This window comes from Oxyura jamaicensis, chromosome 20 (genome assembly GCF_011077185.1).
Source record: "Oxyura jamaicensis isolate SHBP4307 breed ruddy duck chromosome 20, BPBGC_Ojam_1.0, whole genome shotgun sequence".
Classification (NCBI taxonomy): Eukaryota; Metazoa; Chordata; class Aves; order Anseriformes; family Anatidae; genus Oxyura; species Oxyura jamaicensis.
The window spans coordinates 2094050-2238228 of NC_048912.1; the positions used below are offsets into that span (position 1 = coordinate 2094050).

General features: G+C 47.3%; 1 protein-coding gene and 1 long non-coding RNA gene across 2 annotated transcripts; both read right to left on the reverse strand.

Moving 5' to 3' along the window:
- Nucleotides 1-3685: 3685 nt before the first annotated feature.
- Nucleotides 3686-70562, reverse strand: TOP1 (DNA topoisomerase I). The gene is made up of 21 exons (XM_035343834.1): nucleotides 70358-70562; nucleotides 69686-69710; nucleotides 39910-40012; nucleotides 29731-29857; nucleotides 29076-29134; nucleotides 26295-26390; nucleotides 24946-25021; nucleotides 23496-23593; nucleotides 19555-19670; nucleotides 16147-16268; nucleotides 15373-15495; nucleotides 13663-13850; nucleotides 12945-13089; nucleotides 11759-11902; nucleotides 10430-10615; nucleotides 9143-9211; nucleotides 8369-8483; nucleotides 7508-7635; nucleotides 6409-6503; nucleotides 5491-5640; nucleotides 3686-5091 (listed from the first exon to the last, which is right to left on the reverse strand). Exons 1-21 carry the CDS (start codon nucleotides 70388-70390, stop codon nucleotides 4989-4991), a joined length of 2301 nt encoding a protein of 766 aa, XP_035199725.1. The 5' UTR covers nucleotides 70391-70562; the 3' UTR covers nucleotides 3686-4988.
- An 18013-nt stretch (nucleotides 70563-88575) lies between these two features.
- On the reverse strand, nucleotides 88576-110884 carry LOC118176912. The gene is made up of 3 exons (XR_004755566.1): nucleotides 110840-110884; nucleotides 89473-89633; nucleotides 88576-89166 (listed from the first exon to the last, which is right to left on the reverse strand). It is a non-coding gene; the product is annotated as an uncharacterized LOC118176912 (long non-coding RNA).
- Nucleotides 110885-144179: the final 33295 nt, after the last annotated feature.

Consider the following 144179-nt stretch of genomic DNA (forward strand, 5'->3'; position numbering starts at 1 on the left):
GGGGCAGAGACCCCCCGGGCCCCCCAGGCAGCACCCCGGCCCCGCAGCTGGGCTCAGCTGGCCGGCAGATGCGCGGCTGCCAAACAGCTGCAGGAGCCGTGTGGGACCACGGCCGTGCCCCATAGTGGGGGGCGGCCAACGGGGCTGCTCGGTGTGGGGGGCCCGGGCCGTGGCGGAGGGGACACAAAACCGGGGTTTTGCAAGGGAATAAGCGGTTGAATTCGGCAGCGTTTCGGGGCGGTTTGCTCCATTCATGTGGTTAAAGCCCGCGATTTCCTGGGGTTTGGTGGCCGGGTGCGTCGCCCAGCCCGGCAGGCAGCGAGGGTGAGCACGGCCCCAGTGCCGGAGAGCAGCGTGGTGTGGGCAGGGGTCGGCACCGGGGGAGGTTGACGGGACGTACCCCCAGCTACACGCGTGGAGGCTCCACAGGGACATGCGTGAGCAGCCCTACAAGGTTTACAGTTTTTTAGGATCCTACCCAGTTTAGGATGCTACTGAATTCTAGGGCATTAGGAAGGCAGGAAAGGACAAACAGTGGGGTAAGAGCCTGGACCTGTCCCACAATGGAGTGTGATGGCGCTGGCGAGGCAGCCAGGTGAGCCTCCAGCACGGCGGGGGCCTCCTCCCGACCCCCTGCTCCCCAGGGAAGCTGCTCCTTGCTGGTGGAGCGGCCCCGCTCGGGACCAGCAGGAAGCAGCCGGCTCCCAGAGCCCTTAAAATAGCCAGGCATTACAGGCACACCCTTGTTTTTGAGGGCAAAACCTGAGCAGGGAGCGTGGCCATTGAAGAAGCAGAAAAGGTGACTGTCTTGCTCCCAGACACCTCCTGGGCTCGCTCACGGAGAGCGTCGTCAGACGCTGCTGGGGAGCCTGAGCCCCCTGTGTCCCCCCCTGGCTCCGCAGACCTGGCTCGCTGGGGCAGGCAGCGGTGCCTTGCGATGAGGTGTCTTGGCTGGATTTTTTTCTTCTCCAAGTTTGCCTAATCGCTTTGTAGGCTTGCATAATCTTCCAGCGTCCGTGATGCTGCGTGCCGAGGAATTTCACAGTTTAATTTTGCAGCACGCAAACCCGCTTTTGTTTGCCTGCTGCCTGCCAGCATCCTTCAGCGGTGCCGGCTCCTGCTCCGGGCAGCAGCGATCACCCCCAGCAGAAACATCCACCGGGTCCCCAGCTGTCCCAGCCCAACTCCCCTCAGCGGGGTCAGGCTGGGGGCGCTTTGCTTTTGGAGAAATTCACCCTTGCACTCGCCGCAAGCCTCTCCTCGCGGGTGCTGTTTGGAGAAGGGCCTCGCTCTGGGGCTGGGGAGCAAAACCCAGGGAAATAAAAACCCTGGTTCACCATCCCTCTGACACGAGTGTCCCAGCACCACCACAAAACCCCGGGGATCACGCGCCGTGAAGTGTCCAAGCGGTACCTGGCACCTTGTGGTCCCCCGGGGAGGTGAACCCCCGGGTTATTTATTTGTTCCCCATCTGTTCTGCGGTGCTGCACTTGGAAACACAGCCCTGAGGGTGGGCAAGTGAAAAACCAACCCAACAGCTGAGAAAAATCACCTGGGGAAGAGCTTTTCTGGCCCCGCAGCAATTGGAGAGTCCTGGAGCACCTTAGGGGCGGTGGTGCTGAGCTGCCCCGTCCCGGGGTGCTGGCAGCAGACACAGGGCAGCACGAGGAGGTTTCCTGCTCAGGATGGACTCAGCAGACCTGCTGGGGCCATGCAGCCGGCGATGCTGGCACGGTGCCTGCCGCATGAGTGCCCCCCGAGCCCGCTCCCCCTGTCCCTGGGGTCCCACTGCCCCTTCCAGGCTCTTTGGAACCCCGCTGGGTTTTATAAAACACGTGAGGGGAAACCTGCCCCAGCCTGAGCCCGCTGCCCGGTGTGGCTGCGAGGCACACGCACTTTCTTTCACCTCCTGCCTTCAGCTGGTTCCAATTTGCAGCCCGTAAGGCTCCGAGGGGGATGGGGCCGCAGCCAGCGGGGTTTGCAGCCTCCCCTTGGCCTGCCCGGGTTTGCAGCACAGGGGGTCCATTTTGGGGGCGTTTTGCCCCTGCTCCGGTCACGTCACCGCTCGCTGCCTCAGTTTCCCTCACTGCCAAGCACAAACCGGGTCACGGGCACAGGGCTGGGGTCCCCCCTGCTCCAAACCCACCTCCCTCCCTCCGGCTGGGAGCCAGAGGGGCCACATGCCCGGCCCAGACGTCTCCCCAAAAAGCCCCCCGGCAGCACGGGGAGCAGGAGGACCACCCATGATGCCAGGAGAGCTCTGGGCTCGGCCCCCACTGCCCACCCCAGGGCAGCGCCCAGCCCGGCCCAGCGCTGCTGGGGGAGGGAAGCTGCCCCGAGCGGGGGCACCCCGAGGTGGGGGCACCCCGGCAGGCGAGGACTGGGTGCTCCAGGGTGGTGCTGGTGGGATGCAGAGCAGGATGCAGCAGCTTTCCTGGCCGTTTCTCCATCAACACTGAGCCGCCAGGGGAGGGGAGAGGCACTTTTCCCTGCTCAGCAGCACGGGATCCGGGAGGTTCACTCGGGCAAGCTGTATAAATAGAAAGGATATTTTTACGGGCCGCATTGTTCCAGGCACGGGCAGGTTGGGAGCACAATGAGCCCTTTTCCTCGTCAGTTGGCATTTTCTCCGCTGCACCTTGGAAAGGCCCCAGAGAGTAAACGGTGCCTGCTGCCAAGCCGTGAGGCTTCGCAGCCACAACAAAGCACCTCCAAACAGCACAGCAGGGAGCTGGGGCAGGCTGGGGAGAGGCGGCAGGGCTGGGCCTGACGCTGCAGCCACCTTCAGGGGGTTTGGGAGCCCTGAAAGTGCTGCTCCAGCCTTGGGGAAGGGCCCGGGGTCTGCTCCAGGCTCGGCTCCCTGCAGGTTGCTCCCCAGCACCAGGGCAGGTGGAAGGCAGCAGAGCACGCCCGGAGCTCGGATCTCACCCCATCCCGCTGCCCCGCTGGGCGAGGGGTTCCCAGGACGAGGCGAGCGCAGGACCCGAGCAGCTCTGCACCAAACTCGGTAGGTCAGGCTGCTGCAATTTCGCTGTGGTTTGCACAAGTCCAGGGGAGCACGCTGCCACGTAGGGAGCGCAGACAAGATTTGGGAACCAGGCGAGCTGAGGGACCCCTCAAAGCCCTGGCACCAATACGAACTCCTGAACAAGCAGCGAGACCCCAGGCTGGTGGGACAGCCTGGTCAGCTCTCCATGCCTCTAACCAAGGCTCCAAAGCATGCTGACCAACCACGGCAGCACCACAGCAGAGATGCCCACAGGGCCACCACGCCTCAGCACAAGGCACTGGAGAGTTAAAGCATTGCAGCAACTGCTTCCAGCTGCCGTGGGAAGCCTCGTCCCCTCCAAAAAGCCAGCTGCAGCCAGCTGCTTCATCTTTAGATCCCTGGCATCCTTCTGAACCCCCACACAACTCATCCCTGATGGAGACACGTCGTCGGTCCCTCCCCACACACCTTGCCACGCGCTCAGCATCCTCCGTGTAGCCCTGGTGGGACGAGCGAGGCTCCAGGGCCTCACCGTGGAGGCAGCAGCTGCTCTACACGCTGCAGGGACAGGGGCTCAGCCCCATTTTGGGGACCATCCAGCGTGGCATCAGGCCTGACGGCCCCCCAAGCTAGGGGCAGGACTGGGGACCTCGGCCAAGGGCCTGAGGTAAAAGAACACACAGACGCCAACCCTCAGTTAAGTTGTAGGAATTTATTTTAAATAACCTACAGTTGATTAAAAGGGAATTCATGATAAAAATAGAAGATACTTGTTGAGGAAAGGCTGCAGGAAATGGTCTTCGCACACACACTACGCTAACAATGCCTCTAAAACTAATGATTATAGCAAAAAAAGGTTTCACATTAAAATTCTGCTTTTTAATTTTTTAAAATTTTTTTACACAATTACAAAAGAAAAAAAAATAAAAGCCCTAAAATCTTGATAATTTTCCTTTTTGGACCGATGCTCATTTCCCTCGAAATTTATTGACCTGTGAAACTTCTTTTTACACAATAAAATCTTTCAAGTAAAAGAGGGGAGTGGGGCTTAGAAAAAAAGGGGGGGAAAGGTAAAACAGTCTGACAAACCTAAAAAGTAGATATTCTTGAAGTGTACAGAGCGTGCTCAGAACAAAGGGTGATGGGAATGTCATTTGTTGCAGATTTCACTTGTCCTCAGATTTCACACGCATCTCCCGATCACGCGGCCCCCCCCACCCGCTCCCCCAATCTACACGATCTTTAAGATCAAGAAAAAACAGTTTAAATATTTTAAAATAATTAAAAGAAATAAAAATTCACATTTAAAAAAAGGAACACTCAGAAGTCAGGAGGCCGATTTCCCATCACGCTTTGCTTTGAACAAATGCGGTGGATATTTGGAATTCATGTTCCGATGCCACGACTGTTTCAAGTGACAATTTAAAAAAAGATTGGGTATTTCCATGACTGTGACAGCTGTAACAGGTGCGTTGGGTTTCTTAAATTTTGTCTATTTGTTAAATTCTGAAATGGGGCGGGAGGGGGAGGGGAAGGGCAGGGGTTAAGGAGTCCATTTTCTATTAAAATATAGAAGTTATTGCAAAACCCTAACTGTAAAAACGCACCAATATAATTGGATTTTGTATACAGTAGCTAAAGATTCCCACGCTCTCAGTGTGATGGTGAATTTGCCTGGCGGAAGGTTGACAAATCCCCCATCCACTTGCTCTGCCTCAAGAGAAAAACCACACAAACCAGACAGCTAGAATTTGGATCTCTGAAACATTTTTAAATAAGTTGTCCATAGGACAACTGGCTCAGCTCCTTTAGGATATTTCCAGGTTATGCTTTCTACACGATGTTGGCTGTTTTATCTGATGCTCACTTGCCCCTTTCCTCCCCCTTCCCCAGCATATCCAAGGACAAGTAAGGCTCACAGTTTATCAATCTTCCTAAAAACCAGGCTACTCCCCCTTTTATTTTTTTCCCCCATAACATTCAGCTCATTAAAAACAGGTTAAAATTCATAGTCTTCCTCTGCCATGTCGATAGCCCAGGCAAACTTCTCTCGCTGGGTTTTGTTATATATCTTCTCTATAGGAATTCCCCACTTCTTACACCTGCAGAAGAGGAGACACCGTTAGAGCGAGCACAGCACAGCCCCCCCGCCCCTCGTGGTGCAGCAGAGCTGCTCGGCTCCCCCAGCACCTTCCTAGCTCTGCTTTGCTGCGAGACAAACCGCCCAGTGGAGCAGGAGCAGCCTCCCAGCAGCACACCCTGCAGGTTCACTGACCCACCACCTCCCAGCGCAGTGCTGGCAGTGGCTGGCACATGACATCTGCCCCAAGAGATTAGTTTAAAGCTTCCCCAAACCATTTTAACATGTAAGGGAAAGCCAGAGGTGTGTCTCTCCGTGCACAGGGGCACTGCTCTCAGCCACAGCCCTTGTCTACTACCTGCGGGACTGCACACAGGGGAAGGAGCAGTTCCCTCCAGCACAGCCCAGGGCAGACGCTTACCAAGCAACAGAGATCCTGGGATCCAGATAGTTGAGTTTGGAGGTGCCCAAGGCAATCTGCTTGTTCTCCTCCCTATCTGTAGCCTGAACCTCCAGCTTCATCAGCTGCTCCTCAATCCTCTGCACTGCTTTCTTCTTGCTCTCCACTGTCCTGGGGTGAGGGAGGAAAAATATTTAATGCCTGGTGCCCTACTGGGCTTGAGACAGCAGCATCGCAGGAAGGCAAGGGGGCTCTGCTCAAGGTAAGCAATGCCACCAGCCTCAAAAGGCAGTTGTATCAGCACAGATAATGACACAAAACAATCAGCACATGCAATTAAGAACTGATGTTTTCAAAGAGGCAGCGCAGAAATCCTAAGCAGCAGTTTTGCTTTAAAGGGTTGGAAGCAACAGCCTCAACTACACTGATGCCCGCTTCAAATCCAGCCCAACTTTCCCTCTCTAACAGTCACACAGATTCTGCCTTCAGAACTCCCTTAACTCAGGACCCCTGTGACTATTCCAGAGCACACACGTCTGCACTGTGAGCTTCCAACAGAGCACAGCAGGATCCGGGAAAGTGCATTTGCAAGTGGGTAACTCCTGGCTCCCCTTAAGGATGGCAGTGTTGCACGCTCAGTCCATTACTTTGCTTGGTCCTGGGCAGCACGGTGGCTGCTATGGCACTGGCGGGTGCTCAGGGACACAGTGCAGACTAACGCTAGTGGCCACATCAGGAACCGCAGTGTCGGGACACCCTATGCTCCTCAGCTTGAAGGCCATCTCTTCATACACAGAAGAAAGAGGGGACAAGAAAGCTTGAGAAAGTCTTCCCAAATCTCCTGGATCACAGGCTGGGGAAACAGAACACAGGGCTGAAGCACCCATTTGGAGCTCCAAGTACTGGGAGCATTGCACAGCCTCATAACACCAGCCTTACTTTTTAGACTTCTCATCCCTCCGGACCTTGGCATCAGCTTTGGCGCTTTTCAGTTCTCTCCTGGCATCAGCTAACTGCTCCTTCTTGGCATCGATCTAGGAGAGGCAAAACCAGAGGCAGCACTGTGAACAAGCTGCAGACAACTGTGGTGGTCACCCCTGGACAGCACGACCAAGGGAGCGAGTTTGTGAGCATGGTCAGCATTTACCAGCGCTTGGACACAGTTCTGCAGCACAACTGGGCCGCTAGCCTTTCAGTTTGCTGCAAGTCCTGTCGTGGTGAAAAGTTCCCCTCAGAAAACAGGGCCCTAGTATTTTATTCCCCCCAAACAGGGCCAAAGACGAGGTGGCCCTGACAGACAGCTACCAGAAGCTTTCTCACACAGCTACACCCGTGTGTCTCCAGCGTGTCCCACCAGTACCAGCTCTGTTGGCACCACAGAAGAATGATCCTTGTTCCCTTAGCAGGGATGAGTTCTTGCCACCAAATCCTACAGGCTGAAAACTGCTAAGGCTCCAGGCAGCTCTCCTCTGCTAAGTTTAGAATTCAGGGAGATTTAGCATTTTTCAGCCCCTTCAACCACTCCCCAGGCTCTAAGATCTAGGGTGAAGGCAGCCATGTTAGGTGTTACAGAAGCAGGGGTCATGGCAGGGCCAAACCAGAAGTCCTTATGTGAAGGTTATTCTAACGCCAGAGCAGGAACAGACCTAACCCCTTTGGACCTCATGGCCTTCACCAGAAACAATCTGCAAAGGAAGAGGTCAGGTCAGAGGGGCACAACGCACCACGTACACAGCCTGCACTGACAGTGGCCTGGGATTCACGCAGGAGGAACGGATGTCCACTCGGGGTTCTTTAGGGGATGCAGATCGGAGCTAGGCTGCTGCCCTGCAATTTTGATGGTAGCAGAACACAGCTATGTGATGAGGGCCAGATAACGGGTCTGGTCTTGGTCTTTACAAGTACATGACTAACTGAAGTGTGGTCCTTTCAGCTCAATATTGTGCTTCTAGAGTCTGCCTCTCCAAGCAGGCTCTGCAATATTTTTTCCTCATCTGAAAGGAAACATGACTTCTGAGATGCAGCAAGTCAAGAGTACCTTGCTCTGAAGGTTCATCATGGATTTCTCGAAGGTCTTCGGCGGAGCCCTCTGGTGGTTACACAAAATGGCAACCGCTCTGTTGGCACGGTTATAGGAAAGGATCTTCGCTGGGATGTTATCATCCGCTGCAAAGGACAAGAAAATGGTGAACAACCGGTATTCTCCATGGCCAAGGAGGCCCAGCCAGCATCCCACCATCCCTGCAAACTCTCAGTCACTGCAGAAGTGACCTTGCTCTCTGATGGAACAGTCTCAACACTGTGCTCTAAGCACAGTGCTAAGAGCCTGAGCACTTCCATCCCAAACCCTAACTTTCTGTGCTAGTTCCATCAACAGCAACAAACAGCTGCCACTCAGGAGACAGGGAAAGCACATCCATGCTCAGAGTGAGTAGAGGGCAGCAGGACCATACTGCTCAAGATGCTGTTGGACTTCAGTTTCCTCCAAACGTGTCCATTTTGTAAAGCTGTTGAAGTGCAAGTGAGCAGTGCTCAGCAGAGAAGTTAATGAGCAGCCAAGAAACATGGGGCTGTTACAGATGTACCTGCCTTGCCTGCCAGCTACAGCCTCTTACAGCTAAAAGAAAACAAGTGAAAGATTTGGTAAAAGCCAGGCATATCTTGGCAGGCAAACCATAGTATGCTCACAGATGAGCTTTGCGCTGCCCCAGTGCTGGGCTGCTCAGCTACCCCCAAAAGACTGGCAGCAGATTTTTGGTCAGACTTCAGCTGTTTGACATTTACACTGGGAGAAGCGCAGCCAGGCAGTGCTATGCAGATAGAAGGTTAAGCTGAGGAAGGCAGGTCTGGATTGCAGGATGGGAACTGTTCCCCTCACAGCTGCAAGGACAGGACTTACGATTAGTGAGCTCCTTGAGCTGCTGCTGTAGCGTGATGGAGGCGTTGTAAGTACGGAATACCTTGGCTGTCAGTCCCTCCATAAGGTCTTGAAGATGTTTATTTAAGATACTGGTCTAAAGAAGGAGAAAGATGGTGACAGCATTAGAATTGACTTCAGCAGTGAAACCTCTGGACACACTGCTAATGAAGACACACAGTTCACAGCCAAAACCCAACTAGTGGACTCAGACCTGACACCCAATGGCCAAAACTTGACTGAAACCCCAGGAAAAGTGAATTAAGAACCAGCAAGTATTATACCAGGATCAAGCATCATAAACAGTCAAGTTTTCTTCATTGTAGAGGTTTCGGTTCCCACCAGGTAGGAGGGACATGCCTGTCCCATCCCAGCGAAGGTGCTTAAACCACCACAGTGCTCCCAGAGTGCCATATGTGCAATCAGGGATGGCATCTGAAAATCTGTCAACTCACAATCAGCTTTTCTGAACTTTGAAAAAACCTTCCCATGTCAGAGCCAGCCAAGCTCCACAGGGCCAAAAGCCCATCACTTCAGGAACCTGCAGGCACAGTGAGCACAATACAGACACCAGATTGAGAGAGACTCTCACTCAGGTGTGTGTCTTTCACTCAGGTCACTCAGGACAGCTCTGAAAAAAACAAGAAACAAAACCTGCCACTGAAACCATTTTTTGGAACAGAGCAGCTGTTATTGCCTGGTGCGGAGTGAGCCTGGTGCTCTACCACCATTCCTCACCAGTAACTACGTGCTTACATTGAGGCGGTCGAAGAGGTCATCCTCAGGCTGCTTGTTCTCCATGAATAACTGAAGATTCTTAAAAACCTGCAAGAAGAAAACACTCATCTTAAGGCACTGGGACTGAACAGTGCTGGGTAGAAGCAACACTGCTGAGACACCACTTAAACTGTTTTCAGGCAACACCGATGATGCTGGACATCACTTCCCAACAGGCAAAGGCCACCATCTCCCAAGACAACACTTGTGTTTAAAGTTCATCCCCAGCAATCCTGAATCCTGAGCATTTGATGTCCTTTATGCTCATTCTTTAGATCCGTATTTCAGAAAACTCGATTCTGCTCTGCCTTAGCTATCTAACAGAGAAAGAGACTCCAAAGTTACCACCCACTCCCCTTACTCTCCATGGTTATTCCAACGGAAGAGACCCCTGAGCAATTTCCCATGGGGTTAAAGCTACCAAAACCCAGCCCTTCTCATTACTGCATTAAATGTTTCACACCAGTACATCCCAAACAAGTCTCATTGGGGTGGGGACATAATCAAAACCTTTTTGATTACACAGAGACCACAAATCCCAGCTCTGTGTACTCCAAATCCCTAGTTCCCAGCTTCTCATCAACACACGTTCTTCCTCTATAGATACCTTATACAGAGAGATTTCTAGTTCCACAATAATCAATTCCCCATTATAAGCATTAAAGAAGAGACACCAAGAGAGATCAACACTAAATAAATTCAAACTGAAAAATGTTTTTCTTTTTTTCCCCTTTAAACAAAGAAATAAGAATTCTAGATTCCTATAGCAGCTATAGTTTATCTCCCCCCCCAGCATTTCATTTGCCAAGAGGTTGACACTTATGGCTCTCTGCCATTACAATTACCACAGTACTGCACGTGTTATCTAACATGCTGTGCTAACTGCAGAGGTGTGGGTGAGGTGCAAAGCCTGGTTACACCCACAAAAGCAGCCTTTTTGGACAGTGCCCTCCAGTTCACATTGCTTTATGGGGATTTGTTCTGGCATACTGCCAAGATCGCAACAGATTAGTAGTTGGTGGGCAACAGGAATAAAGAAAATAACACTAAGAAAGAAGTCTTGGTTGGTAGATACCCACATACACAGACCAGAAGGATCAGTGCGTAAGCCTTCTTCCTTTCCAAGGCACAACCAGTAAGAAGGGAAGGACATTAACTGACTTGCTTTCTGACCAATGGCAAAGCACCCTCTTTTTGCCACTAAGACCGTGTTGACCAGATTTTTCTGCATTTCAGACTGTGTATGTGTTTGTGGAGGTGCCTTACCCTCTTCTCCACAGGGACTTTGTTGTAGTATCGGATGGAGTCTTTTCCGAGGAAGTCAAACTCAACCACGTATTCCTGGCCATCCAGTTCAGGATGCAGCTTGATATGTTCTACTCTCAGAGAGCAGCAGCCCACGGTGTCAGCTGTCTCTCCTTCTTCTTTTTCATTTCCAGCTCTCAGAGCAAGCTACATTTACACCAAGACAAGAGAGGTAAGCACTTCGGACTATCTCAGTAGTGGATAGATACTAGAAACTTTCAGACATGGGCCTACATATCAGGGGTGTCCACAGTAGAAGAGGAAGAAATATGCTTTTGAAGGGACAAAAGAAAATTCTCAGAAGCTCCCTAGGTTGCCTTTAAATATTTTAACTAACCCTACACTAATGACAAAGTCTTCTATCAATCTACCAAATTACCTTCATTTTAAAATGGAAGATTAAAGCATGATGTTTCACCAGCTTTCTCACATTAATTAACTCGAATTATAAGGTAGTTCTGATCAACTAACAAAAGTTCATTTCAAAATGTTTTCTGTTTTTTAAAATATTAGACTGACTTCCAAGTGAATTCAACCTGATACAAAATCAGGAAGTTCCTTAGTTATGCATTCTCTTACTCTTCACAGTATGCTAAAGAAACACATTTTAAACAACATATATGTCACTTTCTTCAGGGTAAATAAGTAATCTAAAAGCTGCATTTGGCTGCATAAAAATATGTTGTAACTGTACTGGCTAAATCTATTTCTGATTTTTGAAGAAAACCTTAAACATTCATATGAAACCACAATTATTCAAATCAAAGTTCCCCTATTTACACCAAACCATTTTGAACACAAACTGTTAATTTGGCTGGTCAAAATGAAACGTAGCAGCTCTATGGGAGTTGGCTTTAAATAGTGTTAAGTGAATCAATACAACTTGAGTTTTCTTTATTCTGTGGTGAGAAACTGAGCATTATTATGAAACCTTGAGACTATGAGGTGACCAAGTAGCAGAACTCCCAGCAGGAAAATTGAAACAGCTGGAGACAAAAGGTCCACACAAAGTTCCCAGTGATGCAACTGGGAGATTCTGGAACCCAGCTGCGAATTTTGAGCTAAAACAATGCTGCCTGAAATAGCCATAGTCAGTACAATAGTTTATTGCTCTTGATTTCCAGGTAATGGGAAGGAAAAGGAGAGGGGTGGGATTCCTGCCCACCAGGAAGTCTCAGGATACCTTAGCGACTGGGCTCAGTTCTGCTTTAGGAACAGACACACAGCAGTCCCAAGTATTCCCAACAGGACAGGAAAGGTAGGAGGAGTGCGCTGGGGAACGAGCCTTACTTTATCAATGAAGTACAGCGCCACAGCCCTCTGCCGTACTTTCATCTCTTTGGATTTCCAATCTTCTCTATATTGATTTCGGATTTTATCTACACACTTCTTCAACCTCCGAGCTGTCTCATACTTCTGCCAGTCCTTCTCACCCTGCAGAGAAAGTTGGAATACAGTCAGCATCAGAAAGCAGGCGGAGGACCAGTTCCAATCTGCCTCTCAAGGTTTTACAAGTATGAGTGGCAAACGGTCTCACTGCACAAAAGCACGGAGATTTCACTGCTAAAACAGCTCAGCTCCAAACTATGCTGCCAGGCAGCTGTAAGCGATTCAGATTTCCATGATATGAACTGCTTGCACGGAAGCAACTATAGAGACGCAAGGAGACATTACGTCTTCCTTGCTTCTCTGTATATAAATGGTTTCCTCTGCTCTATTCAGATAACGCTTAGATTCTTTCATCCGTTTAATTAAATACCCATAAAGCGTACAAGCAACACCACCAGTTCAGTTCATCAGTGTTATTATATGTTCAAGTCATGGCAAAAAGAAGACTTAAATTAACAAGGAACAGATTTCTCTCCCACTTGTAGGACAAACTCCTCCTTTCCAATACAGGAAAAAAAAATCTCTTACAAAAATGATTTAAAGAACTTAAATTCTATCCCCCAAACTGGAGACTACTTATTTTTCAACAGGCTCATCATTTCTTTTATGGAACTGATCCATTGCCCACTTATTTGCTCCCACAGCAGGGTTTGCTTTCCTTCAGCCTTATCAGTCTTCTCAGCCAGTAACCTGGCCACGTTTTAAATTTTAGAACTGACTAATCATCAGCCCATGGTTACAATTTCACTACATGATCAGGCAGGGGCCAAATCAGGGCCAAAAGAAGATATAATATCCATCAGAACAAGTCAATTTGCAGCTGAATTACCACATTTTCAGCTTATAAAGAGTAAAGGATTCCTACAAGGAATGACACAATATTGCTTTTCAATAGGTATAGAGTTTTTAGAATTTCATCTTCTTGTGCAGCAGTTGCATTCTATTTTTTCAAGGCAGAACAGAAGCATGTGTACTTTCATATGAATTCAATCAGCACAGGATGAAATAGCAAGATACTTACTTCCTATCAGTCTCCTAGCCAAAAGCTACATTTGCTTCATGGCCAGTATTTTAACTAAATCTGTACCTTAATTCTTGAGCTGGGGTTCAACATGATGTATTTGATGGAGCCTTGGATGTTCTCAGTCCATGACACTAGCCAGGTAACCTTATTATCATGCCGAACCTCCTTCCATTTGTGTCCTGGTGGAGGGGGAGGGATCTTGGAATCCCTGCACAGAGTTAAGAGGACAACAAACAAAGCTATTTAAAGAGATTTTTAAGCTTTGAAATGGAGAGAAGTAATGAATACCATCACATGAAGAAAACACAGGCAAAGAAACCAAGGCAAAGTAATTACAAATTTCAACAAGTGGGAGACCAAGTGAATCAGAGTAGCAAAAGATCAAGTGTAATTGCTATCAGTGGGAACACATTCCTAGGACCAACTTCAATTTGTGGACACTGCAATAGTGAAGATGCTTATCAGGACAGGACCAAAGAGAAGTCCATCAAACCCTAGCCTTTAACAAAGCAGGACAACCTACCTAGTAGAAAATTAATGTTAGGCATTTGCAGCAGGAAAGAATGTTTAAGCACACGAGGATGAGGAAGAAAATGTGTCAACAAAGTTCTACATGAAACTCGTGATAGCCTTGTTCAGTCTCTGCTTGTATGACTCAGTTTCTTATCCGCGTAAGTCTAAGATAAGTAGCATCTGTATATCTACATGCTTGCACAGGAACCCCTACCGGTTTTTAGAAAAGAAGCTATCTTAACTAGAAAGCAAAGCACCCAGTGCTTACTTGCTGCAGTTAATGATGATATCTTCTGGCATGATGCGTCTCTTCAACATGCCCATTTTGGGATGGTTCCCCCGACCTCGGAAGAGACCTGGAGGTTCAATCTTAAAGTTTGCGATCCTCTCTTTGTGGTTGTCCATCACACAGTAGCCATATTCCTTCAATAGCCGCTCGTTTTCCTCTTTGATTTTCTGGAAAAAGCCAAAAGCAAAGATGAAGTACTATGCCCAGCACTACATATCTCTACATACTAAGACTGAATATTTTTAATATTTGCACTCCAGTAACACTGAAGACCAACTCAAAGCCAGACTCAGGTCGTGCTAAGCGCTGGACCAACATACAAGGCAGCAGACTGCTCAGATAAGTATTCATAAAATGCAAGAAGCAAGACAAGCAGCAAAAAAGGAAAAAAATGTACAAAAAAAACTCTTAAAACCTGTATTTGAGTGGAACAGATTAATATTTATCTTCACCAGCCCTACTTTGCCACAACAGAAGCATTCACCGCCACCGCATACCACATCTACAAAGGCCATTTAAGTACAACAGCCCCACCACGGTACTGCTGGTTTATAAGCTATATTCAGCCCCAGAACAAGCATGTGACATCCACTGGACTTTACATCTTGTTGTTTATATAGGAGAAAAAAAGTTTTCTGTGTCTGAACTCGGCATCAGAAAGCAGGCAGAGGAATGTCTCCAGTCTGCTGCTAAAGGCATGTGAAGTCTGTGTCAGCAAATGTTCTCAAAGACAGAACACGGTTTCCTAAGAACGTGCTAAGATTTCACTGCATACTTCTGTGCTTGAACTCTCATAACATGGAAGGAAAAGTAGGGAAAAATAAAAACATCTCAGCCCAAAATAAACTATCTGTCCCGTAGACAGCACTGGTGCACAAGCTAAGAAACTTAACAGTGAAAGCCACTTCTGCTCCACTGCAATAGTTACTGTGAGTGGGAACGAGGAAAGGCTCCCCCACGTATATCGAATTGAAACAGCGGTATGACATGGGCTCTCTACTTTGACAGGACTCCTGACCCCAGAGGCTGTAATTCCAAGCCACCAGGCTCCACACTCCAAGGAGAATCACTGTAGTGCTGGAAAGGATTAACTGAGAACGTGGGGCCAGTTTCCGACTTTGATTGTAGTAAGTTTCATGTAGTACATTTCATTCATTCAAGATCTACTTTTCTGCCCACAAGCCACTGTAGTCTGAAAATAAAATTCCATTTTTGATTACAAAACTGCATTAAGTGGAGACCTGATTTTAAAGATTTTTTCTCAATATATCTTACTCACTACTATCATTGCTGCATCCATTTCACAATCCTTGATTTTGCCCCTCAAACCCAAGGAACTCTTACAATAAAAATCTGTTCTTACCTGAGCATACACTGCTCATTACTGGCCAGGGACCAAGACTCCCATCAAACATAAGACCTCTTATTCTCTTTATTTACCTAAGCAGGATTAGGAGCCTTAACCCTGATCAATATCATTGTAAGTCAGGATGAAGGTTCGGCTGCAAACACAGTGCTTTGCACTACTTAAGCTGCAGAGTAAAGATTTCTACAGTTAACATGAATGTGACTGTGTGAAAGCTAGTAAACGCTGACTTATAAATGGCAAGGTAGGCAGAGGAACAATTACACTAAGATGTTTACAAGTCAGCTAAGCATCAAGAAGTCTCCTAGAATCCCCTCTGGTACCTGTTTCTCCTCCTTGGACATCTGTTTCCTAGCTTCCGACTGAGCTTTGAAATACTGGCTCATGTGGGTGAAGTCACACTTGCTGAGGTTGGTAATAGTGCTCTTCTCTTCAGAGGTCATTTCCTTGCAGAAAGAAAAGCAGTGCTTTACATTTTCATACACGTATAATAGAGCTTACCCTACCCGTGACAGCTTAAACAGAAACAATGCATATGTTCTCACAGTAATCCCCCAGGAATCCCTAAATTCTTGTACATGCTGACTCCAGCTAAGGTCAAAGAGCAAAGGACAAGAAATGCATGGCCTCATCTCGGCAAGCACTGGGCAATGCTGTTAGCAGGGGAGGGAGTTGAGGGAGTAAAATCCAGTAACCCATCTAGGAGAACTGGGTCATCTAATCGAAAGGTTTGACCTTGTGGCTGGTAGGTTCACTGAGGAAGGTCTGGCTGTAGGTCTTTGGAAGGGGCTTCCTTCTGCTATAAGGAAGGCCCTTCAAAGCATTTAACGGTCAGATCAGCTATAACCCATCAAGCAACAGGCAAATCTGGTTTGGAAAATTCTGACATTGAGTTTAGAAACATCTGAGGGCCTTCCTTCCTGGAGAAGCTGCAGGACTAACTGGAAACCTCATGGCTAAGACCTGAGGCAACTTGCAGTTGCCACAAGCTAGCTCTCCTAGGCAGGAGCCTAGGACAGCAGCCTCTGTTCACTGCCTAGCAGCGAGGAGACACCAGCCACACCTGCAGACACCACAGCCCGAGAGTACCCGCATACCTTTCTCCAGTCTTTGAAAAAGTTTTTCCTGAAGATCTCCTTCGTAGTGTATTCGTGATCAAGCATTTTTGCAAAGAATGTGGCAACTTCTTCTGCTTTGGTGCTCAGCTTCATGACTTTACCTACAAAGAAAGGTTTTATGTTTAAAGCACGTGGTAAAATTAGGAACTGAAGCCAGAAAGAAGCTACAGTAACTCCCTTTAAGAACAGCATACTTTTACCACTCTGAAGTTCTTCATAGAAGCGTTATATAGTACTGCCAATTGGATGGGCAAAAGAAACAGAGGAACACACTTGCTTGACCTACCATCAAAGATTTTGAAAAAAATTCTATCTGGAAGTTAAACATAAAAAAAGCAGTAACAGTCTGAAGTGAGGTCTGAGAGATGCAGGGCAGGAAGGGGAAAAGGCCTCTTCCAGGAAACCCTGTGCTGAGCCATCCCTGTGGTGTGTACGCTCCTGGGGAGATGCTGCTGTTTGAAGTGGAAGAGGCAAGGAATTTCATTAAAATTCGTATTCCGGCACTCAAGACATACGGGAAATACAGGCTCTGTGTTCCTCTCCTACCCACAGACAGACATGCTTTGGAACACCCCTTCTAGCCTTTAGCTATTTCTAGCCAGGAAGAGACCTTCCTATATATACACGCCGCAAATAGGCTGGAAAGCAATGCCAAATATTTAATTCCCCTTCACTGCAGGGAAATGTGTCAGGATTCTGCTAATAGCCCGAGTCCTTCGCTGTGGGAATGCGTTCCTCTGTCTCCAAATCAGGCTCAAAAGATAGTCATTTTTGAGACAGACAGAGCTTTGGGTGAGCGGGGAGGTCACATTTCAGCTTATCTGCAAGACTGCAGTACAAACTGAAACTGCTGCAAGGAAAAAGGCTAGGACACGGGAACAGAGGCTGCTGCAACACCGGAGCTGTAGATTCAACAACATCTAACATTCCTATCGAGCGTCTTTTCAGTCCAGATTGCATTCCTGACAACATGTGAGTGAACCCCGTGAAGGACTTTGCATGCAACTCACATCTCCAGCTAGTTGCAAGGAATATTTGAAGTCCCCGTGGGCTGGCAGACAGTCAGCACCTGGGGATTTTTTAATGACTGTTTTACTGCACAAAAGTCAATACAAGAAGAGGTACTGTTGATTCTATGCTAGTGGAAAAAAATAGCATGCTTTTGATTTACTCCATGGTTGGAAAAGTTACAAAGCACCGGAGTTTTCTGTAGAGCCTGAAGATCCATGAAGTCTTGTAAAACAGGACTTAGGCAAAAAGTCCTCCCAGCGATCTGAGAACATCGCACAATTAAACAAAACCAACAGAAACTCTGCCAGTTTGTAAGCTGCAACCTAAAATACTACATTTGTTTGCCTACAACAGGAAATGGGGGAAGGGAGAGACAGCAGGGGAAGTGTTTTTTTTCCAGGCTGCAAGTCTAGCTTGAAAGAGGCTATCAAGTAAGCAACACATTATGGGGCTTAAATGGCTAAGGTTGTTCCCAAATTGCTAGAGTAGTACAGGCTCAGTCACCTTTATCTAATCACTTTAAAACACATTTCATTGTACACAATTCCCACTTTTAAAAAAGTTTGAAAAAGCTCTCAGAGACAGTACTATATATTAAACAAACAAACAGATTTATTTCAGAGCCCTGAGCATTAGTTTGCTGTCTTAAAACCCGAAAGACAGGGAGCAACCCAGGGACGTAACAGGCAGAAGAGACCACACCGCAGTGACAAACACCACTGCCCTCATCTCCACTGTTATCTTGTCCATCTACAGAAAAACAGCGAGTTCAAGCTGCCTTAAACACACAAGTTCAAGCCGCCTTTGTGGTACGAGCTCAGTAACCCATAGTCACTCAGAAATATAGCCAAGCCCTTAAAGATGGCTTTTGGCACTTCAGACTCCCCGAGCGCGGTATTGTAAGCGCTGACAATAGCCCCGCAGTCGTTGGATGGAATCAGGGCCAGACTCGCTGCAGTGCAATCACCAGGCAAGGGAGGGATTCCTCCAGTGAGCCCTGGCAGCTGGCTGGCCAGCCACGGCGTGATTGTTGGACTCTACAAATCATCCTAGGATAATCTTGAAATTAGACAATGCCTTGTAAGCACAGACAGCGGTCTCAGCAGCTGCTGTGTAAATCAGCCATCTGATGCCCTCCTCCCCCCGGTTTCTCAGGGAAGATGTATGCGATTGCTTTGTTTGCCAGGATCCATCGCCGCCCCTAATTTTTGAGCCTATTGATCAATTCTTGCCATGACAAAGACAGAGGTTGCAACAAATCCCTGCGTTTCCAGGAGGTTTTGTGAAATAGGTGGCAAGATCGAAGCTCATTGCTGCCTGCACGAAAGGGTAATTACAGCATAATTCGCCCCTCTTCTTCTCTAGACAGCAGGAGAGATCATATATGTTCTTCAGTAGAGGGGGAAAAATATTTCCAACCTTGCTACAAGTTCTTATCAAGCCCTAAGACAGCTAGAGGAATATGGGCATCCTTGATCATTGTGCTGTTTGCTTAGAGACGGTCCTCAATAGGATGCAGCATGTTGATTTCACTACCTTGTTGCTGACAGTGTGCGCCACCTATTTCTCAGTATTTTAATATGTGTCACGTCACATGAAAATATCACATTGCTTCTGGAAGAGGTCCACGCACAGATGTCCCCTTCGCCAAAAATTACATTTTCATCCACTCAAATGCCTCCCACTTAATTTAATCCTGGGCTAATTTGATCCTTCATTTAACATGATCACAGAACTAGCAGGCAATACACGGGTCATCAAGTCCAGTCTCCATCAGGCATCACATCATATAATCCTATCCACATGAGCCTCTAACAACCAGTCAGCCCGGCAGATTAGAACCCCACATCAATTAGTTCTACCACGCACAACAGTAGCTAAATGGGACCATGACATACGCTGGAGGGCCGCATCCTCGGGATCAGGCTGATCCCATGCATTCCTGCAAGATCCTAATCATTTGTAACAAAACTGTCTAGTTTTGTTCCATTAATGCCACCGAATGATCATGAAATTAATTACAGGTTATGGAAATTTCAATTCATAATATTGAAGAACACAAAGCAAGCCTAAAGGTGACCAGTGATGAAGTAGCTCTAATTATGTACTGAACTGGTTACACAATGCTACTCCTGGGTGTAAGACCCCCTCTCACATTATTAATGAAGCTGACAGATTTACCACAACAGAATGGGAACAAGTTCATCTCCGTGTCAATTCAGCAGGCTGTTCCTTTTACTTCTACAGACCCGTCCTTTTCTAAGCTGTTGAAGAACTTCTCTTAAACTAACCACTGAAACAAATCCACCTCCTCATCTCCTCAGATGACTGCAACAACGCCCTGAGAATGCAAGCTGGAATTGCAGATTAACTTACCATCATAGTAGAATTTGACATTCTCAGGCAGAGGTTCATATGGTGGAGCAAACACAGGACCTTTATGCTCTAGGAACTTCCACTTAATTCCTTCAGGGTAACGCTCTTCTTCCCACCTTCAAGAGAAACATATGAACCAGTATAATTAAGTTCCTAGTCTTCATTTTATTGTTACGTTGGTGTAAGATTATGCTACAGAAAATTAGAAAGCAGTCATTACTGTGCCAGACACTGGCCACGAATAAATACTCACGCTTTTTTTTTTTTTTTTTTTTTTTTTTAAAAAAAAAAAAGAACAGCAACATCCACAAGCAGAACACCTTGGGTCACAGGTATCTGACCCAGCATAGTCCTCACCTGCCACTTGCTCCTCCTTTCACAAAGACACAGCTGAAAAAGCTTAGAACTTGAGAATGAAGAATTCAGTCTCGTAAAGCATCAAGGATCATGGCAAATTATAGTCAGCTGTGATCTAACATCAGGTCCAGGATGCCTGCTCAGCAAAGCCAAACAACTGTAGTATATTACGCAGCTGCTTTCAGATGTGGACAAGTATCCCATTAAGGGCTGAGATAAAGAAACAGATGTTCATTTATGACCTAAATGAGAACGAACCTGCTTGGACAAGAAAGATTAAAACCTGCTTTGTCATTTTAAATTCATTGAAATTCTTTGGGTACGAAGAAGTGTTCTTGAAGAAAAGCAGAGTAGCAGAGCAAAAAGCAAACTTGCCTTGGAGCACCTCTATAAGAAGTGTTTTGTAAATGACATGTCAAGCTTCTCGACACAGCAAGGTAGGTGCCACCAATCCCACGTTCCAGCTGAACAAATTCACAGGGTCAGCAGTTCCTCTACAGAGGAAAGGAGTCCCACCAGGCCCGCTTCCTCCCCCAGCTCCTGGTGTCCTGTGCCCAAGCCACCGATTCCATACTCTTTCCCCTCCCCGCTTCTTCCACGATTACCAGAACATTCCTGCTCCATACAGCTGGCACAGGATCCCCTGCTGAGACAGGCTGTTTCACCTTAGTGATCAATCAACTGGAAGACCATTAACCTGTCACAGTGCGCTTTGAATTACCCAGACCACTCTGTTGAGCAGCCACAACGATACAACAGGTTTAAACTTCCCCCTCGTGCCAGCCCTCTGGAGTAGTTTCCTTCTCAGCTGCTGCTGCACCCAGAAGAAATGCACACGTACTGCAGCGCACCTCAGGAAGCATGACGCACAATTAAATACTTCATTCCTAATGAGACCACGTGGCCACTGTACAGAAGATGAGCATTGTTTGGAGTAAAGAGCTTCTGCTAGAAATTACTCAAAATGCTTCAGCAGTCCCTGTATGTCGGTAATTTAGGAAGAATAACAATTGTATGAGATAGTATTTTACTCTAGCTAGAAGGGCACCACCTTTGACTGAAGCACTAGACCTGAATTTTTTCTTTAGGTCAGGTAATTCTAAGGTCATTAGACAGCTGAAGCATACTACGCCTGTTGGGAGGGCTATAAGGAAACATGAGATGCATATGGTGGTTTCTAAACCCACAAGTACCAGAAAGTTTGCCACAAAGAGATCACAAATTATTTTCAGCCCCACCTTCTTAAACCTCGTACATAAACATCAGGACAAAAGACAGAAGTGAGCCTCCTGAGTTCAGCCTTTTTTTAGGTCCTCAGTTGGTTTTAAGCAATAAGAAACCTGCCTGTGGTAGCTCTTGATCCTAGAGCAACGTTCTGCAAATGTTTTGGCAGGAGCAAGGAGAATGTATCTATCAGGAAAACCACCTTACAAATTTCAGCAGAAACTGTGCCAATCGGTCACACAGGCTCCTTATTTAAACCTCACACCAAATCCAAGAATGCCAGCGTGACTCAGGAAGGTAGTTTAGGACCGGTTTTCATTTGGAATGAAAACAGAAAATTCTGACAAAAACCAGAATATACCTCAGGGATATGTTATTTAATTAACTTATTGTAGCACAAGGTGGGAGAAGTGCTCGTAAGGTGTGCTTCTGGATCTCATGTTTCACGCTGACAGGGTGTGAAAACGACCTCTAAGAAAGATCTCCACATGGTGATGAACAATGCCAATGCCTTGGGATCGGCTAGCATCAAGCATCCGTGTAAGTGAGGATGAAAATGATGAAGGCAGCAAGCACTTGAGGAAGCAGCCAAAAAAAGATATCAGACATAAAATGCCCTTAACAGATGCAATTGAAGTGCAGATGAAACCCTGTCCTGCAGACATGCTATACAAAGCCGCAGATGGATGACACGAACCATCAGCAGAAGGATGCAGTTACCTACTGCCAGGTTTTGCAAAATGTGCTTTCAAAGGCAGTTTTCCCCTCAACAGTAAGCACAAATCTCAGAGCTTAACACATCTACCTGGAACTGTGCTGCCGAGGGAGGTGAGGGGAGAATTGTAAGGCTTTCCCGTACAGCTCTGCTGTTGAAGGATACAGACTACAATAGAAGGGAGCTGTGGTATTAGTTATAGTAAGGTCAGACAGAACCAGCAAGGAGAGCTGACACAAAGTCAAAAAAGACAGATCATTAGGCTTAAAGAGACCTTCGGTGGCTTTCTCTCACTTCAAGTCCCTTCAGTGTCAAAGCATATTGAAAATATGCTGTCAGAGGGACCGAGGAAAAGCAGACCACTAAGAAAAAAAAATCAGAACAGTTACGGGGAAAGGCCTGAAAACTAAATTTCTAAGACAAGTACCAAAAAATACTCAAGTGCTGATGTTCTATTTGAGCAAGCTGTAGCAATCAAAGGAATATGCAGACTAAGAACACTGCAGAAGATTTTTTTTTAAAGGGGAATCAATAATAGAGACAATAGGGGTGTGTGCATGTGCGTGTGAACACATGTAAAAGACTGATCCTGAAAGGATTTAAGGGAATGCCTTTGCAATCCTCTGACACCACAGATCTACTTAGAACTGCCAAATGATCTGAGGAAAGAAAACGCTCATGGAAACATCTTCTCCAAAAGGTCATAAAAACATTACGGAAGACTACAGGAGTGCAGAAAACACATATGCTTTTGAAAACCACATACACAGTAAATCTAGGGAAGTACTAAAGTCTGAACTTCAAACACACAAGTAATAACCTCAAAACACACAAGTTCCTCAAATCTAGCATTAACAATCGGTTATATTACTATGGATAGTTTAAAAAAATCTAGCATCTTTCTCATAGAGCACTACTGATGCAGCGTAGGACTGTCTTCCACATAAACCATGAAGTTCAGATCTATTACAAAAGGCTCTAAAAATTTAAGTGCCAAATAAAACAATGTCAGTCAGTGATTTTACTTTAGGATCATGGGCAAGAAAGCACTTTCCATTCAGAGCTTATTTTCAAAATTCGTTTTCCAAATAGCCCAGGTTTAACCGGTCACTTGACCAGCCTTTACTCTGGTGCCTGAGACAGGACCGGTTTTGAGAGTCACACTTGACATCCAACTTAAATAGCAGAGTGGACACTCAGTGTTGTGGCCCTATACAACACAGAGAAGACCTACTAAAATAAAGCTACATCAGAACCATATCAGCTAATACATTTGCACACATCTATAACATTCCTGCTGATAGCCCAAGCTCACAAGCTGTCATATTGCTTTGAGGAGTGTCAGTAAGGGCCAGGTTCTGGGCACAAGAACATCAGTAGCTAATCGTTATGGGTAGCCTCTATGTTCTACAGACAGAAACATTTTTTGTCTTTGGTATAGCAAAAAAGGGATTTTCACTTGTACTTGACAGGATGAACATCCTGAATGAGAAGTTTGTTTAAAGCTTACCAGAAAGTAAGCCAATTATTCAGAACAAATCCTCATGAATCAACAAAAAGTCAGACGTGCTTACTCAGTCAGCCTGGGAGGTAACAGGGAAAGTGCAGGTGCAGAGGGCAGCAGACATCATCAATATATAGTTACCATTTCCATTTTTGCTCCTCTTCTTTTTTCGGCTTCTTTCTCTTGTCTGCTTCAGGAACTTTTTTATCTTTGCTCTTAGCTTTCTTTGCTTTGCTGTCCTGTAAAATGGGTAAGAAGCTGTTAGAACAAGCTACCACATTCTACTCTTTCCTCTTCTCCCAGGAAAAGATGCTTTAAAACTAAACAACCATCTCTCGGGATGCATTAATTTGGCCACAAACAACTGAATTACTGAGGCCTAAATACCTAAGTGTGCTCTTAGACCATGTTAAGTCAAAGTCTACTGATGGCCCCACTTCAGTTTTAAGCCAAATTATTTTGCTATAGAAGTGGGGCATGTTAAGTGCACAAAGCCAGTTATCGTGCCTCACCTGATAAGCAGCAAGTCTGGGCCACGGTAACATGATTGCTCCATTATAGGAACACCCTCCTGGGCCTGCATTAGTTGTATCTACTCTGGCAAATGCTACAAAGCACAGCTGTAGCACTGTAAGGTGGCCTCTGGGAATGTATGGTATACGTTCACTATAGAGACACTTCTATTAAAAGCTAGAGAATAAACCATGCCACCAGAGGCTGCTTGCAACATGTGCTTCGCAAGGGTGTCTTTGCTAGATGCAGCAGCATAGATCTTTAGTCTCAAATTATGGCTATCCTCTCAATACAGAATCACAGAATAGTCTAGGTTGGAAGAGACCTCCAAGATCACCGAGTCCAACCTCTGACCTAACGCTAACAAATCTTCCACTAAACCACATCCCTAAGCTCTACATCTAAACGTCTTTTCAAGACCTCCAGGGATGGTGACTCAACCACTTCCCTGGGCAGCCTATTCCAGTGCCTAACAACCCGTTCAGTAAAGAAGTTCTTCCTAATATCCAGCCTAAACCTCTCCGGCACAACTTTAGCCCATTTCCCCTCGTCCTGTCACCAGGCATGTGGGAGAATAGACCAACTGCCACCTCGCTACAGCCTCCCTTCAGGTACCTGTAGAGTGCAGGTACCAACTCCCTTTCCTAACTTCCATCCTAGGCTTCATCTAAAAGCTTTAAGTGTCTTCTAGCAGCTAATCTAGGTTTCATCTCCTCTGCTTTTGAACTGTGCTACATCATTTGTGCAACTACCAGATATTGTTAATAAGGCTCCTCTACCCTCTGCAAGTTTCTTAACAGAAAGACTGAACTGCCAAGAACAGGCCGTGAGTTCACATTCCAGAGGCATCTCCATCTCTTTTTTTACATGTAGGAGAGAAACTTCTCCTGACTTTATCCATTATGGCACAGACAAGCTAACTCGCACCATCAGCGTGGATCTACCACATGCAGCTTTCTCCCAGGACTGGTCCCTGCCTTTTTTCCGTTGAATCAAGATTCCCCCTGCTCTACATAACTCAACACCAAATTGTCAGTCTTGCTTTTCTTGCAAGAAATAAGCTTGTCTTCGGCATTACCTCTTCTTCCTCTTGTTTCCTTTTCTTTGCTTTCTTTATGTCTTCTGTTTTGATTTTCTTGGGTTTGTACTCAGCACTGTAAGAACAGAGACTAGCTGATGAAAATAATCAACTTTTGAGTATAAAAATAAAATCATACACATACAGAACTTGTGTGCAAGTTCCTAGTATTACTGGCATATTTAACCTCTAAAGAACGTAATTTTGTGCCCTGCTCTATCAGAAGGCTGAAAAATCCCTATCCAGGAGAACAGCCTACAGAAAACAAACAAACACAGGCTGCTGCTGCAAATAATTGTCCAGGAGTTTCACACTGCTGAAGCAAAAATCTTCCTTGAGGAAGAACCCATTCAAGAGCATTAGCAGCCAGCCCGTGATTGCATGGGATGGGATAAATCAGCAAAAGCTTAGTGGCATGTTCCCCTCCAACCCGCTGCCCCTCCTAGTCGTCAGTCTGGGATCTGCCCACAAGGCGCAATTTTTGCATCCCCCACTAGTTTGAACAATAGCAAAATTAACTGCTGGCAAATTCTTAATCTTTCCATTGCAGGCACAAGATGGGAGGTCATGAAAACTTAACAGAAGGCAGCAAATGATTACACAAAAGAAAAGATGTCACACCCGTCTCTCTTGGAAACTGAGAACTACCACATAGGAACAGAATGCCGCTATGGTTAAACTCCTCCAACCCTTTAACTCGAGACCTCTAACAAGGTCACACCATCTGAAAGTTGGACATACATGGATGGTGACAGATCACAGCACGATGGAGCTGCACTTATATTTTACTGGGTGTGCTATTATATATCAAACATCACGTGTATTTTTCTTTTGATTTAGACAAACCCTCAGCATGACCCACAACGCATTTAGAACTTTTTAAAAGGGAATCATGTCAAGCAGTGCATGCAAACCTCCTCCCTACCCTGAACAGGCTGACTGCATTTTCTTCCTCTTGAGCAGTTGTTTCCTGATCCAACAGAAACCACTGCAGCCACTTAGCTAGCATTAATACCTCACTTGTTCAGGTTTAGGCTTTACAGTCTTCATCACTGCCTTTTCTCCATTTACCTTCTGTGTCTTTTTTTCTTTATTATTATTTACTAACACTGCAGTAATTTCCACCACTATCTGCAGAAGCAGATAATGGTGTTTCTCCATAGACAGCACAAATACTACCCTTGCCCTGCTCACAGAAGTTCTCACAGCATAAGGCAACTGGTCTCAGACCTTCAGTCCCACATCTGAACCAGCACATGCTGAATATCTGATATCCTACCTGCTCCCTTAGTGTTCTGCTTTTAAAACTAAAGGCAAGCATTCAAGTCACCAGTACCCAGGCCACTTACTCATCATCTTCTCGAGGTCTCTTCAGTGGTTTGGAGTCCTCTTTAGGAGAAGCATAAAATCCATCATCATCTGGTTCATCTTTAATACGTGGCGGACTACAAAAAGAAATAAAGGTGGTTCTAAACTTCAAACAGCAAGATTCATAGCAACCAGTTTAAGAAATGTAATCTGCAAAAAAGACACGTCCTTCCAGTTCTGGTCTGGGTTGTCTTCCTCAGACCCCAAACACCCGAGGTGCATCATTCTCTGAACTTCCACAGACAGCACAAGGAAGAAGCCTTTCAGCATCTACACATTTGCTATTTCTCAAGCAACGCCGAGATCAATTTCAACAAACAGCTTGGATTTCATTGTTTCTTTGAGGTTCTGAGTAAAAACAACTGCAGCACTTCAAAACCACTGCTGAAATCCATGCATGTGTGTAGTCACATAGGGACGTTAACGTAGTTTCAGCTCAATGTCCTTACTGAGCCTGATAAAAGTAAAAGATCGTCAAGTAGGCAGAGACTTGAAAGCTATTCTCCTGAATGTTTTGCCAACTAAATATTGAGGCATATGAAAAGCAGAGAAGGAAACAAAGATCTGGCAAAGGTAAATTGATTAGTCTATTTTCACTATCCAAACTGCAGGGAAGCAAACAATCCTGTTCCTCTCAAACCACAAGTATTAAATTAGGCTCAACGCTTTCAGCCATAATGTCCCCCAGACACCAGTAATAGCAGAAAAATACAGTGTGAGTGGGAAGAGAGACTCTCTCTTTAAACAAGCTCATTATTTCTAGATTTCACAGAAGCATTTCACTTATCTTCATAAATAAAAAGACATCACAAAGAGTCCAAAATTACATTTTGAAGCACTTAGTGCTACTCTACTCAGGTACAAAAAGACACAGTGCCATCTTGGGCTTTCCTATTCATACTCTATCTGAAATTTCTGTATCAAATTGACTCAGTTTCCAAGTCAACACACGCGTTCTGCGATTGGGTGGAGTGGGAGAAAAAAAGGCAGCATTTTGCTTTGTAGATCACAGACAGCAAGAGACATTCTGGAGTCTTATTTTAGCTGGTAATGTGTCCATGAAGCAGAACAAGACAGTTTGGTCTTTCACAGTTGTAAAGCCACTGCAGTGCTGGCAGATGCAACTCAGAGCAAACAGATCTGTGCTACTGTAAGAAGCCACTTCTGCAGCATCACATATGATCAACTAAGACACGAGTCTGCAGCACGCAGACAGTTGCAAAACATCTGTGGTAAAAGAGATTTGTCCCATTTATTTTCTCTTCCAGGCAGAAACCCAGTAGTGCCGTTTATTAAGCTGTTAGGAATTTTATCTATTTTAATACAGAAACATTTCCCAATGTTTTGCAATAGTGGGAAATAAAGCATGAAAATATTAAAAGGAAGGAGCTGTATGAGCAAGCTGAACCTTGACTTGCATTGTTCCCAAGGTTGTAATATTGCTCTTCCTACCAAGTCTTAAAGAAGAAAATCAAAACCATCTGAACTTGTAAAAGAACATTTCAGCAGGAGAATGAGAAAAATTGCCAGATCTTGGCCTTCCAGAAGGCACAATAGTGATGATTCCTCCAGGCTTTTTTTTTTTTTTTTTTTAAACACAGAAAACACTCAGACCAAAAGAGGGCCCAATTACTTTGACGTGAGAACATCCAACGTCCCTGACAAGGCTAGCACATGCATGAAATTCTGCCAAACGGTAGAGGTTAGAAAGCATTATAAAAATAGTCTCCTGCACCATGGAACACCTAAACATCATTGCTTTATTTCCAGAGTATCCTCCAAAAGGCCTGGAGAGGGCGCCTCTTTCCTGTGCCAAGCATAACTACAGAGTCTGCATTTTTAAACAGGAGTAAGAAAATGAAACGGCTGAGGGCACATTCAAAATGTGGAAAGAACCACTAACAGGCACCGGCTAGACACATGCCTTCTCCCAAACGCTCTGCATCCACAGAACATGGTGAGACAAGAAGGTTTTTTTTTAGTTATTGGTTTTCTAAGTGGACTCAGAACTGGATATGATTGAAAACACATCCTGAAAACAGATATGGACACACACAGACACACCTGTCACACCAGATACATCTCCAGTATGTCAGTGGACCAGATGTACCACCTTAAGAATGTCTAAATCCAGCCACTGGTTAAGTGGCAGATATTAGCTGGTCAAATATTAGGAAAAAATATTTTTCTAACAATTGCTCACTTCAGGATTTTAATAAAGCTATTCAGTGATGGCTGATGCAACACCTAAGTCCATGAAGCTCTGTAAGTAGGAGGAATTTAGCAGACATTACAATTTTCCAGAAGGTACCTCATTTTACATAACCATTTCCCTTACCTGGAAAGGCTTTAGCCTCTAGTCACTTACATGAAAGACACTCTAAGGCAATCTGGACTGCCTTTACAAGGTCCCATCTCCAGAAGACTACTCGCAGGGTTGAAGTACTCATTTTTACAACTACAGAGGTGCTTTCAAGTCCAACTATCAATTTTTCCATGGTTCAATCTGTTCTCAACAGAAATCAACTATTTGATACTTGGACAAAGCCAGCATGTGCAGGCGGACACCAGGTGTCCAACAGCTCCATCTCTAGTTACCAAGTCAGCAGATCAATTACCAGTTCCCTTAGATGGGAAGGATATATCAAAGGGGTCAAAAGCATTCACAATTTTTTCCCCAAGACCATGTGAGAGTAGTCAAAACTGAGCAACTAAGAAGTCAAAAATGCTGCTTTTTTCAGATCATAGACCTTATTTCTTACCTGGAGAAACCATTTTCCTTCTCCTTCTTTATCTTCATATCGCCAGAAGATAATTTCATCTGAAAAACAAAAGAAGCAGGAGCTGATTAGCACTGCCCAGAGCACCTTGTTTTTCCAACATATACCACAGGCAGGATACTTAATCTGCTGAAGGACCCAAAGGGCACCTTTATCCCCTGCAGTCCTGAGAACAACATGATGTGTCAAAGAGCCAACATTTTCTGTATGTACTAGTTGCTTCAGTGTTTTCTGGCCCTTGACTCCCAGCTATGGAAGGAACTGAAGTGCATAATCAGTCCAACATTCAATGCTTGTCTGTCCTCATACAGAAGGAATGAGATTAACAGATTTTTTTTCCTTCCTTGTCTCTGAATTTAAGCTTGGCAAAGTGAAAAATACTAACATGGAAAAATGTAAAACAAGCAGATGCAGCTCCACTGAGGAGCTGTTTCCATTCCCAATACCTGCAGATAAAGCCCTTGTATCTTCTCATCTAGCACTCCACAAAACACACCTCTCTCTAGTCATCAGTGTTGGGATACCTCTCTCCAGGTTAATAAAAACTCTGAGGCCACATGCACCCCACTGACTTTTCACCATTCAGCAGTATAAACCAGAACCACGCTCTCATCTGTGTCCCGCGGGAGACACCTACCTTCTCTTCCTTTCTCTTCTCCTTGTCTTTATCTTTGTGTTTGTCTTTGTGTTTCTCTGAGCTGCCATCTTTGTGTTTGGTTTTCTCCTTGTCTTTGTGTTTCTTTTCCGAGGAATCTTTGTGCTCACTGCAAGACAAGAGCGTATGCTTGGGGACACTCGAAGCAATGTAAGCAACACACTGAACCCCCAGTGGTAAAAAGAGAGCCCACATCGTTACCAACCCCAAAACGTAAGTGATAGCCTGAACAGGAAGATCCAACCCAGCCTCCTGCTACGTCTTCCATTTTCCTCAGGAGGAAGAGGAACACGCCACAAAACCACAGCCACCACTTCCCATCAGGAAAACCCCAGTCAGCCCGGACTGCCACTGAAATCTACAACTGCTACGCTTGAAGTAGTACAAAGCTTCAGGTTGAATTCCCACCGTCTGCTTTTCTTCTTTACGTCCACATAAAAGGTCACTGCAATAGAGCTGTCCATCCTGTCAATGCCCATGTGAGCTTTTGTTCCGACAACAAGTTTAACAGCCCTCATCTCTGGAACCAAGAGAAAATCGCTGATCTCTACTGTTCTCCAACAGATGGGAAAACCAGAGCGAACAGGATATGCCGTGTCCTTGTGTTTATGCAAAGTCAAACAGAAAAGGCAGGAATAATGCCGCAGTCCTCACTCGGAGCTGTTTCAGCAGCTGGGCCCCAGAAGCACCGCAGCAGTCCCCTGGCTCCCAGGCCGGGCCGGGGCCGGACACCCTCCGGAGGAGCTCTGCTAGGGCTCAGCCTGACATGACAGCACTGCATGTCTAATGCCCCAAGTCGGAAAGGAGGAAAAAGATACCCCCAAGGAAAATGAAATGGAGGTACTTTTTAAATTCAGTTTCACCCCTTTCTGATTTCTGAGACATTTGGGTAAATTCAGATGCATTTTCCAACGTTCCCCATCAACCAGAAAGCAAGCTAGGAAACATCCCTGCTTACAAATGGAAACGAGTTTCTTGTGGAATGACTGGTTGGAGCCGGAGAATGAGGAAATGCTCTCACCATACCCACGGTACAAATTGTAAGGACTGAGCACGTGGCTCAGTCGCACTGCTGCAGAAGCCCAACAACAAGCCTGTCAGTTCCATGTGCCGCCAATACACACCCGTATACATGGCTGGGCGCACTCCGGCAGCACTGCGGGCTCAAGCAAGCCACAGGCACAGGGGAAACTGGGCTCTCTTCTGCTGGACATGGTTAGGCACCAAGCAAGCTGCCTTCCTCGCGCTGGCAGTTCACACTCCTCCACACACTTGCATCTGACAGCACGCTCCATCCCTGCTGCTCTCTGGGACACTCTGCTTCTCCTTCAGCAGACGCAATTTAATGCAAAGCTGAACCAGAAGCAGGCAGCTTCCTTATTTTGGTTATCTCAACACTGAAGTGAAGCCTGAACCAACCTGGGAGAATACAGCCCGGGGAAACAGCAAGCCTGGAATGCCAGGGGGAGGTTTAAAGACAGATTTCAAGTCTTGTTTCTATAAAAAAACAGACTGCAGGAGGCTTGGATGTTTGATGCCTACAGAAAGCAAGCAGCATGTTAACCAGCTCCCTTAATGCTTGCGTGTGACTAAGAGGAAGGCAACCAGTCACAAACACGTCAGCCCACACCCAGCCGCAGTTTAAAGTCCAGCCCTAAAGTTCAGAACCTCACGTAACACCAGCACAAATGGCCCTGAACCGACAAAAGGTTTCAATTATTCAAGCTTCGGGTAGCACATATTCCAATAAATACACGCTGGCCTTCCAAACCCAGGTGGATAAAGTAAGAAAATTAATCTCTAGAGGAAATCAGTACATTCACATACTGTGTTGCATCAAAAGAGATCAGTAGGAAGAGAAACCAGTTTCATTTTTAACTCTCTAGCAACTTCTCTTTATACTACATATAAAACCAAAGTGAAATGCCTGAACATTAAAAGGCCTCTGGCACTCTAGAAATTCTTGCAGACAGACGCAGAGCACCACATGTTGGCTGTGAGTGAAGGTTCAACAACTGCAGACTATTCTTACCCAGCAGATCGTGTTATGTACACAGTGTGATCAAGACATGCAAGTACATACAGAACATCCTGACACTGAACCTCAGAAATCCAGGAGATGCCTGCTACCCTCGCTCAGATTAGACGTTCCAGTTTCTTTATCCTGTTTATTCATCGGTATCTCAGACTCGAGATACCCATTTCGTTCTTCCTTTGCTTCAACTAGACTCACTGAGCAACTGAAAGCACAAAACCCCACGGGTGTTGGCAATCTTTTTGCAACTCCAAAGTCTGGAAATTCTGACCTGACACCTTGTGCTGTTATCTGTATGCAAGACAGGCACCTCGTTCAGCAGAGATTAAAGTATTTCAATTACAAACGTGTACCATCATACAGAGGAAAAACAAAAACAAAGAAACACGGGGCTTAGATCCATCTTGCTTTCTGAAAGTCTGCTTACATCTCCTTTTTGACACTTCATTGTTCTTATTTGGTATTTAAATTCTACTTGCAATAACATGTTCTCCTCTGTCAACAGTTTGCACCTCCAAAGCACAGCATCCACTGCCATCAATGGGGTTAGCTCTCTAGGGTACAGTTCATGTGCCTGTTGCTAGGGAATATGGAATAGAAAGATATTTTTTTAAAAAGGTAAGTTTTCAGAAGCACCATATTCATTCTCACTGGCAGCCAAAAGCACTAGCTTTCAGTGTGCTGAGTAGAGCCCAGGAAGTACACAAAACGTGACTAAAAGCAGATTAATAGATGGCAATCTACACCTGCAAAGCTAAAACTGAAAAAGGCAGAAAATCCCATTGGCCTAGAAAAGCAGTGACAGTCTTTACGTGTGCTGAATGCTTACACGCTACTGCTGGAAGAAAAAAGTGCTAAAAACTTTTGGTTGCTTCAGTAGAAACCTGACTGATGCCCCTGTTGAGCGGGCCACCATCACGGCCACCGCTGAAAAGCAGTGTGCAGTCTAAAGCTAACAGTTACCATCGCTGGAGTCAGAAGCAAGGAGGCTGGATTCCTGCTTCCGTCTGTCCTCTTTTTTTTTTCTTTCTTAAATAAATCACAAGACCATCCTTCCTCTTTGCTTTGCAGCAAGCTCCGAAGCAGATTTCTCACTGAAGCAACATGGGCTCAGATAACCCAAGATAAGTCGTTCTCTGGTTTCACTCCGCAGCTTCGTTTTCAAAACAACAGCGTTGGTGGCCAGACCTGAGGCCCCGGCCCTGGTGTGCGGCTGGAAGAAATTCCCCAGGTGACACGGAGAGATGAAGGCATGTGCTGCTCTTCCCTGGGAGAGCCTGAAATCTGCGTCTCTTGATAAAGCTCGTTTGGGAACGCACTGACAACAAAGTCATCAACCAACAATCCTAAAAAAAATAAGTTATTTTTCTCCAAAATCAAAGCAAGTTTGTCACATAGCAACTTCAGCCAGCAAGCTGAGCAGCTTTGGTCTTTCAGTTAGCTAAGACACTTCTGCGAGCCTCCAGGGGAACACAATTTAACCACCACACTAATCTCGAAAGAAAAGAGAAGGCAACAGGATGCCATCCTTACCCTAAAGAAGGGGCTTTAGCCTTCCATCAGAAAGCTATTTCCAGACATCCTCAAAGCTATTATTAGGAGGGATTGGGAACAATTTAAAGATCCGAAGTCTGTCTTCCTTGCCAATTCAAAATTGGAGGAAAAATCTCACTTTTCTTTAAAAGCAAACAAACAGAACTGAACAAAAGGGGCTCGATACCACAGGCACGCAGGTGTTTTTTATCCTGAATCCCTGTCCCAGAGCGCTGAGGATTCTTTGCTGCACGCACCTTTCTGCCAACAAACCAGCTTCGAGTCACCCAAGTAGGACAGCAAAACCCCCAGAAGACAGGAAATTTCACTGCACGTGAGCCTGACGAGAGGACAGCTGCTGACAACACGCTTGTTCCCGCGCTGTTTCAGAAATGCCCAGCCTCGCTGGCAACACCAGTCCTTCCTTTGCACCCTGGCCATTACAACTGAACCACTGCAACAGCACTCCGAGTTCTGCATGTCTGGCAGTGCTTAATGCTGACAACCTGCTCCACTTGTTATTTTTAACATAAAGTACAAGCGAGGTGGATACCGTACCGCCACCACGGTGCGGCAGAACCAGGGGTTGCATCACCCAGGGACATCCCATGGCACTGGCGCAGCTCAGACAAAGGGCAGGCAGGTAGCAGTGCATCTCCTAGCGCACTGCAGCCTTTTTCTAGCACGCTGCCTCAGAGTTTTAGCGTGAACAAGGGCATTGGAAGGCCTTGGAGCTTTCAGGCTGACGTGCACAAGGCAATAAAGCTACCAGAAGCAACCCTCTCCCCTGCAAGTACAGCTGCGGTGCCCGGCGAGGATGCCCGCAGGAAGGCAGGAGAGGGAGGGAGAGCAGGCACCTGGCAGCAGCTGCTTGGGCTGCGACCACTCGGGAAAGCCGCGAGTGGAAAGTGCTTCCAAAGAGCAGCAGATGTGCTGCTCACAGCTTCCTTCTCCAAACTAAACAGCTTCGCCGTAATTCAACGCCGCATTCTTCAGGTGCCATTTATGTACGTTAATAATCCCTTCCCAGGCCCTCTTCCATTCCAGCTTCCAAATCACAAGCTGGAAAGGATGCTTTATCTAAAGCGTCTCTTATTTCTCCTCTCTCATTTTCTCAGCTGTAATTAGCTTGTGGCTGAGAAGCTGCTACTAGCAAGCAGCAGAGCCTGCCGCAAGCAGAGCTCCGCTTGCCTCCTCGCTAACTGCTGCAGCACAACTGAAGCGTAAAATAAAAGGAAGCTGTGATTTTAGCTAAATCTAAAACCACAAAGGGACAAAGCCTACGTTACGCGGCCCATGCCTCCTCTGACGTAGCATGGTACTAATGGAAAAATGGGCTCACGTGCAGACTAACGCATACCAAGGTCTGGCTGGCTGTGCGGGGAGAGTTTCAGGAGCAGGAGGCACCCCAGCAAAGGACAAGTTTTCAGCTGCCTTGCAGTGTTTAGCGCTCGCTGCTAGAGAGCCGTCGTATGGTATTACAGGGCATGAGCACATGAGCCTCGGCAGTTCTGCTGGGATTTCAGCAATATGGTAAAAATCTGAAGCCACTTTTTCCCAGAGCTGGAGTCTTTCCTTCGGTGCTCACAGATAAGAGATCAAGCTTTCAGCAAGGGGAACGAGATAAAAAGCTGCATTAATCAATAGGTGATAAAAATATTCGGCAGTCACACACCACTAGCACACTGAGATGAGGAGCAGGCATAGCAACTACTTCCTATGTCTGTGCTAGAAAATCAGGTACACCGTTAAATGAAAAAGCAGAGATTTTGGCTACTAGAAGGGATCATGTTAGAGAGCTAATGGAGGTCACCTCTGCACTCGAGGGGGAGAAAAACCAAAGCACCCACACTAGGGGAACAGGGGCGCTGAAACCCTAGGTCAGATCTCTCTGCCCCTTCATGTCCCAGCTGCACACAGTCCTTGCTGTTCAGGATCATGTAATAAATCAGTCAGGAGGTGTGTGAGATGCCAGAACTGAGATTTATTTTCATTCACCACGAGCAAATGCCTTGGATCTGTTTTTCCTAGCAAAACCACAAAACTCAGAAGATGCCAGTGAAGATCAGGTCTATAAATCCCGTATGTTCCCTGCTTCTGTTCATCTCAAGCTGTGATCACAGGAGATTTTGTAAACGAAGGGAATGTGCAATCTGACAGAGGATTTTTTCCTGCAGCTCAGATGCCTGTCACACTGACAGCAGGGATCAGCGCTGCGAGAGGAGCCTCTTTACTCCCATTCACTGTCACAGCCGTTCCTGCACGGCGCAGGCCACGCTCCACGCAAAGCCCAAGACACCCAGCAGAAAGACACTCATTACTGTGAACACTTCGAAACCAATCTCTTACACGCCTTGGCTTCAAAGGAGCCATTATTTCATTATGGTACACGGTCTCCTCGTTTGAAACGCTCGTCTCCCAGAGATCAGAAACCTACTGCCACATCAGACTTGTTTCATTCTATTTTTTTCACTACTGACATTTCTATTTAATGAATGCGTGTAAGATCTTCTTTGGGGGATCAGGAAATAAAGGGTTGAGAAAAGGAACAAAAGAAAACACTTTGCTTGATAGTGATTGCTTGGTAACGATGTGGAATTACTCTGAGTTTTGTTTTATGGGCATTACACTTTCTTGGAGGGTGAAAGATCTTTGAGAAGACCCTCATGAGGCTCTCCCAGTTCACTACAGCTACAAGGAAGTGATTAGGATACAGGAGTGTCATCTTGTGAGTGGGAATGGAAGAAAGCAAGAAGCAACATTAGGAAGTTCCACATCCCAGTCCACATGCTTCTGCCATGAAATTAAGATAATCTATTTTAGGTATTTCTGGGATTTATCTTGACAGCGTAGATCCTTCCTTCAAAGTCTGGATACAGGAAACTTTTATTTGGGAGTTTTTCTGCCTTCTTGATGTAGGTTTTACCTCAAAAACCTTGTTTTAGTACCAGGCAGGAGATGAAATGGTGAAACTACCGCAGACAGACATTAAAATGATCTGCTTTGGATGCAACCAGACAAGGCTCTAAAACTGCAAATGAGGCGCGACGCAACACCAAACTCAGAAAGCAGGCAGGGGATGCTGCACAGTGGTACAAACCCGAGTTTCTCCAGCAGCAACGGCTTGGATTTCTGCTAACACACAGCTCAACCTCGGTAAGAGCTAAAAAAGGTACAGAACATCTCCTGCAATATAAAAACTGATGACTTCAAGCACAGAATGGAATTTCTCAAGATTTAAGTGCAATTCTATTCATCTAAGACATTTTTCTAAAAGATTCATTTTCAGTGTTAGCTGGAGGTTTGTATCAAATGCCGTAAGAACTCCCTGTACAGGTAGAAACCATTGGGAAATGCCACATTCTTGGTGGGATTGTAAGTTTTGTCTGATTTCTAGTGGAGTAACAGCTATTTTCACTCACATTTCATTGCCAAATGCAAAACGTAGGGCTATTGGGATTCTCATTAGCAGGGCAGAGCCTCTCAGAGCCTAACAGCCACTGCCTCTGCTCACCTGCTGTGCTTTACATCTTCCTCCAAGAAGCACTCTGTCTTGTTACATCACAGCAAAGACAACCCTTTAGACGGGACAATTCTCCAGTATTCCCCTGCAAAGCAGCTTCCTCCCCTCCAATTGCTGGTAAAAATCAAAAGCTATTAAAAATGGCAAAGTGATCAATAGTCCCCTTAACCTGCTCATTGCAAGCTGTCTGCTTAGCAGTAAGATAGCGAGAGGCGCCTGGCAGTCATTGAAACGATTCCCAACAATTTCACACCAGTCACACAGTCACAGAGGCCATCCTAAAACCCAGACTTCTCATTTACTCCTGGTTCTGTCCAAGGAAGTGGTTTTGTACAGCAACTGTATTAACAGAGCCGTAACCGAAGCTCATAGAGGGGTATGTGCAGGACCAGCAGGAGTTTCAGGATGGATGCTCTTGGTTTTTGCCCCCTCCCAGGTTCACGTTCTGTTTAACCACCCCAAGTTTTGTGTTAGGATGAAACTCCGCATTTTCAAAGACAGGACTTCTAACTGTACACTTGTGCAGCTCGCTCCAGTCCTTCCCCATCCTGTCCAGTAACTCACTCGTCTGCCCTCTGCCATCCTTGGAGTCTCACCTTCCACATCAACACCTGGCAGTCATCAGGCCACAAGAACATGCTCCATCCAGGTCCTTCCAGAAGCTCCCCTCTAAGTAATTCCATGCTCATCACAGATCGTCCTCTACCCCCATGCTGGGAGCTGTTGGGCAATCTCCTCCATAAGCCAATTGTTCCCTAACTCTAACCCTTAGAGGCACAGCTTAATATTCATGGAATTACATGCATGACAGCTGAATCAAAAGACTCGGAGAGGAAGTGCTTAAATTTCAATTATGGGGTCAGTTATCTCTAAAAGGTTTGTTAGAAGACAGCTGGGCTTGCATCGCCAGTGGCCACATGCCTCGTGCACGACTGAGCACGAATGGGGCAGTGCAGATCTTAGAAGGATCCCGCAGGATGGATCCAACAGGAGCACTGCACACGTTTCTGTGTACGTTATCTTCCCTGAATGACACCTCCGTGATTCAGCAGTCCAACACATTAATTTTTAAGGTGTCAGTTTTAAAATGCAGGGAACACTATAGAAAAATGTTGCAAGCTGTGCACTCAGCCTGGGGAACCCACCCTGTGCGGCGGCATAAGGGGCAAGGCAACATCACGTAATCTCTTCCCAAAATACGCCTCAAAGAACAACCCTGCAACACATGCATTCAGTCATGTTATCCACACAGGTGCGTCCTTTTATGAAACAAAAAATGCAGTGCATTGTGCTCAAAGAGCAACCCAATATTTAAATAACTGGAAGCTTTAAGCGCAGTGTCTAGAAAAGTGCTACATTTCTTAAAGGGACTTCAAGGCAGTGCAGAAGGGAGGGAGGAATTACTTCAAGATAAAGAATGTTTACCTACCAGCTCATGACAAAGCTACAACTCACGCAACACATTAGCCATTCTTATCTCCTTTTTAATGTTTTGTTATTTATTATTTACACAATTAGCACTGGGCAGCTTCAACTTACAAGCCATAATTAGTTGGTGAAAAATATTTCTTCCAGTTAAAAATATCTTTCCACCTCCTACGCAGAGAAAGCCAAATCATTAATGAATTCTGGAAGTTTGAAAGGATCGTGCTTACATTACTCCTTACAAAAGAATGTACTTTGCTAAGATTGCAGGAGAATGGTTTCCAAGTGAAGCAATAAACACTTGGAAATGTGAGGCAAAAATCAGTTTTGGGGCACATGCTTGAATATAAGATAAATCAGAAAACAAAGCAATAGAGATATATGAGGAAAAAAAAAAGTGCAAACAATGTGTCCAAAGCATTCAGTCTTTGCCACGGAAGCCAGTAAATGCTGCAACTTAATTTGCCTACATTTTTTTTTTTGCTGTCATCCATTTGTGAAGAAGAAACTAAAGAAAGCTATACAACTTCTTAAAAGGTCACAGAAAAAGTGTGACCCCAATAAAACAAACCCACTGGTCAGCACACACATTTTTTTCTTTGCTTCTTAATAGAAATTGTTAGTGCAGACTACTCATGAGGTTTTAGTTTGTGTTGTCACATTTGCACAGCCATTAGTTAATAACATTTCCTTGGCCATAACAAACACTCCCTGCCATTCACCAAGTGCTGGGACAGAAACTTACCCTCCAGTGCCTGATTTGCAAATGCTCAATGTAGACTCCGTGGCACTTGCATGTCAGGGGTTACAACTAGGGAAGCTTCTCTGTGTAACGTTCTGTGTGTGACGTCCTGTGTAACGTCCAGCTGCCCCACGCCCCACACTGTAATACCAAGTCACCAAGGACAGACCTGCATATCCTGGTTCTTATAATTCACAGCTTAAGTTAGGAGATAGACTGGACTGTGGAACCCACCTCCGCTGCAAGTCCCCCCATCACCACAGAGCAAACAAATGCTTATCTTATGTTCAGTGTGGATGATATTGCAGGTGAGTCCCAGACAGTGGCAGTGTAGTCGTCATTCAGACCAGACAAACCAGCAGGCAACCCTTCCAGATTTATCAGTTAACCCAGCAGCTGAGACGTGCTCATAATGCCTGGCAAATGTAAAAAGGATTGCCCCACAAGCTGCCTGACAGCGCTGAGATAGTCGGTCATTATAGGAAAAGGCCAAGGACATTGCCATCACTCCAGGGGACCATTCTTTCAGATGCTACTAATTATTAGGAGGCTGAGTAGTCACATCGGGTTCATCTATGCTAAAACAGCGGGGTTTACAGCAACACTTATGAGTGCTCCATGTTTCTGACAAACAATTGCAAACACACAAAAGATTACAAGCAAAATTCATCAGTCTCCATGAAGATGAGGTTAAACTAGTTTTCATCTTCAGTCACACCATGCTACAATAATCTTTTATACAAAAATATTGGATCCCATTTGCAAGATGCACGGCTTAAGCTACCCATATAGAAATGCATGCAATTACATAATTTGGACTTTAATCATCTACACTCGAAAATTCTAAGACTGCATGAGCAACAGAGGTTTAGCCTACAAGGGTTTGGTCATTTTTTTCCTCACCTATTACTGTGCTTGGACTTTTCCCGGTCTTTTTCCTTGTCCTTCTTGTGCTCTTTGTGCCGGTGTTCTCGGTCTTTGTGTTTATCTTTGTGTTTGTGAGAATCTGCAAGCAGAGAGGCAAAAAAATATAAGCAATGAAGTTGGGAGAAAACTCCATGCCTCCCTCACGAACCTCTGCATGTTTCCCCACCCCATTCCAGTATTTCGTGAGATGCAAAATTTGTAACAAAAATCTTAGTTTTCAGAGGTCCTAAATGGATTCATTGTTCCTGCAGGACAAGTTAATTTACCTTGGCAACAGCTGCATTTATATGGTCCTTAGTTCAATGATCTTTAAAACCTTTACAGATCCTGAAGAAACACGACCCGTTTTGTTAAATAGTTAAGTATGGCTATAGCAAGTTGAATCTTTCTGCATAGGTGGGAAACCTAGCTTCCTCTGCCTGTCAATATCTCATGTCAAATAGATTACAAGGATACAGAAACCGAGCGTACATAAAGCTGAAACGTTAGGCTTGCTGGATCTAAAATGCAGTCACTACTTCCACAAGTATCTAGTCTAGACAAAGAGCACCAACGCTCCCCCTCCCCCCCAAAAATCGTCTTATTTTTATGCCCACATGGCATGACAGGCACACAGCGAGGGAAAGATCAAATGATGAGGGAAGAGGAAAAGATGGAGGAAGGAAAACAGACAGGGAACTCTCTCCTCATGCCGTCTCCTGCAGGAGACACTAGGAGACACTTACCTCCCTTCCATAACAGAGCCCAGACAGTGCAACGGGAGAGCTGTAATGAGCACACGCTGGTGGAAACCCACCTACACAGGTCAGGACTGGTCCAATTTAAGTGACGAGTCAGAAATAGGAGATGGCACTCGAGTGAGTGTACACAAACACTGTAATTTTAGTGGTATCAATTTCTACTTCCAGTAACATTTTCCATCCTCGGTGACAACTGCACCATGCAATGAACGAGGAGGTCCTTCCAAAGCACCAAAGAGAACAAGATCCGCCAAAGCGAAAGCACAACAGAGCTGGAATTTTAACTAAGCACTGACAAGCGTTTTTAGGCCCATAAATGTTTTTTGTAAGTAGATCAGGAAGGAGCTGAGGCTGAATTAGCACCTCAAACCCAGGACAAAAGGCACAAGCACCTACAGTCAAGGTCACTCCTGTAACCCATGCCAAAACACTCCCCTCAACTTCTCTCTCTTTTTTATTTTTTATACACATTTCTCATGCAACTAAAATTAAATAGCTCTTCAGGATACCTAAAAGGCTGTGATGACTTTGGCAACTGCTTTCGGATAACAGTGCCAGCACTTCCACCACGGATCTTGGATGTAAGGTAGTAATGATTAATCGATTGTAAAGATGTTAACATGCCTCTAAAAAGGCGACTGCCCCCATACGAGAATAGGAAACTGCAACAGAAGGAGTTTGAGATTTCCACAGTCACAAGGGAAATGCATTGCAGAGCCAGGAACTGCCTCATCCTCCACGTCTTTTGCCGCAAGTTGATTTTTCTCCTTACCTGACACCAGTGCTTACAAACTCAAAATATTCAACCGGTTTTTGTGGGGAGCCCCCCAGTCACACATTCCCACAGATCGCAACCTGCTGCTGCCCTAACTTCAGGTGTTGCTTTCAGACACCTGCAGTAAAACAGCACAAACCAACACACCAATGCTGACGTTGAAGCCTCCAACTTGCCTTCTGCCTCGATCCTCCTGAACTTGGCAACGCTTCCCGGTGCTGCCCTATGCACCATATATACATTTGAAGAGCAAGACTGAATCTTCTGTCCTTTGATACCCAGGTATGTGGCAGGATTTGTGCAACATTTGGCAAAAACACCTCAGAGCTTGCCAGTACCCAAACAACAAAACCTATTTCCCAGCAGTCTCTAACGAACCGTGCGGGGACCGGACACCTCCGCTCTCTGAAGTGCCACGAAGCAATTTCTTGGTACCCTTCTCCTTCCCACCAGGACAACACACGTTTCACTGGCAAAAGTGTTTTCGCAGCACATTTCACACTTCAGATTCTTCAGTTTAGCCAGGAGCTGGAAGTTCAGGCTGTTTGCAAACTGCCTGCATTTTATTCCACAGAGTTTACTCCCCAGTTCCTAAAGCACCGGCTGAAGCGAACAGCCATCTATTGACACTTGATGAGTAGGTAAATCACTAGAAAAACATCACGATGCTATACATAGAAATACGCACACTCATTTTACAACATACTCAATTTTTTTCTAACAGCAACTGGATGGAAAATATGTGCAACTCTCTTCAGAGCTTAGAGCCACGTGATCATTTTTTGCAAAACCCCACGAAACAGAACAGTCTTTTCCTTTCATCTCCAGATGCCCTCCCAACTGACTTGTGCTTCCCAGCTGAAATTAGCCTTTGCTTTTGAGAAGTAGTTCTAGGGCCATGCCCACGGAGTCACTGGAGTCCAGCAATCCTCTGCTCTGCTTACAATAACTCATTAGTTTCAGGCAATGCAAGCTTGGTACAGGAGTGAAAAAAAAAAAAAAAAAAAAAAAAAAAAGTTAAACTAGCTCTGCTTGGTGGCATTTGTCTTCCCTAGCTTCCCATTGCTGAAAGACTTCTGGCAGGAAGGCCTTTTTATGGAGGTATTCTGGCTAAAAGGCATGCCACAGCGGTGGGGAACAGGAGGTTGTGTGCCTGGTCTCGCAAGCAGACATGTACCGGGCCTCTCAACACACCGGACAACACCTGAAATTCAGTACTTCCATGCAGCGTACTACCTCCCAGACACAGCTCCTAAGAATTAAATTACTCTGGAGTATTTGCCTAGCACTCAGACTCGATGCTGTTGCTTTCTGACACTACACCATAAGGTAGGTTAAGACTGAGAATTTCTAAAGCTTTTATTAAATAATCTTGAGCTGACACATGAACATCACCAGAAGGCATTAAAGCTCTCCGTTTTTTTTTCTTTTTATTTTTTTTGAGGGTGGAGCTGAATGTAGTTCAGGAGACTGGATTACTAAAAAGGACACAATGGCACGTCATGTATTTTTTTTCCAGACAGGCTTTATCTAGCAGACCAAATTGATGGTTATTTGGTGGCTGACAAAACAAGTTCAGCTATTCCAGTTTGCGTCCCCACATCACAGAAACCAGTATGACATCCTCTCCACCACGTTACACAGGCAGCAGAAAACTGAATTTAGAATGAAACTTTAGGACACAATGGAGCTCCTCACACCAAACCTCATTAATACAGAAGCAATTAATGGAAATGCTCATGACTACAGTCTGTAATGTATCTTCTTTAATGTGCTTAGCGTACCAATTCCTAGAAGAATCCTTCAGCCTCCAGTAGCTCTCCCCCATCTTGCAGCCGACTAACAGCTGACTAGATCCAGCCTCACGTGAGCTGGACTGAGGTCAGACACTATCACACACATTTACATTTGTTTCCTGCCTTTTATGTCTTTCCTTATGTCTGCTCCCTCTCATGCTAAACAAGGAGATAAATACGACTGCCTCTCCAGCAGCATTAGCAGACTCCGCTATCTACTGCGAGCAAAGTTCAAATGCCCAAACGCCCGTGTGACATTTAAAGGATTTCAGAAGTCAATGAGTCTCTCCAGCATCAAGGTTACAGTAGGGACAGGGGTTACGCTCACTGGGCAGGGATCCACCACCCTTAAGGCTCTCCCTTTGGTATCCACTAACCCAAACAGAGCGTTTGGCATCTCTTCTGTTCTAGAGAGCTTGATGTCTCTGGCACTGGATGCCTGTCTGTTAATGCTGAGCCTGGTATGTCTCCAAAAGATTACCACAGTCCCCCTGCTATTCCTGCCTTTCCCTCTGTACCTCCAACAATCACGAGCAGCTCTGCATTTTTGTATGTTGATTCATCTTTGAACTCTGTTTAATTACAAGGACGCCTGATCTAGGGATGGGAAATTCTAAGCACTTTTGGTCTGTGGCCCTGTTGTCGTTGTCCCCCCCCCCCCCCCCGCCCCGGGGAAAGGCTGAGTCATAACCCTATTTGCAATACTTGTATACACGTATTACTGGAACAGTGCAGTTTTACTCTTTATCCAGGAACAGAGCTGTAAAAGGCCAGGCATGTATTTAACTACAGCACGACGAGAAGAGCTGCAGGAAGAGAAAGCCCTCCTGCAGCGGGCAGTCGGCACCTGGGGAGGCAGCGTGCCAGCAGCCTCCTCCTCAATGGGACTGACCCCGGCCTGAAGGGGCTGGGCTGGCCACAAAACCAACGTACGGGGAGCTATACTCTTCTAATTCATATGAAAAAATCGTTTGCTTTTAAAATCCTTTTGAGCACTCTTCTCTCCCCGCTCCCCCAATAAAGTTTACTTACATATCAAGGGAAGCAGGCCTACTCCTTACATTAATATTTCAGTTTTTGTGGCAACATTTCTAATTAAACCCTGAAATTGCACAGAGGGACATAGGTTCTTGTACAACAGATCAGTGCAGCTAGTATGTGCAGCTAGATCTGGGAGAATATCGTTGGCAGTTTGCTTTAGAATCATCTTTTTAAGCGCTGAAAAAAGGATAAGAGCAACAATCTGGCCCTTCTCATTTCTCTTAAATGAAGTGAGATAGCTGGCAAATTAACACCTGGTAACTCCAATTCCTCATCAACAGTAGCTTTTTTAGATAAATCTATTAGCCTTCCGTATTTGCCATCTTTGGGTTCACGTTCTTGTAATCTTTTTCAAGTACAATTTGAATACCTTATCAACCTGCTTACAGGCAGGTTTCTGGCAACACTTCTTTTGTTATATTTTGGTAAGTTTTGGGGATAAGGGATTTTTGCATTTTCCTTCTGGTTCCAGCAATACCCCACTTGTTTCTCTTCATTAGACAGCCTAGAAATACCTCAACTAGTAAGTATACTGATATTTTGTCTGTTCAAAGCACCACCTACACTGATGTCCAGAATGGCATTTTAAGCTTACTTGATTCTTGGGACTGAAATCTGTCTCCAAATCTGAAAACACAGTATGAAGAAAAGGGGGAAAGTCACACTGCCATGTCAAAAACAACAAAAAAAAAAACACACATTTTTAACTACTTGGAACTTCCATGACACTTCTACTTTAGCAAATGGGCTGAAATTTCTGCTCCAAGTTCAGTGCCTTGATAGTAGTTACAGGTTACAAGAGAAACATACAAGCTTTTAAGGCTTTATCAGAATCATTGGTATATATGAGTTTGGTGTGCTTTCTATTACTGGGACTTTTATCCATCTTAAACTTGAAGCACAAGCAAGAAATCCATTGCAATTGCAATAGAGGATGTATTTTGTTACAGAAGGGTGACTGTATGTATGCAACTTTTCAGTCTCTTCTCTGGAAAGGGGAAGCAAGTCTTAAAAAAAAAAAAAAAAAAAAAAAAAAAAAAAAAAAAAACCTTCAGTTCCACTGCTAAATTATGCAGCTGAAAGAGTTAATTCAGTAACACTGGATTAGTTTCAAAAACTGGTCAAACCAAATTCTTCTCAAGAGCTGTCCTCACCTGAGAAATTGGTGGTCTCTTTACAGCTGAAACACCTCTTAGACCATTTACTTCACAACTACAGCATTTTTACAGTTTAGCCTAATTTCCTTCTCACTTGTTGTGACATAAAAGTAAGCAAAGCAAAAAGACCCCGTATGACCTCAATGAAACAATTTCACAGATTTTTCTCCTCCTCCCAGGCTCTTCTCAGAAGCAGTCATCTTGAAGTGTAGATGATCAGAAAAAGGCCTCTTACCTTCAAGTTTTACAAGTCAAATTTTACCATTTGTTACCATTTATTTTGCTAAATCATATTACTTCTGAGTTCTAATTTCCCATATGTGGGATATAAAAGACTACCATTTGATTCATTAAGGTTCAGTTGGTTAAATGATGCCTGGAAGGGCTGTGAATGCTCAAACACGTGAACGTAGTTCAATGTGTCTAAAACACTCTACATATTCCTGGCAAAGAACATGTACTTTTGCCTCAGGCATCTGATCACAACAGTTTAGCGTTGGAGCAACTTTGACAACATATAGATTACACTTGCAAGTAGAAAGATTGTAACGTTCAGTCAATATCAAAGATCTTTAACATGAATAGTGATGTGATTGGCAGGTTACCTAAGCAAACAACTGCAATCCCACGTGTGTAAAGGTTGCTTTGTGAGGCTCTGGTCAATTTATAAACCATTCATCTGAGAAAGGAGCTACTGTGTGGAGATGCAGGAACCCATTTGAAGAACTCATACAGCTCACATGGGCAGCTATACGCAGAAAGCAGGACAGTCTGAGGCACAGGGGATGGGCATCCTCTCCGTCAGATAGGTTATGGCTTTGGACAAGTCACTTGAATTTACATTTTTGATTTACAATTTCAAAAAGGCACATACAATAATCCCTCCTGATCAATCACTGACTGTCCTGAGTTGGAAGGGACCCACCAGGATCATCAAATCCAGCTCCTGGCTCCTCACAGGGCCACCCAAAAATCAGACCATGTGTCTGAGAGTGTTGTCCAAATGCTTCTTGAACTGTGGCAGGCTTGGTGCCGTGACCACTGCCCTGGGCAGCCTGCCCCAGTGCCCGATCACCCTCTGGGTGAAGACCTTTCCCTAACACCCAGCCTGACCCTCCTCTGTCCCAGCTCCATGCTGTTCCCTTGGGTCCTGTCGCTGTCCCCAGAGAGCAGAGCTCAGCGCCTGCCCCTCTGCTCCCCTCGTGAGGGAGCTGCAGGCTGCCATGAGGCCTCCCCTCGGCCTGCTCTGCCCGGGGCTGAACAAACCCAGGGACCTCAGCCACTTCTCATCCAACTTGCCTTCCAGACCCTTCACCATCTTTGTAGCCCCCCCTAGGAGGCTCTTTAATAGTTTTAAGTCCTTTGTGTTTTGTGGCACCCAAAACTACACACAGTGCTCGAGGCAAGGTCGCACTGGTGTGGAGCAGAGCAGGAGAATCCCTTCCCTCGCCTGGCTAGCCATGCCGTGCCTGAGGCACCCCAGGACAGGGTTGGACTTTTAGGCTGCTGGGGCATGCTCCCAATTCATATTCAGTTTGGCATTGACCAGAAACCCCAGATCCCTTTCTGTGGGGCTGCTCTCCAGCCTCTCGTCCTCATCTACATGTACAGCCAGGGTTGCCCCATCCCAGGTGCTGAATCTGGCACTTGGTCTTGTTAAACTTCATGCAATTAGTGATTGCCCAGCTCTTTTAATTTGTCAAGATCTCTCTGCAAGGCCATAGACCACTGTGGAAGAGCTTTATATTTTTCTACAACGTTTGTATTGAATTTGGAGGAAGTCACAGTATGATCACGGTGTTCCAGTAATTGATTACACTGTTTCTGGTCTTTGTTTAAATGGATTGTCATTGCTGTAGCTGAAAAAAAGGAGAAGAAAACCTATTGTACAGAAAACAGAATTGCATCCAGGTATCAGGGATCTGTATGCAGCCAGAAGTCTCAAAAGCAGCAAAAAACATACCCAGAAGGTGTTTTACAGACAGATGATAGTATTGTGGATGATACTCTGGAACAGAAAACCATAATCTAAAATAAACTTCCCATGTGAAACTGGATAAGTCACTTACTGGCCTAATGGCCCTATTTACGCAACTACAGAATACACATAAAACATTTACCCTGGAAAGGTATTGCAGGTCTGTTTGCTACGCTGTTTTATTTCTCCAAGCTGGCTGCAAAATATTTGGAGTCCTGAAATGAGAGTGACTAAAACATTGAGACCATGATTTGAGACCCCCATAGCCATTACCTCGATCAGAGTAATTCACCAGAACGTCATCATCTGCTCTAACTGAAATACAGTTTGGGCAAGCAATACTTCCTAAGCCTGATGTTCAGTGAAAGAAGCAGGACTGGGTGTTCAGTTTGTGCCAAGAAAGGAGAGAAACCACTACAACAGCAAAACAAGATTGCTGGGCTTCCAATTCCTCATTTTGAGTGCCATAATTAAAAGAACATGTACACCTTTCAAAATCAACTTCACGTGCAATCCTTTACCTACAGTGTTGAAAGGCATCTCTGCAATCAACACTGCTTCAGATTCCCTCTGGCCTGTTGTGTATTTGTATGTATTTTATTATTTACACAATAATATTTTGCATTTTATTATTACACAGATGTACCTGTACAATACAGACAGCCTATTCTGACTCTAAATAGATATCAAAGCTATTTCTAAATACTCATAACCCTTTCTGAAGTCAAATTCAAATGAAGTACAGTTGTTGTGCTATCACAAACTTACTTTGCTTCAGGCATATCATTGGATCAGGTGCACCAGTCCAGGGAGGCTGACACTTTCTTAACAATGCTTAAAGAATCCTCTCCATTTTCCTTGATAAACTATAGTAAGACACGTATTTTATGCTTTACTGCCAAACATCTAAATCAATTTTGACTAAACACAAGTGGAAAGCAGCTCTTGGTTGGAAGCTTCACATACTCATCATTTATTTTCCAAATGTACAAGGGAAAAAAATAGAAGAAAGAGACAAGAAAGCTTCATTGCGAAGAGAGTCTGGAAAAGTACAACAGAATAAGCAAACAGTTCATCCTAAGGCAGTAACTTTAATAATAAACTGACTCCAGGGAAGTGCATTCTCCCTTTTCCAAGGGTTCAAATTAAGACATATATCAACACTGAGTAGATTTGAGTCAAACTCTTTTCCTGGGTAGTTCTTCCAAGACAAGAACTGCTGCAACCTCCTCTCCTGTTCACGAAGGAGTCCAACAAGCAAACGTCTGAGCCAGAACCAACCACACACTACTTGGTATCCTACAGTTCTGTTTTCTTAAAGCCTGAAAACTGCCTAATTCTGATGGGAAGAGTAAAGCCAATGACCTTACAGCCCCTCTCCACACTTTGCAGTTATTTGAGGCAAGATATAGCAGAGGGGCAGACAGATATTGTGTTTTTTTTCCTTAAAAGGATTTTGCTGGGATACTTGGCTTCAGAACAAGACAGACCCCTTAGCTGCTGCATTCTTCATTAACCTTGTAATCTGATAAATAGATTAATTGCTGAAGAAATGTCTCCAGCCTCTGTCCTTTAAGATAATTCCTATGAACTTATTGAGAAGTTCCACTTTCTCTCCAGTGAAGTTTTATTATGCAAGCAAGGATCTTACACAGCTTTTAAAATACAAAGTTTGCAAAACAAGATTAACGCACCTTCTGCTCCACCGAAACCCCAGGGCAACTTCAATCTAAGGAAGAAAGGTAAACAATGTGACAGAAGTGCTAACAGGGAGAGAGCACAGTGGCACAGCACCAAGTCTGCAAGCGCTCAGTTTGCACTCGTTTATCCTTCCAAAACTTTAAAGCTTATCAAGGGTAGGTTAAGGAGGCCAGAAAAAAAAAAAAAAAAAAAAAAAAAAAAACAGACTGATCATTCCTGTCTTGTGTGACTGAGGCCTCAGGGACATGAATGAAGTTAACCTGAAGCAAATGTCACTGCTGGCATTTCATCAATCTAAACAAACCTGCAGAAGTTGGGTAGATAAGCAAGACATGCTGTGAGAGCTTATTCAGAAAGGGAAGGGCAGATGTTCTTCAATACACTTGTTTTGAGCCTGTTTTTTTTTTCCCAGCTGGATTAATCACTCAGTTTCCGTGCACCAAATATTGTCACCTGCTAGGGAAATACTAAATTCTCTGATTATCAGCAATGAATGCTTAAATAATTGAGATGGTCAGTGGTTCAAAGGGATGATGACCTTACATTGCTGTACTGAATATATTCTGTAGGAAACCAACAGCACAGACAGCAGCAAGGCTAATGAACTGTCAGTGCCTTCTCCATGGCCTCTTCTGAAAGAGGTGGCATGTTCACATATGATTATTCTGCAGCATATCTTAGTCATTGAGTGAAAAAACACAAAATCACTGCAAGAACAATTGCACTAGAACACATTACACAAAGGCCAAGAGTGGGGAAGCCTTATAAAGCATGAAAATACATGTTTGATCAGTAGAGAAAGGCTAAATTAATAGCTGCTTCTTACACATGCCAAAGGGCTCCTGACTGAGAGGCAACAATGAAGTTTCAATCCATTATTTGCATTCAAAAATGAAAAAAAAAAATCAATGTGAACAGAAACATGTGTTTCCAGGGATTCCCAGGATGTAAAACATTCTCCTGTAATTGCATAAATAAGAGTCAGAGAATTAAATCCATTAATATGCTTCCATTAACAAAGCAGAATAAAACAAAACAGCAAGTCAGAACTGCCAGCACCAGCACACAGCTTAAAAAGCTCCTAGCATGGAAGAAAGTCAAGAGTAGTCTCTTAAGAACAGAAGATAAGAATCACCCTGTTCTTGTCCCTAGCGAAGTTTATTTTTATATGGTTACACCGTTTTATGAGCAGAAGTACTTTCCATAGCCTCCTCCATTCAGAATTTGAGTAGCGTGCACAGTAACAGACTCCTTCCCTTACTGGGGCAGAAATAGTTTCAGCATTTTTTCCTGTTGCTTTGGAAGCCTTCACCCACATGCATAAGCACAGCTACGCACTGTATGTACATCTTTAAAGCAGCAGCAAGACTGAAGATATGCTTTTGCCTTGATTTTCAGAAGGCACTGCCCATCACGCCTCTGCACAGCAGGAAGCCAGAGCAGGGTCTAAGGAAAAACCCACCCAGTGAGCACTGGGGGACTCCAGAATACTCCAGGACGTGCTGGAAGCACATCCAATCTTATTTGGTATATGCCTGCTTCATTCCTAGTCCTTTTCACGTTCAGCCACCGTCTTGCTTTCCCTAAGCATCAATTCTTCCTCCCCCCACCTCAGACTAGCCCAGAATTACTTTTCAGGGTCAGCGAAGGGGTCCTAATAGATAGAGAAGTGGGAAGCTAGACAACTGTAGCAGCTAGCTCGTGACCCATTTCAAAGTCAGCTCTGCCTCTGTCTGCATTTCCCAATCAGATCCAAAAACGTAGGAGCAAACAAAGGATGGCTACAAGCCTGTGCTTCATTACCTCTCTGGTTCCAAAAGCCTTATGCTCATTACAAACGCGTATTCCAATTAGCTAACAGATGTGTACAGGACAGACTCTGGAGGGCTGATGGGTGCATAAAGTGAATGTTGCCGGGGAACACACAAACAAGAATCAGCTTTGGGGAAAAAAGTTGCATAAAACAGAAGCTGCAGGTAGGTTCCCTGTGGATTTCCTTTGGATCCCCTAACACGGAATGATTTTTACTAGGCCATCTAATCTCATGCTTCTCCGAATTCACATCCGTTTCCTCTCCATTGTGCAAAATGCAGTTAACGTAACCGGCACAGCAGGAAGGACTGAGAAGGGCTGGACGATTGTACACAAGCCGATCTAGCATACAGGAGTATAAGACTAGCTCAAAATGATGAAAGAAAGTAAAATTTAAGGGCATTCAAATGGATAATGCTGGGGAGACTGATCCCATTGCCGGAGTCAGAAAGCAACAAACCTTCAGCACGGACCCAAGGCTTGGCACAGGGGCTGCCACGCAGCACTGTCACACGCAGTCAGCTCTCAGGAAGGGACAAAAGAGCCGTGTCCGCACCGTGCAGATGGAGACGAAGGAGCATCCCAGGGTCACGCTCAGCTGCTGGGGAGCCAGGCCCAGGGGTGTTCCTGCCTCTGCTCACCTTCTGCCTCACTTCTCCGGAGCGCGCTGCGGCCGGGCAGTTGCGACACGCCGTCATGTTTAGACTTCGGATCATCAGCGGCTGCAGAAGATAACCTATCCCTTACTTCAACATGGTTCAAAGCAAAATGGCTCAGTTAACCCTTATCTTCCCGCTAGCTGACCCTTTCAGCTTCTGGAACTGGAGTTCTCGTCCAGCAGAACTCTGGAGACACCACACTGAACGTCAGCAGTCCCCCTTGGGAAGGACGTGAAAACTGTGCGGGATCGCCGAGCTCACTGCTGCTTGGCCCCCATGCCCAGGCTCCCTTGCTGCCTGCACCGGCTGATCCATGGCTCCTTGAGAAAAAGGCTCAGCTCCTCCTGAGATGAACCTCTCCTGGTCCGTCACAGCTTGGAGAATCTTGTCCAGGTTATGTTCAACTGTGGGAGAAGGAGCAAGCCTAGCTCTTCAGTGAGGAGTGCAGGGACTGGGCTCCTGCCTACATCACCGACACACGTAGGTGGGCTGAATCACCCTTTCTGGAATTTTTTGACAAGCAAGCACCCAGGGAGCAGCTTTACCAGTTACCTCAGCTGACTGGGTCAAGAGCAAAGCAAACCTTTTGGTGGAACCCGACACATTCGCACTGCAGTCAGAGAACTTCACGTCCTGTGCTCTATCCACAGGCTGAGTCAGTGCCCCTAGCAGAAGGTTCTGCCGCCTCCCACCGCCCTCTGTACCAGTAGCGGAAAGGTGCAAACAACACAATTTGTAACGCAAAGTCAACAGCTGCTTACCACATGCAGCCAAACCTTCAAGACAGGTGACTCAGGAGGAAGAAATGAGAAAACTAATGCCCAGCTCTTAGAGGAGATAATGGAAACTTCAGCTATATTAAAAAATAAGGAGATTCGTACCATTTTGAGGCGTAAGAAGTAAAGTTTCAATTTTAAAAACTGCATTAGCCAGCAGGAAAACAGCTGTGTTGTCTGAAGTAATTACTCTGCAAATGGTGTCAACTAGAAAAATATTTTCACTTGCTGGCTGTGTAAATCACTAGTATTTTTGGATTCACTAAAGAGAGTTTTGTTTTTATTTTATTTTTCTTTAAAGATTCTCTGAAAACCTGACACTTCCTCAGCGCACGAGTGATTTCTCAAGAGCAGCTCAAACCAAGCCAGCATGAGGACAGGGCTGGCATGTTCGACTATCCCAGGCCTGACCCAGGACAGCGGCTCCCCAGAACCCAAATTCCCACAGATCAGAACAAGCAGATGCTTCTCCTACCGCAGTCAGCGACCAGACTCCTGTCAGCGGGCAGCATCGTGTACACGCAGGAGCAGTGCAAGCAGTGCCCAGCATCCTCAGAGAGGCTCTAATGGCATTGTTCAAAGGCTTTTATCAACCAGCCCCGGACAACGAGTTGTGGCTTTGGCCAGTGCTGGTCTTCTGCCTGCTGTCGGCCAGGAAGGCCCGAGGTGGCAGCACCCAAGGCCTCCGTACTGCTCCGTATTACGGGATACACTGAGCCTGCAAGACAGCAAGCGGCTGGTAGGATGCTGGAGTGAGCTCTGCCAAGCAGTACCGCTGTTTTAAGCTCCGGAATCAGATGTTTGTCCTACTACTTGCCTAATATCGTGCCCACAAAGCTGAACTAATGGGCCAGCGTTATAAAAAGTTTATTTCAAAATAACCTAAGTGATCGGTCTTTTATGGTGTTCGCTTCCTCTCTGTAGACGCAACTCCCACACCGATCCCAGGCAGTGGGTTTGCGGGTGCCGTGGTGCCCCCCACCTACAAGCATTTTTCCAAGCTCGGGGCACGCTGGCTGGGTGCAGACCACTTCGCCTCCGCCTGCGCTGCGGGTGAGCTATGCGATCGCGCACCCACGCCAGGCTAAATCCAGCAGTTGTCTGCAAACATCTCACCACCAGCCCGCGCTGCCACAAGTCCCACTCAAGACAAGGCAGGGAAGGCAGCTCCCCCGCCTTAAGGAGACATTGCCACCATTAACCTACAAGAAGAAATCTGATGCCAGCCAAATACACAGGAGGCACGGGAGTAAACCAAAGGTTTAATGACAGCCGAGACGAGATTTCCGCACTTCCCGCAGTACTCCTGAGCCTACCGAGAGGGAGGCAGCGGGGACACAGAACCACCTCTGGAGCAGTGCAGGTGACAGCAGCTTTAAACGCGAGTTTTAAAATGCACAAGGCTGTGCTGGCAATACTTACATGACTAATTAGAGCTCCTACATGCAGCGCACCCACTCCACCAGAAGCCTTCCATTTAAACCAAGAGACGGGACACGTTACTTGAAGTCACTGATTGTATCCTTGTTACGTGCTGGTGTTCTGCTTTGTTAAATACAGGTCCAGTCTCACTAGCTGCCGGCTGTTAAATCACACCGACAGGTAACTGAACGCCGTTGTAACCTGTCACTGCAGATCAGTATGCTTAATCAACTCCTAACTTCAATTAAAAGCAGCTCTACATATTCTAACCCCTTCCCCCCCCCCTTCCGAATGGCTTGCATCTCTGGATGGATATCAAAATTTTATTAAACTCACAGCCAACATTTTTAGATTCCGTCACACCCAAGATTCACAAATGCCTTGAACGACTTATGAATGGGAGAAAAACATTTACTTAATTTGTTTCACGCCTAAGCCCTATTAAAAGGAGAGAATCCTTGAAGACTGAACACAACTGATCGCTTCTGGTTAACTTGTTCCTCAATTTTACGAGCAGACCCGTCTTTACCAACGCAGAAGTAGCTAGGTGTGAAAGTTAGCTTCCCCTTTTTCAGCTTTCAAATGGTTTCCACTATCACAGTCACTAAATGAGCTGTTCAAACTGAAGGAAATATGCTGCAGGTGCAAAGAGTCTTCAATGGTTGGCTTATCACTGCACTTCAAGATGCAAGTGCTTAACTAATGACTTCCATCATCTCAGAGGTTCTGCTTTACAGCTACAGCAACACCATCGCACTGTTTTTCAAGTTTTCTGAACATGAAGCCTGACATCATTTAGGTATTTTAAGAAGCTGGTTGGTAAGAGGCTTAGAAAGATGCTCGAAGAACTACGAGCACTACAGAAGCACCCACGGGGACTCAAGAGTTTGTTATTCCTCGTTAATGTAATCTGAAATGAGAAAACAAAGCGGTACGGCTTATTTGCAGGAGTGTTCCAAAAGAAAAATTAAGAGATTTCCTTGCACCTGCTCATTTGATGGCAGAAATAGGCAAAGGAAACAAGGGTAACTGGTACGAATATTTACAATCTAATAATTAATTCCTGAATGGCTCAGCTATAATGCTAGGAAAGAAGTATTTTAAAGGTTTCTCGACTGCCAGTCTTGAGACAAAATTTTAAAGGTTTATTACAAATGCTGTTAGAGTCAAAGTTAAAACAATACCTCTGTTAAATTTTAAGGTGAATTTTACATCAAGTAGTGCCACCTTGAAAGCTGCAGCCACTGCAGTGATTTAGCATTTGCTCCTCTGCAGACAGCCCGGAGCAGCGGCTGTCCCGTTTCCTCCTGCCTTTCCTTTCTTTCCCTTCCCAGACCGAAGTGCTCCGGGAGCCATCCGTGTCCAGGTTCCCCCATTCCCTTCCTCTCGGGAAGCCGCTTGCCCCACAGGAGCGCAGCAGCCCCAGGGGCTTCTGAACCCGCAGTACCTGAATGCACTCAAACCTGTCTGAGCCTCCATGCATTTAGGCAACGCTGTTTGCAAGTTTTTAAACGTACCAGTTTATTTTTGACCTTGGATCTTTTACAACTAGCAATTATCTTGCTTCCTGTACTCTAGTCCCTTGCAGGCCAGAACAAACTCCCTGCTTTTCCTGTGATCATAGCTGTGACCTGTGGTCAGATGTGAAAAGGCACTGATACCGATACACAGGAGCCTCGAGTCCGTATTAATGCATAGTGGTAGTATTACGTGAAGCCTGCAAGCGAGCAAGCTGCACGATAAGCAGCTCTAATAAGGTAAGAATGGATGCAAATAACCTGCACTGAAAATCAGCAGATGTGAGATATTTAACTTCGTGTTCCCTCCCCAAGACTAACACACTGCACTCACAGACCAAGATACCCCCGGAGATAAGGGTATGATGAAACTGAAAATTAAAATAACTGCTTTACCAGTCGTGTTTCACTTCTGGCGGTGACGTTACTAAACACTCCACATCGGCTGGAAACACTGCTAGGTTAACCTGGTTTCCTAAGGACATTTCTTTGCAGCTCTAAGAGGTAAAATAGTTCAGGAGCCTCTACGTGAGGAAGCGAATGTGGCCTGGAAAACAGTTCCACCCTGGTTTTCACGACAAAAGCTTTTACAGAAAGTACCAGTTACCTAGCGATTGAAATATAGAACAAGATACTTTGTGCCACTACAGCCACCGTAAGGAACACTGGAATCTCAGCTCTAGCATTTTACAGCAAGACAGCTGCCCTGATACACAAGTAACACAAGGAAAGCGTTTGCTAATGCCAAGCATTAAGTGTGCAGTTACCTCAGCATTTGCTCCATCAAGGGGTGCTTTACAAGTTGCTTTATGAACTACTGCACACCTGGATGCAAGACCAATGCTGGTTTGAGCAAGGGCAAGCATAAACTGCAGTGACCAACGGGGAAGAAACCTCATTTGACTCGGTATACAAAGATGCTTGACAACTTATTTCTGTTGTTTTTTTGAGAGCATCCATCTCCATCAGTAATTTGATCCGAATCTAGTTCCCCATGTACTTAAAACCATTTGGATCACAGGATTTGGGAAATGGCATACCAGTACTTAGCAAAGCACTACCAATGCTACCCATCTAGCGTTTGGTTACTTAGGAATGATGAGAAGGAGGTGGTTAAAATTTAGGATATAGCTTACGGGATGAAGAACCAAGCAAACATCGCTGACGCTTGCTGACAAAATGACACTGACTTCAGAACATGGAAATAAGACCTGCGAGCCACGCCACTGATTTGCCTTCTTTAAGCCTTCAAACACTCACGGATGCTTCCAAGCAAGCCCTGTTGAACACCAGCCCTTGTCCAAAGTGAAAGCTAGCAGAAAACTTACCTTTCCAGTCTGAAACAGCTATTAAAAACACCATTAAACTTGTTCGTAGTCCACAGACCCCAACAAAATTACTATTTTTTTCAGTACTGGGGAAGAACAATTGAAGTGAGAACTTCCCTGGCTGCATTCGCCCATTGAGCTAATTGCCAAAGACTAATTCCAGAGCTCTGCTGAGATTAAACCATGAGTGTACACAAAGGGGCACTGTAAAAACTCAGCTTAGAAAAATCTAATAGCATATTTATTTCGATTCCATTCAAAAAGTAAATATTTGCCATGTGCAAGTTGACAGACTTCTTCTCCAGGACTCCTCTATAAAAATGAAACCGAGAAGTGTTCCTTTCCCCAGCCCTCCCAAAACACAAACACACTAGCGTGATGCAAAGAGGGCTCCTTGAACGACATGCTAACAAGTTCCCTGGGGGATTTAACGTTTCGTAGCCTGGGTTAGCATCTGAGGACAAGGCTCCTGTGCCTGGGTAGATGGGTGGAATATTTACAGAAAGGGAGAAAAACATAAGAACTTAAATTAAAAACAAACTAATTTTGACATTAATAAACAAGGCTCACATCTGTTTTGAACACTGTTTCTTGGTCTTGGGAAATACAGCTACAGGGGATGCATTTCACAGAACAATGCTCCGCAGCTCCATTCTCCACAAATCCACAAAGGACTCCGTTTAAAAACACACTGACTTCAACACACCACAACTCTGTAAACCTGCCGATCCTTCAGAAACGTGGCCAGAGGTTATTGTTGTTGATCCTTCTAACCGAGCACACTGGTGAGTAAAGCCCGAGGCACACGGATCCGTTCCTAGCAGACCCAACCCACCTTGAACCAGCTCTCCCTGCTGTCAGCACCAGGCACAACCTGCTTGCTGAACTGCACACCAAACAGTCCCATCTGGCTTCAAAAGCAGCACCAACAGCTTCAAAAAACAACCCCAAAATGGGATTCCTAACAGAGAGAAGAGGAGCACAGGATGAGTACAGTAAGAGGCACGTTGACGAGCACAGAAAACCAGAACATAACTCCGCACACACAGGTTCATGCTCTGACAGCGAACAGGACGGGGCAGGAGGGAAGGAGCAAGCGCTAGGCATGAAGTCAATGCTTGAAAAAGCTGAAGAGCAACAGCTTTACACCTTCATTTATGAAACAAGAAACTGATCATCAATTCCAGTGCTTGACTTGTGCATAAAATTCAATTTAAGGATTTAATTACTAGCAAAGCCAGCTTATTGCTACCTGCTCTGTCTCCAAGCACTGCAAGACAAGCTATGGACCAGGGCACGTACAACCACAGCGTGCTGGACGCTCCCAGCACCAGACACCCACCAACAACTTCAGAACCCAAGCATAGCGCGTCAAGTGCTAAGCCCCATTTTCTCCTCACATCTAGACAATTAAAGCAGTCTAAAAACCTAAAAGGAAGCTTGCTTTAAATACAAGTGATGCTGAATAAGCCCACTTGATGATAAAAGGAAAACTTAATTGTTTACGACAGCCATCAAACTCCAGAGAGAAGCACATTTTAAATTAGAAGACTGCACCTACTCATAAAAACAGGTATTTCAAGGACAGCGGGGTTGTGCTTCCCTAATAAAGTGCAGGTGACATACACAGCTATAATATTATGACTCAGACAAGAGGCTAGCTCCTCCAAGAGGCTTCCTGGTTTTGGAGTCGGAAGAACACCAGAGGATAGAAGAGAACAAAAGAAAAGACTCTTCAAAAAAAAAAAAAGACAAAAAAAAACCTTATCATCCACCTTCATGAGGCAAAGATGTCCCGGAGAGCTGGAGAGATGTTTCCATCTGCTGGAGCAAGGTGCTGCAACCTGTGTGCCAACAGCTCCAGCACGATGCCTTGCGAGACTCGGAGTTAGCAGCACTGGCAGATATCCTGCCTGAGTCGTGCCCCTGCTTCTTTGCTAAAAGGAGGGATGAAGATGGCACCTCCACGGGGACGGGGCAATGCTGCCGAAGCATCAATGCCACTTTTGTTAAGAGTTCATCTTTTGCACTGTACTTCTAGACACACGAAGCCGCTGCCTCTAGATCTGGCAATGGGCGGCAGCATGCTACAACACAACCTGCACCTTGCTTTTCTCCTGCCAGAGAGCACCAAGCCTTTTCCCTCTCTATCTCTGCCCTGTACCAAACCTCATCCTCCATCAAAACCAAAGCTACAATCTAAGCGTTGAGGGGAAACAGCAGTGAGGAAGGCTTACTCTGATCCGCACGTCAAGGGGTTTACTGCGCACAAGGAAGCGTTACAACAGATAGAGCGCATTTTAATAGCTCCAATGACATTCTCGGTCCTCAAAAGAGGAGCAGGCAGCTTTTTATTCCCCATCTGGTGGTCATTAACTCCAGCGTACAAACCTCAGCCTACGTCAGTAGTGCTACTCCATCCCTCCATTTTGTACACGCTGCTTGTGTTGCAATGAATCATCCTCACACGGATCTCTCCAAAGGGTTCCTGCTTCCAGCTTCCCAAACGGCTCGATTAAAATGGAGAGTGCTCGTCTAACTCGTAAGTGTACCTTCTTAGGCAAGTACGAACTGGTACCTGCCCTTCCCTGCTGTTTTATCTCTTCGGTAATTGATCTTACTCACATGCTTGCTAGGATTCACAAACTGCCAAAAGACGCAATATGCTCTGCTGATGCTTTTCCTATTGCTCAAGGCACAGTTAGCAGACACCCGTGCATGCTGGCGTGTGTGGTGCAAGAGACCAACCTGCGAAGTGCGTGGTGCCAGAACCCCGTACGCAGACCAGGAAGCCACTGATCTCAGTGCTGTAAATCCAGCAGTTTCACTCATTACAAAACCCGACATGCAACATTTTAAAACATTGTAGTATTTGACAAATTATTTAGTACAGAAAAAAAATACACAGGCTTTAGCTCCTGAGATGCATTCTGCATCTAAAAATATAAGCTACAACTGCAGAAAGGTTTGGAATTTTTTTGTATTGCTTTTTCCTAACCATTTCAGTCGTCAACTGGAGAGAATTAAAGATCAAAAACAAAAGTCCAAGTTGGAATTGAACCTTAGTCCTAGCCAGACAGCTTTGTGTCTATTTCTGTGCTGGGAGAAGTCACTCCCACTTTGTTCTCACTTCTCCACCTTTGCAAAGAGCACAGCCCTCCCCCTCTCCGGGCTGCCTATTTAAACAGCAGGGCCTTAGGACAGGACAATGCATATGGCACAAAGCACCTGAGGCCCAGGCACGGGGTCCATAACAGAACGGCCCTCCCCAGTGCTTCCTGCCTCCACCTTCTAAAGTCTCTCAGTACTCAACCCTGCATCCTCGCACAGCCTGGAAGGATCACCAAGCAGCACAGACCGTGCTGAGAGCTGGCACGGCAGCATCGCCCCAAGCCAGAAGCTGGAATAACCATCGTCAGCTCGTGGAGCTGCTACATTCCCCGGGGACAGGACAAGCTCACCTCTGACTCGCGTCCACCGCAGCGAAAATCAAGCAAGGCAGCCCTCCTACCTGGTTATCAGGTGTCCCAAATGCCTCGTTTCACAAGCGACATTACAGCCTGTCCCCTGCCACCGTTTGTACTTTTCCCCCCATAAAGCTGCTTTGCAGACAGCAGAAGCAGCAGCCTGTCTCTTACCGTGCTATCCCAACTCCAGAACTCTCTGCGCTTCTCTTACCAGACCACTCTGGGTTCCTGAACTCTCATTTCTGATACGTAGAAACCCACAACAGACATTTGTCATATTCCAGAGGAAAACAAACGTTTTTGTGAGCTTCCACTTTTTCCTCATTCTCTTCCCAAAAAGGTCTTTTTAGGCCACCTCGAGCCATCTCTCCAAAACAAGAACTGCAAGCTCCGAGGAAGACGAACAGCTGTTTGACAAGCCTGGCCCTTGTTCAAATATTGCAATGTAAGCCTTGAGCAGTGATACATTGCCATCAATAAAAAGTTCAGCTGAAGTACATCGCCCTGACCCTAGAACACTGATCATCTACGCCGTGCTACGTACAAGGAAAAAAAACATCGCGTCGCCATTCAAATCTGAAAGGTGTAGGGAAGAAAGGTTGCAAATAAAGGAAGCAAATAGCTCCTGGGTAACACTCTGAGATTCATATTCTCATGTAAGAAGCTGTGTTAAGAAACAGATCAGAGTAAGTGACAAATGCCAGAAGTTACAAAGCTATCTGTGCTTGGGCATTACTCCGTTCTTACTAATTATTTTCTTGACTTCTTACCGCAAAGGCACATCCCTGCTCCATTAAAAAAAATAAAGAAATCTTGAAAATGTTGTTAGCACTTTTTTTGTTAACACACAAATCTTCCAGCTGCACCAGAATGACAGACACTTGGACGCAGACGAGACAACTTCCACTCCCATGCAGTGTATGCTGAGTAGTGGAGCGAGCCCAAGGCTTCAGGAATTACAGAGCATTTGGGAAGCTCATTCCAGAGCTGCTGAACAATGCTCAGGCATTAGCCCAGTGGGTTTCAGACGGACAAGCCGCGTGCAGTCTTACCCGTGTTGAACATGAGACCTCGTATTCCGTTTCTCCCCATCATTTACGCCCTCACACTGTAGAATTCTTTACTAGTGAGGTCCCAGATGCTTGCTGCAGAGTACTGTGACGTTGCAAGTGACCGAGGGACTTCAAACTCAGCAGCAGTTAGTGAAAGTCACCGGCATCTGATTTTGTAGGAAATCCTTGAAAAATGGCGTTACAGGAGAAACGGACATTTTGAGGAATCGGATCTGTGGCTGCACTGGGGATGGGAGCAGTCCTCCCCCGGAGCTGTACGGTGTGGTATGCCTGTAGCAGACTGTGGCAGCTGTATGGCGCAGCTGACGAGGCGCAGCACGCAGCCAGCGTAGCCTCACCACAGCTCCTCTCTAACGGCCACAGATGTGGCCCAGCCAAAAGCAAGTTCCACAGACCGATCACAGTATTCTAGCGAAGCTACGAGTACACTCCGAGCTTTCCTGCGGCAGAAATCAATCCCTCTTCAGCCACGGGAACACAGAGCCAACTGCCGGGCCGCCCAGCTCCAGCGCGTGGTGCCTGTGTCCGTGTGTCCGCAACAGGCTGCATCCACGCAGGGCACCATCACGAAGCAGCTACTCTCCATTTTTTGGTGGGCACCACAAGGCGAAGCACTCTGCCATGCTCAGCAGGAAGCCGCTGTTTTTGTCACGCTCCCTAAAAACCCCTTCTCCCCCTTCTCAGTGATGAAGGTATGAGATAAAAATACAGAGGCGCACCCCCACAGCTCACAACGGCAGAAAACATATGGTGAGCTCGTGAACATGAACAAGCGCAGTCATTTCCAAAATATCGATAGAGAAGCCCAAAAGATCTGCTGATCAGCAGCTTTGTGAGAAGCACCTTCTGGCTTTAAGAGCCTGACAGGATCCTTCTTACAAGAGCTTCCCAATGGCCCGATGCTGCCACTGTTCGACCCACAGTCATCCCAGTTTCAGGGGTTATGGCCTTCAAACCTACAAAACGATTTACGTACTTTAGGTGGAGACAAACGTTTTTCTCGATGAGGCACTGTCTGCTGTAGTGGAATGACAAGTACCTACACCAGCTTTCCTGCCATGCCTCCCGTATTTGAGCCTGCACTGCCCCCATCCCATCAAGATACGTATTTCAGACGTTTTCCAGCTCCTGCCTCCAAAGTTGTCCATGACAGGAGCAAAGCACACTCAGTGCTGTCCTGTCCGGCCTTGTGACTCCTTTGGGGTGGGAACTGGCGGCTTGAACACCCAGAGCAGTTGTCAGGGCAGGAGAATGGAGCTGAATTGCTACAGCGAGCAGCTTCACGTGAAGCTGCTGGGATTGAGGTAACAGCTACGAACAAAGGAAACTCCCCCCGAGTGGAGCAACGGTATAAGATGTAATTTCACAAAACCTATCCATCCAGTTCTTTTTCCACACTCAGTTGTGTTGTTCTAACAGACAAAAAGACCTGAGACTATGGGAAACGTCTTTGCAACAGATCTCACAAATGTATGAGGCAACTCTTTTTTGAGGTGCAATCCCTTCTCCGCTCACCTTCCCTCACTCCAGAGCCCCGTCTCTGTTACTAGCAGAGCACAGGGAACTCCTTGCTGAGATCTCCCACTTCCCCAAGAGCATCAGGAGCAGTCTTGCTGGAGGATCTCCCAGAGTATTGCTTATTGCAAGGACTGGAACATTTCACACCTGCATCTCTGCGGACACCGTAATGCAGGCTGAGGTCTAACAAAATGCTACTTTACCTGACAGAAGTTTGAGGAGCACTGATGTTACGCAGGTGCTACAAAAGAATGAGTTTCAGGACTGACTGTGGCTCTGTTCTCCCTGCTTTCAGTCTCAGGTCTGCAGCTCTCACTTGTTCATCAGCTGAGGCCAAATTTAGGAAGCACATTTCAATTTGAAAAAAAAAAAAAATAGGCATAATGCTCATGTTCCTACGGCCAACCACAACTAACAACTGTTCTTCATACCCCGGGGACCACAAGAGTAGCTTCACCCCTTCTCACGTCACCTTCCGAGTGTCCCACCTCGGTGGTACCAGGAGATGTTACTGCAGCTCTCTCCTTACCATTATCAGTTTAAAAAGCTAGCATTGAAAAGATTTGGAACTATAAACCCGATAAAAACCCACTGGAAATACTTAGTATCTGTGTCAGCAAGGCCATTTTGAACAAATGCTGTGCTAAGAAACGCTTCGGCCCTGCAGACACCGGGCAGCCACTACACCTCGCTCTGCAGAACTGGGAAAGAGCAGAAAGGCTCTGCCCAGAAGAGCACCTCAGCACCCCAGGAACTCCCGGGTTCATCCAGCCAGAGAGGGAGCTCCCTGGAGCAGGCATTTAACAACAGGAGAAGGACAGCAGCACCCGGAATAGTGTTCAGGAGGATTCACCCCACTGTGCTGAAGGCTTGTTTTTAAGCTGTGATTTTCAGCTGCTCTTTCAGAAGCACAGGTCAGCAACAAACTCAGGCGCTGCTGGAATACCAGCAAGTGCCTGCCCTCTTGTTCATTTCAGGGGAGAAAGCATTTTGAAGTCTAATGATGATACATATTTAAACGCTGACGGTGCTAAACAGCTCAGCACTGATAGTCATGCAGGGAGAAGGCATGGCTGGGCTTATTCGTCATCTGACGCTGCCTCGGTCAAAGGAAACAGCCTCGGAAAAGCAAGGTGATACACAGCGCCTCCCACTACGAGGATCCTCTCTCAGATTTGGGCACCTGCGACTCCTGTAAAAGCACAGGCAGGAGCCGAATGCACAGCGCTAAATAGCATTTTGCTCTCGTGTTTCAGTGTGAGGTTTTATATAAAACTTGGGGCAGTTTCCATAAAACCAGCAGCTGCGAAGGCAATTCAATTTAATAAGCCAATAAATATTTCTGAATGACTGCATGTCTTACAAGGATATCGGGAATTTTATTAGCCCAGCCAGCTCAAGCAGACTTGAAAGAGAAACTATCCGATCTTGAAAAGCCGCAGAAAGAAATCTGCGCTGATTTCTTAAGTTAAATTATCCTTTTCATAAAGAAGTCATTGTATCATTGAAGCCCATCCCTCCGGTTCAACAACAAAGGAGCAGGTATAATGGCAGGACTCCGCTGGTCTTAGTGGGATCACAGCAATTTACACCATCAGTAAGAATCTGAGCCTCAGTCTCTCTAAGAAGGCAGTGACTTGTGCTATTTCAGCAGGTATTACTTTAACTGGAATCCAGTGAAATCATTAACAGAGGAATTTGAGTCAATGAGATGTTAAGTACTTGCTATAATTACATATTATTGCAGTTTCTGCTGACAGCACAACTCAGGAGGTTGGAATTCAATGAACTATCCGACAAATATCTGAAATCACAGTTGTAAAATGAAATTAAATCTGAATTTGTTCGATTATGCTTATGAGCCGTGTGCCTGGTTTACGTAAAGCCATGTAAAAAGCCACACTTTTATATAAATATTGGTTCCTTGGTTAAAATTGTTTCATGTTTTACAAAGTAAACAAAGCAGCCCCGGTAGGAATATTGCTTAATACTGCAGTAAAAGGAAAACCATCTTAAGAGAATCTGAAAGTAGAAAGCACACAGGCCATTAACCCCCAAAACACATCTTCCAGCACATTTAGGTAATTCTGCTGAGTTTTAACAAAAACAAAAGTTGGCCGCAGATAACAAATGCGTTCAACTCCCCACTCCCACAAGACACCCATTAAGTCCTAACCTGAACGCTGAACGTGTCGGAACAATTAACACACCAGACCTCTAGGTCTTCACAAAGCCCTTCCGATGCTACTGCTGGGAAAATACATGCAAACAACTCATGCAGCACATGATATGCACGAGCAGCTTACCAACCATATTTTTATTTACATTTCACAAGGTCTCCCTGCAGTCTGCCTTTCTGAGACGTGTCAGAAATGATCAGCTTACTGCAGGATACCCTCACTGCCAGCATCTCGGGGACTCCTGTAGGAAAGCTGCACTGCTATATCCTACAGGCCTTGCAAAAGATTGCTGGAGATGCTAGAAGCCAATGCGAAAAAAAATAAAAATTAAAAACCTGGCAAGGATCGGGGTCTGACACGAAATATTTTTCAGATTTAAAGTTTCAGATTTACAACTGCCTCGAGTGTTGCTCTGAGTGCCGGCCGTGGGCAGCACGGCTCGTAGCGCGGGCTCGCCCAGCACCTTGGGCTGGAGAAGGCAGATTCAAGGCTTGTGTTGGAAGGAACAAGTTACATGGAAACGTGCGTCTTCAGGAACGCAGCACAAAAAAGCAAAAGGAAATTTTCCGCGGAGATATCAATCTGCTTCTAAATACCATTAGCTACCTTTTGTATGCTGGATCCCTGGCCAAACGTTTGACATTTAAAAGCGCCGATGACATCACGCTCCCAGGGAGCTTAAAAGACGCTTTCGCCCTGATGTGTGCAGGGATAGAGCACAAGAGTTTACCTTCGAGCTTCCTAACTTCAGGAGGTTTGTTTGGTACTGCGGCTCCCGCAGCAGCGCTAAGGTACAGACCCAGCGGACGTGACCCTGCTCTCCTTCCAAAAATCCTCCTGCCCATCCAGAAACATCAACGAGGCAGAGGGGAGGAAGAACAAACCAGGGCCCCAGCAGATTGGTTCCCAACCACCTTCAGGACCTCTGCTGTGCCGGTGTTCAGCCCGTCAGCAGTTAAGCCATCCCCACCTTTTGTGTGCCCAGCTCTGTCATTGTAAAGAAATGTGAATTTAATGCGGAACACAAGGGTGCCGAAATACCCTGACTTGTAAGGCATTTGTTCAGCACCCCGACTATTTAAATTACATTTCCCTCCCGTCACTCCCCTTCACACCTTCACCCTGATATACAGAGGTGCCATACAAGCATTCAGGACAACAAAAAAAACTGATAAGCAGCACAAGCTGGAGCAGAAAGGACTCACCACCACCCCCATCCCAAAATCGCAATTAAAGCGAGCCTCCCACTCAAACACGCTTGACTTCTAGATGACTTCTTCTAGACAGACAATCAAATTCACACATGACTCCTGTTAACACACTCTAATGGTTGCAAATTCAATCTTATCATTATTGGTCAAGTCATCTTTCCTCACTTCGGGTAATGCCTTCCCTTCCTACCTAGAAGGGCGCTGGATTTTAAAGAAGTGCTGGATCTCACAGCAGCTCTGCCTGCAGGCTGACAAACAGCCATGGCACTTGCAGCAGGTACTGCAGTTTAGGAGCCTTCGTCTTGAATTTGATCATTTTGCAACCAAAAATAAGTTTTATCTCCTGCACCCCATAAGCATAATAGGAGAACTGAAAGTTAAGATAAATTCCTTTCGGTCTCGAGGTTGTCCTCGGGAGCAAGAAGCTGTTATAGTCAACTTCAGCAATAAAGCTCTTAAAGCTAAACTAAACAGAATCCAAGCAGGTTTTACATCTGAAGTGATCTCAAATTCACCAAGTGAGGAAAAAAATACCAGAATCTCTTCTGTACTCCAGGGTACATAGTTATGACTCAATGCTCACAGCTGTGAAGAAGGGGTCATTTTCAATGACCAAGCTGTTCTTGGAAGTGACAGGTTTAGACTACCGCTTCCCTTCTAGCATGCTGAAGACTGTAGGATGTTACTTGCAAAAAAGACTTACTGTTTCAGCACAGTATTGTTCTCGGGATGGTTTGCAAACAGCCACTGCTAGGGCTGAACGTGGAAAATTCTTTGCAGTTTGTACCGCCACTAAAAATACAGTTAAGGTGAAAAAAATTACCCACGATGGCCAAATTAAACAGGAGGGAGAATCTGGATATCGAGATGGAATGCAATTACCCAAGCTGGAATTTGCCCAGGACACTCTTGCTTAGAGTAGCCAGAGGGATCTGGCTATTCCACGTCAAGAAACAGCCAAGAACACATATTTACAAGTGGCATCCTCTCTCATACCTAATAGTATCCTGCTATCAATGAAACCGGTCCGTAACAGGATCCAAGTTCTTTGCTACAGCCAGCGTGCTCCTCTGTGACCTGCAATCAGCTCGCAGATCCACCTCCACCCACCCTGCTTCGGCTGCAACAACTTGTGTGATCACAGGGAAGGCAGTACGTCCCCTGACCTAAATATGAAAGACATTTGTAACAACAGGAAGCTTTCAAGTGCTTAAGTTGCCCTGTGAGTGATACACTAATCAGAAGTCACCCAAAGCACTTTTTGTTAATGCAGACGTTTGCTGCTGCTCCATTCAACAGTTCGAATCAGCCCTCAGAAAAACTTCCCTTTCCCCAAACGTGAAGACCAAAGGCAGCCTAAAACTGTTCCGAGCTGCCTGACAATAACCAAAGCACAAACCAGTTCTAAGAAGAAAACGTACTTGAGATTCCCAGCACCCCCTTCCACTCTTTGCCACTAAATAGGATGAAATTTAGAGTAAGAGCCAGAGCCTCACCGCTATGCCTAAACCAGAGCTGCTTTTCTCAGACCATGCGTGACAATTCCCAACACAGACGTGTAAAGAACTCCCGGGTGGAGGAAACCAGCCGCAGCACAAGCAGAGGTGACAGGTTTTCAGGAAGACCAGTCCTGGTCACAAGGTCAGGGAGGACAGCGACTATTCGGCATTATTCTCGTAACAAGACTAACAGTGCTAGACGCACCTTTCACCATTGAAGAGGGTTTTCGGGACCTCCGATCGGCCACAATGTTTCATGACAGCCATAAAAATAATCTCAATAGGAGGAAAAGGGTGCTGATACCTCCGCTGGTACAAATTCACTGCGTGCGTTCCATTTACCAGGAATTCAGTTTTTACATCACGGCATCTTACTTTGTGTCCTGAATTCTTCCAACACATGGTAGAAATCAAAAGTGGGGGAGTTTTAAGCACTGAATGCCTAAAACCCTGTAAGAATAACATGGCCCATGGTCATAATAGAGGAGAGAAAACCCTCAAAGAGCTTCACTGGAAGCTGAAGGGGAAGGGTCGAATGTGCATCATTTCCCCTTTGTAAATCAGCAAGTAACTGAAGCTTTCCAGGGAGTGCTTTTCCCTAAATAGAAATGATCGTGAAGCAAATATTTCCCAGCATAAGAAGGCTACAAGTATTCAAATACATGCTTATATTTAAGTTCCTTCAAGAGTTCCTACTGCACTTCTTGGGAAATCCACTTTGCCTTTTTCTTCCTGCTAAAATTTATTCCTAGAGATTTGCTAGAGCATCAGAATGGGAATAAAGTTTGCACACTGCAACTGCACACAGACAATCACATTCCGATGAATGGACAGAAAGAAAGGTGCACACAAATGTAGATTTGTAAATATTTACACACATTAGCCTACAAAGCAACCAGGGCACATGGGCACTGCCCGGAAAAGCATGCTCAACATTGTTATGAGAGCACTGAGCAAAGCAAAGCCATCTTCAACCATTTTTTGTCCTCTAGCTTTCAGGGGAGAGCTCGGAGCTCCTCAAACATCCCAAAGAGCACGACAACAACACAGGCACACTAAGGTAGGTCGGGCCCTGCTGATTCCCCCCACCCTGGCCAAACCCTTTGGTTTGGCACTTAATGGCACGGGGAGGGGGCTGCGATCACTTAGCATCCTGGAAAACATAATGTACAGTCAAAAAAGGCAGTAGCTATGAGGTTAAGGGGACAATTTATAGGAAAGATATGAATATAAATAACAGATATATGTATATATTCATGTAAATAAAAATAAATAATAAAAAAAATCACAGGACTCCTACAGTGTTTCTAAATGAAATGAACAGTTATAGCTTGCAAACTTTCGGGAGTGATGCTTTCTATCTTTCTGGAACTGTCTGCACTGCTTGTGTTGGTTTTTTTTTTCCATCCTAACATGGGTTTTTATTTTAATTAAAAAGCCCCACCCAGCAAGGTGAAGTTCCATCAGTTAGCTAGGCAGGAAAGGAGTAGGAGCCTTCTTAAAATGGATGCAGCAGATCCTTCTGAAGAGCAACATGTTGCAATCACCTTTCATTTTAGGGGAAGGGAGGGATTCCCTGAAAGGAACAGGGCCGGGGAGCCGTGGGGGGGAGGGAGGGAGGGAGGAAGGCAGGCCGCGATAAAAACGGCTCGGGGATTTATTTAACCCCCAAAATAAATAAAACAACTTCGCTTTCCCCTTCGCCGAGCAGGGGCTGGGGCTGGCTGCCCGGCTCCCCGGCGGGAGGGCTGCTCCTCGGCGGCTGGAGAGGAGGAGGAGGAGGAGGAGAAGGAGCGAAAGCCACACAGAAGAGAGGAGAAAAAGAAAATGGCGCAGAGACTAAGTCCCGACCGTCGACAAGGCGACTTTCCAGGGAGGAATCGGGGCCCAAAGGCGACCCCGGCGGGGCCGAGGGGAGCGGATCGGGGGCCTCCGGTGCCCCCACTAGGGGCAGAGGGGGGCGCGGGGGCCGGGGGGGGGCGGCGAGGGGGCGCTCGGGGCGGCTCCATGGGAACAATGGGGCCGGTGAGCGCGGAGCCGGGACTTAGTCTCTGGGACGCCATGTCTGTGCGCGGCGCGGCCGGGCCGCCACGCTCACTCACCGTTGGCTCGGAAATCCGCCTCGATCTGCGGGGAGAGGAGACACGGAGAGGCCGTGAAAAGCGCCGTCCCGGGAGGGGGGCTCCCAGTTATTTAGCTCCCCGGGGCGACGGATCCCCCCCATGCCGCCCCCATTCCTCCCCCCCCTCCCCAATTCTCACCCCCCCCCCCCAATTCCTCCTCCCCCCCCTTCTAATTTTTAGGGGAATTAAATAACCGAACGAGAAGCACGATGCAGAAGGTGTCCTTCATTGGGGGAGGGAATCCGGACCCGCACGGCTCCCCGGGGTGCCCCCCCCTCAAAAAAAAAAAACACAAAAAACCCTGGGATGAGGACGGGGGTGATGGGGGAGGTCTCCCCGCGGCCCCTGCCCCCCTCCCCGGGGTCCCCTGTCCCCTTCTCAGCGGGGACCTGTCCCCGGGGGGGGGGGGGCTCGGGGAATCCGGGGGGGGCTCAGCAAGGGGTTGGTGGGGGGGCAGGCCGGCTTGACAGGGCTCACCCCAGCCCCATGGGTCACCCCGCGGGGGGGCAGGCAGGGGGCAGCACCAGGCCGCGAAGCCCAGCGCTGAGGGGAGCAGCGGGGGGCTCTGCCGGCCCCCCCGGGGTCCCCCCCCCGGAGGGAGGCGAGGGGCTGGGGACCCCCGGGGCACGGGGGCGGTGCGGGGGCGCTCACCTGGGAATCGTTGTGCAGCTGGTCCCCGCTCATGCCGGAGGGTGCGGGAGGCTGAGCGGAGCAGGAGCAGAGGAAGGAAGGGAGCCGAGCCGAACCGAGCCGAGCCGCCGGGGACGCGCGGAGCGGGGACGCGCCTAGAGCGCAGCCCCTGGCTGCCCAGCCGTTGTGTAACAGACGCTAAGTCCGACTTTCGGCGCACTGCGCAGCCGCGCTGCCTTTTACCCAAGGGGCGGGGCCAACGCTGTGTTAGACAGAACGCTGGGGCGGGAGCCAGGAAACGGCAGTTCACATTTGCATACAAGCCCCGCCCCCGGCTCTGTATTTACATACAGACCACGCCCCCTATCACCATCCTTTGGCTCCCTCCGAACGCCGCCGACTCACCCGCCGCCTCCCGCACAGATTTTTACATATCCGGCCACGCCTCTTCCTCCCTTTCCTCCAATCACGCCGCGTAAGCTGCCCTTCATTTGCATGCTCCGCCACGCCCCTCCCCGCCGCCGGACGAACCCGCGGCATTGTGTAAGAGCCCGTTTCCCCGCTGCGCATGCGCCCCGCCCCACCCCTGCAGGGCTCTCTTTGCATGCCGAGCCCCGCCCCCCGGCGCGCTGGCCCCGCCCCGCGCTGAGAGGGGAACATGGCGGCGCCGGGCCGTGGGGGGGGGAGGGGGGGTGCCGGGCGGCCCCTCAGCGCCCCCTCAGCCGGGCGGCGGCGCCGTGCGGGGATCCTCAGCGGCTCCTGCTTTTTAAAAGGGATCAGCCAGCAAGGGTGTTTTTTTTTTTTTTTTTTTTTTCTTCCCCCAGTACGAACAGGCCTTTTAATTTTTCCCCTTGTGAGGAAACTGAGGGTAAAAAGAAAACAAAAGCTGTATTTTCTTTCAGCTGGCGCGAGAACGCGTCGCGTACCTTCCCATGAAAGCAGCCCCCCACCCCGGCCCTGCCTGGGGACGTCTGTCCCTGTTCTGCAGCTCTGCTGAAGGGGTTTTCTTTCCAGTGTGCTAAATGGCAGGCTTCGCGTGCACGGCTGCTGCGTGGCTCCTGGGGCTGCCTCCAGCCTTCCTGGGGCTCCCACCCTGCACCTTTCCTCAGCGTCTACACGCAGGCAGAGCTTTGATTTGACACTAAAATAATCCAGCCCTGCCGGGCTATCTGAAGAGATGCATCAACATGTAACAGGGACAGCAGCCACCTATTTGCGCTGCATATTTATGTGCTGTAAAGGGAAAACTCTGTCACTTTCTTGCAGCCTTCAGAAGAGGATCTGAGGACTTCCTTTTTTTAACCAGAGCAGACAAATATTTCTGGCTGCCGAGCTGTTTATTATGCAAACTGCTTTAGTCACTGTTAGATTTTTAAATATAAACATAGTCAAAAGGCTGCTTCAGACACCAGTCCTGGTGGAAGAGGTGCTCGCCCCGGGCTCAGGAGGATGAGCTGAGAGGGGCTCGGGGTCAGCCGCAGGTTTGTGCCCACCCTCGCTGCCACGCGGAGGTGAAGCCGCTGAGTTTTGTGGTGGTGGACAGCCCGGGAGCGGCCTGGCACGTCCAGGTTTGGGCACTGGAAATTCCTAAAAGCCCTTTCTTCCGAAGCAGCAGTTTTTTGTTAAAGATTACGTATCTCCAGGCCCCCGAGAAGCCTTGCTCATGAGGCCTCACAAGAAAGGGAGCTGCCGCAGCCCCCACCGTGCTGCAGCCGGCCCGGTTCAGAGGGAAGGATCACTACCTCTTCTAGCTGCCATCTTCAGAGGCATTTCTGAACGCACTTCTGGCTGCAAAGGGGAGCCTCCAAAGCAGCATGGGAGGCTCAGCACTGCGCTGCGTGCGGGTCTGCTGGCAGCCAGCTGAGCTCTGCCTGTGAAGGGAGCTGCTCAGGTCCTGATAACGACCACAGTCTCCCACAGGGTCAGCATAAGGTCTGACCAGAGCCTGCGAGGAGCCGCTGCCCCGCCACCGTTCCCCTGGCAGAACCCAAGAGGCAGGGAGAATGAGAATTTGTTCAGAGGTGTATCAAAGCGTAACACCTATCTGACCACATCCACTGCCACAGGCCGTATGATAAAAAGCCTTCTGAACTCACAGCCCCCTTCCAAGCCTAAAGCCTGCTCTGTGATGCTCCATCAGCACCTTCCCAGGCCTCCTGCACCTCCCTCACCCCCTTCACAGCTTGCAAGGCCTCGATGGTGGGAGGCTCCAAGCGAAGGAAGGGAACAGCCCACAGAAGACACGCAGCTGTACAGCCAGCCCCTTCGACAGCAGAGGCTGGCAATGACACGCTGAAGGTGTGTGGACCCGCTTCACTGGCAAAATTGTGTTCACCCCCGCCAAGATAAACGGGGAAGTTCACAGCTCTGAGTGCTGTGTTCTCGCTCTGTCTCTCTGAGGGCTCCCCGGGACAGCAGTACGTCACCATCAGGTTAACGTAGCCTAGGTGATTGCTTGCAAAAAGAAACAGCTGGAAAGCGCACGTTTAAATTAAATCGTAAATCGTCCTGCATATAAAATCTGTAGGAAAGCCTCCGCTTCTTGGTCCTGGTGAATTGTGAACTTTGATTTATTTGGTGCACTTGGGGCTTCTTGCTGTGTTCATGCTCAGGGCATGCATTTTAGGAGAGAGGTGGGTGCCTTTTTCCTGACCAGCTTTGAGGCCGACACGATTCTGTGTCGGGATGGGATCCAGCAGCTTGCTCCAGCCCAAGTCCTCGCTTCTGTGCATGGAAATCTGCTTGCCAGGCCAGGCCTGCATCCATGCTGTGACTTTGTAGGATGCTTCATCCTCCACTTCTGCTGGAAAAGGTCATCCGAAAGAGCGCACAGTGCTACGCTTGCAGGGCCTGAGAGAAGCAGGGACCCATTCCAGCTGGGAGTTGCTTCCAACACACGCAGCAGGACCAGGACTCCTGCCTTCCCTGGGCACCACAGCCAGCACGGGCTCCGTGGTATCGTGGTGCCCAGGCCAGAGCAGGAGGCAGCAAGGGCTGAGTCCTGCCTGGTCCTCTGCTTGCCAGCATCCATCTGGGAGAGCAGGTGGCAGCACTGCAGCTCGTCACCTTTGCCAGGCCTGGGCATGGGGATGGTGCAGCTGCGGCCGTTCAGCAGCACGTCGCTGCTCCAAGTAGGTCACCGGCCAACGGGGGGAGGGAACACCACAGCACGTAGAACAGCTCGGGCTGTGATGTTTCAGACCTGGGAAATGGAAGGTAAAACCAAGTGGGAGGCTCTGGGACCTATACAGGACACGAAACCTGTGCATCCAAATCCCTGGATCCTCCATTGCCCGTTTCCTAAACCACTGCCTTGTTTTCAGCCTCGTGTAAAGACCTCGATGTAGTGTTCATTCAGTTAATTCTTTTATATTCAGCTTTACTATATACTGCTTTTTAAGTTTCACTGTGAAGCAGATTTTATAAGTAAATAAAGTACTTGTCCTGATATTTTGATTACAATAGCTCAGGTCTCTGACCTTCCTTCAGAGTGCAGGAGGAGGCGCACAACATTGCCAACCCTCCCAGTTTTTTAGCAGTCCCAAGATATTCAAGCTTGCCTTTTTTTTCTTTTTCCTGTGATGTTACTTCATAAGAATCTCAGCTTTTGCGGCTCCCTCTAACAAGTTTCTAGCACTAATGTTTTAGGGAAAAAAATAATAATATAAAAAGCTTCTGAATACAAAACAAGTTCATTCTGCCAATGGAGAGCTAACAAAAGACCAGTTACAGAACAGATTTAAACCCTAAAATCCCATCTTCAGAAGCCCGTTGCGATTTCTGAGTTTTAGCTCCGCTGTAAAAGCTGTGCTTTGGGTACTTACATTGCTAGTCTACATTTTTTTCACAGCCAGAGAGACCTGCCTGATGAGAAGGATTCCAGACCAGCGTAATCCCTGAACCCTGCTGTCACTAGAACAAAGTGACACTTGTACGAAATAGGAGCAGTCAGATATTTGGCTCCCCTCTCACTTTTTATTGGGAGAACCTGCTCAAAACATTTGTACCTATTATGTACTGTTGAATGCTTTGGAAGCTCTTTATTTCACACTTTAATAAGCCACAGCAATTATTCACAGTTTTAGATGTAAGACAGGGGACCAAATTAAGCAGAACCAGCAGATACCATTGTAAGTGGGAGCTTGCAAAGGTCAGTCTTAATTACTGAGTTTCACCTGGGATGGGAGAGGCTTGCAGATGTCCTGGGAAATTATTTGTTACAAAATCAGAGCTGATATCAGTTGACATTTATTATGCCCTCATTTGCCACGATTAAGGAAGCCATGAGTGGTAGAAGGGTTATATTATACACAATACAAAAAAAAAAGGGAATGGGAAGAAGAGATTTTGGATTATAATCTAAAGAATCAAAAATCTCATTTTCTCACGACAGTTAGCACACACGTGCTGTGATCGTGGCTGCTGCTGCCTAATGCTGAATGCAGTCGCGTGCACATATTCCTCAGAAAAGCCACGTGCTTAACGTGGCAAGTGTAGGAGGCAGTAGGATGGCTCCCTTTAAACACCGCAGTGCAAGTATAATTGAGGTGAGGAACAATCTGCATCCCTGGAATAAATTTCTCATGAATTTAGGCTAGCCGCTTTCACCTCTTTTTCTCCTCAACCCATTTTGGTCGCTATTTCTCACATAGTGACATAGTTCTGTGATGCAGAATCCTGATACTGCAAGGAAAGGGTCCAATCGTTTCTATTTCTGTCAGAACTGCTATTAAAAATACTCCGAGTTAAATTTGGTACCCACAGTTAATAAATGGTGCTCCTCCACGGTACAATGAGATAATATTTCCCCTGTCTGTAGTATTTTCCATCCAAAGGAAAGAAGAATCCCCATTTTGGGAAAGAAACTGCTCACTTGGAGTGCTTCCATTTCTGGAGCTGCGCCACATGAAGAATGCTGGGCTGAGCTCCAGGAGATCTGAGCAGCCGAAAACCGTCCAAAATATCGATGGGAGCTCTGATACTCATCACTGCACACCAGGCCAGATGCATCCCAGAGCCTGCCCCTGCCGCACCGGGGAGCGCTTTTGAAATGGGGGCTTGGAAAGCCTTGCTCAGATCTGCAGTGAGAGCTGAAAATTCAGCAGAGTCTCCTGGTGAGGCCCCAGGTGCAGAGGATGAGGCTGGCACCATCACAGACCCACTTTTAAGTCCACCGAGATGTTTTTCCCCAGCCCGTGTGTGCTTTCTCTACCCTGCTTCTGCATCCATAACCCCCCTTCTCCTGGCCTCCGCCATGCTCACAGCCTCCTGCATACCAGCACCCAGAGCGCCTTGCCCTCGTAGCCCAACACTGTAGCCCAGGGGCTTTGGGACAGCGATGAGTCCAGCCCTCATCACGGAGAGCTCAAGGAGAGCCCCTAAACCACACGGAACATCCCCTTTGCTCCCAGGGTGGTTTCAGCTAGTAGAGGTGCATTCAGAGCTTAAACCCTGAGAGATGTGCAAATAGCTCACCCCTGAGCCAGGAGGTGACAGGCAGCCCCGCTAACAGCTAGTAGCTGCTGCGCTCACCAAATTGCTGCTTTCACGTGGCAGCGGGTGGGCTGGCAGGACCGCGGGGCAGCTCTACACCTTGCTGCATGCACCGGGCTGCTGGCGAGTCCCTGGGATGGCTCGGGGGCCACCCCCAGCCCCACGGGCACCTCAGCTCCCCCTGCTCCCCACAGCAGCTTCGTGGGTTCCTGCCGTGCCATATCTCAGGGCAGACCCAGTGCCTGTCCCCATCTGGAGTCCTGGCTTTGGGGCTGTAAAAGCCAACTGCCACCCCTGCTGCGCTCCAGCTCCTCATCCCACAAGTGCTGCTGGCAGCCTCCTTACCGGCACAGGTGATGGGGTGACAAATGCAGCTGTGGGATCCTCTGCTAACCAGCTGAGGATGATTCAAAGGAGCCAGGGCTTTTATTAGGTTTAACCCTATCAGCCTGATTAACAGCATGCTGCCTGGGTGCGATGCTGCAGTGGGATGTGGTGGCTGCAGACCGTGTCACGTTGGGATGAAGGGAGCTGGGAGATGCTTCTGTCTAAGCCTTGTGCCGTCCCAGCACGGGGTTAAGGCTGCTACTTGCGTGAAAATCCAGTGAGCTGCTATTTCAGCTCTTTGACCCTAAGCTGGAAAGTAACGGACCACTGTTGGAGTGATTCTGATCTAACTTGTACGTTTTATCCAAACAGATAGCTCTATTTAAAAATATTTGTATTGCTCTTCTTAAATTTAACTTGATATTAGCTAGGACACAAATATTTCCTAAAATAGCTCGCAGTGTATTGTAACACAGCTACCAGATCTTAAGAGTAATCAGGAAATCCTGCAGAACCACAAGTGGAAATAACTGCTTCAGAGTGACTTTGTCAGGAAGGGGGTAGAGAAGGTACTTTATAAGGAAACAATAGTAAACCTCAAGTCCTGAATGAAAACGATCATGAAACAGTTCTTTAAAGAGATTTTTATTGGACTAATGTATGCATTTTAATTATCATTTCTAAAAGTGAGTTGTCACCTTCAGTGGGTTTTAGATTCACAAACTCCTTAGACCCTTCGGGAACATTAATAAATGTTTGCGTGTCCTGGAGAGATCTTCATAAAAATGAAAATCAAGATAAATATTGCCAGCACCAAGGATTTCATAGCCCCTTTCAAAAATCTACATCCCAGGAATAATAAGATTGGATTTTAAATAATAAGCATAACTTTCTCCTGGAATTCTGATGTCTTGAAGATGTTATTTATTATGATTTTTATGATGAGGCAGAATAGAAACTTAGAACCAATCTGCTCAATATAGCTGCGCTGATTTAACACAGTAGCAAATCAATTTAATTAGATCAGTGATTACACCTTCTGTGAGCACACCTTCATGCTAGAGGAGGCTGAAACGAGTGGGAAATTACTCCTTGAGGTTAGAAAAACAAACCCAACTGCAGACTTACACCTCCCCCAAAAAAGAAAATAAATGAATAAATAAATAAGCCCACAACACAACAATAAAACATCTATTTCCTTTAAACACAGACCTTATTTTCTGGACCAAGGTACGGAGTGGGGCAGGCAGGCTGCGAGGAGGGAAGGTGCTGTAACGTCTGGTGTCAAGGCAGCCAAGGAGAGGTGGACGGAGGAACTCCTGCGAGGGAACCCCTGGACCCCAACCACCGCCAGCAGCCCCCTGGGTCCACAAGAGTGAGCAACACAGAGCAGCATGGACTGCAACCAGCCAGGGGATCGCCCAAGGGATCAAGTCTTGGATTGGTGCCATCTATATCTATATTTATATAGAAAGGGATAAACAGACAAAATCATGGCTTTAGAGAGCTCTGATGCTATGGAGATAGCACAGCAGCGTGGGTAAGCAGCTATCTGAACTGCTGTTTAATTTAATCTAAGGCTGCTGACGGTGATGAGGGTGCTTCCTACTGGTGTGGTCACCTGCAAGGAGCTCTGCACGAGCAGCCCCCGGTGCTTGCGTGGGAAACCAGGAGCGTAATGCAGCACGGATACAGGCAGCTGGGAGCAGGATCAGTGCTGCTGCTCTCAGGTAGGCAGCATCCGAGCCTCTCTCCACGCAGCCCCGAGGTGCTGGCAGCACCTGCGGCTCAGACAGCAGGTACTTCCTAAGCCCTTCACCGGGGGGTGCCTCTGAATTCAGCATGGAGCAGCGATTTCCACCCACACTGCCCACAAAAACCACAGCCCCTGCAGTTCTGGGAACCGATTTTTGGTGATCGTGCTGAGAGCAAGCTAGATCAGAAGGAATAAATACAAGGTCTCCTGCGTGACTTGATGCTAATGGGCCCAACATGGCTCAGAGAGGGGTTGGAAGGGTTTTCCCAGGCATGTGGGCAGAGCTGGGGCACACGAGATGCTGGGATGCAGGATGTGTCACGTAATGGTGCGGCCACCTGGCACAGGCAGCTCCTTACTCGTAATCCAGAAGAGTTCGCAGTGCCGCCTCTTGCCTGACCGCCAGTGTGCTGCCTCCAATGGCAGCCCTCTCCCCTGCTTGGGGGGTCCCATGGGAACACCTGCCCTCAGTGCATGGGGACGGAGAGGTGCTGAGCTGTGTGAGTCCATGGATGTGAGCCCTTCTGGGTCTGGGGGCAATGGCAGGGTGAGGAAGGGCAGGGGGCTTTGCCAGCAGGACAGGCAGGAGCGATGCACTGGATTGCTTTGGAGATAGGGGTGCAGGATCTGCTCCCAGGCACAGCAGGGAGCAGCACCCAGCCCAGCAGTCGGACATCACCCCCTTCCTCCTGGCAATGGACCAGCACGCTGCGAAACCGCATCCCATACAGACCCTGCCCAAAGCCCACCATGTCCTTGGTCCTGCTGTGCTCCGGCTCGCCCTGCCCTGCTCCGACTGCACCAGCAGCTCTGGAGTTACTTCTGATTTACACCTCATCTGGCCTCTTTTTTTTTTTCCCTCCTTTGTACCAAATTACCGGCATGTGTCTGAGATCCAATTATTTTCATGGCCGTTATAAAAGCTAATAAACTTCAGCAACGCCTCTGGAAGCCCCAGCCGCCCTGTTTGTGTGTCTGTGCAGTCACCAGGGCAAGCAGCATCCATACCGTCAGCACGTACAGACTGCTACAGGCACCCTGGGGGCAGTCAGGATGTGGTTATATTGCTTAAGACCATGCAATGCAATCGCTTGGCCAGTAATTTAAATATAATGCAGCTGAATAGCACCAACCCAAATCGCCATGAGCAAGAGAGAGGAGAGGCAGGCCTGGGGGCAGGAGCAGCAGAGCAGGCAGAGGTATTTTCTGCTTCAGTTAGGGAAGGATATTTGCTGGCCCCTCAGTACGAACTGAAATTTATGGGCAAGAAGGTGCTTTTGCCCTTTTTCCTTCAGTCTGTTCCTATTTTGACCGGGGTAATCTCACCAGGATGTATTGCAGCTCCTTGCCCAGTGGGTGAGATTTGAAAGTCTGGTGTCCTTCACTAAGCCTGGGCAGTTTTTGTCAAGCTGAGCCCACTTTCAGGCATTAGAGAGGTTGGGGGTGTTCCTGAACGGGTGCTTTCTGCTGCTTGCCTCACATCACCGTTTCCCCATGGTGCAAACCCCGCTTGCTGTGAATCCCCTGCCCCTCCTGCCCTAGGGCAGCTGGGAGGGAGGTGGCAACTGGCAGAGTCACACCGGCATGTCCCTTGCTCCACGTCCCAAGGGCAGCTGCCCCTTTCCTTGGAGCAGCTGACGGTCAGAGTCACCGACAAAGGCAGGAGATGCCCCAAATACAAGTGCAGCCGGCTGGAAATCTCTGCAGCCCTCAGTGCCCTGACCTCTGGGGCCCCAGCCTCCCATTAGCATTGCCTTTGTGCTGGAAGGGGCTTTTCTGGCTCCTAGCACTGCTGCCCGATGGAGGGATCTGGATGCGATCAGCTTTCGGGTGAGGGAGGCGATAGATAGGGGCTGCTCGCTGCAAACATCTGGATTGCAGAAGCCCCAGCAAACGTGCTCAGGAGCATGGCTGGGAGAGAGGCTCTGCAGCTCAGCAGCTGCAGCTCAGCACTGAGGCTTTGCAACCTGATTTATCACCAGCCCTCTGCCTGCTCTAGGGCAGTGTTGCGGGGACCTCAGTGCAGAGCCAGCTCAGCTCTCCCCACGTTCATTTTTCAGAAGGGAACCCCGAGCCCCCCTCTCCCTGATGGCCCTTTGTGGCCACAGCCAAGTCACCGGGACTAGCGAAGGCTGGGAGACCACGGTCAGGACGTGCAGGGGGCACAGGGCTGAGCGTGCAGGGCTTTGGAGCCAGGAATAATCAGCAAGCGCAGAGCAGCCAGCGCACGCATGTCGCGGCTCTCCGCTGGTCATTAAAGAGCCCTGCAGAGCAGATCCGTGGTGTTCCACGTGTGACTGCTGAAAGCTCCCGGTATCAAATGTCAGAAACGCCTGCCTTGCCAGTGCCTTGCCAGTGCCTGGAGCTGAGGGCACCTGCTTGGATTTTCTTGCTTTCAGACTGATAATTTTTAGAATTCAGAACTTGCAACCTCTTTTATTTTTTCACATTTCATTCATCTTGGTGGATGAAAATAGCCTACACAGTTTCAATTCTCTTTTTTTTTTTTTTTTTTTTTTTCATTTTTGTTTTTTTAAAATCATCAGTTTCATTCTCAGACAACCCCTTTGCTGCAAAAAAATAAATGTGTCTTTAAGAGCTCTGCCTTTGTTTAAAAGCTACTGGGAGCGTGGCCCAAATAAGTGTTACCTCTCTGTACCCTGTGCCCATAAATCCAGCCTGCGTGCCCTGGCTGCCAATCTTCCCCACAGCTAGCCAAAATCTGAAACCAAGTGATACATAGTAAGGGCTTATTTTTGCAATTAACAAAGTGATTAACAGAGGTGATTCTGAATTGGCAGAAAACTCCTGGGCTGTGTGTGTGGAGTCTGCTCTGTGTATGGGACAAGGGAAGCACTGTGGCACCAGGTTCACCCAGCCCTGATGACAGAGATGCATCCCCATCCTGCTCTCCTCCAAGCACAAGGTTTCTAACTGAAAAATAAAGGTGGAATGAGATTAATGTTTTAGATAAAAATATGCCCGTGGTAGTTACATGTCTCTGTGTGCAAAGGCAACAAAATGTGCCAGCTAATGCACGGCTGCATCTTTGAAAGGAAGATAAGAAGCCTATTAACGCAGGAAGAGAGAGGGGATGCAATCAGATATTGCTGGTGAAGAACAACTGTTGAGACTGACTGAAATCAAAACTGCAAGAAATCTTTTCTGTCAGCTCCGTGCTGCAAACTTTTCCCATGCACGGTACTTCTGATGGAGCTGTAGCCCAGGGCAGAGCTGGGGCGGGCGTGTGGGCTCTCCATTGCCACAAGCCCTGGGCTCTGATGAACATCCTGGAAGCTGGGTTAATTACTGGCCTTGCCATACATTGCTGCTGTCATCCTGTTCTTCACATGCCTGGTGGTGGGTCAACATCTGGGAAACGCCTCTGCGGGTGCATCTCTTCAGGCACCGCTCCTCATCCCCCTTCCTCGGCTCGTGGCTGAGTCCTCGACCACTCGGACCAGGAATGAAGATGAACAGCGAGTCACAGCTCTGCGGCAGGCAGCTCGAGGCCTTTGCTTGGGTTTGTTTACAGCAGAAACAAAGTTATAACAGGAACCGAGATTTTTACTCTTTGCATTTGAAATGTCACCCAGGGGACATCAGTGTTCTTGCTGTTATTGTAAATGCACACCTTGAGCTTTTCCCTCTGTGATCCTGCCGCACGTGGGGATGCTGAAGCTGATCCCCTGCCCCACAGGGATCGGCCATCCAAGTTTCCCCCCTGGCAAATGAACTGGGGCAGCACGAGCCAGACGTCCTCCACCTGTACAGCTCCCTTTGTGTACCCACATACTTCCACTTAGGCTCTTAAAATCAACTTTGCAACACTGAAGTTCCTCCTGAGTGTTGTGATTTATTAATGACTAATTACTATATAGCTGAGAGCAGATTTCTTCAGAATATTTTAAACTATTCTTGTTACTGGTAAATTTGGAGTAATGCCCACAGGAGCTGGGCTGTCACAGCCAGGGATCTTCCTTGTTGGGTGCGGAGCAGACAAGGGACAAGAGGACAACTGCAGCCCTGAAAGCTGAGCTAAAACATGGTTTTCTAGGAGACCTGCCCAGCTCCCCTGTGCCCAAAAACTCATGGAAGTGGCAAGAGGGCCTCAGGTGAGCAACACGTGTGGCCTGAGTAGGTGCAGTTGGTGCTGCACATAAAAAGAGCCTGGGTCTCAGAAACAAACCCTCGGATTTTTCCTGGGGTGATGTGCTTCTGGGAGAATAACAAGCAGGAGATCGCAGGGGGCTCTGTCAGGTCATGCACCTCTCATTCTTGGCTCCAGCAGATCAAAGGCCTTGTCCCCAGCCCAGCGTCACTGTCGACGTGATGGCTTTGGCCATCCTCAGCGCTGGCCAGGCAGAGCAGGGCTCTCGAGCAGCTCCCACACAAATGGAGGCTGGTGGAGATGATCTGGCCTCCTCCGATCCTCCAGGTCGCTGCCACGACACAGCAGCATGGTGCAGAGCCCGGGCCTGGCACCACGCCGAGCCGATGGCCCTCATGCTTGCTCCGACGCGGCATCAGAGGCCTGCTGCAGGGAAGGGCCACGGTCTTCTTTGTTTCATTCACTCCTCCCTGAAAACACTCTATTTCTTCCTCCTCAGCAGGAAAAGGAAAATAAATTAAAATGCTGCAGGAAAGGATCTGGAACATGCTAATACGTGCACCCGCCTCTTGGGGCATGTATCAATCTTCCCATGACGTTCCCATGGAGATGACCCACTACGCCGTTCTCCCATCCTTCCATTTCAGAGCTCTTTAACCTGCTCACAGGCAGGAAAAGTTTAGAAAAACAAATCTCTGCAAATCCGTCTCGCAACAGTTCTTTTGGGAAGGGAGATGTGGAGCTGCAGACCCTCCACAAGCCCTCTCCTCCACAGCAGGGTGCAGAGCTGCTCCTGGTGAAGAATCCTTCCTGGTGAAGGTGGTGAAGGGCCTGGGACACAAGTCCTGTGAGGAACCGTGAGGGCTGTGAGTCCTGTGAGGGCTGGGGGAACTGGGGTTGTTTAGTCTGTGGAAGAGGAGGATCAGGGGAGACCTCATTGCTCTCTACAACTACCAGAAAGGAAGGTGTGGGGAGCTGGGGGTCAGCCTCTTCTCAGAGATAACTAGTGATAGGGCTAGAGGGAATGGCCTCAAATTGCGCCAGGGGAGGTTTAGGTTGGAAATTGACACATTTCTTCTCAGAAAGAGCGGTCAGGCACGGGGACAGGTTGCCCAGGGGGGTGGTGTCACTGTCCCTGGAGGTGTTCAAGGGAAAGTTGGACGTGGTGCTTAGGGACATGGTTTAGGGGGTGCTGGTTGGACCAGATGATCTTGGAGGTCTTTTCCAACCTTTGTGTTTCTGTGATTCTATGAGCCCAGGGGAGGTTCAGCCCCTCAGGAGGAAGGAGAAGGCCGATACCTGCATCCATGCTTGCCTCGGTGCTACCTCCCTGTGGCTTCCCTGTGGGCTGTGGATGGAAAGGCAGCAGCCCCAGGGATCCAGTTACCTATATACATATTTATATATATGTACCTTGGGAGGCAGCATCATGCAAAAGTCAGGGCTGTGTCTGCCGAGGGACCACTAGCCAGCAACTGACACTGCGTGGTTAGAAAAAGTCCTCTAATGGTCGCATGCTGCTTTGTAAGGACAATTTGAGAGGGACAGGAGGAAAATACAGCTGTTGAGTGAATGTATCGTCACTCAATGTAATCCTCACTTTTTTGAGTCATCTTGGAAACTTTGGGGATGAAAAGGTGTTGAACTATGTTGCTGCAAATTCCCAGCGACTGCATCACGGGGCTGGCATTGCAGTGTAAAAAAGCACTCTCAGTTTTGAACATGCCTAGCCTGTTGCTTCCCAGTTTCTAAACCAGTAGGACATACTCTATGACATATTAGGGTTCTAAGAAGAATCCCTAAACCCACAAAAGCAGCAGGTCTTACACCGTGTAGTGCCCCAAACTGTAGAAAACTCAAAGAGCCACTGTGGAGATAGGCCAGGGCCCCGCATGGCCCAAGACTTGCACAGTTCACAGTGGCAAAAGTAATGACCACTCCTGCACTGAGGCAGAACCTGCCTGTGGGAATGTCGCAACCGCACAGCGATGCAGCCGCAGGTACCCAAACATGGCTTGACCCTCGAGCTCTTCCCAACAGTAGCTGTGTGATGGGCTGGGCAGGGAGAGCACGCGTGGAGCCAGTTACATGGGACACCCTGACAGGGGCTGTTCTGATCTGCACATGGGACCTGACATGTCTCCAGGGGTCAGATCTGCCGTGGAGTTCCCATGGGATCTGCTTTCCACATACGCATGATCTCTTTGTACCGTGCCTGTCACACTGATCTCTGCCTCTCCCCCTTCCCCTAAATGTCACTGGCAGCTCCACCATAGCTCCTTACTTCCAACTTCACAGGCTGAAACCCTTCTGTGAAAAAAAAAAAAAAAAGAAAAAATAATAAAAAAAATCACCCTGGGCCCCTGACACTACCATCATTCCCCTTAAGTGTGTGTTAAAGACGCTATATAAAAATAAAATGCATCTTTTCTGATGACACAGAATCCTAGTCTTAAAATGTAATTTATAAGGGAGGCATAAATCGTGAATAGCTAGCATTGCTTTTGCTAACTCATGAGAAAAAGCCTTTGTTCTGAAATCTTGCCTATGGTGTTATTGGCGGCAATCATTCTTCTGAAAACTGCACCAAGTTTCATCCCAGCTCCCCTGCAGCCATCACTGGAGTCATTTCGCAGCGAGCCCTGCCTGTGTCCAGGCAGTGTTTGGTGAGGATGCGCTTGGGCCACAAGTGGACTGGATTTGGTAGGTGCCATTCCTCTGCTCCAGCACCCAGTGGATGGGATCTCTGGGCTCACTCCAGACTCACCTGAAGTCCAGCTGTTTTGACTGAAAGTCAGCAACAATCCAGGTGCACTTGGTAAGATTTTTTTTATTTTTATTTTTATTTATTTATTTATTTATTTATTTATTTATTTATTATTTTTTTCCCACAGAATTCTTCCAGCATTTTGAGATCCAGCTTTGTAATCGTGTATTTTCACCACATAAGAAAATATTTACAAACAAAGCCTAATGAAGTCAGATATTCAACTCTGCTGCAGGTGATTTTGAACACTAATACTTGCTATTTCCTTTGAAAACCATTGCCTTAGGTACCAATGATCTGCTCAACTCACCCCTGCTCTCTTCAAGCGCTAACCAAGTCCCCAAGCTCCATCCCCCGTAGCCTTGATCTGCCCCCAGCTTTATGTACACATCTATCAAAAATACAACACAGGTCAGTCTGAAATCTGTTTGCAGAGCAGAGCTGCTCAGCTTTGTTCAGCTTCGACTACACATGCTTGTTTTTCAAACACGGCTTAAATCAGCTGCTCAGGAGGCCAACGGGATCCGAGCTGGAGTTTCCCACTTCCAGCCCCTTACAGTTACCAGGGCCCAACGCCTCCCTCTGGCACTGCAAAGGGAAGTTGCCTCCAAATTCTCACTTGGGAGAAACAAAACGAAACACCAGGCTGCAACTTCCCGTGTTTTCTGTTGTGCTGATGTGGTGTCGGGTGGGTGCTACCTGCTCTGACCACCAGGACACGACTTACGGGGTGCTACACCACTCCCATCTCCTCCTACCTTCTGCTCTCCAGCTACCTGCGCTTTTACTCTGACACCGAGACCTGACAGATCCACAGGGTCCAGACTTTGCCGAAATTCCTTCTGACGAAGCCACTGAAGTGACAGAACTGAGGCGGAGGGAGGCTGAGGACTGGTACGGGGGGGGGCATCCCTGTCAGGCTGGAGAAAGAGTGCTCAGGAGCAGAGAGCTGATCCTGCTGATCCACCCCAAAGAGTGAGACAGCCTCCAGAGGACTTACCCAGCCTTATTTACAGTCAGATTCCTCAGATACACGGGGTTTGCAGTGGAAGCCCCTGCTGAAGCAATATCATCCCCACGGACCCTGCATCACTGTGCGGCTGCTTTCTTGCCTCCCCATGCTCTTGCAGGAGCCATCAGCTGGGAGAAACGACCAGAGCCAGCGTAAAGGCGAGAGGATGAGCGGGAAGCGGTCCTGTGTCCAGGCCTCCTTCCGAGTCTCCAACGTGGAGAAATCCCTGAGCAGAAGGCCCGGCAGCGCCGAGCACCACCTCGTGGTGTACGGCTGGCAGGGATGGATCCTGCACTGCTGCAAGGATCCTGCACAGATCCTGCACTGCTGCAAGGATCCTGCACAGATCCTGCACTGCTGCAAGGATCCCGCACTGGGCATGCACAGCTGCACAGGGCGCACAGCTCCGCACCGCCGTAGGTACGGCATGGTGCTGCATATCCTGCACGCTGCTCCACGCACAGCACACTGCTGTACTGACTGCGTGCTGCTGCCTGCCCTACCTGCTGCTGCACGGACCGGACCCCAGGCACCCTGCTATAGGGGCTGTGGTAGCAAGGGGCACTATTTTTTTTTTTTTTTTTTTTTTACACCCCGTGCCCTGGACACATCTACTCTTCCCACGTGGGCTTAGCAGCGCTGGGCACCAGGGAAGCTCCTGCTCCACCTTTAGCTGCAGGAACGACCCCGCAACATTCACACAAGTCCACGCTGGCTGAAAAGGGCATTTCTTCGGCTGCTCACGGGGCTGGCACAGGCAGGGCTCCTCGCTGTCCTTCCCGTCCACATAAATCAAACCTTGGCAAAAAGCTGTGAGGAGTTTTACAGAAAAAGAAACTGGAGACATGGAAACCTCTGCCAGAGGGGCACAATCCCTGGATTGTTGCCTCCACCTCCGTACCAGCAGTGCTTTGACCCCCTTCCACCTGCAGCCTACAGCTCGCTGCTCCGGCTGGGGCATCTCCTCAGTTTTAAGGAAAAAGTTTTTTCTGAGGTTGTCCTCCCTTGGGGTCGGGTTAGGAGTCTGTGATATCCCAGGGGCATTTTACGGTGCATGTCCAGGACTAAGCCTTTACAAATGTAAAATCATTTTTCCTTTAAAAATTAAAAGAAAAGGAAGGCCCCTGTTTCCTTGGTACTGAGAAAAGCTTCAAAACAAGCACAAGTCTGGGGTACAACTCCATGGGTTGGGGGTCTCAGAGTCTGCACGGACCCCTCATGCACCCAAGGGATGGCAGCGAAGCCGAACCCCTTCCCACCTCCCTGCCTCAGTTTCCCCCAGGAAGGCGAGGGCACGGCGCTGCCCCCACAGCCGGCGGACACTTTGGTGCACAGCGGTGGGAATCCTAAAAACCAGGCCCATTGCAGCGAAACTCCTCTCTGCACCCAGATTTATGGCACGACCGCGGGGGAGAGCCCGGGAGCACGGCTGCAGACCCCCAGAAGATGGCACTCTTGGTCCGCAGATGGAGCCCGGCTCGCCCAGGATGGGCCCAGCAAGTGAGCCAATAAATAGCCCAGGACGGGCTGTCGGGCTGCCTGATTTAGGGACCAGGACCAGGGAAACTGTATAAAGGTTTCTCAAAAATTATTATTATTATTATTATTTTTTTAAATGGGAGAAAGATGAAGCTAAGTAATTTTTTCTTGCCCCCTCCCTTGCAAGCCTCTTCCTTGCGAGGAAGGTAAATCTAACTCCTTCACTGTGGCTGCCCCAGTGGGGTCAGGGGGGTCTCGGGGCAGAGGACAACCCTGCCACCCATGCTGGTGGCTGTCACGCCGCCCTCCCGCTCCCCTCCACCTTGGCAGCCCAGGCCCAGAGGACGGCAGAGACATGGGACAAGGCGCGGCTCCCTGCCCTGCCAGAGCATCCTCGCCCCTCCAAGATTCGGGGAAGGAGGAGAACAACCCAAAGTGTCTCTCTCTTGTCCTGCCCCAAACCTGTTCAGTGTAAATGATGCCCTAATTACTGAGCACTGCCTGCCCCCTCTAAATTATGGCTCTGTCGCTGTTTGCTCCCCCAGGAGGAGGTAAGGTAATTTTTGCAGCATCTCCGCAGCTGCACGCCTTGCACAGCAGCACTGGTGCTGATAAACCATGCCAAAACGTTTCCAAACAAGGATTTTTTTTCCATCATTTCTGCCTTGCATTTGAACTATTACCTGTCCAATAAGTTCATTATTCACTGCTGTTTTGAGTGTCCTTTCTTGGTAGGAGATGCTGCTGTTAAAGCATTAGTCACACACCATCCGCCTACATTCCCACTCCCTCTGCACTCCTGACCCAGGACAGGGCAGCGGCGATGTCTGGCCTCCTGCAAGGTGCTGCGATGTGGCAACGTGCTGCTGCTGCGTGCTGCTCCGTGCCAGAGGGGGCTGCATTTCACTGGGCAAGGGAGCTGCGCCCACCACGCAGCTGGATAGTACTGGGGTGGAGAAAAAAATCAAGTCAAACAACACCAGAGGCTTACTTCGAGATCTCACAGATGTCCAGACAAAATAAGATGCTCTCTCCCAAAGAATACATGTGCTGCATCTGATATTTTCAGAGTAGAAAGCAAAGAGAGACAAGCCCAGAGTGAGTCACTGGCAGGGCTGGGAGCAGGGTCCCAGGGTGGTGGGAAATAGCCAGTTTATGTTTACATGTGGTTCGTAATACAGAGAACATCAACACCAAAAATACCTATGTAAATCAAGGCCAAGGGGGTTCAGACCCAGAGTATTCACCGCGGACCTCATCCAGGGGTAGAAGAAGATGAGGAAAAAACCTTTAAGATAATGGGATTTATTTTAAGAAAGACTGTATTTTCAGTAAAAGATCAGAAGGGGAAAAAACGTCTTCTACACATCCACTTATGGGCAAGCCTCAAGGTGAGAAATTTAGAGGGTGGTTCTGGTTTAAGCCCAAAGCACTGGGGAAAGTACCCAAATTATTTTCCATATAATTTTAGGAAAAGAAAAGGGCCGTTAGAGCTGAGCAGCCCTGTGCACTTGGTGCCTCGTGTTGCTCTGAAAATCAGATCTCACAATGTCAGTGGGCTCTGTGCGATTTCTTAGGAAAGGACCCCAAAATGCCCAGCCTGTCCCTGCACTGCTCCGGTAATGCCATCGCCTCGGTGAAACACTTTGTACTATCTCCGGAGGGAAGGAGGATCATACTGACAGCTCAGCTGTGCAGTCTGGAAACACGGCACAGAGTGCCCTATGCGTCCTTCGAGGAGTTTGCTGCTTGGGAGGACACGGTCACCAGGTATAGCTGAATAGTTTGAGAGAGTCACTTCATCCTCCCGCGCAGGGCAAGGGCACTGACCACATCTTTGTTGAGGCAGAAATCCTCAGAACCTGTATTAGGCAGTAACCATAGCCTGCAGATGTAAGAAGTGTTTTCAATAGATGAAACTGAAAGATCAGATATGGAGGCTTAGTACCTTGTTACTTAAAAGCACCCACCTTCCCCCTTTTCCCCCCCCTTTCCTGGGAAATTTGGTATATCAGCTCCTTACTGCTGTTTTATTATCCACAGTGAACTCCTTTTTCTTGCATTTGGGTTGTTCTTGCTCTGTAGAACACACTCTGAAACACCGAGCTGCTCTCCAGCGTTGGGGTGCAATGAGGTCTGGTGGGGGTTTGCAAATGCCCACAAAAACCGGCCGAGCTGGGAGCATTTTTACCTGATCTGAATCACACGGTCAGGCCATTTCTGCGATGTCCAGTGCTGGAAATGTGAGAAAGGGACTTGTTTCCTCGGTGTGCAACGTCAGGACCTGTCCTGGAATCAGACAAACGAAGCCATTTGCTTGCCTTAATCAAGGCATCTCGTTACAGGCTGGTCCTAGGAGCAAGTATTAAGCATACAGTATTGTGGCATTATTTATGACTTGCACTGACACTGCATCACTCTGTTATCCATACTTATAGAAAAAGACCCACTGTAAGTATAATTAGTTAATAAATCACCATGAGTGATAAACAGAATGATGGATGCAGGTTTCAGTTGATCACTTTTTTATTAAGGGGAGATAAATCAGCATCATATTGTTGCTGTAAACCTTTCAAATTGGTCAAAAAAATCTTGCCATGCTGAAATGCAGCAGGGAGGTGATTACCATGTCAATTGTGCAGCAACAAATTGCACCTGATAATTGATATCAATCAATCCCTTTAATTTCTCTTCGATGTAATGGGTGTTACACATCATCCTGCTCTCCTGACTTCCAGCACAGCTTCTGCAACCTTTCCTCTGCCAAAGACCTCCCCAGGCTTCCCCTCCAGCCTCAGCCCACCTCCCCGGGGCTGCTGCAGCTGCTGGAGACCTCCAAGACTCCTCCAGGCAGCCCTGCGCTGCTCTTGGTCGCTGCTGCTCCAGTCCCCAGCTACCACGGCCGGGCAATGGAGTTGCTCCACCACCTTCCGGCTTTATTTTTGCTAATGACACTCCCTGGTGCTCACAGCACTCGAGGAGCAAGGTCTGGCTCTCCACAAACATCGCTGCAACACTGCTTTATGTGCCGGGTGCCCTGCTCTGCATTAACCCTGTGCTGCTGGCCCCGTACCCCCAGGGACAGGGAACTGTGCCTTCCCTGCACCACGTGCGGTCACATTCAGCCACCCACAGACCCACCGGGCCTTGTTCCCCTCCCCAGGAAGTGTCCCAGGGTCCTCCCCGAGCTCAGGACACCACCGGCACTGCTTTAATCCACAGCTCCCATTCGATAGAAATTTGGTCTCTGTTACCAAGTCAGTTTCAAGTGTAAAATTGCACCTGCAGCTAAAGGCAGGGGACAAAAATCACTTGGGAGTTACTCCAGCTATGGTTTTACATGGCTGTAGGCAATGGGAAGGCTCGCTTTGGAACAGCGGGAGAGTTTGGCCTGATGTGCACGCTCAGGACAGAAGAGCAGCTCTGGGTTTGCCTCCTGGAGGGGCTCTGGTACCCAGCTCTGTGTGGGGAACAGCGCTACACACGCTTCCTGCCATGGCCCCAGGCGAGGCTCTCACTTCCTCTGTAAGACCACGCGGACCTTTCTCAGCCTGTGCACTTGCATGGCAAAGTCCAGCCATTTGGAAGACATCATTAGAAGCAATTATTTTTGTATCATGCCCATAGCTCATTTGCAGTGGTCCAAGCCCCTGGTGCTGCCTGGACGAGGATCCACAGGGTACCCTCGATCACTTCTCTGCCGACCCACACAAAGCGGAGCAGCTTCGCAGCACGCATGCTGAGTTGGGCTTGGCCTTGAGCTACGAGGGGATCTTTAGGGCTAGTTCACATCGGCTGGGGGATGCCCACGTGGCTTCTGCAGAGGTCATGGAGCAATTTCAGCTTCTGCACGTGGAGGGTGTGGGTGGCAGCTCCCGTTCCCATCCGCATTCAGTCTGCAGCTCTGGCTCCTTCTGCCTTTTTCTGTTTCATCACGGTCTCCCTCTGTGCACATCGAATCTGTCAGGTCTCATATCCCCATGACATAGCATCCTCTCATATTATACTTGCCATAATACAGAGAAGATGAATATTGCCCCATAAATGCCTCTTAAGTTAATGTAAAACTACATCTCGCTACATCATGTATTCAACAAGCCGTCATTTTCCTCATAAATTTTGAAGAGCATTTTAGCTTCTTGAAGCAATTGGCTTGTGCGTCCGGCTGGGAAATAATCACAGCCCCCGGGCCAGGCTGGGTGCGGGGCAGTAAATCAGCCCCAGGCTGAGCAGTTCAGCCCTCCCCGCCCGAGCACCCGCACCTGCTGCTGGCTGCTTTTATGGCCTCAGCTCAGCATCAGTGACCCCGCTCAGCAGCCAGCCCTCTAAATCAGCACCAGGCAGGTGTCACTCCAAGGAAAACAGCCTCACTGCTCTCTTTGGGGTGGAAAATGAGGATTTCTGGTGCTGTAGTATCGGTTTGGGACAGCAGAATCATCGCTCAGGGACGCGTTTGGCACTACGGGGCTGCGATGTTTTATTTCACCAGGGTATTTCCACTCCTGCTATGGGGTGAGTACACAGTGCTGGAACCAGCCAGCTTCTGAACGTGCTCCAGATTTGCCATTTTGGCACAGGACCATCAACCCAGCAACCTTCCTGCAGCTGAGAGGCACGCTCCAAGCTGCAAACTGTGTGAATCCTTTTTGGTGAACATGGACTGAAAGGAGGAACCTCACACCTTGGGTGCTCAGCTTGAAGGAAGCTCTGAAGGTTTACAGGATTTGCTTTAAAAACACCACGATGTATAAGGATGCCCAAGCACTGGGACAGACCTGTCTTGCTAGAAATAAGACCAAGAGCTGCTCACACCTGCGTTCTCCAGGGGTTAACAGAGATCAGGGAAGCGAGAGCAGCCAAACCCTCTTCCCAACACACACCAGCCCCTTTTGCTGGTAACCACCGTGACCTTTAAGCCACAGCAGCGGGCTGAACTCCGCAGCAGATGAGTTTCCAGGCCTCCCTTGGCGGTCATTCCCCCTGAAAAAACTCATTGTGCACTTTGGCATAAATAGCTAGCTCCAGCTTCTGTGCTGGGGAGGCTTGTCAGGAATGATGCAGGGACATATACCCGCTGCATGCCTGAAGAACACTTACACACATCTTGAATTAGTCCCTTATTTTTCCCATACAAAGCTTCTGTTGCCAGAGGAAGCCCTGCTAACACCAACAGCATCTTTTCACCACGCTTCTCTCTGACAAAAATCCCCCTCTGCCGTCGGGGCTGTATTTGCCGTGGAGTCAGACATGGATGCAATTTTTGGGCAGCACCTCCTGGTGATGGCGAAGCCCACCAAACCCCAAAGCCCACCAGCCCCTGGCTGTGCCCACCCCGGGGTCCCCCCAGCCGAGCTGCCGGCAGCCTCCCCCGAAGGGAATCCATTTCCTCCCGGCCACCGCTCCTCGCAGAACTGCCTTTTGGGAAGCTTCAACACCACCAATTCCCTCCTGCATCCGCATACCCTGAACGAATGACCCTGCTAGTGGTGCAGTTTTTCCCTTCGCCCGCCTCCCCCCCCTTCCTTCTCCCCCCTAACTTTGATTTGATCAGGCCAAATCTGAAATGATGTGTGAAAGTAATGATATTTTGTAATTAAATCTCTGGTGATGGCGCCTCTAATTTGTGGTACATGCATTGTTCATAAGGAAAAAGGCATCAATTCATTTTCTGACTGGCTACTCCAGGGACTCATAATTAGACCCAGTTCATCTCTTGCTGCCTTGCATATTAAAGAGCTACTGAAACGCAAAGGGAATTTGGGAAAGGTTTTTTTTTTTCCTTTTTTCTTTTAAACCTTCTAATAATGTTAGCTCAATTAGAAACTCAGAAATTAAAAAAAAAAAAAAAAAAAAAAAAAAAAAAAGGCAAGCTCTGGATCATCCAGAAAATAGAGGCTGAATTTTTAGCCAGCTGGCCAGGTCAGGGTGTTCACTGACCCACTGTGAGACCAGGGATCACTTTTCCCTATTCCCTTTGAAATTGCGGTATTTTTGGTAGGATTTGTGGAAGAAAGCCACACCATATGAGGCACAACCCTGTCTTAAGATGCTGCCCTTCTGCTCCGCCTCCAAAATGAAAGGGAGAAAACTTTGGCTCGCTACGATTCGAAGCAGATCATCAAGGAAACACCTCGGAGAGCACGCTGCTGCAGCCAGGGAGGCGAGCCAGCAGGCACACAGGTCGTTTGTAGGACCGGTGCTATAAATGCTTGTTTACATGCTGCACTATTGTACATTCACAGAATTTGCTGGGAGATTTTTTTTTTTTAAACTGAGTCTTGGAAGGAATACAGCCAGTCCTGTTGTATTTACGTATTTATGCCGTATTTATTATTAACATAATAAAAATATCCAGAAGGTACTGGCAATTATAAGCACCAACCCCAGAGATTCCCCAAGCTTCCCACTTACAGCAGCCCGAGAAACTACATTCCCATCCCACAAGGATTTAAGAACAAGTTCTCCCGCTGAACTAGTATGAAGTCAAATTCTCAGAAGCACTTGTGTCCTGATCACCCAGGAAAAAAAGTCGCTTGGGTCACAAGTATCTTGGCTGGGTCTTTTTACCCCAAAGTAGGTTAACCTTGTTGGTGTTTGCTTCCGAAGGGGAAGTTGCTTCAATTTAAGAATCCAAGGCTGTAGTGCAAAAATGCCCAACCCAGACACTGACATTTTCAATGCTTTTCTTCCCCTTCAGTCACTTGTCCAAGGAAAGTGATTTTTGGGGGGAGTTTGGCAATTATTGACAGATTGACAGCAACTTGCTGACTGCAGACAACCTATTGTGGCCGTGCCCACTGCTGCAAGCCCTTTGTGCTGGTGGCACCCAGCTGCCCGACGCACGCCAAGAAGCACTACAACAGCCATTTCGGGCACGGTACATCCCTGCCACCCCAACTTCATGGTTCCTTGTGCCACCGGATCCAGACTATTAATCAGAAAACTTCTTGCTTAAGGAAAACAACAGAAAGGCAGCAAGCAGGGCAATAAATCTCTCTGCTGAGACATGGGGTGATACACACTGCCCACCCCAGCAGGAAGGCTTCACCTGGCAATGCCTCTCCGCACTTCATCTAGTGGAGCTGGGCAGAACTGAGCAGTTACGGCAGAGCGCACACGCTTTGAACTGAGAGGTATTTTCAGTAAGTTCCTCTGCTGTTAACACAGGACCCATCCTTCCAGCCTCACATACAGCCAGGTTGGTTTCGTGCCGCTGTGCTTCAGCAGGATCTCCCAGGCCAGACCCCAGCTCCCAGGATGAGTTGCCCTTTCCTTTTTTCACTGGAGCAGCAAGAAAGCACTGACCAGGCAGCAAATGGGAAATTCAGTTCTTGCACAGGTGGAAGGCAAGGAGAATTACCACCCAGACCTGACACAGTATGATTTCTGCCCTCTGGGCCAGAGCTGCCATCACGCAGAGGACATCCCCCATGCAGGTGCTGTGCTCAGGCTCCAGAAGAGGCTGTCTCCATCCTGGCTGCGAGGCAGGGCAGCCAGAGCTGCCTGTCTGAGTGCAGCAGCCTGGGGAGCGGCTGCTCTCGAGTCTTCCCATAAGAAAGGTGCAGGGAGGCACAAGGAGCTGCACGGGGCAGCGCCCTGACAGCCCCTCTGCTGCCCAATTCACGAGCACATGAGAGCCTCGCAATCCCTGCCAGACCGACTCAGCTCTCGCTGGGCTGTGCTGCTTCTTCAGGACTTGCAAATGCCCTGTTCCACGGCAGGGCGAAAGGCACAGGGATGGGGACCCTCCTCATCCCCCCACCTCCACTGCATGCCCAACGCCCCCGCACCTTTGCGGACCAGGGCCTCACCGAGGGCTTGCTAATGTGTTGGGCCATGGCAATCATTTCTAACAGGGAAGGTATCAACATTTCAAAACAGTTTAATTATTCTGAGAATGCTTAGCTATTAGCAAAGACAAGAGAGCTCAGGGCTATTTTTCAGCATTAATTTTCCATTTGAAATGAATTCCTTTTGGTTACACTTTTTAAATGTTTCTTTTAATTAGACGCAATTACTTCAGAAGAATTGCTTTTATTTCTAAGCCTGAGATCTCAATGATAAAGCTGTTAACTGGCCGAGCTGAATGCTGTGTATGGCTCATTTAGCTGGTACACTAAAGTATATTGAACTAGGAAATTATACAGTGAATCAGCTATTAATTCATTTTATGATCCTTTCACTCTAACATCGTGAATGAGATCTTCAGGGGGAAATTTAGTCACAATACATATAATTGTTCAACTATATATATGCCACTGGTTTACTGCTCTCGGGTTACAGGCACTGCAGGGCTGATCTGAGTGCAACTGAGCAAACAGCCCTGGCTCCTGACAACGGGAGGTCCCGCGCCAGGACCAGCCACGGACACATCCCCTGCCAGCCTGGTGTCACCACGATGTGTAAGGCAGGTAGGAGCTGCTGGGGAGAACTGAGAATCAAAACCAAATGAACCCAAGTGCCAGACTGCTGCAAGCCACCTGAGAACTCTTAACCAGGTTTTCTCCAAGGAGTCCATCCAAGTCAGGACAGTTCTCAGACCAAGCAGTGCTTGCATTGCAACTGTGATCTCAGGGGTGAGTTCGGCAGCTGCTACACCAGCAATTGATCCCAGGGAGGTGGGATGAAGCCTGACGTTAAGAAGCACTGCTGCGGCCACTGTCTTGTAGCACAGAATCCCCCCTCGTCCCCAGCTCCATACCCACTGCAGCACCTCACACTGCAGCTTTGCCCCTTACTGGGTGTCTGCAAAGCTGATCCTGCCACAGGGACATCAGGGCAAGGCAACGGGAGCATGGGGAGATGGACTCTGACCCCTCGCTAGCTCCTCTGGGGCTCTCTGGGACATCCATGCCTGGGATGATGCCACTTGTGTTTGGGTCTAAAACCCCACCTGTAACATCGGTGATTTCCCAGACCACTAACAGACTGTTAAACTCATCCTCACAGCCCAAGAAGCTAAAGAAATCTGGTGGTCCAAAAAGGACACAGGGATTTGCACTTCAGCCCTAGCACTTCCTCCTGCAGGGAACACCATCACACAACCAGTGCGGGAACCAGGCTGGAGCCCCAAGCACAGAAAATGATTTACCAGCACGTCGTGAGCACTGCAGTAGGGCTTGGATGCACATTAGGCAGTTGTACATACTGCAGAGTCACCATATGGATATCTTTGTAATTGAAAATGTAATGTAAACCTTGGCATCCAGGGCCTTCTGGAGAAATCATTGTGGAAATGTCATATAATTAATGAATTGCACCAGCTAGCAGGGGAAAAAGACATTTTAACCACAGGATCATGGGACTTTATTACTGTAGATGGACTAAATCTATATCTTTCGGCATAGATCAGACCTGACAAAAGTGAGGTTGCCAACTGGCCAGGTTTGTTTTTACTAACTTAGCTCTCTTATTATTTTAATGAAGTCCAACTGATGCTGCAGAGAAGCCAATTTCTCCAAGTGCTGCCAATAAATTAAAATAAAGATATTATGTATGAAGATTGGCAGGTGTCTCCCTGCAGATTTTATCAAGCTTCCAAGAAGTCCTCCACTTCAGCAAGAGCCAAGGCCAAGCATTAGCTATGGAAGGCAGCAAGACAGTGGGGTTCAGAGCAATTAGCAGAACTGTAATTAGTACCAGCTCAGCACTTAACAGTGTAGATGTGCAGAGAGGTTCCCTTTGGACCACTGAGACACAGAACTAGGGCTTGTAGCAACAGCTCAGGGCTGGCCTTAGAGCCTCTGTGTGAACATAGGACCTGTCCTCATGCCCTGGGGCTTCAGTCACACCCATCTGAATCCAGCCTCATTCAGACCCACAGCACAACTGCAGCTAGAGTTTGTACGAAAGGCAGAATGAGCAAGTCCCACTCCTTATGGGACAGGTCCTGTACTGGCCACAGGCCCACAAGAACCTGCAAGCCCCAGAGGAAAGGCAGCCCCAGAGCTGGGTTGCAGCCAGAAGCAATGCAGCTGAGACTTTCTGGGTCTGGGAATCTGATGGCAAGCTGCCACTGCCACAGCCTGCATGGGAGGAATCTGGTCGGTGAGTGCTCACTGCTGCAGTCTGGGCTTTCCCTAAGCACAAAGTCTTTTTCTTCAAAGCCTCTACAAGAGGCAGGAGAGCTCACATCCTCCGAGGGAGCGGGCTGCTCTACCAGAGAGAAGAGATGAATGCCCTCCCTCCCCTGTGAGCATGGGACAGGCCAGATCCTCATGCAAAGAGCCACATGCTCGATTGTCCTCCCCGTACCACACTGCCATTACGTCCACGTGTCCCTAAACCATCTTTGGAAAGATCTCTTGGCAATCTTCCTGGGACAGCCTGCCTTCTCCATTCTCTGCTGTCCATAGCAAGGGTGAAGGAAATGCACATCCAGCTTTCACGCTATGGACACATGGTCCTGGTGTGAGAGTGACACTTGGCAGCCCGAAAATATCCATGCTTCGGAAACAGCAGCTTGCCACAGCGGTGACAATAGGGTAGAGCAGAGGTACACAAACGTGCTACAGGAGAGAATGGTGCGTACAGAATAAGGACTCTGAATCCAAACACACAGGTGCTCATAAATCCAGGGTCTGACCTGGGGAGTTAATCCAGATCTGCTTCATCAGAATCTGTCCCAGAGGTGTTAAACCCATGTTGCAAAGGCTGTTCAGTGGAAAAGAGAAGGGAATACAACTGAATTGGAGTCCCACCCACCAGCAGTTCTGTCTTGCATCTCTTCAGTTCTAAGATTTTACATTTTTTATTGCTTAAGTGTTGGTTTAATCCAGGGTGCAATAGTGTACAGAAAAGTAGTGTTCAGGAAGAGAAAATACCCAGGGTTATAGCAAGACTATGCACTAGTATACATTAATGACTTCAGTTAATTAGCCATATAAATTAATACTAATGTGATACCCTTCCTTAATTATATTTATCAATTAAGGAAGAAGCTTTTTAGTATTGCTATTTCACATTTCCATAAATTTAGCTGGAGATGAAAGGTTCAGTAAAATTCCTTGAAATTTCCGAAGAGCTGTGCTCCAGCACTCCTGCCACCTCCCAAAGCCCATCCCAGCTGCATTTCTCCCTGAGCATCTTGCTTCACACTTTTTACTTTCACCTGCACTTATTGTTTATATGGCAAACCTTATAGGTTCAGTCAGAAGGCCAGCCTGCATCATGCCCAGCAGAAGCTGCCCAGCCTGCACCTGACCTGTACCCACCAACGGGATGTGCTCAAGGGGATGCCCAAGCTTTCAGGCAAAATTCCCCTGCAGCCTGGCCCAACTCCTTAGACACCACTGCAGTGTCCCAGCTGGAGATGTGCACACACTTGTGCACGGGGAGAACCGGTGAGCACACCCGTGGCACCCCACTTGTCATCTCCATTGACACCTTCCCAGCTCATGGTGTTGCTTGACTTCATATCAAGCAGAGGATGGATATCATTTTTTAAAAAGAGAAATAAAACATCCCCCCGTTCTCTGAAGGCAAAGGCGGACAGCCCATTGAAACAGACCTGTTGTCCTTTCTTGTGCTGCTACTACCCAGAACCACACAGCAACAAAAAGATATGATTCTGTAAAGTTATCGAGTGCCGGGCCTTCACATTTGTCTTCCAGTGACTCTTAAGTCTTCCTTTTCTCTATTGAGTTCCATCTCATTGACTTCCTATAAACACTAATACAGAGCCGGGGCCCACGGACATGCCTGGAATACAACGCACGCCGCACAGGCACGGCTCTTGTGGCTGGGCTCAGAAACCCGGAGAGCAAGCTGATGGGATGCAGCTAGCAGAGCACTCGGGAACAGGAGCCTCCTCCTTTGCCCCTAACGAAACCCCAAAGTGTAGTTTGTTTTTAAACTTCTGATCATAAGTTATAGGTGACTTTTCACCTTTTGTAATTTTTCCTTTCTTTATGTTCTTGAAGGTGAAATCCCCACATTTTCACAAGACTTCTGGAAGTGACCAAATCCTCTGCTCCACACCAGCCAGACAATGAAACCACCACGTAGGAAGACTGCACAACAGAGACCCTGTTAATGCTCAACCATGTGCGGCATTCAAAGCGTGCCTCTAATTAATCACCAGTTAGCTGTCTTCCTCGGGCAGCATCTTCCATCTTGTCTGGGACACAATGAGCTTCCTCCCCCTTTGTAGTCCTACACGCTCCTCTTCCTGTTGGGCTTGATGACTGCCGGCCTCCTCGCGGGCTCCCCTCCCATGCCAGTCTCCCACCCAGACATCCTCCTGTTCAAACATTAACCCAGGGCACTGAAAGGCTTTGCTGACTGCTCCATAAACAAGTGAGACGACTGCCATGTAGCTACCGGCCTGCCACAGCGCTGGCTCCATTAGCATCCCAACCCAACTGCCACCGAGTGATTGCTGGGACAACGGGAGAATGGGTGAATGGAATTGCCAAGGAAGATGAGCCACACTAAGAGCATGAGCTGAAGTGGAGCTGAGGAGCAAGGAAGTTGCCATGGGTAGCCCACCTCCAGCAGCACACCCCACTGCTGATCAGTAAGGTTTGCTGCAGGAAATATCCCCGTGGCTCATCTTCCCGCAGGCAGCCTGGGAGTCACTGCCCCCTGCCATCCCTTGAACCCATCAGCCTGGGGATATTCTTAATATTCTTTAATATTCTTATAAGTGTGGTGTTCCTGATGGACCGTGGGAGAGGTCCTATGCAGGATAACTCCTTGGCTTGTGCAGCACGCAGGCTGAGAAGCATAAACCTTCCTCCTCTGTACCTGTGGCTTATTGCTTTGCGTAGCTTGCAAGAAGCCAAAACTCAGGCTGACCCAGAAAAACTGAAACCCAGAATTCACACATGACCAAACAGAAACCCCTAGAAAGGTTAATCACAGGCCTCTAATTAAACTGCCTTTGAGATGCAGTTAGAAGGTAGAGTCCAGGATGGTCACGACCAAGGTGAATTTGGGGACTTGCTTGCCATCCAAAAAGCTCAGCTGAACTTCCCAATCCTTTGACCCCCAGCCGCCAGGTAGCACCAGGGCCTCGTGCCTCCAAGAGCGGTCTCAGAGACCTCCCCACCAGCACCGTCTGAGCCCAGTGCTGAGCCAAGCAGCAGCCCGGTGGGGAAGCAGTGCTGCTACCTGCGATTTTTCACACCTTCACAACCCACACCAGCTCCCACGCTCTCTTCTGCTTTCCAGACGCTTTGTGGGATAAAAAAGAATGTGATAAAGCATCTGACGATGCAGGTGGTACCATCTGCTCCCTCACCAGCTGCTGCTGCCACTTAACCATCTTTTTCTATCAAATATTGGAGAACCAAGGCGACCCCGTAGGAAGCAGCTTTCAGGGTAGTCCCAGCACAGGAGAGCACTTCTCTTGTTAGGAAATCCTGGTCCTAGAGCCATCAAGAGCCATCTGTTTCCCATGAGGGCAGTCCTGGGTGTGAGCTAAAACTCAACACCAAAGAAATTTAACCAGTTCCCAGAGTCGCCCGTGTGGCTCTACCCATAGGTTTGTTACAGAGCTGAACAGGCTCCTGGTGCAGAGCACAGAGCTCTGTGCAATCCAGGGACCAGAGGAAATCAGGATTGCTCCACATGCAAGGCTGCAAGACTGGTGTGTGTCTTAGGAGCGTGCAGCCTACCAGCAGAGGTAGCTGCATAGGCTACATGCAAGAGGAGGGCTGCAGCACTGTGGTTTTGCAGAATACAGCTGTAACTACGCTGCTAGATGAGAAGGGTCCAACCCCAGGCTCCATACTGGGCTCCCTCCCATCCTTGTAACACGCACTTAAGTGCTCAGACAGACAAAACCCTGTAGCAGCCAGCAAAAGCCTGGGCACACTTAACTACAGCCTCCTTGAGGAGTGTTAAGACATTGTGTTAGTGAAGGTCACATCCAGCTGGAGGCATATCCCTTCCTCTGCCGTGATAGAAATGGCTCCAGCCAGCCCACTTCGGAAAGCATCCTCAGCTATTTCACTTTGCTCTACACAAGGGCTCAGTGATGTGGTCCTTCTGCAGAAGGAAGTCAGTCACACCGTACTCAGTGCTTGAATTTGTCATCACTGCAATGAAGCCTGATTTTGGTGTCAGTTTTACTACGAAAAAAACAAACAAGAAATTGAAAATGCAAGGCTATTAAAACATTAAAACGGACAGTAAACCCAAGTCCTAAGACTTAGGAGCCCAGTGACATCACTGCACAGTTACTAAAAAAAATAATCTGTGGTACCCTCAAGTGCAGAAACTGAAATGGGTCTTGGGCTTTTATGCTTTAGAAGTGAAGGTGTTTTAGATCAGCTGTCAGATCAGGACAGGACTGGGTGGTGCAATGGTGAATCATTCAGGTAAGATACTGAGGATATCATGAGTCATTTGGTGGAGATTTCAAACCAATCTGTTTTAAGAGCACATAGAAAAATTCCTCAGTAGAACAGCAGTGGCTGGACTGCAGCAGGACATGCTCATGGGACAGTCATGTATCTTCCTCTGTTAAGCAAATGGAGGAAAAGCAACAGTTTCCCCTCCTTGTTTGCATTTTTATCTTCCTTTAAAAACAGCACAGCTTCCACCTCACCTCTGCCAGCATCTCTACTGTTTCACTGTCTCCTTCCCAGCTGTGCTGGAAAAGGGGGGCTGAATTGCAGAGAGCCCTCCAATTAAGGCTGAGCAAGCTTGCCACCCAGATCTCAAACACACAAGCATCTACCAAAAAACATGCTGTTAACGCGTTCACTCAAAAACTGAACAAAAATATTTGGTAGGCTCAGAGGAAGGCTAGACGCTGCTCATGATAATTCACATTTTGGTTATTGGTTCCAAACACCAGTGCTTGAAAGGCTGCTGTAAGAGGACATGAGAGCAGCTTACACCGATCACCGTGCCACCAGCACCTCATTGCCAACAGCGCTGAGCAGGAGGAGCTCCGAACACCATAAAGTCAGAGATCCTTCCAGACCACCTCTGCAGCCTGGGGACTCCCTGAGGCAGGAATCACTTCGGGGATCACTGCAGGGCTTTTCTCCCATGCGCTTGTCTCCTTGCACTCAAAAGCCTCCCAGCCTGCCACTGTGGTTGAGGAGCTGGGATGGTCTCGCTGCAATCCCTCACGGACTGCTCTGCGGGAGCAGCGTGGTGCCAGGGAGAAGCGCTGTGCTCGCTGGGATAAGCAGCTCTGCTCTGACAGTTAATCCTGCCCTCCTCGCCACCAGTAAAACTCGGGGTTAAGACAGATCAATGGGCAGCGTGTTTTATCTTTCTTTTAACAAACACTCCCAACCAAAGGTAAAAGATCAGTTACATCTCCAGGCTAGAAAAATTGCCTTCACTTTAAAACAAAGCCACAAAATTGTAACTCACTGCTGAATTTTATGTTCTAAGGCTTTTCTTTGAGGGGCGAAGTGTAACTAGATAAAAGTGAATAACTAGACAAACGCCTTTCCTCTCCCCTCGCTGCCAGGCTGTCCCCTGGCAGGCTGACCTGTTGGAGGGCTGCCTCTCTGGTGATGCCAGGCTGGCCTCTGGGGAGACAGCTTGGGAACGATCATTTTAAAAACCTCCTAATTCCTCTGCTCATGCAGGGGGAAGCAGATGTCAGATGAGCCCACGTGCTTAGGGAGATTGAGGTCTCAGCTCACCCCTTGTCACTGTAACACCAAAAGCCAGCACACACAGAGCACTGGGACCCCATCCTGCTCCCCTGCCACCAGAACATGCTCAGAGCCCCACCACGCTGGTGGCCGCATGCCCAGGACCACACTTCCAGCTCCCTCTGTCTCAGACAGCCTCACTGCCCCCGAGAGGCAGCTGAGCCTCCCCAGAGCAAGGTGAGCAAGCAGCACCAGCCATCCCATATGCAGAGCCATTTGAGACTGCGCGAGGTTAGGAAGTCCCAGTACCCCTTGTTGCAGATTAGTGCATCGACCTGCAGATCTGCCTGACCCCAAAGCCCTGTCGCACCTGCAAGGTGTGCCTTTGGCATCCAAACCTCTTCAGGGTCTACCTGCCAACCATTTTCCAGAAGCAAGGAGACATTCTTCAGTGGTGCCAGCCCCCTCCTCAGAAGGAGGGCAGGGGAGGGATAGTACCTGGATTTATCACCCCAGCAAACAGCTGCCAAATTCATCACTCAGGAGTTTGCCTGTGATATATTATTTAATATCTAGAAAATGCATTAAAAATGCAGGGTCTTTTCCTTGCCAGGTGATTTTGATCTTATTGATTATTCTCTAAATCACTTATTGTGAGTTTGCTCTGACGCATTTAGCTTTTGGGCAGAGGAACCCAGAGCAGCTTCTCGCACTTCGGATCTCCAATTTTTGCTTCAGCACTTTGCAGGCGGCATCACCAAAACCCAGCAGGTAACAGCCCCACGCACCGCGCTGCAGGCTGCCCCGTGAGATGTGCCCTGCTAGCATCCTCGCCTGCTTCATGGCTCATCTGTTTTGACTGGGGAGGCAAACTGCAAGGCCAGCACTGATGCAACAGTCCCGCCATTGTCCAGCCACCCGCGATCTCTCCCCCCCTTTTCCCCAAGCAGCAACTCCCTCCCACTGCCTGCCCACACAGGGCCTCCAGCCTGCTGTTCTTTACATATGCACCTGGGCATCTGCATCCTGCCTGGCCGATGATTAACTTGTGGAGCTGCAGTTGTCAGCACTGTGAGTTACGGCTGCTTCTACCCAGCAGCTCGCAATCAGCTCGGAGAAAGAAATGCTCACACCTCAAAACTGGTCAAAATGCTGAGGGTTTATAAAGAAAAAGCCCAAGGAACACTTCCCCCTAAGTTTAAGGTCCAAGAATCAAAGCCAGCTCTGGAAAAGCTTGAAGCAAAGAGCCCTGTTGTGGGCATTTATATCCCCAGGTCACCAGGGGATGGGACTACCTGCACCGAACTGCATGCTCTGCTTATATGCCCTGGCAGCCTGGAAGTCCTATGAAAGCCAATTCCCACCACTGAGAAACTTGGTGGCACGTTCTGCTGGTGCTGCTTAGTCAAATTAATGGCAGGAACAGGCTCTTCCAGCACCAAGGGGCTGCACTGCCAGCACAATTCACTCACAGCAGTGGGGCTAAAGCAGGGCCTGGGAGCACCTCCGGTGCCCCTGTTTTTGGGCTCTGCTTCAGCGGCCCCAGCACGAGACCATGGGAATAACCTTAGCCCCCTGCTCAGAGGACAGGCCAGCTTCTCCCAGGAAGAAAACCTCCTCTGGCATTTTGTGTCCTTTCCCCAACCCAGGATTTTGCCCCAGGCCTGGGAACCAAATCGAGAAGCAACCCAAAGCAAACATTGCAGAGCCAGAGAAGGGGCTGAGGTGGATGTGAATCTGCAGAGCTCCTGGAGCTGGAGCTTTCTTGCTTCATAAGAACCAGCTCACCCATTATCTTGAGCTGATTCACTCTCCTCTGCACATCCCCTATCTCTGCTCATCTAGAAGCTATTGCCTCTCAGAAGCCTCCAGAGAAAAGCGTTAGACAAAACTTCAGATTTATCCTGAGAGATAATCTTCAGGAACGTTTTTTAATCCCTAGAGCACTTTGCAACACAGCATGAGTGTTATACTGCTGTGCATTTGGAGGCACAGGAACGGCAGGGCAAGGAGGGTTGGCCACTTGGGAAGGTCTACAGGTTATTTCAGTCTCATGCACAGCTCTTAAGCCAGCACTGGTGACAGCTGCATATTCAAGGGGTACAGAGCAATACTACAAATCAGCAATGCTTTCAGCCCAGAGCAGCATTTTGTCCTTACACATTCAGCATTTCTTCTGTCTGGGGTAAGTGAACCTGTTGAGTACCAGTGGCTGTTTCAGGAGATACCACGGATCCCTCCCTGCAGCACCATACAACAGGGACACCCTTCGTATAACAACCCTGGAAAACTGCTTCCCTGGCTTTTGTGCAAGAGGCCAAACTGCAGCCAAGCGATGGGAAAGAACCTCCTGCAGTAAACACTTGCCAGCTCAATTGCCACACGCTCATCTCTGTAGCGCAGGACCTGCACCCATCTCTGGGAGCAGCTGCCCTGGGAAGCCACCCAGCAATCAGGGCAGTGATCTGTATGCCCGCCTGCAGTCCGGGGCACTGCACAGATCTCAGGTCAATGGGAGCTGCAGGGATCCTCTGCTTCTGGGGGAAAAATACACAGGCTAAAAGCAACTTCAAAACCACGTTTAACCTGAGCTCTTATCTTTTATCCCTTTAAATATCCAAGCGGCTACTTTTGCAAGCATGAAGCCTGGACTCCAGCTACATTTATTTCCCTCTTTCATCCCAGCTGCAGCTCCTCAGAATTTATCTCTATGGTTAACTTCCCCTTTCATAATATTAGCACAGTTGAAGCACTTGCTTTCCTGTTGCAGGCAGTGATTATATAGCAAATTAACCACAAGCTGTTCAGTCCAAGTCCAGCAGTTGGAAAGATGCTCCTCTGAGTAATGGTTTGTGTAGTTGATGCTTTCATCTGTAATTTGCATTTGTAATAAATGCAGAAATAAAAAATGGGGCCCGTATTTAAAAAAATAGCCTGGGATGGCAGGGGCAGGCAGGCAAGGCAACTGGGGTGGGGGAGACACCCTGGGAGCTTGTAGGGCTGTGTTGCAGGGTGCTACAGCATCTCCTGCCCAGGGAGGGCAAACCCACGCACACGCCTCCCCTGCCTGTGTTTGTAACTGCCACACAAGCCATGGCTGCCTGCCCAGCTGGATTTTACACAAGAGGCACACAAAAAAAAATAAAATGAAGCAGAAGCTAGCAGTTTGGTATCAGCCATTCCCACCAGCAGGATGAGCCGTGCACTTGTGCACCCACCCGGTCATGCAGGGCCACACCAGGCAGCCCAGCAGGCTGGCAAAGCCTTTCCCCTAGAAGAGCAGGGCCCCAGGAACACCTGGAGAGGAACCAGGAGCTCTGAGATGCCCACCAGGCTTCCCAAGCCCTGCTGACATGTCACTGTGTGCTCTGCCAGCTGCCCACTGCCTGCCCTGGGGGAACCTGACCCAGGGTGGCCACATCCAACACCAGTGCTCAGAGCAGCGCAAGGCCAGGCAAATGTGTAGCCGCAGCTGAAAAACACCCACATCCACCAGGGAGAGACTCCACTGGGATATTTATCCACCAGCTGGCAGAGGAGGTGCACAACTGCTCCTGACCACCAGGAAACCCCACACCCAGCAGCTGCCCCCTGCATCCCTCCCTTGCAGGTCTAACAGGAGCATCTGCTCTGAGGTGGTTGGTGGGGAAACCAGCCCACCCTGCACACCGGCTTTGTGCCCCTGCCTGTATTTATGACCTGTAGCAGCTGTGCCCTGCATCGCCCACCCTGGGGCACTGCCTTTGGGAAAGGCAGCCCCTGCTCGGTAAAGATGGTTCCAGCCTCACAGGAAGGCCTTGAACCCACCCATAAAACCCCAAGTCTGGGGACAGAGCCATGCTCTCTCAGCTACGGATGGAAGGGAGAGCAGCAGGCAGAGGGCCTCCTCCCCACAGACAGCAGCAGGCAGGCAGCCACGAGCAGTTCCCCGATCCTGCACCGTGCTCAGCCCACACGGGTGTGCACAGCCCCGTGGTGGGATCGCCCCCACTGCTGGGGCACACATAGGCATGCAGCTCCTGGGCATCCCCTGGGGTGGCTCCACGTCCCAGCAAGGACACGGTGGAAAAAAAGGTGGCTGCCTTTGACTTTTGTTCTACAAAAGAGACCATCTCTCTACTTAATTAAATAAGGTGGAAAGGACAGGAAAGCAAGTTTCTTAGTATTTTGAAATGCAACTTGCTACAATAAGGAACCAACTGAGAAGCTCCCTAATACTTTGGAGAGCCCAGCCTTTTAAAATGGATTTATCTGATGTCAGATCAACTTTATCTTTACTTCTGTGCAGCAGTGAGCACACCTTTCAGCACCATACCAGAGTTATTACTTATGAATCACATCTACACATTTCATGGAGCTACTGAAAAATATATTAGACTTCCTAGCTGGGCAACCCCAGACAGACTGCTCTGTGCAGGACTGAAGACTCCCTTGCTCCCCACCAGCACACGTGCATGCCATCCACACCAGCCTTCTTGCTGCATTCTGCATGGCTCCCCAAGAGTGCTGAGCTCTAAAGCAGGAAGGCCCATGCAGAGTGATCAGAAGACCAGACATGGCCTGTTTGCTTTTCTTTGTGCACTTTCCACTTCTGTTCTAGTGTGTCCGGCCTGGTGAAGAAACTTCTTCCTAAGGTGATGCTGAAAAGCAGCCAGCGCAGGAACATGCTCTGATGCCTCCCCCACCGAGCTGTGACAGGGTGGCTTGGGATGCTGAAATAGTTCATCTTTCTGGCTCCCTCCATGGGAAACATGCCAGTCTTCAGGCTCCAAAGGCCCTGCAGCTTTTAAGAACTTGCCCATCCCAAGCTAGATGTAAGTGGCTGAACTGAGCATCCAGTTACAGAGTCCAGGCTGGGTAAAGCAGGTATTGGTGGGTAGGTAGGAGCCACAGCCTCGTGCAGTGGTTCTTCATCCAGATACTGCACCACTGGTGGTTCCGTGATCCACTTCTCCACCAAGCTGCCACAGAAAACACCCCTCCCTCCTGCTGCACAGCTTTTATAGGCCACATGTGGGCAGACACCAGCCAGTGCTGGGGAACTCCTGCTTTACCTGTGGCCTCTACAAGAGTCTGCGACAACTACCAAGGAGGTGCCTTTGCTGGGGGGACAGAGGGGACACAAGGAGGGAACTGTCCTAAGAGACCTCTGGGGGTACCCCGAAGGAATAACAGTAAGAGATGGATGAACAGCATATGCACAGGAGGGAAGTTACACACACTGCACAGAGGGGAGAGGGGGAAGAGAAGATTGAATCTTCCTGGAGACCAGTGAGATTCTATAAACATAATCAAAATGTAATAGAAACTTTTTGGAAATGCTGTTAGAAGGAGAAAGCATCAATCTTCATGGAACTCCACTCAACAGGCTTTCTCCAGCTAATCAATCACGGTCAAGACATGGGCCGTCCCATCTGTCTGTGCAAGGGACCAGGAGGAGATTGCTAAGTGCCTGGGCTGGAGCTACCATCTCAGTACCAGGCAATTCATCATGCAGGAAGAGAAGGGGGGGCAGGAAGAGAACGGAGAGGAGGAAAATAATGTATAACACTAATAAAGTTTCTCCCCCCGCCTTCATTCCCAACCAATTTTTACTAAAGGAGCCCAATCCAGAGGGGCTGCAAGCAGGGGGGCGGGAAGGGGGATGTGCACTGGGGAGGAATCTGGTTACAAGATGCACTCCAGTAAACAGAGACAAAAGCTGTCATCTGCATACTCTCCCTCTGCGAAGCCCACACTCACCACCACAGCTGTGGGCAGCTGCACAGGAGCCAGCCTGCACCCGCAGGACCCAGGTCCCTCTGGTCCAGGAGCAGGACAGGGTGCTGGTGAGGACAGCAAAGCTGGGGAAACGCAGAGGAGAGCACAAGGGAGCTTCACCTGCTGGCACTGTGGGGAGAGGCCAAGCCTCTGCATGCAGACAGCTTGATTTTTCCCTAGAAGCTCCCACAGCCATTCGGGAAGGGGGGCCTTGAAAGCAGAATAACATGGAGCTTAAGGACTCAAAGCACACAGCATCTGCAGCAGACATGGGATTTTCCACAGCACTTTACACTCACATGTGTGCACGCAGGGCAGGGACCTGCACGCAGCAAGGAGGGAGTTTCACACGTCACTCAAATCCCCACTGACTTTCGGAGCTTTGGCATCTTCTCAGCCCTCACAGGACAAAATCCCTTCCCTCCCCATCTGCTCATCACACTGGGTTCCTGCCCCTCTCCTTTCCAGGGGCCACCAGTAGCAAGCAGCCCCAGCAGCTGCCTTACAGCCAAGGGCTCAAATCCACATTTGTGTGAAAAAGGACTATTTCCCCTGTTAAAGGAATCCAGAAGTGATGCAATACAACAGGACTCCCATTCCATCCATCCTTCCAAATCTTGAGAATTTCTCTTTCCCACAGGATTTTTGAAGTAGAGGACAAAGCTCCCAGTAGCATCCTTTGAGCCAATACTGGTGATTTTAGGCACTGCCTCTCCATGCATAACCCAGGTTTAACATGTTCTGTGCTACTCTTAGCATCCAGTCCCAAGGACTTGACAAAACTTCCCACATCTGCTAACAACTAATAAAATACAGCAGGATTTCTCTAAGGACACAAGCAAGGTTCAGTTCAGACTCAAGCCCAACTCTTTGCCATTTCCACTGCTTGTCACAGCACCTGAAAAGGCCCTGGAATGCACTAGACAACAGAACCACGCTGCAGAAGTTCTCCCTCAATTTATAAAAATAATCTTGCTACTTGCACTTTGGCCAGCTCTTGTAAAGATTCTTATGTGTTCAGTCCCAGGTAAATGGGAAACCAGAACAAATATGCTCATATTAACAGCTGAGATTAAAGGGCCATTTAAAATAGGAAGCCAATAAAGAATCATGACCTAACCATATATATATATATATGTATTTGCTTGCCTAAACTTAACCTAATGGATTGACTGGACACTGCAGGTGAAATTCCAAAAGTGACAGTAAGTAGGTGAGAGATTTACTCCTGGATATTTATTCATTCTTTCAGAACGATGAGAACCCCACAGCTTCCAGTAAACGTCAAAATTCTTCCTTTCCTCTACAGATAAAAATAGACTCCACTTAAAAATGTAGTGACACAGGATTTTAGCCTCTACTGTAAGTGTAAATATAGCAACAAATTAAGTAGACACATCCAGTAAATAATGCTGACATCCCCGAAGGTGAAGTTGCTGGAAGCCTTTAAGCTAGTCTGTGACCAGGTGGCAAGAAAACATGGTTTCACCATTACAGTGGTTTCCTTTAGGGTATTAGCCTCATCCTGTGGTGCTGCTTGTCCTCTTCTTTCAGAGGTACCTTCTCCTCCCCTTCCCACTTTCCCAGACTAAAATTTTCAGGGGTTCATTATTGTGAGAAGCCAGTAAAAAACTTTGCTCAGGCTACAGACACATCAACAGCTCAAAAACATGAGGTTACTTAAAACTTCCCAACGTATTGTCAGAAATTTAAACTACTGACACATGGGTTATAACCACTTCATTTACTTCTAGATGTACTTTTAAAGATGCACATTCACTTGCTCCTAACATGCTTGTAATCACAGCTAGTAACTCATTAACCTTCTACAGCCAGCTTTGAGTATAAGGCACAGCTCACCAAAAGCCAAAGCAGAGGTCACAGCCCATGGAAGGGATCCGCCGTTCTTTACTGAATGGAGCTGTGGCTCCAGGTTTTTTTCCTCCACTCTCCCACTGGAGGTGGGGAGGAGCCACCACCAGCACAATCAGCTGGAACTCAAGGAAGGGCCGCACTAAAACCAGAGCTCCCAGCTCTCCCCCAGAGCTCTGATCCCAGTGGACCCTCAAACGTGGAGATTTTCTTCTTTGACACCAAAAAGCTTAGAACAAGTCTGAAAGAGAGAGGAGCTGACTGATGTGAGCTTATCCTCACCTTATTTTTTTTCCACCCCACAGACAAAGAGAAGGGCCCGACACACCACAAGGGCAAAACAAACACCAAGCACAGCACCTGTCCCAGAGATCCATCCTTCCTCCAGCTCCTCTCCAAGCAAACCAGGTGGTGGTGTGCCGTTAGCTCCTTTATATACCACCCTTCCTCCACCTGGAAAGGGCAGGGACAGGTTCAGGTGCCCCAGGGGAGCTGGGGGCAGCTGCAGAGGGTGGGTGGCTGCAGGAGCATTGCTCGCAGCTGGGCATGGCCACAGGCCTCAGCACGGCCGCAGGCCTCAGCACATCCCAGCCCAGCCAGGGCATCATAGGCAGCAGTGTCAGGCACAGGTTTTCTGCAATAAAATTCTTCTTTGGCTGATATACCGTTATTCCCCACCCATAACCTTCCTCCCTAATTACCATGAATGTAAATGACCTCTGGTGTAAGGTTTATTGTAACGATAATTGAGATGTGGATTTTTAATAATGACCTCCTGGATTTTCCACTTGATTTCCTGATTTACTTTATATTTCCAGGAACACACACAAAGGTCTGAGCTTGCCCTCTGTTAGGCAGTTTATGTAAAGTCTGATCGTGACCTCCACTGCTTCTTCAGGCCATGGTCTCTTAAATTGTTAGATGCATCCGAGCTTCTGGGTTTCTGAAGGGCCTCAGGGATTCAGGCTGGTTCCCACTGACTGGCTGTGGGATGGGGAAGGTTGAAGCCCTTTGGTCACTGTGGGCATTTTACTTTTCATTGGGCATTTTACTTTTCACCTTAGCATGGGCAGAAAAAGCTGAGACACCAGCCGGGTGGCAGGAGAGCATCCAAATAATGACATAGGATAGTGGGGAAGGAGCTCAGTATTGAAAGCCAGGCAACTTATTACATCATGGACAACTTGGTAAAGAAAATATGCTGTGCGAATTGTTGGAGGAATTTAAATAAGGAAAATGTGCTCTCTGAAGCTAAACTTTGGTCCAGAAGGTAATCATGAAGGCAAGAGAGGGAGGTCAGCCCCCACCCACTGGTCCAGTCTGAGCACCCCCACACGCAGGCATCTCAAGTGAAGACTTGTCCTGGTTATTCAGGAAGCTAAACAGCCAACAAAATCCTGTATTGCTTAAAGATTAGTCTGTTAATGTGGAACGCTGTGTTCTTACATTATTTTTAATAGAGAAGCGTACACAAATAATTAATAAATATTAACATGTCTCTGGGGCTTTCCCTTTTTTGCGTGTTTATTTTTGTGTTGTAAATGACATCCATTTTTCTCAACTCACAATAAATTGGCGGATGAGGAAAAGAGTCCAAAAGAAGAGCCATAATCCTCAAGGGGAAGAACAAGCTGTTGTTCCAATCAAGATGTATCCTGACAAATCAAGTTGGTGAAACCCATTAATTAGCACTTTTGGAAACAGTTGCAAAGTTAATTATTCTTCTTTCAGATGAAAGAAAGCTAATTTCTGGCATTTGCTTTGACAGTGACATGCGCTAACATTTTTAGAGTTGACATCCCTCAAGATAAATGATACTCTGAAGTGTGCATGCAAACATTTTGACTGGGAGCTGCTGTGGTGAGCTGACGGCACTGGCACCTCTTACTGCAAATATTTTGCATCTGCTGGGATTGTGATCAAAGTTTAGAGGCTAAGGAGGGAGGGAAACTTCATTTCCAGCTTCAGGGAGGGTCTGGGTGACTCTGGCTTCAGATGGGAGACAGAAGCATTGCACAGGCTATTATTTTAGCTAGATAACCTCAATAGGGAATGAAAAGTTTTCCAGGTAACTGCGCTGGTGGAAAAGAAATCCATTTCTATGCTATTTTAATTGCTCTGCTCAAGAATCATCTTTTGTTCATGTGTTGGTAGCAGCAGATGAAACAGATCTCCAAAAGGAAGTTCTCTCTTATATGCTTATTTGGAAAGGCAAGATTTGGGATGTGGAAGCTTGACAATGCTCTTATGCCATCCCCCAGTGTCATTTGGGATTTAGTCCCAACAGCTCGTTCATAAATTAGGAAGCTGCCTTGATCACACCTTGCTGGTACAAGGACAGAGAGGGGAAGTGGTTATCTATAAGCATAAGTTGTTTAGGCCTTCCTTTAGGAATGCATTTTGATTTAGGATTGTACCAGAACACACACTTCAAATCCCACTCCAATAAAATTAAAGTGCATGCCCAAACCCTGGCTCATCAATGTGTCTGGTAAATTATTCCTCTTGCAATTTTCAGGGCACTACAGCTCCTCCTATTTTCACTCCAGCCGTTATGTCAGTGGCATGATCTCACAATTGATCTGGGTTGAGTTGTAGGACCCTGGATCTGTTTTTTTTTTTTTTTTTTTTTTTCAGTTTTAGTCCTTGCCTCTTGAAGTCTAAGGGGGCACTGTGAGATCGGGAAGGAAAGCACCCCTAAAATGCAGAAATGAATTATGAAGGAGCAGCACTGCTGGGAGAATGCGCCAGAGGGGAACACGCTGAAGCAGAATGGTTATTTGGAGGATCCCAAGGTGACAAGCAGGAGAGCTAAATAACCAGTCCAAGAAGGCCAAGTCTTCCTGGTAAGTGATGGAAGACCTAATTGATCTGGCAACCTTCTGGAGGAGGACATCTCCTTGAGCAGGGGGGAGCTGGCCTGCACTGTGGAAGCAAAGGGGGCAGGTTAGGAAACACAGGGAAGCCCCACCTGCACTGTTGGGCACAGATAAAAACCCAGAAAAACAAGAGAGCTCTTCAGCCAAACGTCTGAGGGCTACACATTTTTGTTCTGGGTTCCTCCACTGTGAAAAGGGGCTGTTTTAGAAACCTGCAGCTTGTTTGGTAAGGTCCCCCAGAAATAACAATTGCAGGCAGGTACGTGAGGAAAGGACATAATTGGTAGGAAATAAATAAATAAATAAATAAATAAAATAAAAAAGTATTTCATTTGCATTTCAAACAGCACCTGGAGGGAAAAATTGATCCAGGAAGGTGATCTAAAGGACTGCTTAGTTGGTACACAATTCACACGCAGCAGGGTGATGGAGAATGTGAAAACACTGGGTTCAGAGGGCTCAATCCAACGTGGGAGGCAAACAACACCTTTTCCCTCAGGGGAGCCAAAAAAATGACATGTGCAAGCATGCAAGTCCTTGCAGACAGACTTGCCGCCCTGAGATAGCTTGGTAAGTACAAGACACAAGAAAAGAGAACATCTATATGTACAGAATTGCTTCAAGCGGTTCTGCATGATGCGAGAAGCAGGGAGGTGGCAGTCCTGAGCTGAGCCTGGGCTCCCCGGCACAGCGTGGCTGCGCTCCTTTTTGCATATTCCTCGGTCGTACATAACACTTATTGCTTCACAAATTGCAGGGATTATTTTCTCTTAACTGCTAATGGTTTTAGAGACTGTAATTGGGGGTAGTGCTTGGTAATTTAGTGCCAGAGGGGAACGTACCTGTGCAGGAGACGAACTTTTTTTTCTGTCTATGAGCTCAGGCAAACGCAGTTACAGGAGGAATATTGCAAAGAGACAGTTCATTTACCAGCTCCTCACTTTTCTGTGCTGTATTGAAAAGTTTAACAGGTTTGGAGTGTTTTCTAGTCAATGTAATTAAGAAAAGTTTTTTTTTTATCAATCGATAAATCACCCATATTTCATCTTCTTGTAGTGTTTGTGATAATACCTAGTGTTCGCTTCACAACTGTAGTGGGAAAAATTCACTGCATTTAGTACAGCAAAATCAAGGAATTAAACAATTTAGTTACCATTACATGTGCTGTGTTGAATTACACCCTGAAATTACTGCTTTCAAGCCCACTCTCTGATATTTTGCCCCCTTTATTTATGTGTGAATTTAATCAGGACATTTATCAGCCATGATTTAATGTATTAGGGTTTGATTTATTTAGCAATGCATACATTTATTTACATTTTAGCTTCCAAGTGAGTCATTCTTCTGACTTTGCAGTCAAGGGTTAAACAGCTCGATCCATCCTGGGGCAGACGCAAAATGTGGAATAAACAACTACAGAGAAAGTGCACACTACCAAAAAGCAGGATTAACTCTAAATTTACACCCCTAACAGGCAACACTCATTCAGCATCACAAAACCAGTCTGCACAGTAACAGAATTTTTGTTTCCTCAGATAAGCAAATTACTTACTGTAATTCATGTGGTGGGATGAGAAAAGAAAATACCCCATGACAGGTGGGGGTCGAACACCCAAGCGTGTTGGGGGGAAGCTTGTCTTGTTACCTGCTGTCCCCAGACCTCAGCTTGGTGACCACCTGGCTCCTGCAGCTTTTGGCAGGAGGCCTGGGGAGGTGGATGGGTGCTGCCCAGACGAGGAGCGGGGATCAAACCAGAGCAGCGCAGGCAAGATGGGAGACCAGGGCTCCTGGGCTCCCCTTTGCCTGGTGCTGCTCACTGATGGGGACGGGCAGCTCTGTTTGTCAATGCTTGCTGGGCGCTTTGGGATCCCTGAGCAAGGTGCTGTGAGGCTTGTGCTATCTTCTTCACACTTGGCTGTGGGAGCAAGCAAACTCATGTTCTGCAGTTCTAGAAATAAACCACGATATTTTGTTAATCTGGAGCATATTTTATACTTTATATATACATGTATTTCTTAATATAGTTCCAGTAATTAAATGATTAGCTAATATATAAGATATATATCTTCTTCTTCTTTTTTTTTTTTTTTTTTTTTTTTTTTTTTTTCCTCTCTAATTTATTTGCTTCCTAATTAGCAGAGGTAAAGGGTTGCATACTTTATTAATGCAGATGGTTATTTATTTCTACTTGTATAATAAAGCCATGTCCTGGCCCTGGCCAGGATCCTGCTATGCTGGATAAAGGTAAAGCAAAGAGAGACAGGGTCCATCTTGACCTCCCGTGCGCAGCAGCCAATGCCCTGGTCAAATCACCTTATTGCAGCATGAATTCTGTCACTGGGCAGAACCTGCCCATATTGCCTACATGGTGACGGCAAACCATCTTCACCCCTGTTCTTTGGGGGTGTCCAAGCCAGCCTACACCCGCCAGGGAAGTGATAGTTCCTTGGGGAAACTCCCAAATGAGCAAAATTGTGCCACGAGTCTGAGGGAGGAGGCGAACACACAGTGCTGGTCCAGGAACCCCACAACTGTGTCAGTAGGGACTGGGCTCACCAGGCACAATGGATGCACAGAGGTGTAAATCAGGAATAATTTCACCAGTGCTAGGGGGAAGTCAGTATTGGGAACACCATCAGAACCAGCCTGCTGTATGACAGGCGTCCCTTTGCTTCCTTCTTCTGTTAAAAGATGCTTTTGTATCGCATTGCTGCTCTCTTCACAAGGGAAAGAAGAAAAGGCCTCCCTGATTTTCTTGAAGGGACTCAGAGATAAAGACTGATCACATTTCACAGTAATTGGACCTTCATATCTATAATTGCATTGATTTCTCCTAAGTTTCAGGCATTGACTACCGTGAGCGAGAGCATTGCAGCAGCGTATGGCTGCCAAGAATCCTTCTGCACCAGGGAGGTGTCAGGCTGGGAGGCTCACTGTAGTTTGGTAACCGGCATTGCAAATTGCTTTATGAACAGTTTAATGCATTTAAGAGGGCAATAATTTCAGGTCCTACAATGCAATTTGTTGCAGTGATGCAGAAGCGTACCTAAAAACTTCCAGGGTGAAAGGAGGCAGGAAAAGGAGGGAGGAGAAGAAGGGGAAGGGAGGCATTGCAAGGGGGGGAAAAACTAATTGTTTTAATCATGCTTGATATTGCACTATGAAATTATAATTAACTTAAGAAGTCAGTCAAAAGGAGTTAATAACTGGGGTGCAACTTGGCTGATATGAAGTGGTATGCGGAGGGGAGAGGAGACGACGGCAGCAGAGCTGCAGGGCTGGAACTGGGTGAGCTGAAGTGGTGCAAAGGCCCTCCGGGAGGTTTGAGGGTCTACAGGAGCAAGGACCTGCACACACACCTTTATCAGGAGTGTGTTGTTCCTGCTTCACTTCTGATGGTCTTGGACAGTATAAAGAGCTGGGCATGCTGTCCTCTCTGGGACACTTCCAGCGTGCTTTGGCCTTGGTGCTGGACATCTACTGGAAACGAGCTGTGCTGGATTGTTTTGTGTTATGCATTCATTACTACCATTGGAAAATATTGCAAAAATAACTAATCTATTAACTAGTAACTTGCAGACAGCTGGAAACTTCCTTAGAAGATATCTTTCTGTCCACCTCCCCATCCTACAACTGCTTTGGTGAGGGACTACTGAAGGAGAACCAAAATGAAATAAAAAACCCTAAAAACATTAAAGGGTTTATTCCTCAGCCCGTATTTTTTATTTTATTTCTCATCAGTATTTCTGTGACAACTCAGCCCCAGCAGCCCCAGGGGACGGGGCAGGGAGCCGAGAAGGAGTGGAAGTGCCCTTTGACTAAGTGGGCATTAAATGTTGGCTAACAACCGAGAGACACCGTGTGACTGGAGAGAGGGGGCAAGTTAAAAAGAAAGAAAGAAGAGCTTTTCAATATGAGCATTCATGTAGTTTTGACAGGAGCAATTTATCACCGCTATGAAAGGCGGCTCTGCCTCCACCGCTGAAAGACAGCCTGGTTAAACTTTTACCTGCTCCTCTCAAAGGGTGGGGAGGGATGGCTCCCTGCTCCGGTGATGCATCTTCCACAGGGCCTGGGGGAGGGCAGGGTGGCGGTTCCCAAACAGCTTGTGCCCATCTGTTCTGCACAGAAAGGAACCCTGACAAGGAGGGGGAGGAAGCGTGCGAGCGAGGTTGGGCAGCCTGTCCCGCGGTGATGGGGTTTGGGGTTGGGATGGGAGCAAGGCTGCGAGCTGCAGCCCCTGGGGTGCTGCAGGGTAGCATTGAAAATTTCACTGCTCCCTTCAGCTACTCCAGAAAGAAGCAGCATTGTGGAGCGGTGCTGCTAGCCAGGGGGTGACCTGGCATTTTGGGATGTGCACGGTTGGGTAGGTGGTGGTGGAAGCAGGGAGCACAGCAGTGGGGCTTGTGTGCAGGAAGAAGCACAGCCCCATGTGTAAGAGGTCCTGTTGGCATCCCTAGAAATTGCTGGGAAGAAAGAGAAGGGATTGCATTGCAGAAACAAACAAACAAACAAACAATCCCAAAACACAGAAAAAATACCCAAACTTTATTCAGCTGAGCTATTCTTTTGTGGGGTTAAGCATTCATTCTGTCCCACTCACATCAGGTGGGAGTTTGGGCTGGGGCTCCTGTCCTGCTCTGCTTTTGATATATTCAAGTAGATTGAAGATTTCCTGAAAAAATAATTTTCTACTGAAATTAATGGTCTGTATAAATCAAAGCATTCCACTCCACAGAATGGATTCCTTTTAAATTTTCAGTGGTAAAACTTCCATAGCCAATGTTCTTCCAATAACCATTAAGCTACATGCATTTTCAATATTTTACATGTTGTATGCTAAGCATTATACCACTTCAATGGCTATATTTTACATTGTGTAAAAGCAAGCAAACAATACTAGAATTAAACTTCAAATACATATCAAAATTAAACTTTATTTTACCCTTCAAAAACTTCAGAGCTTTCCATGTTACCCTCTCCTTCAAGGAAGATAGAATGACATTTTGAAATCTCAGACGTGTAGCCACATCTGACTCCTGGCCTGCCTCCTCCCCATGGATGTGGTTCGGTGATATCTGTCAGCACCTGCCCCTATTCCAGCGTGAGCGGGACAATTGGTATTGTTAAGGAGAGGAATGTGTAGAGCATTTCCCACGTTGCAGGATGAAATCCAGCAGTGCTGTTTCACCAGAATAAAACCCCAGCCAACTCCTGTTTGACAGCTCAGCAGTTCCCTGACTGTGACAGTACATCGAATCATCAGGGACGGACAGTCACACACCAAGGAGTTGTTCTCACCTAACTTTAACCATCTCAAATTTAGGCTTCTTTTTTGAGCCAGTGATCTGGCTTGTCTCTAGAGACAAGAGAGAGAAAGAGAAGATACAACGGCAGAAGACAATCTGTTCCTCTCTTAAATGCAGCACCTAAGACATTGCTGAAATTAGCCGAGGGTCAAATTTGTCTCTCTTATCCTCTGTGTGTTTAGTCCTGTCTGAAAGCTGTGGAACATTTGATCACATTCACACAGCGTCACAGAAATAGAAGTTGCTCTGAGGACTGTTCCGAGAGCCCTCATGCCAGAGACTATGACCGCATTATATTCAAAGCAGAAGGGGCATTAAGCGTACAGATATTCCCACCAAGCTTTTCATGTCATTAATTGGTGATCTTCCGACTCCGAAATAACATTTTTCCCCCTCACATTCCTTATTTCATTATCCCCAGTTCAATACACATCAGTGCAGTATGAGGCAAACTAGTTAGATATATTAAGAATTATTTAAATTAGAGAGAGATATATGGCTAGTTAAATACTCAGTCTTCTATTCTACCCTAATTATGTATCAAATTACACTCAAATTATACCCAAATATAGATGTAGGGAGGTGGCCCTGAAATTTACAGGAGGTATCAGGAGGAGAAAGGTGAAATTACGCAGGTGGTGCTGGTAGATCTGAACTAATCCAATATGAAAACAGTACAGGACTATCATTTTCCATTGTGTCCCATTATTACCAACATTTGCTTAAAATTTATTTGCAAACAAGACTCGGTAATGAATGTACGTCTTTCTTCCTGATAACTGTTCTCCAAGTTGGGAGGAAGCAGTTTATTTTTCTAATGCAAGAGATTTTTGCTCTTGATTTTAATGCTTTTCTGATTCTCCTTCCTCTTCGTGAAAACAAGGGTGTCCCAGCAACAAAGCAAGTTTATCACACAGCCCAGAGACTGGGGAGGCAGTGGGACAGGCTGATGCCTCTTGAACTGGAAAGCATCTTGCAGCCAGCATCCCATGCGGCAGTTTTGGTTCGTAATTGGTCTGGCTGACAAACACGCCGCTGCAGCTGCTGCTGGTGTGCTTCTGCCACGTTCTGGCTCTTCACCACCGCAGCCTGTGTCAAGACACCCACACGCTCCTCAGCTGGAGAGGTGCTTCTGGCATCAGCTTTGGAAAAAGCAGCATATGGTCCCTGAACCCAGGTGTCCATCCAGCAGAAACGAGTGGCAAACTCTACAGCTGGGGGAAACATGACTGTTCTGCTCCTTCTTGAAGAGGAAAACCCTCCCCAACCCCAAAATAAAAACCCAAACAACCCCCGAGCCTGCCAGTATGATAATTACGGTCTTTGAGGACCTCAGGATCCAACACCCATGCTCCTGTGTTATTAAGAATATCTCGGTGGCAGAACATGATAACAGCAGGTCTAGGAGCAGGAGAAACAGATTCACCTCACACCCGAGGTGTCCCTCCCCTTCAGCCGCTGCCGGTGAGAAATCTGAAAATGTACTGTGAGCCTGAGGGGTGCCGTGCACCTTGTCGTTGCTGCTATGCACAGCTTCGGGAGGACGCGGCTACAAATGCCAGCCGCTTCCCATGGCAGAGGTGGGGACCTTGGCTAGGGCTGCAGCAAGGTGGAGGAAGTTGAAGACGCTCCTTTCCCACCCAGAGAGCAGCCACAGTCTCTGTCCTCTGGGTGCTGATCGAGCCCATGGTGTCAGAGAAATGGAAACCCAGCCTGTGGGCTGTGGTGCCTTGCTCCTGAGCATGAACAAATGTGGTGTCAGTGCTGGACCAGGCATAACTCTGCTGAGAATAACACGGGTGTTGCATGGAGAACAGGATGGCACGACCATTGGTGACCTCTCCCAGATGGATCTGTGATTCTGTGAGCCTGTTTGATACTCACCTATCAATCCAGTTCAGTGCTGAGAAATTAAGTGAGGGACAAACCTAGAGACTGGCACACACGGCTGCATCCTGGAGTGAGGGCAGATGCTGCTGGGAATCTTCCCCACTGTACCATGCACTAACACAGACAGATAAAATACTTTTTTTTTTTTTTTTTTTTTTTTTTTTTCGAAAAATTAAAAAATCCCACTTATAAAGTGATGCAGGCAGCAAGTCTCATGTTCTACAGAGCATCAGACTGCCAGTGAAGGATATTCCAAAAGAAAAGCAGCCAGCTACTTAGTCTTGAAAGTGTTCATGAAGCAAAGCTGGTGTTAGTATTGCTGAGGCTGATTCAGAGCTGGAACCCTGAATCTGTTTTGCCTTCAGCTGTGCAAGAACCCAGGGAGGTGAATGCCTCTGGTGATGGACCCTGACCTCCCTGGGAGCTCCACAGCAGAGAGCAGGGCAAGGTGGGCAGGTAGCAGTCCTACAGCCCACGGCCCCTCTGGGAGAGCAGCAGAGAGGATGCAGACACTTAGGACAATCTAGAAAAAACATGCTCTGTTGTCTGCATTTCTTCCACAGGATAATTGCCACCAACCAAGTGTATGTCTGTGTAACTTGTATATTTACATGGAACTGACACATAAACTTCACTATTTTTCGTGCTGTTACAGAGCAACTTGCTTAGCCAATAATAATAATAAGTATTTGGCCTTGCAAATGAAACATTTCTGATGTGCTGCTGCAACAAAAGGCAAGGTAAGAAATGCTGCTGGCACAGGCGTGCCCGGCCTTGGCTTTCCAAGAAATGCTGCGCAGGCACAGGCAAGCAGCGGTGCTGCAACGGAGACTGAAGAATACCAAGAGAAATCAAAAAAAATCATTATAATTTGCACCCGAATGAAGAAAGATCACAGTTTATTTGATGGACAAAGCAGTAGCCTTGATCATGCTCGACTCTCTTCTCTGTCAGCAGAACGCAGACATACAGAAATGCAGCACAAAGTACGCCAGGCAGACCAGCAGCATCGCTGCTTGCTGCCTTGCAAGGTCCATCCTCTGACATTAGCAGAGTGAGGTCGCGTTTTGCCCTGTGTTGTGTAGCCTTTTAATTTGTTTGTTTATTTTGAGCATGGTTCCTGAACAGTCTAGAGCAGCTTGTGGCTTGACATTTGAAATCCAACCTCTAAGTGGCACCGGCTGGTTCTGATTTGACACTTAGGTCACATATTACAGCTCTTTTTTCTTGTTGGACAAACTTGCCTCTGAGAATTAGATGCTTGCTTGGTCCACATAATCCCATTTAATCCCTCTTTTAAATTTAGCATTGGCCACAAAAATGTTGGGAAAGGAACTCTAGCTTTCTTAGTATTTGTACAGAATCCAACAGAGTCCTAATATGGCTGGGACTAATGTCTTGTGCTGTAATTCTAAAAGGAAACGGCTAACACACTGGTTCCTTGTACATTACTTTAAAATACCTGATTATGAAAGAAAGGGATCTGAATTCAAGTCAAAGCAAATTTGTTTAAAATACGAGTATTTAATTTAAAATATCATATTTTAAATAGATTATTTTCTGCCCCTGCTTTTGTCTTTCTGCTCTGCCTCTCTCACACTATGGCAGGATCTGACCCTGTCCACCATATCCCAAAATGCCCGACCTGGCTTTTTGTGCCAGTGTCCCTTTGCACGCCACAGATGCACCTTTCCAGAAGGGAAGAAGAAATCTATTTGCATCCAATTGACTGAGCGCTTTAAGTGCTGAAACTAGTAGACCAAATGAGTTTATTAGATTATCATTGCGGAAGTTAATAAAGAATTAATTTCTCTTCATGTGACATCCAAAGGCAGTTATTTCTGTGGCCTGTCCATTTACACAAAGCCAAGTATTTGTCAAGTGTCAAACTCAATTCCCATGACCCAGGCCTCCTCAATAATTCTGGATTAGGAATACCCTTAAATGACATTACAAAAATTTTATTCCAAGATGCATTGAGCTCTTGGGACTACTCAGGAATTTCAGGTTAGTGAAGGTTATGTAGTCAGCAAAAGCTTGTTGGATACAAGATCTGGAATGGAAGGAGTCTGTCTGCTATGCTTTCGTGACAGGGGAAGGCAGTGTGTAAGAGGGATGCTGCAGATTTCCAAAAGAGAGTCTTCTTTTCTTTTCTTTTTTTTCCCCTGGAAATGATGCAAAGAGAGCTTATCTGTACTGCAAAATAACCAGACAGGGTGACCTCCAGCGAAAGCAATGCTTTAGGATGGGCAGCATGGGTGCAGTGAGGAGGAGGAGGCAGGATAAAGTCATCAGCTGCTGCCGTGGGAATTACGGGCTATAAAACCTCTTCATTCACTGAAGGAGTTGAGATTTTTGCACGTTCCCAACTACTGAGTCAGATGCAACATGAAAGGAAGGGGAACATCTTTTTGGTTTGCTGTGCTCAGTAAATTTACCTCTGACCACTGGACATACTGGGTGGACGCAGAGCCTCTTCTCAGTCCTCTAAAATGGAGATGGCGTGGGATGGCACCTAGATGGATGATCCATGCTAGACATCACTCTACTGATCAGAAAAAAGAGAATCCTTCTGCATACATTGACATTCTTGCATTTCAAGGTTATATGAAAATGGAAAGCTAGATGGTAATAAGCAAGAAGAGGTGCTGAGCGCTGGGCCCCTTTGGTTGGGATAATGCACCTTTAAGATTTAAATGGACAGTCTCAAGCATTGTTTTAATCATTACTAATTTTTCCTTTGAAGGAGTCACTCCATCATCTCAACAAATGAATTTCTCTCCCTCCCCTTCATCTCCTCCACATCTTGCCTTCCTCCTTATTGCCAGGACATTACGAATGCTTCTACCCAGCCTTCTGATTAATGCTGAAATAAATATGTCCGAGAATCAATGGGCAGGATCTTCAGTGGGGAATCTTGCCCTGCAAGTGTCAGCATGCGGGGGAAGCAAGACCTGGCAGTATACTTCTGCTCCTCCAACTCCATACCTGTGTCCTCTTTGATGATGCGGGAGATTGCTGTGACCAGGGCTGGGGAACAAGAGTGGGCATTTCCCACCCTTGCTCTCAGAAACAGCTCAGTGATAACTCTCTGCCCAGGAAAGCTCATGCAGTTTTGGGAGTGAGACCTGGATTCAGCTCACCTAACGCTATGGCCTGTGAAGTGTCCAGGGTGCAAAGATTTTTGCTTCACTACAGCTGCCTAGAAGTTAAGTGACTAATCCAAGTTTACAGTCTAGACTTCCTCGACTGTCCTGGGAAAAAGGCAGGATCTCCAAAAAACTGATTCATCTGCCCTGAGACGCTTGCTCTAGACAGAAAGGGTGAATCGTCCTTTGGAAGCACCCACCTCCTCCCTGCATTACAGAAGAAGTTTGGCCTACCAGCCTCGATGCGGTGCCCAGCCCGGGCAAGCTATGGTAGTGAACTGTCATCCTGCCCGCAGCTTGGCCACATGAGTAAGCTTGAACCAAATCCTGTCAAAAACTTGTGGGCAGTTTTACACAACAGTCTTAAGAAAAGCAAAAATTGAAAGAAAAGAAAAGCAGACACAATGTCCATAACACATTTGAAAAACAGATTGAAGCAGCCACTCAAAATTGTTTATTTGTGCTTAGCTTCAGCCAGGTGTAAGCTTGTGATTGAAAGTAAGGATGTGCTGGGTTGCTCTGATGGACTGGGATGGACAGGAGTGATTCTCACCACCTTTAAAGCTGCATGTAGCTACCGTAAGCATCTGACATCAGAGAGAGGGGATGTGCTTTTCCATGGTGGAGGGGACGTGCCACTTGTTATGGGTTGTTTATGGCTGCTTAAAAAGTCCATGTTAGGAACTTAAATGCAGACGTGATTTCAAATGTTTCAACTTCTGGACTTTTCTGTATAAAAAGTACCTGCTTAACTTCCCCACACAGGAATTATGGTTGCCACAGGTTCTCCCCAGACAAATCTGCAAGGGTCGTCCAGCCAGTTATCTGAATGGGGAACTCTCGTCCCTGTGTTTGCAATCAGTCGCATTGCCATGGAAGTGGAGGCATGTGGCCCTGCCTGTTTTTATTTTTATTTTTATTTTTATTATTATTTTTTTTGTATTTTTTTTTTTCTTTTCACCCACAATAGTTCACCAAGAGGACTACACAAAGAGCAAACTAGAGCTCAGGGGCATCTGAGCTGTGCTGAGGATCTCCACCACCTCTTCACCACCTTCCCCTCCCTTCTGCCCACATTAGCCTAAGTGGGCAGCATGGCATGAGTGCACAATGCCTGTCATTAACAGGCACAGCAAAGATAATGAATAATTTCCCCCTAAATATTATTCAGGCATATCGGAAGTGAGAAAGTCAAAGTGGTTGACTTAAAAATAGGCAGGATAACACGAACTGCTGTGAAACCTCATAGACCCTCTTGCCAGAGTTGCAGCGTTGACGTTTAACCTGTTTGTGCCATGCCATCCGCCTCAAACTTTGCCCCTCAGGTGGAACCCCAGGCCACAAGCGCTTGGGCTGCCTCCTGAACTCCAGCCTCTGCCTCTGACGCAGGCACAGCAGGCAGCCGGTGGAGAGGGAGGAAGAAAGGTGCCCATGGCGTGTTCCTGGGGTGGCTGCTGTCCTTGGCAGCAGCTCCAAGGTGGCTGGACTCGGGTTGACTTTAAACAGCCCAGCTCTGCAGCGCTGCGTCCCGAGGCTCTCTGACACCGCAGTGTCACAGAGGGCAGGATGAGGAGACCATGGTGCAGATGGAAGGGCTGTGCGCGAGGGAAGGGGTCTGTAGTAGGAATGCTGTCCTGTCTGTGTCTGCTTGTCACTGGAAATGCAGCTGCTCTGGAGCCACATGTTTTCAAGGTAGAAAAAGGGATCTCAGGACTAACCTTTTCCTTTTTCCCAGGAGTCTCAAGAGGTGACTTTGATTTAGAGCTTGGCCAGCCTCCTTCTAGTGAAAATCCTTCTTTTCTTAGCAGAAAATTTCCTTGTCTTTTAATATCTAGCAAAGCCATGCTGGCAGCACACACTATGAAATTCCTCCCAGCCTGGAGCCTTCAGCATGGAAATGTAGGGTGGAGCCTTGGGGCTAGCAGCTAGCCTCAGGCTTTGCTTCATTGCCTTGTGCTACCAAAACCTGGCACCAGAACGATAACTAAGCAATGTTAGTGAGGGGATTGGCATTGCCCACCGACATTGAGGCATTGAGGAGCAGGGCTGCTGATGCAAAAGCAGCACCATGAAGCAGGCTTTTTTTTTTTTTTTTTTCCTGGGAGAGTGGGAAGATGCTGAGTGCCAGGAGCTGACACGAGAATGATGCATGTGGGCGAAGGGGGGGTTGCTTATGTCCCCAAACCACTGTGGAGGTTTGGCAGAGCCCTCAGGAGAAAGTAGCTGGGGAAGGGTTAAACTTTAACCAGCCGCACTGGCACCAGGCAGCCCCACAGTGCCTAAAGGGAGCTTGAGCGAGGAGGATGCTGAGCTGCAGGTCAGTGTGTGGGTGAGAACAAGACGGAGATGCTCTCCCTGCCCTATCCACCCCCAAGGCTACTGGGATGGCCTCTGGGGGACAGCAGGAGCCTCTGGAGGGCTCTGCCCCATCCTGCGTGGGTCCATCCTGGTGCAGAGCATCCTCGGAGAGTGGCTTTGTCCCTGGGTCATTCCTCTGCATGCTGTCTCTGGAAGCTGAAGGCCCCTGATGAATGACTCCCATATCCTGATCAAAAAGTCTCACTAACAGTTTTAGTGTGTTTGTGTCCCCCTAGTTAAGATAAATTAGACAGGCTAATGAGACTGATTAGTCTTTAGCTGCGACCCTTGGCCTTTAGGATGTACTTTGAGCTAATAGAGAGAATGGGGATTATAGGCTGTGATAATGTGCTTGTGTTGGCCTTTTAAAGGAAAACACATTTATTGCTACTTAGAGGAAATTGATCTAATTGTGCTGGAAGCATTTCCACAGGCTGAACATGGAATTTTTATTAAGTAGGTGACCCAGGTTCAGCCAGCATTGCCAGATTTGAAATGGGCAGGAGATATTTTCAGAAGATTCCACCTGGAAATCCTTCTGGCTGCCTCTCCAACCGATAATGAGTTTCACTCGTCCTGACTTTGATCTGCTGCTCTGTGTGTCAGACGTCAGAGCTCTAGGAACTTGGACTGCAATCCCCAGGTCTCGTGGCTCCAGTCCAAGCTAACAAATCATCAAAGTCTGCCAGTTGTGTTTACACGTTGACTAAGGGTTCAACTATTTGATTCCCTTCTCCATCTGCAAAACAAAATGGTTCCCTTAGTTAAAGGGATCCCCCGAGGCAAGCCAGGAAACCACAGGGTGTTTGTGAGAACAGCCTGAATGACAGGGTGCTCAGTGGCCCAATCCTGCCCTAATGATAGGGTTTGACTTCATAGCCCAAAGCCTCACGTTTTCTGCTTCATGCACAAAAGCAACAGTTGTGCTCCTGCAAGCTTTCTCCGATAACATCTGTAGACTAACAGAAGATACTACTTCTTCCTATCATCCTTACTGCTATGGGCTCATGCTCTGGGATTGTCTGCTCCTCTCTTCCAGTATATTCAGAGGGTTTAGCTGATTTCCAGCAAGGTTTGACAAAGTGCTGCTCCCATGCTCCCTCTGACAAGTTTTGGGAATGCAAGGAAGTGGCTCTGGCTGGGGAGACGGAGCAGTGCTGCAGCGGGGGGGAGTCTGCTCACCTGGACTCTTCCCTCCGAAGCATTTATAAAGGGTCTTAGAAATGCTTCAGGCTTGAGAGGAGCCTCAGTTGGAGATCCCAGTCAGCAAAACCCAGAAGAAACTAAGTCTTTCTAGTACAAAACTTCTTCCTTATCAGAGTATCTGCTGCCTCTGGGCACTTTGGGGTGCAGATGCACAGCCATCACCAGGAAACTGCTGGCACAAACTGCATGGGGTTTGGTCCAGAAACCCTCAGCAGCCTCTGTGTGAGCTACCACAGCAAACTCGTCTGAAACTATAGCACTCGGGCTGTGAGCTGTAACAGGAGCTGGGACCAGCTGGTAGAAGACTAGTTTTGTTTTGCTGGGCTTTCAGCTGGGTATAAATCTTGCGTGAAATGCTGGCATTTCTGGCATTTCTGTCCCATATCTTGAAATGATGCATAGGCCTCCCAGGAAAGGTGGAGGCCGTGCCACGTTTCTCAGCACCCCTAGGGGTATCACTTCAGGATATGGCAAAACCTCTTGTAGTGTCTGTGTGGGATGGAAACAGTGTTTTCTGCAGATCTCTTTTGTTGGTGTCATTGTCAGGATAGTGAGCAAAGAGAACTACTGACCTGCAGCTCATGAAAGGCAAACTGCCTGCTCCTTCCTTCCTTCCTTCCTTCCTTCCTTCTTCCTTCCTTCCTTCCTGGTAACTTCCACAGCATATCAAACCCTGTGCAAGTTCTTAGGAGAGAGATTAACTGAAGAGGTTACTTTTGAAAATATTACCTTCCAAGGGACCTACAAACTGAAGGATCTCTCTTCTCATTCCTGCCCTTTACTGCAGCGCAGGTCCAGCAGTATTCACTGGTTTATGAACAGGGAAATCAGCACGTAATCACTGCAAAGAGAACTCCGAGTCTGCTTTCAGAGGTCTCTTTTAACAGAATATAGTAACTGCAGGCTGCAATTTGGCCAGGTCAACAGCACTGATGTGTTTAACCTATGGTGAAAAAATGGCACCTTTACTGCATATTACTGGAATGATTACAAGCCTGGTCGGATCAAGGCAACACGGTAGGTGCTGTATGAGCAGAGAGGGGAAGCAAGGCCCTTTCTGGACAAAATCAGATCCTTGTCTTTGCTGGCGATCATTTTCCAGAGTCCCCAGATATCGTGGCTATAGAAATGGTTGCTGAGGCTGTTGTGAAAAAAGAAAAGAAGCAACCCCAAAACCGAAACCCAACCACTCAGATCTGTACACCACAATTAAAAAAAATAATAAAATAAAATAAAATAAAATAAAATAAAATAAAATAAAATAAAATAAAATAAAAGGCTGGCTACTGGTACCACAGGTTTCTGCAGCACAGATTTAGGCATTTTTCTTGGAGACCTGGAGGACTTTTGTACAATGCTGGTATCTGTGTGCTGCTGTCCAGCGAGTTATCTCAGTGACATCCGTTCCTTTAGGAGGAGAGACTCATCGGTAGAGATGGCAAGACCAGGGCCATCTGGCTGAGCTTTGCTCTGTAGCAGCCTGTTGACCAAGTGTGTTATCATCAGGAGAGAGCGCATGGCTTTGCAACAGAATTGCCTGAAACTACAAATGTTGCTGCAAGTCATTGGAATTACTGAAAGGGCTTAGCAGAAAGGAGAACTGCTAAGGAAATGTTAAAACTCAGGTCCCTGCAGCCCTCTCTTTCATTTGTTGCTGAAGATCTGTCTTTATTTCCAGCCCTTAATGCTGTGCTTCCTTCTGATTGCTTCAGCAACATCTGTGCTCTCCTTACTGAGATTTGGACAGGATATTTCCAAAACGTGGAGGTACCTTGGGTCAGGGCTCCAGCAGAGCTGATGGCATGCAGTCCTGTTATCCTCCTTACACCCCTTCCTTTCATATCCACCCTCTATTTGCAGAGCCAGGCTGAGTGGGATACCTGGTTGCCCAAAGCTTCATCTCTAGGTCACTGGGAAATTCTCTCTTTCCACCTGACTCTAGAGGGAACCAAAGAGAGTTAGGTGTTCAGATCCCTCTGGGCAGCTTCCTTCCACTTCTGTGATAACCTGGTATTTTTCTCCATTTCACCAAAGCAATGGTTGCTCTATAGCACACCGTGATTTACCGTGCTCTTTCATGCACATAAAATCACAAACTAAAGTTCTGGGTAAATTGCAAGCTTGTGGTTTGCAACCCAAGTTAACCCACATGAAAAAAAATACGCTTTATTATATGCAACTCCTTCCCCTCTGACATCACCTGGTCATTAGTCAGGATGATCCTTGGCATTTTCCATATTCAAGCACCTTGCAGTAAATAGTCTTATCACTCTTTTACAGCCATGGAAACGGAGGCCTGACTCAAGCAAGGTCAAAGTGGCTCCATGGGGCTGAGGGCACGGGAGCTGCCGCCTTCCCCACCTATGCACTGGTCCCACTTTGCTGAAAGATACAGCTGATCAAAGGTTTGAGCCACAGCCCTGAAGTCAGTGGAAGGACTCCTAAGCACGAACAAATAAATTTACAGTGCTCTATTGCATGTGATAAGTCCTGAACTTTGCCACCTTTCCATGCAATGCTTTCAGATGATGAGAAAACAGAGAATAGAAGCAGAAGCAGATCCTTGGCCAGTATAACACCAGCTGAGGCCTGGACTGGAGCTGTGACCACTTACACCAGCTGCAGATCTCTCTCGTGTCCTGATATTGTCCAGATTAAATAGAACGAGCAGCCAACTTCCAACTGCAACTGCTTTAGTGGGGATAAAACTGATTTTTTTCAAAGAGGACTGAAAATCAGGGTCCCTGCTTGTTAAATATCCCTGTTGCAGGCACCCAATAAAAATGAAAGTCCTGCATAAACAGTGCTTTTTAGGGTTTATATAGAACCAAACAGAAATATTAGTAACAAATCCATATTACTTCAGTGCTGAGACTGCCAAAACACACTTGAATATGGCTACATGAGCCCTGAACTGAGAAGGGCTGTCTGTGAGCAAGGTTACCTGTGAAAGTAAGTTGCAAGGTAGCAAACAAACCACCGTATTTGGGAAACTTCTCGTCTTTACGTAAGGGCATTATTTCTCACCTCTAAGTGCAAACTTTAGTATTTGGGTCATTCCAAGCTCCAGGAACTTTTGATGAACAAGCTTCAGTTTTGAATCAACTGTTTGGATCAAAAAAAAAAAAAAAAAGGAATGTTAACCATTCAATGTTTCTTTTCAAAGTTTGCAAAACAGACACTTAGATTTTTCAGCTCAAACTAACTTGATAGTTCAAAACATCCTTTCACTTTCAAATATTCTAAGCTGAACTGAAACTCTTTGCCTGGCCCTGAACAGACTGATGTTGGCTTTTTGGAATTTGCAATAAAAATTTGGAGTGACCAAATAAGACAGTCTTCCTTTGGCCACTAGCCTCTTTCTTCACCTTCATTTTGAGGGAATTTCTAGGGAACAGAGGACTCATTCTGTAGCTGTGATGTCTCTGCTCCCTGGGCCTTTGGCAGATCTGCAATAGCCACAATCCTACCACCATCATGGAACTGCCACTATGCTCCATTGGGGGTCATGATGCCCAAGAAATCTGTCTGCCTACTTAACATTAATCTCCCCATCCTGATGAAGGGGAGTTTTCTCAGCTCCAATGTGCTGTTATTTGCTATAATCCAGATCATGAAAAATGTGTGTGGTATCCCTACTATTTAAATTCAAGAGGAGGTTCCAGGTTCTTCCTCCCTCATGACTTGTTCCCGTGACTAGTAGCCTCTATTACCTTTATTTTAACTTGAAATTTGTCTAGGCAAGAACAAGACCTTCACAGCACCCACCATTTGGCATGATGGCTGGCAAAGAATAGCTTCCAGCTGCCAGTAAATCAAGCGGAGTTACATCAGGGTTGATGTTGCTTGAAATTCTAGCATCAGTGCTCAAGAGCCAGAGAGGAAAGAAAAGGAAAAAAAGGGTTGGGGGAAAAGAAGAAAAATGACATGCTGCTGATTTGAATGAGACCTGGTCACTTCCCTGCCCTTCACTGGCAGCTACAATTTAGAGATAATAGCTGGTCAAGAGCCATCCAGACTGGGAGTTTTGAAACTGTTCAACATCCTTTGACTGTCTGAGGGATTTGGGTGTCCAGTTGCTTTTCACTCTTGCGGCCTATTGTTTTCACCATTAGATGACTGTTTTGTGTGTGCAGAATTAGCAGAGTTCTTGGTCCATGAGGAGCTTTTCCTTTTAGTAATTACGTGTATAGTCACTTGTCACCAACAGCTATGGAACACATCGACATCCAAACTTAGTCACTAGTGAAGACTCATCTCAGTATGTTGGGTTTTGAACCACGGGATATGCCCATCTCCAAACATTTCTCCATTCACTCCAGCCCTTGAGCATGCTATCACATAAAGAGAAATATCACTATAATGGCAAAGCTGATGAATATTTCCTAGCCATTTATCTTTCTTGTCCTGGGAAATGTCCTTTGTTTAGAGCCCAAACTACACTCTGGTCTTGGTGTTAGCTGACCTTTCCTACCGTCATGTCTCTACATCTTCTCCTTTCCATCTGCCCTGACAGATCCTTGAAGCTGTTAAATAGCCCCTGAATTTTAGACTATTGCAAATTAGCACTTGAAAGCAAACAGTTTTTATTATTATTCTTATTATTATACTTGTGCAAGGAAATTATAAGCATTACCTTTGGCTTCGGGAAAATAAAATATGAGCATGAGACACTGCAAGCATGTAAAGTCTTGGGTCCCAAGTCAGGCTATTTCCTAATGTTTCCAAGAATTCTTTAAGATGGCATTCCCTGGGATACATGCAATGCTTCCAGTGACAGCAAAGATCGCTTCAAAATGGGTTGGGAAGTTTTGTCACTGGAAGAGGTAATTATTGGCAGAGAACAGAGAAAGGATCTGATGTTGCAAAATGCAGGGTATCTGTAACCCCTTGAAAGGTCATTTGGGTGATAGGATCCTAAAATGGGATTTAAGAGTGATCAAGATCACCAGAACTGGAATGTGAGGGTTATAAGAGAAGGCTTAACTGAAATGTTTGCATGCAATGCTCTGTGCTGAGCAGAAGTGCCGCTGGATATAAGCCTTATGGAATACTGACTCAATTATACACCATTTATTAAAATTACATGCTTCAGCATCATTAAGTCCATGGTTGGAGGCCCCATTTTGCTAGGTACTTTATAAAAACACAACTAAACACTTGTTGGTCGTTTCTCTTGGATGATTCTGCACCCCAAACACTTGAATTTTTGTACCATTGTATCAGAAAAGATGCAAATCACGTCACAGAGATGAGGATTGATGGTGACCTGAATTTCAGCCCTAGTTTTGAATGGCAATGACACTGGCAAATTAATGTTTTAACCTTAATGCCAAAGGATATTTCCTCCTGTTCTTCATAAGTTTGGTGCCTGATCTCTTATCAACCGGCAACTTTAAACTTGGCACCACTTTAAATTTGGCAGTGAAATGGAGCAAAGAACAATAGTTATTTTCTCCTTTTTACTTATCAAATATTCAAATCTCTGTGGTTTGAAAAGTTTCTCCTGGATGTGACCAAGGAGGAGCGGAGCTGGCGGGCCCAGGGCTCTGCAGCTGTGATGCCAGGCAGCCACCCCACAGGAGCCATTTTCTGTTGTGCGCATTCAAATCCACAGCACTTTATTAATGACTGGAGGACGAAATGGTCAAATCCACATAAATAAATAAACCGAACGGCTGCCATCATGTACACTACTTTGGGATGGGTCTGTGTTGTTGTTGTCTCTCTGTATACAGTCACTGGAGTGAAAAGGAGATAGTTTAAGAGAAAACTGAGTATTTGTGGCAGGCTATCTGAGCACAGGGAAGAGCAAAGCACCCTGCTGAGGGGCTGGGGGGCTGGGGGAGAAAAAGCCAACCTTTGAAAAGATGAATATTTGAAAACGCCAACTGCTGCAGCTACCGCGGGCAAATTCACAAGTTCTCTGCACTGGGCTGGAATCAATCTGTAGGGATTGGCTTGTTGAAAGGAAGCAAAAACAACTGGGGCTTCTGCTTCTGGGCCATGCAGTACAGACTGAACAACTGGTGCCAGTGACACAAGCACCCAGGTCCGGAATGGGAGGAACGTCTCTGTGCCACAGGGGCTTACAGAAAACGCCTAGCATTTCACTGGGATTCCTGCTACAGGAATTAAAAGAATGTTAATTGTGGGTCACTGAGGTTTGTTCAGCATAAAGACACAATGGGAATTTTGAGGGCAGCAGAATGCATTTTTCAAGAAAATCTGGAAATAAAGTTTCTAAATTTATTTTGTTCTTCTGGGAACCTGTCATTCTGTACCAAGTTACACATTCCCTTCATCACTGCTCCCATTCAATAGATGGAGAAGCTACATGGAAAAGTGAAACATCTCTGTGGGAGGATTTAGCACTCGTGCAGGTGATAACATGCACAGCTGCCCCGGTGATGCAGAACAAGAGCAGCCTCAAAGTGACTTTACTGACATACCTGTTCACATCCAAGCTTATAAGACGTTTAAGCAGTTACAGTTTTGAGGTAAAACAGTCAGAAATCAGACCTAAGGCACCTGTGTAATTTGCACAGTTTGTTGAATTAGCAGGCTGGTACTACTGTGCAATGTATCTATTCCTGTGAGATCAATCCCCAGCGTAAGTTGCTTTTGTACTGATATAACTGTATCCACATTGTGGCTTTCTGGGTAAAGCAACAGTGAAAAAAAAAATCACACTTTTAAAATCTCATCAGTGAAGAGCTGCAATCTGAATGCAGGATTTGAGTCTTGAATTAGGACCATGGGGTGACACTAGGAGACTGCTGCAGCCCTGGCCATACAAGTAAGCCAAGCTATGATTACACCGTGCTCTCTGTGAGGATACTGCTTTGAGTACCTTTGGAATGCCAAGGCCTCAACTAATTCCCGCTTGTGTTTGCTTATATTTTTACTGGCTGTCTTTTCCACTTCTGCCTCTCAGATTACTAGGGCTGGTGACAAGGAAATATGGGAATAGCCACCCAATCAAATTACAAAACATTAAAAAGGTCAAGTGCATACAGGTTGCTTTCGCGCCATGAGTGGGAATCAGATTTCCTGGTATCTCAGTAGAAGTGACAAATAGTGTTAACCAGATAAGCAAATGGGAGATTGTAAGTCTAAAAGCTGGAGTAATTTGCCATTGGATCAAAAATGTATGAGGATTAGATTTCCTGAAATTTCTGCCTTGTGGTTGAAAGCTGCATGACTGTATTTTTGTGCCTTTCTCTGATCATCGTGGTTGTGGGATCACATGCATTATAGCTTCTGCAGACCTTGCGATGACATGGGAGGATGAAAGAGGAGCAGTAAAAGGAATAATTGCCCTGGAAAATTAATGCTTGTATAAGCCATCCTCTGGTAGGGAAAGGAGGAGGTGGGACAACTGAAGTCCTAACAGATGCCACCTTGATGATCCCTTTCACACAGTAACCGTATCTCCAGCAGCCTCCATTGCAGCCATACAGTTTTCTACATAGACTCCCCCTTTTTGGGCAAAGGGGTGGTGAGAAGCAGTTCCAGATATTATGATAACCAGAACTACCTAGTGAATGCTTCATAGAGGAACATGTCCTTAGTAAATGGACCTTATCCTCTTGAAGCAACATCCAACCAAACATTTTGACAGAGATTTTCAAAGTCACAGCTGGAAGTTCAGATGTTCAGTTGACATAGCAAGTACCATACCATGTGCAGCATCCCGCTCTGCTCTTCTTAGTGACCTGTTTTTATTGGTAATGGCCAGGGCCGTGGGCTCTTTCTCAAAGGTCTTGTTTCCACTTTACCCCAGGATCAGTGCTCAAAGCAGTGGAGAATGGACTGTGTGCAGAAAAGCTCTGCTTCTGTGGTATTCACATAAGCTCTACAGTCTCCATTTTCATCCACTCTTTCTGTATGTGATGCTTGGGATTTTAGAGACTGTTATGTTTAACTGGAGCAACTTTCATTTTTGGAGAGAGCAGCCCTAGAAATACTGGGTAAATAAACCCCTGTCACCTTGACAGGCAAACATTTCCATCTCCCCCTTCATTATTTATTTATTTATGGTTCCCGAAACCTATTTCCTAAATTCTCCTCCCCTGCCCTCCTCCTCCTACTTTGTTTTAATGAATTGCGGATTGAATTCCAGAGTACACGCGTGAGGCAGAGATGATAAAGCACCCAGTCTGATGGCAGTCCTGTAAATGCTACAGTGGCTTCCAAAGAGTTAATTCATTATAGTCCATTGTCCAGTCAACTTTGTAGGTAGCAGCAGATTGGAGCCGACTTGAAATGCTGAAATGGGAATGAAAAATGAGCAAAGCCTTGGTGTGCATTAAATATTTAATATTCTCTCAGTGGGAGGTGTCAGGAAAAGGACCATATAATAAATACTACGAGAGACAATTCCATCACTGAACTCGTCTGTTAATGACCTCATTTGCTTTGACAGAAACATTACAGATGCAGCCTCTTCGCTTCTGTGGCCCTATTAAGCAGGCCACATTCCAGTTGGAGAGCAAATTCTTGCTTCTGCAGTGCGGAGGAGTGGGTCGGAGCGATGATTGTCTCCTTCTGTCTCTGTCTCCCCCAGCTCTCCAGATCTGGAGCATTCAAAAGGAATTTTGTGTGGCATGAAAGGTATTTGTGGTGGCTGTGTGATTCTGGCAGAGAGACTGAAGACTTTATCCAACTACCTGCAATACATGAACTCAAGAAGATGCTCCCTTCCCATAGAGGAGCTGAGTGTCTCCTGCCTCTTGCCTTAGCATCACCAACCTGTAAGCTGCTGGACGTGGGGGAGACCATCTCCAGTTTAATTCCCTGAAGACCTCTCATGCCAAGGATGATGGGGAATCTGCCCAGCCACCTCCTGATGAGAGCTTCCCACTTTAGCAGGTGTGGAGACCTTGAATCCCACTGTGTTCCTGGAGCACATGCTTGCAGATTGTGGGATTTTCTAGCCTGTGCTGTGATTTGCTGCTCTGTTGGTCACACTGAGGCTGATGTTCTGCCTGAATACCACAAGTACAAGATTCTGGCTGGAAAATAAGGGTAGAAAGTACTCCTGAGGGATAGGAAAGAGAGCAGAGGTTGGGCAGGCTCCGGCTGGTGAACAAGCTCCAATTCTTACCCAGCCCATCCCCTTCTCCAAAGCATTGAAACTCCCTGGTTTAAGCAGCTTTTTTTTTCTCTCTTCCACTATTGTTGTTTGAGGGGTCCTCAAAGGTATTCCTTTTTCAGTGGCTGGAAGCCACTTCTTCATTTCATACCTGAATATATTAGTGTCCAGTGTATGCTCAACTGTTCTCTTGCCAGCTTTTCCCTTCATCTTAACTAAATCTCTTCCTGCCTGGGCAGATAGGCCTTGAATATCTGTCTTACCTCTCAGCACCTTTCTTGCCTGATTAAGGGAACAAACCTCCTCACATCTCTCTAGACAAGTTCTCAAGGGCCCTTGGCATCTTTCTTCTAAGGCCTTGCACACAACTGCAATGCAATGGCAGTTAATATTCCTGCATTCTTCTAGTCTCTGTTTTCCTCCTGTTTCACACAAAACATCTGCAGTTCTCTGAGTTTTTGTACAATGTTATAGGTAGCAGTCAAAAACACAGGCCTGCATGTTTAGTTAGATTGAAAAGTTTAGGGAAAAAGTAGCTGTCTGCCTTCTTGTGAGGTGAAGAGTGCACTTGTAGGCCCAGACTCTGTTTTGATAATCTGGGGATCACAATGCTGTCCCCTCTGTTTTAAACTAACAGTTTCCTGCCTCAATGGGAAACTTGACTATAATAAGCACATTAAAAGTTGTAAGGGATTATGATATTATGACAGGGGCCTTAGAGACCCTTTATAGCACCACAGGCCTGGACATCAGAGCTGCTAGCATGGGCCTCTACAGGCCAAGCTCAGATGCCGGTGTCTTTGATGATCATCTGTGTTTTGGGATGGATTATAGCCCTGCAGAACTTCCCCTTCCCAAAGGGCCTTGGGGGCTGAGGGCCAGCAGGGAGCTGAAAGCAGAGCTCAGGGAGGAAGAGGGGGGAGAAAAAAGGCTGGGCAGCAATGGGAAGGGAATGGGCCTGTGCTGCGTGGGCCGCCCTCAGATGCCGTGCATTCTGCGCATTACAACAAGGCAGCTGATTGTAGTGCTGGATCCGTGCAACAGGGAGATAAGGTTCTGCCTTTGTATCAGAAGCAGCTGCAAAGGGGCAAAAAGGTCTTGGAACAAGAAATGAGTTCATTTGAATTTTCTTCTCTCTCTTTTCCTTCTTCAAGCCATGGCACCCCCTTGCTCTCATACCCTGCACGTGCCAGCTCGCAGTACCTGCAGGAATTTGTTGCTACAAGACTGCAGCCCAGGGCTTTGGCTAGAAGACAATAACAGGGTAAAAAATGCTCTGTAAGAGGGCACAAGCCATCCATCCTGTGTCCAGCGTGGGGAGATGGGGATGATACCTGAACGCATGCGGTTAGGTTGTGTAATGATTCACAGGCAGGAGGGATTCAAATGGCCCTGGACAGGCAGCCTTGGGCATGGCACTGATGCTGAGTGCTTGGCTCTGCAACCTTAATGATGTTCTTTTAATGTAGCTTTTAAAAGTGCAGGATATAATATACAGCTCATGTCCTGTCTGCCTAGTAGAGCTCTAAAAAATGATTCAGGTATATGCTCTGGCATATGAAACCATTTCACCCAGTGCACAGACACTCTGCTCCCTTCAAACACAGCTGAAATATGCTCTAAGATTTAGGTCTGTGCTTAAAAAATTAGCACCTGTTTGGTAAAGCAATAACGTTTCCTGCCTTCAAAACTCCACACTGGTATTTTTGTAGTCTTTGTTTCTCAGGAGTTTGGCAGTTCTCTTGCAGGCAGTTTCTCTGGGGCTCGATGCCAGCCGTGCAGGCTGGAAACTTGTTTGTTAATCCAGGACAGGCTGCAAGCATTGCTCTGTGCTGTTCCTGCCTTTGTGTTGAGGTGGAGTTGGAGACAGATGAAATTCAGCACTCAGGAGAAAGGAGAAGGAAGCCATGCAGTGGGGAAGGAGGTGAAATAGCCCTCAGAGCCCAGCTGGGGTATCCAGCACTACCCAGAAGGTAGAGTCCTGGAGCTAGCGATGCTGCAGCCCTCCTGGCAATCTTCTGTCTCCCCAGGGCTGATTTAGAGAGGTCACCTGTCACTTGGGTAAAGGTTGCCCAGGGTCCGTGCCGTGGACAGTCTCCACGTTCCTGGGATGTCACATAATCATTTTATTTTACATCGCCTTGGTCCTGCCAGGGGAGGGAGGAGGAGAGGGAAGACTGCGAGGTCAGCAGCATCTTTATGGATGGTGGAGTGAATGTGAGGTGAAAGGGATCGTTGCTTTTGCCTCCCCAATAAACCCCTTTTCTCTGCCTGAACGGAAGCAGCGAGGAGCTGTTCAGCTAATTTATATTAATTCAACTCCATTAATGATGAGATATCATCTCTTCCCTCAGCAGGAGAACCATCAAAAGGATTTAATACTGAGCTGCTCTTTTGACAACCCCACATTACAGCCTGCAGCCGTGCCATGGCTGGGCTGAGCTTTTCCCGGGCTCTCAGCCTTTTCGCTATGAGCAGCGATCTCTCCCTAATAGCGTTATTTCTGAGTGACTCCTTGCACAAGCCTCAGCATCGCTCAGGCAGAGAGGAGCAGGAAAGCTCTCCATGGGAAAGAAGAGACACCCCATACCCTACATCTTGCAAGGGTGGTGATGAGCAGGGGGTGTTTAACGTGGCAGGAAACCAAAAGCACTTCAAGTTGTTCGCTCTCCAAGGTGTTTGTGGGGCAGGATTGGCATTTTGGAGGTGAAAATGGATGAGGTTGGTGGCTGAGAAGGGTCTCCCGACCCCTGCCTGCAGCAATGCAGCAGAGCCAAGGTGTTTGCATTGCCCATCCCATGGGTACGCTGGTCATCAGCAAGTGTCCCTCCATCAGCAAACGTCCCTCCATCAACCCGCAGCTTGGTTTTCTTGCTTGACCCTTCCTGCAGGACAGGCATGCTGGCACTAGGCTGTGTAACTCTGTGATGTGTTAGGGGGCATTAAACCTCCTGCTGGGTCAGGGTCACTGGAGTCCTACAGCAGTGAACAACATTTTGCTCTGTCCTCACTGCAGAGGGGGAAACTGAGGTAGGGCTGGGGGCAGTACCCAGACACCCCCACAGCGTGCTGCTTGGAGCAGACACCGAGCTAAAGCAAGGAGGAGCTGTCATTTTACCCCATGGAGGGGACGAATGCAGTCCCAGGGATGACTGTGGCAGGTTGTGGTAGCCGGGGTGGCTTTTCAGTGGCCACAAGACCCCATGTCCAGCAGGGCTGCCGTAGGGCTCTCTTGTCTCCCCATCCATGTCATGGTAGTAGGAGACAGAGCTTGGTACTAGTCATGTAATTTAATTTCTCTCTTTGCTTCTGGCTGATAGTATTAGAATCCTGGCCTCTGAAACACACATACAAACCTTTTTTTTTTTTTTTTTTTCCTCTTTCTCTCTCTCTCTTTTTTTTTTTTAATATATATTTTTTTATATTAACATATTTCCTTTTGAAACTGTGTGAGGCTTTTCTCAAAACTAATGGATTTTTTTCCTCTCCTTGTCTGGGCCAAATGTATTCAAATCTTAACTCAGTTAAGTCAGAAGATTCCTATCGTCTCAGCAGGGAATCCCACCCTTTATTCCACAAATCAGCATCCTTTTTATTTGACTTTCTGATCTCCAAAGGAAAAGGGATGCTTTTTTTTTTTTTTTTTTTTTTTTTTTTAGTTTAACTCTGACGTTGATGTTGCAATGCTCTTTGATAGCCAAGAACACAAGCACTGACTTCAGGAGCAGCTGAAACTTCATCAGGAACCAAAGTATAGAAAGAAGGGATGGGGAGTGGGGAATGGTAGAAAGTGATACTGTTGAAACAGTCCTTTGAAATTTCTCAAATGATGTTTGATCTGTGAGTCCCTTAAAGCCGCTGCGATACATTTAGCATCAAACTGATGTTTTTCTGAGGTGTGTATGGGGGAGGGAGAAGTATTTTATTTTATTTTTTTTTATTGTTGTTGTGACACTTAGAAGAAATAAGTTTAATTTTAGCGTGCAAAGATTCCACCTGGATTATTTTTTAACACATGTTTATCAGGGATTCAGTAGGATCCTTTAATCTTTTTTTTTTTTTTTTTTTTTTTTTTTCTGTTCTGCTTGAATATTCCTTTCTTTATTTTAAAGAAACAGCAAAAGAGACACGAGGCACCAAAAGCTGAGGAACAGATTATTCTGTAACACACACTAGTCCTCCTTTACCCACCCCCAAAATACCAAGCCACTGGAAATGAAAACATGAAATGCAAACTCTAAGAAGCAAAGGCAGGAATGGCCCGGTTCTTCCCTGGGGGATCCCGGTGCAGCTGCAGCAACCTGCCTGCCCAATTTTATTTTCAGACCCATCCAGGGCAGCAGGCCACCTGCCTGCCCCATGAGCTTTAATCCAGGGCACACATTTGGGAGCTCCTCTGGGAAATACCCCATGGCTCTGGTCACCCTGAGGCAAAGGCAGACATTTTTTGCTTTTTTGGACGCGGTGGAAAGCGCTGCTGCCTGAAGTGAATTAAAAGGAAGGCCACTCAGAGTCTGATAATTTTGGAAAGCAACAATTTGAACAGGTTGCCTCCTCTGCCTGCTGTTTGCACCTCTCATACCACTCCCTCACCCTTGTAGGAGAACATCACATAGGAGATGCGCTCCTCTGGTGAGGAACATGCCTGTTTCTTCTGTAATTAATAGCATATGCAAATGAAATGTTTCCACTGAAAGTTTGCAGAAAGGAAATGCTGCCACTTACTATCGTCTCTGCTGAGCTAAAAGGTTTTGCACAGATAACATTTTTCATGTGGTGCTGGTGTGCTTTACAGTTATTGAGCCCTGGCAAAATGTCTGTAAATCAGCCCTGTACAGATCCAGCCAGTCTGCAGGATCTAGCAAGGCACAAGGATTAAGCGGATAGTATGAAACCTCTCTGGCTGACAGCACGGAGAGAGGGATGCAGGCATGACTCTCCCTACAGCTCCCACTCCGTGCAAAGTATTTTTCCCCTCCGTTTGTTGTCTTCAAACACATGGAGATGCTGCTGTGAGCTGTTCAAGGACCGCTGTGCTCTGCCACAGGCACACGCACCTTTTATTGCGAGACGGAGAATTTTCTTCGCACAGCACATGCGAAGTCTTGCACACAGCACAGAGACCAGCATTGCCACAGCAGCCCTGCAAGCCAGATCAGTTGCTTCTAAATAGACAAATTTAAGGCTCCCTGCATGTGGGATGCTCACACATTTGGAGCAGAGAATGGGACCTGGGTTCATCGCTGCATACCCGCAGCTTGCAGCTCCAGGGTGGTGCTGAAGCTCAGGCTGGACCCACTCATTGCAGCTGCAGTCAGTGGGGAAGGTGCAGAGCCCATGGCTGCAGCGTACAGCTTCATTTCCAGGAGCCGCCAGCCTGCCCTGTGCATTAACAATGTGCTGGAGCCCGAGGAGGAGCAGGTGAAGCATCCCTCTGCCTGTCTGCTTGGACACTGAGAGCTGTCACCCTCCCACACCAACCCCCACACTGCGAGCAGCAATTCCTGGCACTGAAAAAGAATCAGACTGATTATTTGGAACTGCCTGTCCACCTCCAGCAATGGGGTTTTGCACGCAGGTTGCTCTCGACTTTACCAGGAGGGAGTTTTAGCCAGAGCACTCACAATTAATATTAAAATGGAAACATGCATTTCTGCTTAAGTAGATCCTGACCTGCTTTTGGGGCAGAATCTTTTCTCCCACTCCTGTCTTGCACAAGTTCCCATTTCCAAGACAGGTCTCTGCTAATTTTGACTCTTCTGGTGAGAACCGGACACTTCAGAAATTCTCCTTGTGAAAAACACGTGGGGAGTGGGTTAAGGGAGGTGGATGACTCTTCTAAGCAGGGTTATATGTGACAAGATGACTATTCAGGCACTAATTCTAGCTGACAATAGAACTGCATGGTATGTGCAGATGCTATAGAGCAGGATGGGAGTTGCTGGGATCAGCCTGAAGCCATGGTGATATTCAAAAGATTTAATATCTTGAATCAGTAAGAGGGAAGGCAAACATTAAAACTGGGCACTTCCTCGAGAAGTGCCACAATTAAGAGCTGTTGCACAACCCCCTCATGGTGTCAGAACAGGGCACGTTTCTCAATCCGGAGCGGTTGTGAAAGGACTCACAGACGTTTCGGGTAGTCCTAAGGCTGTCTAACGGGGCCAGTTCCGTGGGTGGGAAATGGCCTGGCTGGAGCTTTGGCCAGCCATCCTTTTGTTCCAGCGCCCAAAGGCAGTGCTGTGACCACAAGGCCAGCTACAGCCACTCGGGTGTTGCCCACGGTGGTCACTGGAATTGCCAAAAAAGCAGGCCAGGAGATGACAACCCCAGATTCATAGCCATTCATTTCTCCCCTTGCAGGGAACTCACCCCAAAGGCCCAGGTTATTCTCGCCTGCAAAACCTTGAGCAATAGTATCGCAGGGAGAGATCACGATGAAGAAATAAATAAAAAAGTCTAATTTATGAAGCAACCCTTTCAAAGCGTTAAACCATTCATGGCTTTATGACTACATATTAATCTGCTCTCATTTATTGCTTTGTAAGGCTATTTTGACAAAAGTTCATTATCAAGACTGCTAAATGCTTTTAAAGCATTGATTGGGGGAATTATTACATCACAGTGATAGACACAGTGTGTTAAGATGGATTGTAAGGCTCGGACTATCTGAAATTTCCCCCCTTTTAATTGGATCGATCCCCAGAATAAACGAAGTTTAATTGAATTTTGAGGAAAATTGAGCAGTTGTTTTCAAGTCTCTGTCAATACACATTATTTCAATTACATGATGATAAGCATGGAGAGAGTTTGCAAACAGCTTACCCGGAGGTGGAGGCTGCACACCAGAGAGGCTCCCTGCTTTTACTTTCTTTTTTGCAGGACAAGCTACATTTCCCAAAAGCACATCAGCAACGGCAGGGGCTCTGCTCCTGTGATGCAGCCCGTGAAAATATTTCAGAGAAAATTACCCCCTGGACTCCCATTTTCCCAGCTGTCCCCTTGCTGTGCCTTCTGCCTCAGGTCTCCCATAGACTCCTCCAGAGCTGGGCAGGTTTTCATGATAAACCCAAGGTTTTTGTTCAAATACCTGAAAATGGCTTGGAAACATTGGCTGAGATGCTCTGGGCTCAGAAATCTTCAATGAAAGGAAGTTAAGAAGCAATTGCCCCTTGCTGTCTATCCTGCTCCACTCCAAAGCACACCTTCACTGGAACTGCTGGTGAAGGTATGTCAAAGTAAAAGGGCTGCAAAACCATGTTCCTTTTGAGGGCAGAAGCCATTATTTGAGGCTGGGGCAGAAAGCTGAAGGTGATGATTTCCTGAGCAGGAGCTTGCCTGCCCGGCTTCACTGCCTACAGCCACACAGCTGCACTGAGGGGTGGCGAAGCTGAGGCCACAAACTGGGGCAGGCTCCCCACAGAGTAGGGCATCCCCTTTTAGAAGCAACAAACGCTGCTAGCTTGAGACCTTATGCACATTTCTGGGCTCCTTGGAAATCTTTTCTCAGCTCAGAAATGTTCCCTCCTCCTTCGCATGCCCTGGGTCTGTGCCAAAAGCAAGGGAGACTCGACCAGAGGAAAAAGAATTCAGCATCGCTAGGGAGCGAAGAGAGTCGATGCAGAGATGCCGAGCAAAGTGTTCCCCTGGTTCTCTGTGTGTTCCCTCGACCATCCCATTAGTAGACATTCTTTGCTGCAGCTTTTGCCTTCTCCTGGTCAGGAGGAACCTGCTCCTGGTTTGGTGTTGGCTGCTGTGTCCTGAAGCTGCCCCTGGCAGGGCGGTGGTGATGTCTCCCTGCTCTGAGGCTCC

Excerpts from the sequence above, each read along its gene's own strand:
- TOP1 (XM_035343834.1), bottom strand. The coding sequence starts at position 70,390 with ATGAGCGGGGACCAGCTGCACAACGATTCCCAG. Across the intron at positions 40,013-69,685 it reads GGCGGATTTCCGAGCCAACG|ATTCTCACAAACACAAAGAT; the intron begins GTGAGTGAGCGT and ends CTCTGCTTGCAG. Across the intron at positions 8,484-9,142 it reads ACCTCTTCGACCGCCTCAAT|ACCAGTATCTTAAATAAACA; the intron begins GTAAGCACGTAG and ends CTCCTTCTTTAG.